Consider the following 101,631-nt stretch of genomic DNA (forward strand, 5'->3'; position numbering starts at 1 on the left):
AGTGATGTTGAGCATCCTTTCATGTGCTTTTTGGCCATCTGTGTGTCTTCTTTGCAGAGATGTCTATTTAGATCTTCTGCCCATTTTTAGATTGGGCTGTTTGTTTTTTTGACATAGAGCTGCATGAGCTGTTTGTATATTTTGGAGATTAATCCCTTGTTGGTTGCTTCATTTGCAAATATTTTCTCCCATTCTGTGGGTTGTCTTTTCGTTTTGTTTATGGTTTCCCTTGTTGTGCAAAAATTTTAAGTTTAATTAGGTCCAATTTGTTTATTTTTGTTTTTATTTTCATTACTCTAAGAGGTGGATCAAAAAAGATCTTGCTGAGATTTATGTCAAAGAATGTTCTGCCTATGTTTTCCTCTAAGAATTTTATAGTGTCTGGCCTTACCTTTAGGTCTTTGATCCATTTTGAGTTTATTTCTGTGTATGGTTTTAGAGAATGTTCTAATCTCATTGTTTTACATGTAGCTGTCCAGTTTTCCCAGCACCACTTATTGAAGAGACTGTCTTTTCTCCATTGTATATTCTTGCCTCCTTTGTCATAGATTAATTGACCATAGGTGTGTGGGTTTACTTCTGGGCTCTCTATCCTGCTCCATTGATCTATATTTCTGTTTTTGTGCCAGTACCATGCTATTTTGATGACTGTAGCTTTGAAGTATAGTCTGAAGTCAGGGAGCCTGATTCCTCCAGCTCCATTTTTCTTTCTCAGGATAGCTTTGGCTACTCGGGGTATATTGTGTTTCCATACAAATTAAAAAAATTTTTTTTCTAGTTCTGTGAAAAATGCCATTGGTAAATTTGATAGGGATTATGTTGAATCTGTAGATTGCTTTGGGTAGTATAGTCATTTTCACAATATTGATTCTTCCAATCCAAGAACAAGGTATATCTTTCCATCAGGGTTCTATTTCTTGACCTGGGTATAATTACATGTGTGTATGTATTCATTTTGGAATAATCCAGTCAGCTATATGCTTAGGATGTGTGCATTTTTTTGATAAAAGCTTCTATGAAAGTTTAAAAAAATCAATTGAAAGAATAAAACATGAATAAAACATCATGTCATGGAAAAATACACTTTATTATTGATAACCTAACCAGACACAAGCTATCACTAATGTTAAATGAAAAAAAAGTGCACAACCTAAAAGTTGAGAATTATGTTTTATCTAGCAGACTTACTGTGGACTATAGCCTGGGCTACAGCAACTCAGATAGCTCTGAGGCACTGGTCCAAAGAGGTTAATGAGGATCCAGGATATATGAGTGTTTTGCTGAAAAAAAAATGTAGTTGAACATAAAATGATTACTGCAAATCACAAAAAACAGACATCTCCAGTTAATGATTTTGGTGCTTTTCTATATGTGGGAAGATACAAGAGTCTGGGCTCATTAAAATCATTCCTTAGATATGTATCTCAACTGTCTAGGGCCAGTATCCTGTTTTTCTCCATCCTGAATTCCCCTCAGGGGGCACTGTGTGTGTTTGTCTGCGGGGGGGCTGCAGTGGCTGATGGCTTGATGGCCGCAACACTCTTTGTTTACTGAAATGGCAGGCAACATTCTTTGTCCATGCCAATCCTTCTAGGTGCCCTTTTGAATGCTTTTTCTTTGCCTTCAGGCTTTGTCCTCAGTCATCATTTCTTCTCACTCCACACGCTCTGTACTGATGTCACTGTTCCCATGCCTTCAGTTGCCATGTTAACGCAGAGTGCTCTCATGTTGCTATTTCATACTTTTCTCCCTCAAGCTCAAAAGAAGCATTTCAGAAAGGGTTCCTTGGAACATGAGTCCTGCAAGATACTCTGTGGGAAGAAAGCCAGGTCCATGGTCAAATGATTTTGGGAAATGCCTTTGCTCTTAGAAATTCACAATATGCATTAGCGTATTAAAGACTCTGTACCTGTTTAACTTTGTGTAACCAAACGTTCCCCCTAACTTCTTTTACATGGAGTCCCTGCTCTTTCATTTTTCGGTTAACATTTGCTAATGCCCTAGAGAACTATCATTTTTTAGGGCAACTGCTTTGGGAAATGTGGACGTTAACCCATTTATCCAACTATCTGATGGATGTCTCTATTTGGATGTCACACAGATGCAACAAACTCATCTTGCTCAAAACAGATCTCATACTATCCTTCAGTTCTTAGAGGTAATCAGTCATCAGATCCCAGGATTATATTCTTCAAATCTCACTCAACATCCCCAATCCTCACTGTTTCTACTTCAGGCCATTATTACATTTTCTACCTGGACTATTGCAGTAGTCTCCTAAATGTCTTTCTTATCCCATTCTTTCTCTTTCCTTGAATTCATACCTCACACTGCCACCAAACTGATCGTCTGAAAACATACAGTGATTATGTTATTCCCACTAGTTAAAACTGAGGATTATTTCTTCATTTGCTTCAGTGAAAAGCTTGCATTCCTTAGTGGGGCCGGCAGGGTGCTCCGTGACTGGCCCTTGCCCTGCTCTAAACCTCTGGTGCCTTCCTTCTCTTCCTCTGTACCATGTACAGATCACAGAAGGCAACAAATCATTTCCCACCCTCTGCTCCCTCTGCCTAGAATTTCTTTATCATCCTTACAGATTAGTAGAGTCAGAACTGGGTTCCAATTCCCACTTTACACCTTACTAGCTCTGTGACCTTGCACAAGGTACTTTAACACTGTGGGCCTAATTTTCCTCATCTGTAAATTGGGGATCATCATAGGCTCAGTGCTTAGCAAAACAAAACCAAACAAAACCAAAAACCCCAAAATATACTTCATACATTTTATTTTTATTTAAAAAATATATTTTATTTATTTATTTATTTGGCTGTGTCGGGTCTTAGTTTTGGCACGCAGGATCTTCGTTGCTGCATGCAGGATCTTTCATTGCTGCATGCGGGCTCTTGTTGAGGCACACGGGCTTCTCTAGTTGTAGCGTGTGGGCTTCTCTCTAGTTGTGGTGCACGGGCTCCAGAGCACGCGGAATCAGTAGTTGTGGTGCACAGGCTTAGTTGCCTCATGGCATGTGGTATCTTAGTTCCCCGACCAGGGATCAAACCCGCGTCCCCTGCATTGGAAGGCAGATTCTTAACCACTGGACCACCAGGGAAGCCCCTACTTCATACATTAAAAAAAAATAAAGCTGTGACAACTTTATGTTTTAAGACCCAATTTTTTTTAGTGGCAATTTTGAAGGATCTTTATTCAAGATTGCCTAGCAAGCTGGTATCATTTTACCTTTAGTAGTTGCTATCTCTTTTTCCTCTCCCAGCTATATTGAGATATAATTGACATAACAGTGTAATAACATCACATAACAATGTGTTATTTGATACATTTATAAATTGCAAAATGATTAGCAACATAGCATTAGCTACTACCACTATTCCATTACATAATTACCATTTCTTTTTTTTTGATGAGAACATTTAAGGTGTACTCTCTTAGCAACATTCAAGTATATGATATAGTACCATTAGTGGGATAATGTATCATTAGAATCACCATGCTGTATATTAGATCCCAGAACTTGTTCATCTTATAACTGGAAGTTTGTGCCCTTTGACTAATGTCTCCCCATTTTCCCCACCCCCTGATAACCACAACTCTACTCTCTGCTTCTCTGAGTTCAACTTTTTTAGATTTCACATACAAGTGAGATCATGCAGTATTTGCTCTCTCTCTCTAAGACCCAATGTGTTGCATATAGCCTTTATTTTAACTTTGAATCTAGCATTTAACCAGTAGTTACACACCTCAAGCTAGGCTCACCCATGACACTGCTTCTCCAGCAACCTAACCAGCAGCCCTAAGCCCACTGAGCTTCAATCTTTTCAAGGAGGCCCAGGCCTTACAGGGGACTCTCAGCCTGATGATGCCTTAGAGAAGGTGTGTTATGTCACCATAACACCAGTGGTTGCACTCGAGAAGAGGCCAGTGTGGGTGCCACCATCTTGCTTGAGGGAGGAAGGATGCTGAGTGGTGCACACCAGAGCTGTGGGGACTGTTTTGTTAGTTTAAAGCATCTGTCTACAAACTTCAGTCTTCAGTGAGCACTCTAGAAAATTGTCAGCTTCCCAGATGGAGCCTATGGGGATCAGGATTGTTGTGCAAAGTTTAAGAACATGGTCTGATTTCCTGTCACCTTACTGACATCCTCTCCTCCAACCTGTCTTCCCACTCACTTCCTTCAAGACATGTTGGCCTCCTTGCCACGTGCCCTTAATACCCGGGGGCACCCAGTAATTTCCCACCTCAAGCCTCTGTGTTTGACTTTCCCTCTGCTTGGTACACTCTTCCTCTGGTTGCCCACGTGGCTGGCCGCTCCCTCATGCTCTGCTTAAAGGTCACCTTTGCAGAGAGGCCTTCCTTGACCTTCTTTCTCCAAGTCAGAAAACCACCATCCTGAATTTTAAAAAGATAGCTTTTCATGTGTGTGTGTGTGTGTGTGTGTGTGTGAATTTTTTGCCCTTAATTACTTTCTGTCCACCTATTTGTTTACCTGCTTATTGCTTGTCTTTCCCACTCATATATAAGCTTTATGTGGGTAGGGATTTTTCTCTGTTCTCTTTCACTACTGTATAACCAGCTCCTAGCACACAACAAATAAATAGGTAAAGTACTGGGGGATGGTGTGGAGTTTGTCTTCTCTGGGCATTAGCAGAATCTCGGGGGGTTCAGAATGGGTTACTAGCCTGGAGTTACCTTCCTGCTGCTGAAGACAATCTCAAGTCCTCCCCCACTGTGCCCCCAGTGTATGTCCAGTCTCACGGATGACAAATATCAGTGGGCAAGGACACCAAGATCATGATCCTCACCTCCTGAGACTCTTGTTTCTTCCTCAAGGTATTTATGAGGGTCCTGGGTGATGGTGGTGAATGCTGGTCATTCAGGCAGAGGCCCACCCATTCTGTCCTGGGTAGGCCGTGAGAATGTGCGTTCATGTCTAAGAGCTGAAACTCGCGTCCCTCAGGGTCCAGCATGTGAACCACAGCCAGAACAGGTTGGAGAGACCATAAGCCTGCTGGTCCTGCAGGAGTGAGGAGGGCCGCCTGGGAGGCTGTGGAGGAGAGACGAGGTGGGAAGGATGGTGTCTGAAGGTGAAGGGGGATGTCTGAGGGAAGAGGCCTAAGGATATTTGTGCCCTGATGCCTATGTCCCTACTATTGTTTTCCCTTCCCCTTCAGTGGGCCCCCAGCTGTCTTCCCCACACCTAACTCTCTGTGCCCATGGGTACCACGTCTCTCCCCTCAATGTGCACCATCTGTCTGGGCAGACTGGAGGAGACCACTTCCCACCTTTTGTCCACTAACACCACATCTACCTGAGCCTGACACATGGACCCGAGGATAGGAGATGAGGGCTTGGAGCCTCATGACAAAGTTATCCAGCAGTGGGTGAGGGGCCAGCGGGACGGGGTCAGAAGAAATGCTTCTGTGTCAGGCTGCCTTGCTCTTCACCTCAGAAGCGGGCCAGGTGGCCACGTGGAGGTTCAGACAGGGTCAAGAGTGACAGATGGAGACTAATTTTTACCAGTCAAGGCAAGGGTGGGTCTGAAAGTGGAGTCAGCTGGGAGACTCCCCTTGGTGTGTGGGCACCCAGTCGGTTGAGGGCTGCAAGCTTGGGCTTGGTGATCGGTTTGGGGACTTAACATTGCACCTAGGCCTGGGATTTGGGGCCTTGCTTGGAATAAAGCAGCTTAAGTCCCCAGGCTGAAATTTAGCTAGAGTGAAACGCCTAGCAACAAGCCAGCCCCTTAGCTACAGCAAGGACACTGGCAATGCAGGCCTGGAACCTCTCCCTTGGAATCCTTGGCAAGCAGCACTGAGGCCTAGAGATCATGGTCAGAGACGGAACGCTTAGTGGAGAATGGGTGTCATGGAGACTGGGGCTTGCACCCAGGCCTGGCAGGGTGGGGTGAGGAAGATTAGATTCAGTCACAGAGCATTTGGGGGAGAGGGAGTTCACTCACATTTGGGATGGGCGTGGCTAAAAGGAACCACCTCTCTGGAGGGCTGACAGGAGATGGCTGTGCTCAAGAAGAGGCCTTAGTGTGGGTACCACCAGCTCGCTTGAGGTTTAGGGAGGAAGGATGCTAAACGGTGCACAGCAGAGCTATGAGGACTGCTGTGTTGGTTTAAAGTATCCATCTACAACCTTCAGTCCTCAGTGAGCACTCTAGAAAATTGTCAGCTTCCCAGATGGAGCCTACGGGGATCAGGATTGTTGTGCTAAGTTTAAGAACATGGTTAACTTAAAATCTCAGTGTCAGACTACACTTTTATTTTTTACTTATTAAAATTACTGGACTGAATGTCAATATTATGACATAGTATGAGTGTGTTTCGTGTTTGGTAATTGCAATCATTGTTGCTTTTGTTGTGGTCATCCATTTACAATGCTTGGTGTCAGTTTATTTATCTCTTGTAAAAATAAAATACAGTGTGTGTGTGTGTGTGTGTGTGTGTGTGTGTGTGTGTGAAAAAACAACTAGGAAAAAAAATAAATATTAAAACAAAAAAAAGAATAAATTGGATTCTTCATTCCCTCCTGGAAAAAGGGTTGGGAACTAATAATTTTTGAGCGCCCGTTAGCATCCATGGTTTGAGCAACCATGCTGGGAATTTTATATATGTTATTGCATTCATTCTTACGGGACAGGGATAAAAGAAAATATATTGAATTCTAAGAGATTGCAGGTGTTTTCCTCCCCCATTTCTAAAGAGGAAGGCTGCTGCCTTGGTTAAGGAGCTACCTTTGTAGTGCAGGATCCAGGTGTTCCCAAATGAAAAGAAAATCAAGAGATGAAGAGACTCATCTACATCCTTGGCACATTGATATTTTGTGCCAAATAGTTCTTTGTTTTGGAGGCCGACCTATGCACTGTAGGATGTTTAGCAGCATCCCTGGCCCCCACTTGGGAATCACATGTTTAAGGGTTGAGACTTGGAGGTGAGAAAGGAGCTAGACTAGAGAGGTGGTGGAGTGGGCGTTGAGGACAATTTTGGGGGGTAGAAAGAGAAAAAGGAGAAGTTTTTGAGTCACTACTACAGACTGAGGATGAGAGAATCCCCCAAAATATTTTTTGAGAAGTTATTTATTAAGAGTGAATTTTCCCCTTTATAATTTTCTTGAAAGTTTGGATCAGGATTTGAGTTGCTCTGAGTTGTGATTTTTATATGGTTGTTGCTTTCTTTGAATATGATTCTGTGTTGAAACTGGACCACATGGTAGGTGTTCGTGTAGATTTTATATGGTTTACACTCATAACAGTCTTTTAAATTCACACTATCCCCATTTTTATAGATGATGCCCTAATCTCTCTGAAAGGTAAGATTTCACCTTGTACCATTCTTCCTTCCTCTTCCCTTTACCTTCACAGAGAGGACCATGTTTCATTTTCTCAAGATTTTAAAAAGACTAGTATGAAAAAACACCTGTTTTTCCTCTTTTAAAATGGTGTCATAGCTTACATTCAGAGGTAATTTAACATCTAACCCTCATATGATTCAGAAAGGTATGTCTGCAAGTTTCTTATTGTTGCTATGACAAATAACTACAAATTCAGTGGTTTAAAACAATACAAACATTATCTTACAGTTCTGGAGATCCACAGTCAGTCTCAGTGGGCTAAAATCAAAGCGTCAACAAGGCTGCATCCCTTCTGGAGACTCTAAGGGAGAATCCATTTCCCTGCCTTTTCCAGCTTCTAGAGACTGTGCATTCTTGACTCATGACCCTGCATCACTTCAACCTCTGTTTCTTTCATTATATGTACTTTTCTCTTTGACCTGCCTGCCTCCTTCTTAATAAGGACACTTCTGATTACTTTGTGAACCCACCTGAATAATCCAGGACAATCTCTCCATTTCAAGATACTTAATCACATCTGCAAAGTCCCTTCTGCCCTGTAAAAGAGCATATTTACAGGTTCCAGAGACTGGGATGTGGGCATCTTTGGGGCCATTATTCTGCCTTCCCCAGCAAGGGTGTAAGACCTCGCAGTATGTATGGTCTCATTCTGACAACGTGCTTGAATTGTTCCATCTTGACTTGATTTTTTTTTAATATGAAATTCTTAGGCTTAGCTGACATTTAATTTTCCCATTAGAAAAGGGATAAGGATTAATCAAATTATAATAATATTGATGGAGATGCTGATAAGAGTTTTAAATACTAACTCAAGTTCCTCTTTAATTTCATTCCTAGTATCTAATTACTAGGCCCGTCAAGAAGAAGAAAGTTGTGGCTACAGCACATTCAATGGTCTTCCTGAAACATACAGCATGTCTAATAGTTAAATAGGTGGGATAAATCCTCTTTCAACAGATTCAAAAGTATCACCTGCCCAGCACAGTGCCTGACACAGAGTAGTGGTCCATGAATGTTGCTTAAATAATTAAAAGACCGCACAGTCACATCAGGTTTTATTGACGTTGAAATATGTTGGTGAGAGATGATACCAAAAGCTGTTATGTCATTTGTTATATATTTGGACATAATGCAATTTGACCTGCACTGCCTAACTTCTGGTGAAGCTCATGGGTTGGGTACATTAGTGTTACTGTGATTTCATTTCACTTCTTCCTTGTCAATATACTCAAACTAGTTTCTCCGAGGCCTCTTCTCCTTAACTCACTTTTCTGTTGTGCTTGATGAAGTGAATAATCATAGGCTTCAAAACTTGCCTTGAACTTGGAAGTTCAGCCATGGGCTGGAGGGAGATAGTGTACGAGTTAAGAGCGTGGACTTGGCAGTCAGACTGATGATGTATTTAAATGCTACCTCTGCCACTTGCTGAGAAGCTGCAGGCCCATCCTGAGCCTCAGTTTTCTCACCTGAAAGTGATGATAATAGTGCCTGTTGAATCATAGGGTTGTGGAGAGGATTCAAGGAGAGCCATGTGAAATGCAGAGTCAGTGCCTGGCTCACAATGACCACTTAGTAAATAAAAGCTAATATTTGTCAGATTGAATTATTACCTATTAACCAGTAAGACTGTAAAACGGGTGTTCTGTACTTTCCTGTGTCCATGACTATTTTGAGGAGAATTTTGGGGAAGAACCTATCCCTCCTCCTGGAGGAGAGTGGGAGAGCGGATGCTTAATGGTCGGAGGATTTTTTTTGAAGTGATCAAAATATATTGTAACTAGATAGAGGTGGTGGTTGTACAACATTGTGAATGTATTAAGTGCCACTGAATTGTATACTTTAAAATGGTTAAAATGGTGAGTTTAATGGTATGTGTATTTTGCCACAATTAAAAAAAAATCTCAATGTCAGACTACACTTTTATTTTTTATTTATTTATTTATTAAAATTTATTTATTTATTTATTTTTGGCTGCATTGGGTCTTCGTTGCTGTGCGCGGGCTTTCTCTAGTTGCAGCGCAGGGGGGCTACTCTTCATTGCTGTGCGTGGGATTCTCACTGTGGTGGCTTCTCTTGTTGTGGAGCACGGGCTCTAGGCATGTGGGCTTCAGTAGTTGTGGCACACAGGCTTGGTAGTTGTGGCTCGCGGGCTCCAGAGTGCAGGCTCAGTAGTTGTGGTGCAGGGGCTTAGTTGCTCTGTGGCATGTGGGATCTTCCCGGACCAGGGCTCAAACCTGTGTCCCCCTTCATTGGCAGGAGGATTCTTAACCACTGCGCCACCAGGGAAGTCCCAGAATGCCACAGACGCTTACTGTTCTTACCCAGTTTTACTAGATTTTCTTTCTTTTTCTTTCCTTCTTTCTTTCTTTCTTTCTTTCTTTCTTTCTTTCTTTCTTTCTTTCTTTCTTTTCTGCACCATGTGTCACGCAGGATCTTAGTTCCCACATTGGAAGCATTGGAAGCACAGATTCTTAACCACTGGACCACCAGGGAAGTCCTAGATTTTCTTGAATAAATAGTTCTTCATTTGCTGTATGCTCTTAGGACAATTTGCAGAGACTTTAACTGGTTGCTTTCTTAAAAAGAAATTTCACCAACTTTATTAGTTTTGTTGGAAGGGGGTCCATGGAACATCTCACTCTACCACCCTGGAACTCTCCATATATATATTTAACTGACCCAGCTTCAGTAATTGAAAGACTACTATTAACTATCAATAATACTGTATTGCATATTTGAAAGTTGCTAAGAGAGTAGATCTTAAAAGTTCTCATCACTAGAAAAAATATCCATGAGTACGTATGATGACAGATGTTAACTAGACTTGTGGCCATCATTTTGTAATATATACAAATATCAAATCATATATTGTACACCTGAAACTAATATAATGTATGTCAATTATACCTCAATAAAGTTAAAAAGAAAAAGACCATCCTTTTCCCACTGCACTGTACTGTGACTGTGACCTTTGTCATAAATCAGGTGGTGAATTTAAATAAATAAATAAATAAATAAATAAATAAATAAATAAATAAATATTTGTTCTGGACTCTCCATTTTGTTCTGTTGGTCTACCTGTTTATCCTCACACCTATGTCACATTGTCTTAGATCCTGGAGCTTTTTAACAAGGCTTGAAATCAGGTAGTGTAAGTCCTCCAACTTTTTCTTCTTTTTCCTCTTCTCCTCCTCATCCCTCAAGACTGGACTTAGCTATGGTGTTTTTACCATGTACAACTTTTAAACATTTTTATGTCATTGAATATATGTCTTTCTCTTTATGGTTTCTAGATTTTGAGTCACTGTTAGGAAACTTTTCGTCAGTCCCAGGTTATAAAGGAGTTCACTGCCTTTCCTTTGTGTATGTGTATGTGTGTGTGGTTTTATTTTATACGTTTAGATCTCTGATCCATATAGGATCTGTCTTAATATACAGTGTGAGGAATGGGTCTAGTTTAATTTTCTTTTCCACTTTGCTATCTTTTGTCCTAATACCACCTATCAACTGTGTTCATCTCTTTTACCACTGATTTGAGATGACAGCTGTACCATAATTTCCCTTGTGCACTTGGGTCTGTTTCTATATTTTCTATTCAATTTCACTAGTCTGTGTGCCAGTACCACATGTTTTAATTATAGAGACTTTATAGTAAAATTTAATATCTGGAAGAGTTTGTCCCTCCTCAAGGTTCCTCTCCCCACCCCCAGATTTGTTGAGATATAATTGACACATAACATTGTATACATTTAAGGTGTACAACGTGATGATTTGATATATGTATATATTGCAAAATTATTACCACCATAAGGTTAGTTAAGAAGTCCATCACCTCACAGAGTTACCTTTTTTTTTTGTGGTGAGAATGTTAAGATCTACCCTCTTATTAACTTTCAAGTGTACAGTACAGTATTGTTAACTATAGTCACCATGCTGCACAGTAGCTCCCCAGAACTTATTCATCTTATAACTGGAAGTTTATAGCCTTTGACCAATATCTCCCCATTTCCTCCCAAGCCCCAGGTAACCATCCTTCTACTCTCTGTTTCTCTGAGTCTGTCTTTTTTAGATTCCACATATAAGGGATATCATACAGTATTTGTCTTTCTCTGACTTATTTCACTTAGCATAATGCCCTCAAGTTCCATCCAAGTTGTCATAAACAGCAAGATTTCCTTCTTTCTCATGGCAAATATATATATATATATTTTTTCCCCTCCCTTTATTCTTTTGTCAGTGAACACTTAGGTTGTTTCCATGTCTTCACTATTGTGACTAATGCTATGGAGGTTCCTCAAGAAATTAGAAATAGAACTACCATATGATCTAGCAGTCCTGCTTCTGGGCATATATCTGAAAGAAATGAAATCACTATCTTGAAGAGATACCTGCACCCCATGTTCACTGCAGCATTATTCACAATACCCAAGTCATGGTTCCTTTTTTTCAGGGGTTTCCTGGATACTCTTACTTCTATATTCTTTCATATTAACTTTATAATCAATCTGTTTAGCTCCAGGAAGACATATGATATTTTAATTGGGATCATCTTAAATTTAAAATGAACCTAAAGACAGTGAAACCTTTATGATGTTAGTTATTCTTTCCATTTGTATTTCCATTTGTTCAAATCTAGTTGTGTGTTTTTCAGGAGTGTTTTGTAGTTTTCCTATTAAATATATGCCTAGGATTTTATTCTGTTTTGTTTTATTGCTGTTGTTCATTTCACCAAAAAGGATATACAGTTGGAAAACAGCCACAAGAAAATATGATCATTAGCCATTAGTGGAATACAAATTGAAACCAAAATGAGAAACCAGTACACACCTATCAGAATGGCTGAAATAAAATATAGTGATAACACTAAATACTGGCAGTACATAGAAACTGGATCAGTCATATATTGCTAGTGGGAATGTAAAATGGTACAGCCTTTCTGGAAAATAGTTTGGCTGTTTCTTATAAAACTAAACATAATCCAGCAATTTCGTTATTGGGCATTTATTCCAGAGAAATGAAAATTTATGTTCACACAAAAACCTGTACATGAATGTTCACAGAAGTTTTATTCAGAATAGCCCCAAACTGAAAACCACCCAACTATCTTTTGACATTAAGGATGAATGTTTAAGCAAACTCTGGTACATCCATACTTTGGAATATTGCTCAGCAATAAAAAGGAACAAACTACTGATACATACAACAACTTGGATGGATTTCAATGGAATTATGCTGAATGAAAAAAGACAATCTTGGGACTTCCCTGGTGGTCCAGTGGCTAAGACTCTGTGGTTCCAATGCAGGGGACATGGGTTTGATCCCTGGTGAGGGAACTAGATCCCATATGCTGCCACCAAGAGTTTGCATGCTGCAACTGAAGATCCCACACATGGCAACAAAGATCCTGCCTGCAGCAACTAAGACTCAGAGCAGGCAAATAAAAAAATAAATAAATAAATATTAAAAAACAAAAAGAGAAAGAAAAAAGGCAATCTCAAAAAGTCACATACTGTATGATTATATTTATGCAATAAGCTGGAAATAACATAGAGATTAGGCGTTGCCAGGGCTTCAAGTGGTGGGGAAGGTGGGTGTTTATTCTGGCTATAAAGGGGTAGTACGGAGAAGCTTTGTGGGGATGGAACACTTTTCTCTCACTCTCTCTCTCTTTTTAGTATTTATTTACTTACTTATTTATTTATTTATTTTGGCTGCGCTGGGTCTTAGTTGTGGCATGCAGGATCTTCGTTGAAGCATGCGGGATCTTTTGTTGAGGCATGCAGACTCTTAGTTGCCGCATGCATGCGGGATCTAGTTCCCGGACTAGGGATCGAACCCGGGCCCCCTGCAATGGGAGCATGGAGTATTACCCAGTGTACCACCAGGGAAGTCCCGGAACAGTTCTGTATATTGATTATGGTAGTGGTTACATGCAGTAAAATTGAATGGAACTAAATGGGTGCACTTAAAGCTGGTGAAATCTGGATAAGCTCTGTGGATTATACCAATGTCAATTTCCTGGTTTCGATATTGTACTATAGCTATGCAAGATATTAGCACTTGGGGAATCTACTGAAGCATCCACAGGACCTCCCTGTACAATTTTTGTTATCACTTCTTGTGACTCTATCATTATTTTAAAATAAAAAGCTAAAAATTCAAAATAAAGTAATGGATTATAACCTATTGAATAAAATAGGAAACCATGCATCCACACCGATCTGGATAAATGAATGAATAAATTGAAATTTTGATGAAGAATGAGATATATACATAGTATCAAACTACCTCCTCACTCTATACTCATTAATTACAAAAGGAAAACCATAACTTTATAGTAGAGAAACCTGGCAGACACCATCTTTTTTTTTTTTTTTTTTCATTTTTTTTTTTAAGGGGATTTCACTGTTTCCCCCCCTGGCTTTTTTTTTTTTTTTTTAAATTATTAGCACCTTTAATTATTATTTATTTTATTTTTTTATTTTTTATTGGCTGTGTTGGGTCTTCGTTTCTGTGCGAGGGCTTTCTCTAGTTGTGGCAAGCGGGGGCCACTCTTCATTGCGGTGCGCGGGCCTCTCACTATCGTGGCCTCTCTTGTTGCGAAGCACAGGCTCCAGACGCGCAGGCTCAGTAATTGTGGCTCACGGGCCTAGTTGCTCCGCGGCATGTGGGATCTTCCCAGACCAGGGCTCGAACCCGTGTCCCCTGCATTAGCAGGCAGATTCTCAACCACTGCACCACCAGGGAAGCCCGGGCAGACACCATCTTAATCAAGGAATCAAAGTGAACATTCTCAGTATTGATAGGGTGAAATGAAAAGGACACAGCGTTGCCTCTGTGATATTCCTATCTAAGGTACAAAATCTGAATCTAACCATGAGGAATCATCAGACAAATCCAAACTGAGAGACATTCTACAAAATAACTGGCCTGTAATCTTTAAACGTATCAAGGCCATGAATGTCAAGGAAAGCCTGTGGAAATTGTTTCAGACTGAAGGAGATTAAAGAGACAGGATAACTAAATGCAATATGTGATTCTGAACTGGATGGACCCTTTTGCCAGAAAGGACATTATTGAGACAAGTGGTAAAACTTGAATGGGGTCTGAGGATTAGATGGTAGTAACATATTCATGGCATGTCCTGATTTTGATGCTGTGTTTTGGTTATATAGGAGAATGTCCTCATTTGTAGGAAATACTCATTAAAGTACCCAGGAATGATGAAGTATCGAGTCAGCAACTTAATCTAAAATGGTCCAGCAAGAAAAGTTCTGTGTACTGTACTTGTAACTTTTCTAAGTTTGAGATTTTTTTCAAAATATTTTTTTTTAATGCTATTCTTGTCTGCTTACATTCTTTTTTTTAATGTATGTATGTATGTATGTATGTATGTATGTATGTATGTATGGCTGTGTTGGGTCTTCGTTTCTGTGCGAGGGCTTTCTCCAGCTGCGGCAAGCGGGGGCCACTCTTCACAGCGGTGCGGGGGCCACTCTTCATCGCGGTGCGCGGGCCTCTCATTGCCAAGCACAGGCTCCAGACGCGCAGGCTCAGCAATTGTGGCTCACGGGCCGAGTTGCTCCGCGGCATGTGGGATCCTCCCAGACCAGGGCTCGAACCCGCATCCCCCGCACTGGCAGGCAGATTCTCAACCACTGCGCCACCAGGGAAGCCCAAAATAAAATATTTTTAAAACATCAAGCAAGATTGTCTTGCCAAAAATGCAGGCATTTTTTTAATTAGAAAAATTACCTAGTGGAATCTGTAAGATATAGCTAAATGAAAATAGGAAAAATTGTTGCCTTAAAAACTTACTTAAAAAAAAAAGAAAATTCAAGAAGATGGGGGAAAAAAGAAAGCAGAAGGAATAAATAGATAAAAGCATAGAGGACAGTATAAGATTGAAAAAAATGATACACTAAATAAATTTTCTTTTGGATAATAAATATAGATAGACTAGTTTTAACGAATACAGTGAGTAAGAAGTACAAGAGAAATAATGAGAATTGCAAGTGATATTAAAAGAATCATAGGACACTACTTTTTTCAATACCATCCAAATAAACTTGGCAATCTAAATGAAATTTGTGTTTTTAGGAAGATATAAATGGACAAAATTGACTCTGGGATAGAGAGAAAATCGAATACACCATTTACAATAGAACAAATAGAATGAAAATTCAAAGTTACCCTCCTAAACTGTGCCAGACCCAAAGGAAATCCTAGGGGAATTCTACCAGTGCTCCTTCGACTTTCCCACATCTTAGAAAGAAAAGGGAAAACTTTTCAATTCTTTTCATTTATTTATTTTTAATATTTATTTATTTGGCCGCATCAGGTCTTAGTTGCCACAGGTGGTCTTTTAGTTGCAGCATGCGGGATCTAGTTCCCTGACCAGGGATTGAACTGAGACCTCTCCATTGGGAGTGCAGTCTTAGCCACTGGACCACCAGGGAAGTCCCTCAATTCTTTTTTTTTTTTTTTAAAACATCTTTATTGGAGTATAATTGCTTCACAATGGTGTGTTAGTTTCTGCTTTATAACAAAGTGAATCAGTTATACATATACATATGTTCCCATATCTCTTCCCTCTTGCATCTCCCTCCCTCCCACCCTCCCTATCCCACCCCTCTAGGTGGTCACAAACCATCGAGCTGATCTCCCTGTGCTATGCGGCTGCTTCCCACTAGCTATCTATTTTACGTTTGGTAGTGTATATATGTCCATGCCACTCTCTCACCCTGTCACATCTTACCCCTCCCCTTCCCCATATCCTCAAGTCCATTCTCTAGTAGGTCTGTGTCTTTATTCCCGTCTTGCCACTAGGTTCTTCATGACCTTTTTTTTTTTCCCCTTAGATTCCATATATATGTGTTAGCATACTGTATTTGTTTTTCTCTTTCTGACTTACTTCACTCTGTATGACAGACTCTAGGTCCATCCACCTCACTACAAATACCTCCATTTCATTTCTTTTTATGGCTGAGTAATATTCCATTGTATATATGTGCCACATCTTCTTTATCCATTCATCCGATGATGGACACTTAGGTTGCTTCCATGTCCTGGCTATTGTAAATAGAGCTGCAATGAACATTTTGGTACATTACTCTTTCTGAATTATGGTTTTCTCAGGATATATGCCCAGTAGTGGGATTGCTGGGTTGTATGGTAGTTCTATTTTTAGTTTTTTAAGGAACCTCCATACTGTTCTCCATAGTGGCTGTATCAATTTACATTCCCACCAACAGTGCAAGAGTGTTCCCTTTTCTCCACACCCTCTCCAGCATTTATTGTTTCTAGATTTTTTGATGATGACCATTCTGACCGGTGTGAGATGATATCTCATTGTAGTTTTGATTTGCATTTCTCTAATGATTAATGATGTTGAGCATTCTTTCATGCGTCTGTTGGCAATCTGTATATCTTCTTTGGAGAAATGTCTATTTAGGTCTTCTGCCCATTTTTGGATTGGGTTGTTTGTTTTTCTGTTATTGGGCTGCATGAGTTGCTTGTAAATCTTGGAGATTAATCCTTTGTCAGTTGCTTCATTTGCAAATATTTTCTCCCATTCTGAGGGTTGTCTTTTCGTCTTGTTTATCGTTTCCTTTGCTGTGCAAAAGCTTTTAAGTTTCATTAGGTCCCATTTGTTTATTTGTGTTTTTATTTCCATTTTTCTAGGAGGTGGGTCAAAAAGGATCTTGCTGTGATTTACGTCATAGAGTGTTCTGCCTATGTTTTCCTCTAAGAGTTTGATAGTGTCTGGCCTTACACTTAGGTCTTTAATCCATTTTGAGTTTATTTTTGTGTATGGTGTCAGGGAGTGTTCTAATTTCATACTTTTACATGTACCTGTCCAATTTTCCCAGCACCACTTATTGAAGAGGCTGTCTTTTCTCCACTGTATATGCTTGCCTCCTTTATCAAAGATAAGGTGACCATCTGTGCGTGGGTTTATCTCTGGGCTTTCTATCCTGTTCCATTGATCTATATTGCTGTTTTTGTGCCAGTACAATACTGTCTTGATTACTGTAGCTTTGTAATATAGTCTGAAGTCAGGGAGCCTGATTCCTCCAGCTCCATTTTTCATTCTCAAGATTGCTTTGGCTATGCGGGGTCTTTTGTGTTTCCATACAAATTGTGAAATTTTTTGTTCTAGTTCTGTGAAAAATGCCAGTGGTAGTTTGATAGGGATTGCATTGAATCTGTAGATTGCTTTGGGTAGTAGAGTCATTTTCACAGTGTTGATTCTTCCAGTCCAAGAACATGGTATATCTCTCCATCTATTTGTATCATCTTTGATTTCTTTCATCATTGTCTTATAATTTTCTGCATACAGGTCTTTTGTCTCCTTAGGTAGGTTTATTCCTAGGTATTTTATTCTTTTTGTTGCAATGGTAAACAGGAGTGTTTTCTTAATTTCACTTTCAGATTTTTCATCATTAGCGTATAGGAATGCAAGAGATTTCTGTGCATTAATTTTGTATCCTGCTACTTTACCAAATTCATTGATTAGCTCTAGTAGTTTTCTGGTAGCATCTTTAGGATTCTCTATGTATAGTATCATGTCATCTGCAAACAGTGACAGCTTTCCTTCTTCTTTTCCGATTTGGATTCCTTTTATTTCTTTTTCTTCTCTGATTGCTGTGGCTAACACTTCCAAAACTAGGTTGAATAATAGTGGTGAGAGTGGGCAACCTTGTCTTGTTCCTGATCTTAGTGGAAATGGTTTCAGTTTTTCACCATTGAGGACAATGTTGGCTGTGGGTTTGTCATATATGGCCTTTATTATGTTGAGGAAAGTTCCCTCTATGCCTACTTTCTGCAGGGCTTTTATCATAAATGGGTGTTGAATTTTGTCGAAAGCTTTCTCTGCATCTACTGAGATGATCATATGGTTTTTCTCCTTCAATTTGTTAATATGATGTATCACGTTGACTGATTTGCATGTATTGAAGAATGCTTGCATTCCTGGGATAAACCCCACTTGATCATGGTGTATGATCCTTTTAATGTGCTGTTGGATTCTGTTTGCCAGTATTTTGTTGAGGATTTTTGCATATATGTTCATCAGTGATATTGGCCTGTAGTTTTCTTTCTTTGTGACATCTTTGTCTGGTTTTGGTACCAGAGTGATGGTGGCCTTGTAGAATGCGTTGGGGAGTGTTCCTCCCTCTGCAATATTGTGGAAGAGTTTGAGAAGGATAGGTGTTAGCTCTTCTCTAAATGTTTGATAGAATTCGCCTGTGAAGCCATCTGGTCCTGGGCTTTTGAGATGTTTCCTGTTTCTTGATGTAGGCTTGTATTGCTATAAACTTCCCTCTTAGAACTGCTTTTGCTGCATCCCATAGGTTTTGGGTCGTCTTGTCTCCATTGTCATTTGTTTCTAGGTTTTTTTTGATTTCTCCTTTGATTTCTTCAGTGATCACTTCGTTATTAAATAGTGTATTGTGTAGCCTCCATGTGTTTGTATTTTTTACAGATCTTTCCCTGTAATTGATATCCAGCCTCATAGCATTATGGTCGGAAAAGATACTTGATACGATTTCAATTTTCTTAAATTTACCAAGGGTTGATTTGTGACCCAAGATATGATCTATCCTGGAGAATGTTCCATGAGCACTTGAGAAAAATGTGTATTCCTTTGTTTTTGGCTGGAATGTCCTATAAATATCAGTTAAGTCCATCTTGTTTAATGTATCATTTAAAGCTTGTGTTTCCTTATTAATTTTCATTTTGGATGATCTGTCCATTGGTGAAAGTGGGGTGTTAAAGCCCCCTACTATGATTGTGTTATTGTCGATTTCCCCTTTTATGGCTGTTAGTATTTGCCTTATGTATTAAGGTGCTCCTATGTTGGGTGCATAAATATTTACAATTGTTATACCTTCTTCTTGGATCGATCCTTTGATCATTATATAGTGTCCTTCTTTGTCTCTTGTGATAGTCTTTATTTTAAGGTCTATTTTGTCTGATATGAGAATTGCTACTCCAGCTTTCTTTTGATTTCCATTTGCATGGAATATCTTTTTCCATCCCCTCACTTTCAGTCTGTATGTGTCCCTAGGTCTGAAGTGGGTCTCTTGTAGACAGCATATATATGGGTCTTGTTTTTGTATCCATTCAGCCAGCCTGTGTCTTTTGGTGGGAGCATTTAATCCATTTACATTTAAGGTAATTATCGATATGTATGTTCCTATTCCCATTTTCTTAAATGTTTTGGGTTTGTTATTGTAGGTCTTTTCCTTCTCTTGTGTTTCTTGCCTAGAGAAGTTCCTTTAGCATTTGTTGTAAAGCTGGTTTGGTGGTGCTGAACTCTCTCAGCTTTTGCTTGTCTGTAAAGCTTTTAATTTCTCCATTGACTCTGAATGAGATCCTTGCTGGGTCGAGTAATCTTGGTTGTAGGTTTTTCTCCTTCATCACTTTAAGTATATCCTGCCACTCCCTTCTGGCTTGCAGAGTTTCTGCTGAAAGATCAGCTGTTAACCTTATGGGGATTCCCTTGTGTGTTATTTGTTGTTTTTCCCTTGCTGCTTTTAATATGTTTTCTTCATATTTAATTTTTGATAGTTTGATTAATATGTGTCTTGGAGTGTTTCTCCTTGGATTTATCCTGTTTGGGAATCTCTGTGCTTCCAGGACTTGATTAACTATTTCCTTTCCCATATTAGGGAAGTTTTCAACTATAATCTCTTCAAATATTTTCTCAGTCCCCTTCTTTTTCTCTTCTTCTTCTGGGACCCCTATAATTTGAATGTTGGTGCATTTAATGTTGTCCCAGAGGTCTCTGAGACTGTCCTCAGTTCTTTTCATTCTTTTTTCTTTATTCTTCTCTGCAGTAGTTATTTCCACTATTTTATCTTCCAGGTCACATATCCGTTCTTCTGCCTCAGTTATTCTGCTATTGATCCCGTCTAGAGTATTTTAAATTTCATTTATTGTGTCTTTCATCGTTGCTTGGTTCCTCTTTAGTTCTTCTACATCCTTGTTAAATGTTTCTTGCATTTTGTCTATTCTATTTCCAAGATTTTGGATCATCTTTACTATCATTATTCTGAATTCTTTTTCAGGTAGACTGCCTATTTCCTCTTCATTTGTTAGGTCTGGTGTGTTTTGACCCTGCTCCTTCACCTGCTCTGTGGTTTTTTGTCTTCTCATTTTGCTTATCTTACTGTGTTTGGGGTCTCCTTTTCACAGGCTGCAGGTTCGTAGTTCCCGTTGTTTTTGGTATCTGTCCCCAGTGGCTAAGGTTGGTTCAGTGGGTTGTGTAGGCTTCCTGGTGGAGGGGACTAGTGCCTGTGTTCTGGTGGATGAGGTTGGATCTTGTCTTTCTGGTGGGCACGTCAACGTCTGCTGGTGTGTTTTGGGGTGTCTGTGGCCTTATTATGATTTTAGGCAGCCTCTCTGCTAATGGATGGGGCTGTGTTCCTGTCTTGCTAGTTGTTTGGCATAGGGTGTCCAGCACTGTAGCTTGCTGGTCGTTGAGTGAAGCTGGGTCTTGATATTGAGATGGAGATCTCTGAGAGATTTTCGCCATTTGGTATTACGTGGAGCTGGGAGGTTCTTTGTGGACCATTGTCCTGAAGTTGGCTCTCCCACCTCAGAGACACAGCCCTGATGCCTGGCTGGAGCACCAAGAGCCTTTCATCCACACAGCTCACAATAAAAGTGAGAAAAAATAGAAAGAAAGAAAGAAAGAAAGAGGATAAAATAAAATAAAGCTATTATAATAAAAAATAAGAAAAAAATTATTAAGAAAAAATTTATTAAGAAAAAAATTTTTTTAATTTTTAAAAATAAATTTATTAATTTTTTATAATAAAAAAGTTATTAAGTAACAAATTTATTAAGAAAAATTTTTTAATTTTTTAAAATAAAAATATGAAAAAACTTATTAAGAAAAAAATTTTTAATATTTAAAAATAGAAAATAAAGAAAAAATTATTAAGAAAACATTTATTAAGAAAAAAAAATTTTTAAGTACAAAAAGAAAAAACAACGGACGGACCGAACCCTAGGACAAATGGTGAAAGCAAAGCTATATAAAATCTCACCCAGAAGCATACACATATACACTCACAAAAAAAGGAAAAGGGGAAAAATTAATATATCCTGCTCCCAACGTCCACCTCCTGAATTTGGGATGATTTGTTGTCTATTCAGGTATTCCACAGATGCAGGTACATCAAGTTGTTTGTGGAGCTTTAATCCACTACTTCTGAGGCTGCTGGGAGAGATTTCCCTTTCTCTTCTTTGTTCATACAGCTCCCGGGGTTCAGCTTTGGATTTGGACCGGCCTCTGCGTGTAGGTCGCCTGAGGGCATCTGTTCTTCGCTCACACAGGACGGGGTTAAAGGAGCAGCTGATTCGGGGGCTCTGGCTCACTCAGGCCGGGGGGAGGGAGGGGTTCGGATGCGGGACGAGCCTGCGGCGGCAGAGGCCGGCGCGATGTTGCAGCAGCCTGAGGCGCGCCGTGCGTTCTCCCAGCGAAGTTGTCCCTGGATCACAGGAACTTGGCAGTGGCGGGCTGCACAGGCTCCCGGGAGGGGCGGTGTGGAGAGTGACCTGTGCTTGCACACAGGCTTTTTGGAGGCGGCAGCAGCAGCCCCAGCGTCTCACGCCCGTCTCTGGGGTCCGCGCTGATAGCCACGGCTCGCACCCGTCTCTGGAGCTCGTTTAGGCGGCACTCTGAATCCCCTCTCCTTGCGCACCACGAAACAAATAGGCAAGAAAAAGTCTCTTGCCTCTTCGGCAGCTCCAGACTTTTTCCCGGACTCCCTCCCGGCTAGCTGTGGCGCGCTAACCCCTTCAGGCTGTGTTCACGCCGCCAACCCCAGTCCTCTCCCTGGGATCCGACCGAAGCCCGAGCCTCAGCTCCCAGCCCCCGCCCGCCCCGGCGGGTGAGCAGACAAGCCTCTTGGGCTGGTGAGTGCTGGTCTGCACGGATCCTCCGTGCGGGAATCTCTCCGCTTTGCCCTCCGCACCCCTGTGGCTGCGCTCAACCCCGTGGCTCCGAAGCTTCCCCCCTCCGCCACCCACAGTCTCCGCCTGCGAAGGGGCTTCCTAGTGTGTGGAAACCTTTCCTCCTTCACACCTCCCTCCCACTGGTGCAGGTCCCGTCCCTATTCTTTTGTCTCTGTTATTTCTTTTTTCTTTTGCTCTACCCAAGTACGTGGGGAGGTTCTTGCCTTTTGGGAGGTCTGACATTTTCTGCCAGCGTTCAGTGGGTGTTCTGTAGGAGCAGTTCCACGTGTAGATGTATTTCTAATGTATCTGTGGGAAGGAAGGTGATCTCCGCGTCTTACTCTTCCGCCATCTTGCCCAGACCTCCCCTCAATTCTTTTTAAATTGAATGTAACACTGATCCAAACTTACCAAAAGTAGAGGAAAAAAAGTGGGAAGGTAACTAACTACAAATTTCATTTATGTATATCAGTTCATAAATCATACCTGAAACAATGTGAAAAATACTGCAGAACAAAAGAATAATCCAGCATAAACAAGTGGGAGTTTTTTTTCTAGGGATGCCAGGAGAGTCAGATGGAAGGAAATCTATTACTGCAAATCATTATACTGATTGATATTAGGAGAAAATTGGATTATCTCCCAGATGTAAAACGTATAAGATAAAAAAACCAATGATCAGGACTTCCCTGGTGGTGCAGTGGTTGAGAATCCACCTGCCAATGCAGGGAACATGGGTTCGAACCCTGGTCCAGGAAGATCCCACATGCCGTGGAGCAACTGAGCCAGTGTGCCACAACTACTGAGCCTGCGCTCTAGAGCCCGTGAGCCACAACTACTGAGCCCACGAAGCCACAACTACTGAAGCCCACAAGCCTAGAGCCCGTGGTCCGCAATAAGAGAAGCCACCACAATTAGAAGCCTGCGCGCTGAAACAGAGTAGCCCCGCCCCCGCTCGCCGCAACTAGAGAAAGCCCGAGCAGCAGCGAAGACCCAACGCAGCCAAAGATAAATAAATAAATAAATAAATAAAATAAAATAAAATAAAACTCAGAGGAAAACATAGAGGTTTAAAAAAAAAACCAATGATCATTCCAAATAAAAACTCATAATACACTAAGAATTGTTGGCTATTTCTTTAACTTGATAAAACCAATAATCAGCATCATATTAACGGTGGGACCACAAAAGCTGTTCCATTAAAGTCAGGAAAAAAGATGAAATTGGTCCCTGTCAGGACCTGACATGTCTTAGTTAGCCAATGATGGTTAAGAAATTAGAGACTGAAACTAGAGGAACAAATATTGGAGAGGAAAAAATATATAACTTTTTTGAAAAGATAGGTGCCCTGCACGTACCAAAACTCTGTGAAAATGAAGAATGTGAAAAACAATAAATGTAAAAAGCTAAAAGAAAATTTAGAATGATAATTATATAAATTTGGGGACAAGGGGTCTTGCCACGTTATTCTTTATAAAGGAAAAGATGGCCATATCTCAACTAGGAGTACTTATAATATGGCAAAAGAAGCCAAGGAAATAATAAAACTATATCAGTGACCTGACACAATTCCAATCATTCACCCCACATCTCTCTAATCACTCACCCCAGAGACCCCCTTCACTAACCTCACATAGTCTCCATCACGCACCCCATAGACTCCATTACTGACCCCACAGATCTCCATAACTTGGCTTACTGAACCCCAGCCCCCCATCACTAACCCAAGGGGTCATTCCTGGTAAAAGCCAGTATCTAGGTGAGTTCTTGTAACAAAGACCCCTTCTGCTGCTTTTTATCTGTCCCCTTCTCTCAATCCTCACCTATTTGCCACCACTGTGCATCCTCATTAGCAGCTGTGAAGTCAGTTTCCCATGGCCAACAAGGGCGCCTTTGTGACCGCAGGGATTTTGCTCCTGGGGGCTCTTCAGTTGCCGCGGGCACTCAGTGGTGTTCCCCACAGCGTTGTGTTCCCAGCGAGTGGCAGATTGGATCTGTCCCTCTGGCAGAGGAGCTGGCCTCGCTCTGGTGGCCTGTCCTTGTACCCTTGGGATGGGACAGCAGGAAGCGGGTCAGCTTTTAGGAGTTTTGGAACTGCCTCGCAGACTGTAAATTTGGAGCAATCTCTCTTCCTGTTTATATAGTTAAATATAGATATAAAAACATAACATTACATAGATTAAATTAATCACATAGATATTGCATAAAGATGTTTTAGCTATGTGATTTATGTAAGGTGTAAAAATAGTTTTCATGAAAATTGTTGAAACTTGTGCTGGTTATATGACAGGTCACTGTGCTTTTTAATTACCTTTTGTCCATGTTTAAGTTTCTATAATAAAACTTAAAAAAAAATCATTATTTTGGGACTTCCCTGGTGGTGCAGTGGTTAAGAATCCGCCTGCCAATGCAGGGGACACAGGTTCAAGCCGTGGTCTGGGAAGAACCCACATGCCGTGGAGCAACTAAGCCCATGTGTCACAACTACTGAGCCTGCGCTCTAGAGCCCGGGAGCCACAACTACTACTGAAACCCTTGTGCCTAGAGCCCGCTCTCTGCAACAAGAGAAGCCACCACAATGAGAAGCCCGCCCACAGCATTGAAGAGTAGCCCCGCCTGCCCCCCACCCCGCTCACCCCCCCACCCCGCTCACCACAACTAGAGAAAGCCCGCATGCAGCAACAAAAATCCAATGCAGCCATAAATAAATAAATAAAAATCATTATTTTGAGAACTGTAATGATAATAAACATGCCTCTGTTACCCAAAGCAAGTTCATGTGCTCTATGCACAGTGAGGCCAAACAAACTGAAAAGTTAGAGTTTGGAGCAGAGAAAGATTTATTGCAGGCCAAGCAAGGAGAATGCATGGCTCATGATCAAAAAACCCAAAGTCCCCAGTGGTTTTTGGGGAGAAGTTTTTAAATAGTCAAAATTTGGGGTGAGGGCTGCAGGGTGTGTGACTTTCTTGTGATTGGTTGGTGGTGAGGTAACAGGGTGGTGCTCCGGAGATCTCGTGCTCAGCCTGAAGTTACCATCCTCCACCTGGTTGGGGGCCTTAGTTCCTGAGGAAAAACTCAAAGATATTGTTATGTATATTCCTTGAGCAGGAACCAGGACCCTGCTTTAATCACTGCACTATTGTTTCTTGACTGCTCCTCCTTTGTTTCTGCATTCCCTCTCTTCCCTAATTAGTAACTGTTTGAATCTGCCCTTTGGAACTCAGGGAAGGTGTAGGAGGCTGAGTGAAGCCTATTTCCTACAAACAAGAAACTGGGGAAACGGAAAGGATTTGTACCCTGGAGGGCCCCACAAGTTCCTGCTCAGTTTCACCTCTTCTCCCTGCTTTTTAAATTGTACTTTTTAATATGTATTTTTCCCCCTTTTCATCCTTACTTTTAGTCCAACTCCAGGCACACTCCTTAAAGCATTGTGTCCTTTATGTCTAGTGACATATAGAATACATATTTCACCATCAGTTAATGTTTGTAAGTACATAGGGTGAATTGAAACCGCACAGCTCAGATGGGATTTGAACCCAGCCAAAACTCAGATTGGGACTCGAACCCACTGTCTCTTAATTGAAATCACTCACCTGGTCTCAGGACTTAATCAAGCTTAGGTTCTTTATGTCTTGTCAGAGAAAGAATTCAGTGAGAGACAAAGTGATAGGTTAAGAAGTGGATTTACTTAGAGAGATACACATTCCATAGACAGAATGCGGTCCGTCTCAAAAGGCAAGAGCATCCCCAAAATAAGGGGTGGTTAGTTTTTATGGGCTGGGTAATTTCATAGACAAATGAGTAGGAGGATTATTCCAACTATTTTGGGGAAGGGGGTGGGGATTTCCAGGATTTGGCCACCACCTACTTTTTGGCCTTGGAACTGTCATGGCGCTGGTAGGTGTGTTATTTAGCATATGCTAATGTATTACAATGAGTGTATAATGAGGCTCAAGGTCTACTGGAAGTTGAATCTTCTGCCATCTTGGACCTAATCGGTTCTAATCAGTTTATGTTGTACCCTCAATGACTATGTCATTCTTTTAAAGGTTGTGCCTTGCCCCCTTCCCTCCTGTTTCAGAATCAGCCACTATATTTCACCATTATGCAACTAAATCCTCTTATGACCACTAAATGTCTTCATCTTAAGACTCAGAAAGATGCCCATATATCTAAATATCTATATCTAGATATAAGTTATTCTATATATTTCCATATGTGTATATTCATATATATTTTATTTATAAGAAATACATTTGTGTTACACACACATATATGTATATATATGTGTGTGCATATATATATGTATTTTATATATATATATAAAATTGAAACTGAGCAGAACCCTATGGGGCCCTCCTGGGCACAAAAACCTTTCTGTGTTCCTCATTTTCTCATTTGTAGGAAATAGGCTTTATTCCACCACCTCCCTTACCTTCCCTGAGTGTCAGATTGTTACCAAGGCTCTTGCTCCATAATCATACCCCTGCCCCTCCCTCGAATGGAAACCAATTGCTCTTATCTAAGTTTCAAGAGGAAGCTGCAAAGAGAAAAACAACTGGTTAGAACCAACTAGGCCCAAGATGGCAGATTTGACTTCTAGTAGGCCTTGAGCCTCACTATATGTTCATTGTAACACAATAGCAGGCTAAATGACAAACCCACCAGTGCCATGACAGTTGACAATTGCCATGACAACAATCAGAAAAGCCCATACAAGGACTGAAAAGGAGTATTGCCTCAGTTCCTGTCCAAACCACACCCCTGTTCTCAGATAAGTCACTAATATTCCTCCCTCTTTCCAATTCCCTCCCTTTTACCTCAACCCTCCTATATATATGGTGTCTCCACCCAAATTGGGTTGAGAAGTTGATTTGCAAACTAGGTTTCTGCTTCTCCATTCTTTGGCCATTGAATAAAGCTTGTGCTGTTCCAGTCTCAGCATCAGTTTCGTGATTGGCTGTGCGAATCTGATCGGAAAAAGAATCTCCCTGGCCCAGACAAGGCATCTCGGCTGGGGCTAGGACTCTGGTGCGGGTCTGGTCGACCAGTTCGGTAATGAGATCCCACAGGTTAAGGGCTCAGTCCTGCAAGACTACCCTCTCCACCCTCACTTCAGATGCCAGATTGTCACCTATACTTCTGACCAGTTTCCATGAAGCAGAAATTTGATTAATTCACAGAACTCAGAGAAACATTTTACTTACTACATTACAGGTTTATTATAAAAGAATATAACCTAGGAACAGCCAGATGGAAGAGATGCATAGGGCAAGATGTCTGGGAAGGGGGAGCGGAGCTTCCATGCCCTCTCTAGGTGCACCACTCTCCCCACATCTTCACATGTTCACCAAACTGGAAGCTTTTTATTTCCCCTTCTTACCTGAAGGATAGTTTCACTAGATAAAGAATTTGCACTTGACAACTCTTTTCTCTCAGTACTTTAAAAAATATTATGTCACTAGTGAGAAATCTACTGTCATTTTTTTCAGTCTTTTTCTTTTTTGCATTTAAAAAAATTGAGATATAATTGACATATAACATTGTGTAAGTTTAAGGTGTACAATGTGTTGATTTGATGTGTTTATATACTGCAAAATGATTATCACCATATCATTAGCTAACACCTCTATCCTGTCACAAATTACAGTTTCTTTTTTGTGGTGAGAACAATTAAGATTTGCTCTCTAGGCAACTTTCAAGTATATGATACATTATCACTAGCTATATTCACCATGCTGTGTATTAGATCTCCTTTATTTATCTATTACTTGCAAGTTTGTACCCTTAAACAGTATCTCTGCAATTTCCCCACCCAATCTGCTGTCATTTAAATTGGTGTTCCCCTAGAGATAATGCTTTATTTCTCTCTGGCTGCTAAAAGGGAGCAGATTTTGCCACCCCAAACATGCCTCTTCAGCATTTTTTTTTTTTAATTAATTACTTTAAAATTTATTTTTGGCTGCATTGGGTCTTCGTTGCTGCACGCAGGCTTTTCTCTAGTTGCAGCGAGTCAGGACTACTCTGGTTGTGGTGCGCGGGCTTCTCATTGCAGTGGCTTCTCTTGTTGCGGAGCATGGGCTCTAGGTGCACGGGCTTCCATAGTTGTGGCACATGGGCTCAGGAGTTGTGGCTTGAGGCCTCTAGAGCGCAGGCTCAGTAGTTGTGGTGCACAGGCTTAGTTGCTCTGCAGCATGTGGGATCTTCCCAGACCAGGGCTCGAACCCGTGTCCCCTGCACTGACAGGTGGATTCGTAACCACTGAGCCACCAGGGAAGCCCTGGCATATTATTTTAAGCTGGTTATTTTTAAAAAGACAGCAGCCCTGAGAGAAGCTCTGAAAACTGAGTAGAAGTTACCCTTTTGTAAGAGACCTTTACATTTATAAGGGAAATCTCCATTTGTTAGGTGTCTCCCTTCTGTACCAGGAAGAGAAAGATGATTTTAAATCTCTAGAACTTCTTATCAATGGAGAAGGCAACAACTTAAATCTACATAACAACCTTACCCCTGTTTACTGTGCTTTTCCTGGTCACCTCCCATAACTGACTTCCCTCCCACCCCCTCCAACATTTTCTTCCACCTTTAGCTGGAAGATAGTATTTAAGGTGATGGCTTTGGCCATTTCAGAGAGTTACTCAGTTTTCCTGGGTATCTCCCATGTATACAGGAGGTATACATGTTATTAAACTTTTGTTTGTTTTTCTCCTGTTAATCTGTCTTATGTCAATTTAATTATTAGACCAACCAAAGAACCTAGAGGAAAGAAGGGAAAATTACCCCACCCCTTCACTGTTTTCAAGTTATTTTCATTGTCTTAGTTTTCAAAAGTTTAATTATGATATATATGTATTTTAAATTTTATTTATTTATTTGGCTGCATTGGGTCTTAGTTGTGGCATGTGGTATCTTTCATTGTGGCGAGTGGGCTCCAGAGCATGCAGGCTCAGTAGTTGCAGCGAGTGGGCTCAGTAATTGTGGCACGTGGGCTTAGTTGCCCCACAGCATGTGGGATCTTAGTTCCCCGACCAAGGATCGAACCCGTGACCCCTGCATTGCAAGATGAATTCTTAACCACTGGAACACCAGGGAAGTCCCCCTAATTATGATATATTTTGACATGAATTTCTTTGGGTTCATCATACTGAGATTCCCTCAGCTTCTTGGATCTGTAGGTTTGTGTCTTTTGCCAAATTTGGAACATTTCATTAATTATTCAAATACTCATTTGGTCTCAGGGTCTTTCTTTTATCTTCCTGGGAATTCCATAATATGAATGCTGGGCTTTTTGTTATTGTCTTACAGGTCTATGAGACTCTGTTTAATATTTTCTGTCAATTTTCTCTCTGTTGTTCAGATTGGGTAAGTTCTATTGATCTGTCTTCAAGTTTACTGATTCTACCTTCTGTCACCTCTACTCTACTAGTGAGCCCATCCAGTGAGGTTTTTATTTCTGTCATTGCCCTTTTTGGTTCTATAATATCCATTTGGGGTTTTAAAAAAATAACTTCTTTGCTGAGATTCTTCTCATTTTTCATTTGTTCCAAGAGAATTTGTAGAGTTTGTAATTGATTGTTGAAACATTTTTATATTGGGTGCTTTACAATCTTGTCAGATAATTTGAACATGTGAGTCATCTCAGTGTTGGCATCCGTTGATTGTCTTTTCTCATTCAAGTTGTTATTTACTTGGTTCTTGATGTGACAAATGATTTTCTGTTGTATTCCAGGCCTTTGTCTATGATGTTAGGAGACTATGGGTCCTATGAAAATCTTTCATTTTAGCAGCCAGTCACCCTGTTTAGGTTTGGCATGAAAGTTTCGGCCTAATTTTGGTGCTGTGGTTCCAATGGCAGTTTAATTTTCTGAGCCTTTGTGGTGTTATTTTTATCTGCTTGGACTATCTGGTGCCTCTGGGGCTCTCACTTGCCTTTGCTGGTGCTGCTTAAGGGTGAGAAGGATTTCTACAGGCCAGACCTCTGGGTGTTCCTCAGTGGTAGAGGGATGTGATGAGCTCCACTGACCAGTGCCTTCTGGCTGCCCAGGTGTCTCTGTGCAGCCAGAAGGGGAATCTCAGGTCAAAGTGGCATCCTGGCTCAGGATGATTGCTGTGGCTAGGTCCCTCTTGCTGGTTCTGCCCCTCTTGCCTGCCTGGTGACTCTGGACAGGGGAGAGGTTTTCCAAGTCTGGTCGACTGGTTGGATCCTTCTTTCTAGTTTCACCCACCAGCATCATGTTTCCTGTTGGGAGAAGGGAATCTCAGGTCTCTTGGGCCTTCAAGGTAAAAGAAGTTTCCAGCCTGGCCTCTTGCTGTGGCTGTATCTCTCCAGCAGTGCCCCCCTGCCTGGTTCTTTCAACTTGACCACCATCAATGGCATATTGCCTAGAATTGTGCCATTTGATATTGGAGACACCAGCCACGTGTGGCTACTGAGCACTTGAAATGAGGCTAATGAGACTGAGAATTGATTTAAAATTTTACTCATTTTAATTAACTAAAAATTTAAAATAGATACTCAAGTGGAAGATCCAGTGCTTCAATAAAATGCAATACAATTTTGGATTAAAAGATCTGAAATGATGTCCTGTCCCCATTGACCACGTATTGAGAGTCACAACCTTTCCCTGGCAAACCTTTCAAATACCTAGCTGCCATCTGAAAGAAAAACTGTTCTAAATGTAATGTTATACATTTTGGTAATATTAGACATTTTTTCTGTTAAAAAAATACTCAATTCAGTTATTGGAAAACTTTTAAAGTATGTTTGAAACAACCTGTGACTATTAATCTACATTTTCTTTTTTAAAAAAGATTATTTATTTATTTGGCTGTGCCGGGTTTTAGTTGCAGCATGTGGGACCTAGTTCCCTGATCAGGGATTGAACCCGGGCCCCTTGCATTGGAAGTATGGAGTCTTAACCACTGGACCACCAGGGAAGTCCCTAATCTACATTTTCATCTGTAAATTTTATGAAGTCTACATATAAATCAAGTATTTTGATGAAAATTTAGCATTCAAATTGAGATGTGTTGTAAGTATAAAATACCCATCTGATTTCACAGGCTTACTACAACAAAAAGAATGCCAAATATCTCATTAATAATTTAAAAAATTGATTACATGTTGAAATGATAATGTTTTGGATATGTAGTTTAAATATATTATTAAAGTTAATTTCATTTGTTTCTTTTTCTTTAATGTGTCATCTGTCTGCAGCACCTCATGCGAAGTTTCCTCCTCCTTTTCCACCTGTGTTGGAAATTGAGGCTGATGCTCTGTTTGTTTGTTTGTTTTAGTTTGGTTTTTTGGCCACGCTGAGCGGCTTGCAGGATCTTAGTTCCCTGACCAGGGATTGAACCCGGGACACGGCAGTGAAAGCACCAAGTCCTAAACGCTGGACCACCAGGGTAATCCCCAGGCTGCTGCTCTGTGTCAAAGTGATTTAGATTCTCCAGGCAGGAGTAAGAAGTTTCATTCTTTTTTTTTTTTAACACCTTTATTGGAGTATAATTGCTTTACAATGGTGTGTTAGTTTCTGCTTTATAACAAAGTGAATCAGCTATACATATACATACAATTTGGAACAGCAAAGTTATTTCTACATAGTAACAGAGATGTTCACATTTCATTAGTCAGGGAGACTAAAGTCTGCCTCCCACACAGAGCCATTGGCCAGCTGCACCACCTGCCCAAAGCAACCTCAAGCCTTTGCTCCCACCCACTTCCACTTCCCTCACACAGCTGTGTCATCTATCTGCACCCCCGCAGGCTATGCACTGCCCCCTCCCTGCACTGGACAATGAGGACCTCACTGATTTACAGACCAGGAAGCCTCATATACCTAGGGAGGCCAGAGCCCCATTCTTACTCAGCCATTGGTTAACTGTGCCTTTTGTCTACAGCCTCTCAGGTGCCACTTTGGCTGCCTTCTTTCACATGGCCGTGGGGGTTACTACCTAGCATCAGTTTACTATAGGCTGAAGAAGCTAAAGCCCAATTTCTGCAGGCATTGGCTAACTATTTTTCTGTAGCAACTCAGGCTAGACCCTGCCTCTCTCACTCTGCACATAGCAACAGGGGCTTCTCCCTAGTAACAGGCTGCTGCTTCATCCCATTGGCCATCGGAAACTAGATCCCACCTTTCGTACACAGCCATTGGCCAGCTGTACCATCTATCTACATCCCCTCAGACTTGGTCTAGACAAGAGAGCTCAAATTGCTGGCTTCCATTAACTCTTCCACCACCACTGCTCATACGGTAGGACCTTGAATTTGGTCATTTGTTATCTGACCAACCATCAACGACTCTCTTGTCAAAATCTAAAATCCAGGCTCCTGTAATAACATTTCTACTACCTTTGGACCAAATTTCAACCCTATCAGTATTGCTCTAGTCTGACCTGTAATCTACAGCTCTGATAATTCTTCCACCATCAATGCCTTTCTCGTATCTTTTAGCATTCAGCCTTTAATTAACTATTCCTCCATCAATGTCTCTCTGATCTGGAGCTTGAACCCAGGCCTGTTAATTTTTCCACCATCAATGCATACTAGGACTGATCTCAAACTCGACATCTGTGGACCTTCCAACATTAATGACCTTGATAAAGTCCATCTGATAAAGACCACAAGGGTCACATCCATAGTTGGACAGAAATGGGTTTTTTTTTAAACAAGTTTTTTTAAAATTTATTTATTTATTTATTTTCAGCTGCGTTGGGTCTTCGTTGCTGCATGTGGGCTTTCTCTAGTTGCGGCAAGCAGGGGCTACTCTTCATTGCAGTGCGCGAGCTTCACATTGCAGTAGCTTCTCCTGTTGTGGAGCACAGGCTCTAGGCTCACGGGCTTCAGTAGTTGTAGCACGCGGGCTCAGCAGTTGTGGCTTGCGGGCTCTAGAGGGCAGGCTCGGTAGTTGTGGCACACGGGTTTAGTTGCTCCGTGGCGTGTGGGATCTTCCCGGATCTGGGCTCAAACCCATGTCCCCTGCATTGGTAGGTGGATTCTTAACCACTGCGCCACCAGGGGAGCCCAGAAATGGATTTTAACTTGCTGCAGCAAGGGAGACCAAACACCGTAGGAATTGTGGAGGATCTCACTTAGGGTGGCCAACTTGTTTTAGTTTTGCCTGGGACTTTCCTGATTTTAGCACTGAAGTTCCCTTGTTCCAATAAACCCCTCAGTCCTGGGCAAACAGGTATGGTTGATCACCCTAGTCTCACCAAAGAAAGGAAGAAATAGAATTATGGTAAGTCCCCTACATACGAACAAGTTCCATTCTGAGAGCGCGTTTGTAAGTCCAGTTTGTTCGTAAGCCCAACAAAGTTAGCCTAGGTACCCAACTAACACAATTGGCTATATAGGACAGTACGGTAATAGCTTTATAATACTTCTCACACAAATAATACATAAAAAACAAACACAAAAAATAAAGAAAACATTTTTAATCTTACAGTACAGTACCTTGAAAAGTACAGTAGTACAGTACAACAGCTGGCATACAGGGGCTGGCATCAAGTGAACAGCAAGAAGAGTTACTGACTGGAGGAGGGAGAGGAGGTGGGAGATGGGAGAGCTGAAGGATCGTCAGCAATGGGAGACGGAGGGCAAACTGCAATTTCACTCACGCCTGACATTCATGGCACAGGTTCTGGTTCCTTGCTGGATTCAGTTCTATCTAGCCTCTTTTTTCATCATAGGTGGCATGGTAGCACTGGATTGCATTCTGAACGGCTGCTGCAACCTTCGTGTACTGTTCTACGTTCGGGTCCTGTGCCTCAAAAACTAACAGTGCCTCCTCAAATAAAGAAAATCCCCTTGCCATTTCCTGCATCGTGAATCTCTTCGGTTCTTCAGTAGTACCAACTACAACACCGCTGCTTTTACACTTGCTTCCGGACATCCTGGGCTTGAAATAAAGATACTGTACTACTGTACTGTATACAGTATGGTACTGTAAAGTACATAAAAGCACAACCACTTATAGAGGATGCACACACATGACAATGTACACCAGACATGTGAGCTAATTTACGTGATTGGACATGTGAACGCACGTCAACATCTTCGAAAGTTCGCAACCTGAAGGTTGTATGTAGGGGACTTACTGTACTACAAGATGTTGGGGAAGAGTGGAGTTCAGTTAAAATTTAAATGAAGCAGTGTACTGATTAGCCCAAAGCAAAGTAGGTTGGTATGTAAAAGAGTCAATGTCAAGTCTGGACTGTGAGGTGGATCCCGGGTCCTTTTTATTTAGAAACGCTAAATTAAAAAAAGATGTGACATACTGTCTGCTAAGGTTTCCACTACAGATGCAAGAAAAAAGTGTCCTTATGCTTTCTGTTTGTCTGATTGTGGCAACCCAGATTGAATGGGGGAATACAGGGAAAAATTGCAACTGACAAATAACCTTGTGAACAGTAAAAGCCTCCTTTATTTCAAAGAAGAGTTTATAAGAACAGTATTGGAAAATTATTCCCCTACACCCTTGCCTTCTGATTTTACTTTTAAAAGCATAAGGGTTCAGTCTAAGCATGGTGGGGAGGGATAGTTAGGGAGTTCGGGATCGACATGTACACACTGCTATATTTAAAATGGATAACCAACAAGGACCTACTGTATAGCACAGGGAACTCTGCTCAATGTTATGTGGCAGCCTGGATGGGAGGGTAGTTTGGGGGAGAACGGATACGTGTATATGCAAGGCTGAGTCCCTTTGCTGTGCACCTGAAACTGTCACAACATTGTTAGTCGGCTATACTCCAATATAAAATAAAAAGTTAAAAAAATAGATGTGACATGTTTGCTTCAGATACCCCTTGTTTGAAGCTCTGAACCTGGGTTGGAAATCGAGTCTGCTTCTCTGTGTCAAAGTGACTTGAATCCTCCAGGCAAGAGTGGGATGTTTTATTCTTACTGACATAATTTCAATTAACAAAGCTTCTGATAGTCTATGATTTTAGAGAACAAGTTTTCTGGGACTAGGGTAAGGCAAGAGAGACACTCACTTCAAAGTGCAAAATTTAAGGGGGGCACCAAAAGACTCAGTAATCAAAACAAATAACATTTTAGTGCAATATTTTCAAAAGTCAAAATACAAGAACATTGATGATTGAATCGTTAATAGAGAACATGAAGCCAGATCAGAAAAATGCAACATAGGTGTTGGTAGAGTTAAGAAAGGTTCAGGTTTGAGATCAGCTCAGAGAGGCATTGATGATGGAAGTAAACAGGGTCTAGGATTTGAGACGTTGACCAGAAGTCACAACAATAATAAGTTTTGGCAATTTATGTCGAGGTGCGTGTGTTACAATAATATTCTCATATTTGCCATTCTGTCTTTCATCCAGTTCATAAATACTGCTGGGGAGACAGAGAAAATGGGATAATCTGAGAGGCTAACATTCTAGCTCTCCAGATTGTTGAGCTGAGGTCCAGAGAAAGGAAATGAATGTCCTCAGGGTACCCAGCAATCCATACTCAAGCTTAGCCAGGGTCTACCTGCTAGGTTGGAAACACCTTACGCAGGGAAAAGAGCTCTTTACCTCTTGTCAGAGTAGGCTCCCTGCAGGAGGGTATACTAGGACTAGCTTATAAAGACTGTGTATAGGAGTTCAGAGGTGAAGAACACCCAGAATTCTCTTCTCTCCCAAGAGTCAGTAGCAGCTCCTGAATTTCCATATAAGAGAGGGTAACCTGGTTGACAGCAGGTGTTGGGGGCATGTCTTGGAGATGCATTTTCATCGAAAGTGTGCTTAAAATGTTTTCTAAATATTTTTCTATTGATAATTTGCTGAAAAACATTAGTTGTCCAGATCAAAGGCTAGTATTATTATTCTCACCTACTATCATTTCAGTGGGGTAATGGGATTGAGGGGGATTAAAGACCCCTCCATATCTGTTCCACAGTCCGTCAAAAGGAGACTGTACCACCTTGACTCCTCCCCTCTCTTCTACAGTGGTATCGCCCAGGAGGAACTTTTCCCCCCTCTTCCCAGTGGTATCTCCCTTGAAGATCGGGACACATCTCCCCTCCCCCGAGTTGGGGTTTGGCACCTCTGCTTCTGTAAACTTTGCACAAACCTATAGAACTCGGTTCCAAAGACCAGCTTCTCCTGGAAGCTTGTCTTCAGAAAGTTTCTACCCATGAACGACACCCCCCTCCGTCGCCTATGGAACAGCCCACTGTACGGAATGGATGCTATGATGGCGGCCCTCATGGTGGAAAGCCTCGGCGCAGCCATGTTCCTCTCTCGGCACCGCTGCTCATGGACAAAGTCTCTGCAGATCCATAACAGCACCTTGTTCAGAGTGAGTAGACCACAGTCGCACAGCTCTTGTGTGATCGTGTGCGAAATTAACAGCCCCAGAAGGGGCAGGTTCAGAGGTGAGGACAGGAAACGGAAGTGGCCCTCCGAGGCTGTTTAAGTCTTGTTGGCGCGCGGCACTAAAGCGAGTGCACGAGGGTTTGTGGCGTGACAGTCATCAGTGATTTTGAGGTGATGGCTTTGTTGGCTTTTGGGAATGACAGTTTGTGGGGTCAGTTGGTGGGGAATTAAAGAATCTGGTGAATGGGAGTGTATGCGGGTCAGGGAGGGATGGAGGCTTCTGAGGTAGTCAGTTCTTTTTTAGATTCCTTGCTGCATTTTGTTGTCAAGTCCTAATAGTGTGTGTGCTTTTAGATTTTTTCCTCAGTCTCCCCAGAGATTTGCTAATTTTATTAGCCTTTCCAAACTACCAACTTTTGGCTTTGTTGATCCTCTCTGATGTACCTTTGTTTTCTCTTTCCCTAATTCCTACTATCTGTGCTATTTTCTCTTTTATCTAACTTCTTGAATTGGTTGTTAATTCATTAATGTTCAGCCTTTCTTTGTTAAAAGGCATTTGAAAACATGAATTTCCCTTTAAGAGTCTCTTTAGTTGCGTTCCACAAAATGTTATATACACCATCTTATTATTGAGCTTTGTGTTTAATTTTTCTTTTTTATTTATTCTTTACATTACTATAATGTTTTGGGAGGGCTGACATTTTAATTAAATTTTTTATCCAGGGGTATGGTATGTCTGTGTGACTATTTTATATTTGTCAATTTTTTTTTACTTTTTAAATTTATAGGTGCAGCTCCTTAAATAATTTATTTTACATATTTTATATTTTTCTTGTTATCATTACTAACGGATTTTTTTTCCGTTTTCATTTGGTCATTGTTATTATACAGGGAAAAAACTATCTGCTCTTGTAATTTTATCTTGTATCCAGCCCCTTATCAAATTACCCTATGACTTCTGGTAGAGTCTGGGGTAGGTTTTCTATGTATAAAATCATATCACTGGCAAAGAAAGCTACATTTTCATTTCTTTTTTTTTTAACTTTATTTTAAATTTTATTTATTTATTTATTTATTTATTTTTGGCTGTGTTGGGTCTTTGTTTCTGTGCGAGGGCTTTCTCTAGTTGTGGCAAGTGGGGGCCACTCTCCATCGCGGTGCGCGGGCCTCTCACTGTCGCGGCCTCTCCCATTGCGGAGCACAGGCTCCAGACGCGCAGGCTCAGTAGCTGTGGCTCACGGGCCTAGTTGCTCCGCGGCATGTGGGATCTTCCCAGACCAGGGCTCGAACCCATGTCCCCTGCATTAGCAGGCAGATTCTCAACCACTGCGCCACCAGGGAAGCCCCATTTTCATTTCTTTGCAATATTTATTCTGATTATTTCGTCTTCTATTGTGTAAGCTAGAGCCAGAAAAAACAATTTTGAGTTGTATCAGACATCCCTATCTTTTTACTAATTTTAATGGCAGTTGCTTCATCATTTTATTTTTTAGCATAGTATTTCAGGGATATGTTTTGTAAATGATTTTTGTGATATTTAAGTGATTTACTTCTTCCCTAATTTTAGTTTGAGTTTTTATTAGTAATGACTGCTGAATTGTGTCAAATGCTTTTTTGGTGTAAGTTAAAAGCAGCATGTTTCCTCCCCCCCCCTCCCAGTTTGTTGATTTAATAAATATTATTAATGTTGAATCATCTTTTGGAAAGAAGAGGCTCAGAGCTTCTCTGCAGAAGAATTTAAGAGGGATTTTTCACCCTAAAATGGTGAAATAATTAAAGTGGACAGAAGAGACCCCTTTCATTAAGATCACCAGGTTTCCAGGTTTTTTGCCTCCACAGTCACTCACCAGGACCCCATGGACAAGTCCTTCCCCTGCCTACCCCATGGGGCTTCAGCACCATTCACTGCCTCACTTCCACCTTCTCCCCAAACCCAGACCTGCCGTGAACCTGGAATTGAGGGAAGAGCTGGTTGGGTAAAGTGTGAAGCACCCCCTGTGGAGCCACCCAAGAGTAACGGACTCTGAGTTCATTAATTTGACTCCAAATATCATGATTGTTTCCCACAATCTACCCTCACTAATACTCAGAGTGGGAGTTGCTGAACTTTGTGGGGTGAATGTGGAATGACAGTGATGACATGGATACTATCCTTTTAGGATTTGTTGGTGTCTCTGTGGAGCTGTTGAACTTTCTGCATATTGGAGGCTGCAGGATCTTCCATTTATTCTGACTGCAGCCCACATACAAAGGCCTCTCCAGCTTTGGAAGGTGGGCTGGTATTCGGAGTCAACATGCCAGCTAATGGGAAATCACCCCAGAGGTTTCCTGCCCTGGTTCCAGGACAACCTGGCAGATCATTTGAGGTAAGTAAGAGGAGCCTACTTTTTCCCATTTTTTTATTTTTAAAAAAATTTTTAGACAAAAATTTTTATTTTTTAGACAAATTTTGATTTTGAGATAATTGTAGATTCAAATGCAATGTACTGATGTACTGTTTACCCAGTTTCCCCCATCATAGCATCTTGCAAAACCTTGGTATTGATACAGTATCACAACCAGGATATTGACATACAGAACATTTCCTTTACCACAAGGATCTCTCATGTTGCACTTTAATAGTCACACCCACTTCCCTCCTCCCCCTCTCCCTCCTTAACCCCTGGCAACCAATAATCTGTGCTCCAGTTCTATAATTTTGTTATTTCAAGAGTGTTATATATGTAGAATCATACAGTATGTAACCTTTTGGGACTGGCTTTTTTTACTCAGCATAATTCTCTGGAGATTCATCCAGATTGTTGCATATATGAATAGTTTGTTCCTTTTTATTGCTGAATAGCATTCCATGGTATGGATTTACCACAGTTTGCTTAACCAGTCACTAGTTGAAGAACATCTTGGTTGTTTCCAGTTTTTGGCTGTTATGAATAAGGATGCTGTGATTGTGTAAGATTTTTGTATCGAAGGAATGCACGTGAGTGCAATTGCTGGATTGTATGCTAAGAGCATTAAAACAATTAAGTGACCTAATTTTTAGTAGTTCTAGATTTACAGAATAATTGAGATGGTAGTATTAGTGTGGTACATTTGTTACAATTAACCAATATTGATACATTATTATTAATTATAGTCAACAGTTTACGGTAACGTTCACTCTTTGTGTTACACATTCTATGTGTTTTGACAAATACATAATGACATATATCCACCATTACAGTTCATACAGAACAGTTTCATCTGTGCTTTAGCTATTCATTCATCTTTCCTCTCCCCCTGCCTGAAACTCTGGCAACCACACCTTTTTACTGTCTCTATAGCTTTGCCGTTTCTAAAATGTCATATGGTTGGAATCATACAGTCTGCGGCCTTTTCAGATTGGCTTCTTTCACTCAGCAATTTGCATTCAAGTTTCCTCCATGTCTTTTCATGGCTTGATAGCTCATTTATTTTTATCACTGAATAATATTCCATTGTATGGATGTACCACAGTTTGCTTATCCATTCACCTATTGAAGGACACCTTGGTTGTTTCCAGTGTGGGGTGATTATGAATAAAGCTGCTATAAACATGTATGTACAGGTTATGCTGTAGACATCAGTTTTCCATTCATTTGGGTAAATGACTAGGAGTGCAACTGTGGGTCATATGGTAAGACTTTGTAAGAAACTACCAAACTGTCTTCCACAGTTTTTCATCATTTTCATTCTCACCAGCAATGAATGAACATTCTTGTTGCTTCACATCTTTGCCAGGATTTGGTACTGTCAGTTTTTTGAATTTTAACCATTCTAATAAGTGTGTAGTGGTATCTTATTGTTGTTTTAATTTGAAATTCCATAATGAAAAATGATGTTGGACATGGTTTTACATGCTTATTTCCCATCCGTATATTTTCTTTGGTCAAGTGTCTATTCAGATCTTTTGCCCATTTTGTAATGGGGTTGTTTGTTTCTTATTGTTGATTTTTAAGAGTTCTTTGTATATTTTATTTTATTTTATTATTTAAAAAATTTTTAAAAAATATTTATTAGGGGCTTCCCTGATGGTGCAGTGGTTAGGAATCCGCCTGCCAATGCAGGGGACACGGTTCGTGCCCCAGTCCGGGAAGATCCCACATGCCGCGAAGCGGCTAGGCCCGTGAGCCACAACTACTGAGCCTGCGCGTCTGGAGCCTGTGCTCCACAATGGGAGAGGCCGCGACAGTGAGAGGCCCGCGCACCGTGATGAAGAGTGGCCCCCGCTCGCCGCAACTGGAGAAAGCCCTTGCACAGAAACGAAGACCCAACACAGCCAAAAAAAAGAAATTTTTTAAAAAAATTATTTATTTATTTATTTATTTATTGGCTGTGTTGGGTGGGTCTTAGTTGCGGCAGGCGGGATCTTTTGTTGCAGTGCGTGGGTTCTCCGTTGGGGCGCACGGGCTTCCCTCTAGTTGTGGTGTGTGGGCTCCAGAGTGCATGGGCTCTGTAGTTGTGGCACACTGGCTCCAGAGTGCGTGGGCTCAGTAGTTGCAGCACGTGGGCTTAGTTGCTCTGCAGCATGTGGGATCTTAGTTCCCTGACCAGGGATCAAACTGGTGTGCCCTGAATTGCAAGACAGATTCTTAACCACTGGACCACGAGGGAAGTCCCTCTTTGTATATTTTTAAATACAAGTCATTTTATCAGATATGTGTTGTGCAAGTATTTTCTCCTGTTCTGGGCTTGTCTCTTTATTCTCTTAACAGTGTCTTTCACAGAGCAGAATTTTAAAATTTCAATAAAGTCCAACTTGTCAGTTTTCTTTCATGTAACGTACTTTTGGTGTTATATTTTAAAACACTGCCAAACCCAAAGTCACTTAGATTTTCTCCTGTTATTTGCAGAAGTTTTCTTTCTTTTTTTTTGGCCACGCCGTGCAGCTTGTGGGATTTCAGTTCCCTGACCAAGGATTGAACCTGGGCCATAGTAGTGAAAGTCTGGAATCCTAACCACTAGGCCACCAGGGAACTCCCTATATGCAGAAGTTTTATATTTTTGCATTTTGCCTATAAGTGTAAGATCCATTTAGAGTTAATTTTTGTGAAAGTTGTCAGGACTGTGTCTAGATATTTTCTTTTTGCATATGGATATCAAATTGTTTCAACACCATTTATTGAAAAGGCTGTCCTTTCTCCATTGAATCGCTTTTGTTCCTTTGTCAAAGATCAGTTGTCTATATTTGTGTGGGTCTATTTTCTGGCTCTCTATTTGTTGCATTGATAAATTTGTCTATTTTTACCAATACCATACTTTTATTTATTTATTTATTTTTAAATTGAGGTATAATTGACTTACAATATTATATTAGTTTCAGATATACAACATAGTGATTCGATATTTGTATGTATTGTTAAATGATCACCATGGTAAGTCTAGTTGACATCCATCACCATACATAGTTACAGAATTTTTTTTCTTGTGATGAGAACTTTTAAGATTTACTTTCTTAGCAGCTTTCAGATACGCAATATAATATTATTAACTATAGTCACCATGCCTGTACATTACATCCCCATGACTTATTTACTTTTTAACTGGAAGTTTGTACCTTTTGACTGCCTTCACCCATTTTACCCTCTCCTCTTGCCTCTGGCAACCGCCAATCTGTTCTCTATATCTATGAGTTTGTTTTGTTTTGTTTTAGATTCCACATATAAGTGAGATCATACACTATTTGTCTTTCTCTGTCTGATTTATTTCACTTAGCATAATGCCCTCAAGGTCCATCCAAGTTGTTGTAAACAGCAGGATGTCTTTCTTACTCATGGCTGAATAATATTCCATTGTGTATGTGTGTATATCTATATCTCTATCTATCTCACATTTTCTTTATCCATTCATCCATTGGATGGACACTTAGGTTGCTTCCATATCTTGCCTATTGTAAATAATGCTGCAATGAACATGGGAGTGCACATATCTTTTCAAGTTAGTATTTTCATTTTCTTCAGATAAATACTCAGAAGTGGAATTACTGGATCATATGGTAGTTCTATTTTTAATTTTTTGAGGAACTTCCATACTGTTTTCCATAATGGCTGCACCAATTTGCATTCTTACCAACAGTGCACAAGGGTTCTCTTTTCTCTATGTCCTCACCAACAACTGTTACTTGTCATCCTTTTGATAATAGGCATTCTAACAGGTGTGAGGTGATAGCTCACTGTGGTTTTGATTCGCATTTCACTGATGATTAGTGATGTTGAGCATCTTTTCATGTACCTGTTGGCCATTGCTATGTCTTCTTTGGAGAAATGTCTATTCAGATCCTCTGTCCATTTTTAAATTGGATTGTTTTTTGCTATTGAGCTGTATGAGTTCTTTATATATTTTGGATATTAACACCTTGTCAGATATACAATTTGCAAATATTTTCTCCCATTCAGTAGGTTGCCTTTTCATTTTGTTGATGGTTTCCTTTGCTGTGCAGAAGCATTTTAGTTTGATGTAGTCCCACTTGTTTATTTTTGCTTTTATTGCCTTTGCTTTTGGAGTCAGATCCAAAATAATCATTGCTAAGACTGATGTCAAGGAACTTACTGCCCATGCTTTCTATGAGTTTTATGGTTTCAGGTCTTACATTCAACTCTTTAATTCATTTTGAGTTAATTTTTTATATGGTGTAAGATAGTAATGCAGTTTCATTTTTTGCATGTGGCTGTCCAGTTTTCCCAACGCCATTTTTTGGAGATATTGTCCTTTTCCCATTGTATATTCTTGGATCCTTTGTCATAAATTAATTGACCATATATGCATGGGTTTATTTCTGGGCTCTTTATTCTGTTCTGTTGTTGTTTGTGTCTGTTTTTATGCCAATACCATACTGGGGTTTTTTTCACTAAATTTATTTATTTATTTTTATTTTTATCTTTTTAATTGAAGTATAGTTGATTTAAAATGTTGTATTAGTTTCAGTGTACAGCACAGTGATTCAGTTATATATATATATATATATATATATAATTTTTTAGATTCTTTTCCCTTATTGGTTATTACAAAATATTGAGTATAGTTCCCTGTGCTATACAGTAGGTCCTTGTTGGTTGGTTATCTATTTTTTTTTAATTGATTTTTTTTTTTTTTAGAGCTCCTGATTTATTTATTTATTTATTTATTTATTTATTTGGCTGTGTTGGGTCTTTGTTTCTATGCGAGGGCTTTCTCTAGTTGTGGCAAGCGGGGGCCACTCTTCATCGCGGTGCACGGGCCTTTCACTGTCGCGGCCTCTCTTGTTGCAGGGCACAGGCTCCAGATGTGCAGGCTCAGTAGTTGTGGCTCACGGACCTAGTTGCTCCGCGGCATGTGGGATCCTCCCAGAGCAGGGCTCGAACCCATGTCCCCTGCATTGGCAGGCAGACTCTCAACCACTGTGCCACCAGGGAAGCCCCGGTTATCTATTTTATATAGATAGTAGTGTGTATATGTTAATCCCAAACTCCTAATTTATCCCTTTTCCCTTTCCCCTTTGGTAAAGGGGAGGTAACCATAAGTAACCATAAGGTAACCATAAGTTTGTTTTATGTGTCTGTGAGTCTGTTTCTGTTTTGTAAATAAGTTCATTTGTATCTGTCTTTTTTTGTTTTTTGGCTGTGCCACCAGGCTTGCGGGATCTCAGTTCTCCCACCAGGGATTGAACCCAGGCCACAGCAGTGAAAGCGCTGAATCCTAACCACTAGGCCACCAGGGAACTCCCTGTATCTTTTTTTAGATTCCACATATAAGTGATATCATAAGATATTTGTCTTCGTCTGGCTTACTTCACTTAGTATGATAATCTCCAGGTCCATCTATGTTGCTGCAAATGGCATTATCTGATTCTTTTTTATGGATGAGTAATATTCCATTGTATATATATACCACATCTTCTTTATCCATTCTTCTGTCGATGGACATTTAGGTTGCTTCCATGTCTTGGCTATTGTAAATAGTGCTGCAGTGAACATTGGGGTGCATGTAACTTTTTGAGTTATAGTTTTCTCCCATACTGTTTTGATTACTGTAGCTTTGTAATATATAGTTGACCTTTGAACAACACAGGTTTGAACTGTGTGGATCCACTTATATGTGGATTATTTTCAATAGTAAATACTACAGTACTACACGATCTACAGTTGGTTGAATCTGTGGATACAGAGAAACTGGGGATAAGGAGGAACCAAGTATATGGTGGGCCAACTATAAGTTATACATGGACTTTCAACTGCTCAGAGGGTCAATGCCCCTAATCCTGCATTGTTCAAGGGTTTTAAATCAGATAGTGTAATGCCTCCAGCTTTGTTCTTCTTTCTCAAGATTGCTAGTGTGTTGCAGTATTTAACTTACTGCAAGAAGTGAACTTACTGCAAATAAGTAAACAGCAATTTAACTTACTGCAACTTTTAGTTTTGTTAGGGTTATACTTAAGTGTTTCATACTTCTGAGTAATTATCAATGGTTTCATATTTTTTATTTTGGAGTCCACGTTTTCATTGCTAACATATAGAAAAACACTTGGTTTTTGTGTGTTTTTCTATGCTTTCTATGACCTTTTCATCTGGAAATAGAGACAGTTTAATTTCTTCCTTTTTATTCTGTATGCCTTTCATTTCCATTTCTTGCCTTATTGTAATGGTTAGAACTTCCAGCACTATGTTGAATAAGAGTCGTGTGAATAGACATCCTTGCCTTGCTCTTGTTCTTCAGTCTTTTATCGTGAAGTATAATGTTAGCTGTAGTTTTGTTTTAGATGCTGTTTATCAAATTGAGGGTGTTACTCTGTATTTCTATTTCTATTCTGGTTTTTGCAGGAATGAGTGTTGGATTTCTTCAAGTGCTTTTTCTATATTGATTGATACAATCATGTGATTTTTAAAATCCTGTTAACATGGTGGAGTATATGGATTGATTTTTGAATATTGAACCTGTCTTGCATCCCTGGAATAAACCCTAATTGGTCATGGTATATAATTCCTTTAATATATTAATGAATTATAGTTGCTAATATTTTGTCAAGAAATTTTGCCTCTATATTCATGAGTGATATTGGTGTGTAGTTTTCTTTTTTATACTATATTCATCCAGTTTTGTAATCAGGGAATGTGTTAGTTTCATGTGGTTGCTGCAACAAATTACCACAAACTTGGTGGCTTAAAACAGCAGAAATTTATTCTCTCATAGTTCTAAAGGCCAGAAATCGAAAATAAGCATCACTGGGCGAAAATCAAGGTGTTGACAGGGCTTTACTCCCTGCAGAGGCTCTGGGGGAGAATCTGTTTCTTGCCTCTTCCAGCTTTTGGGGGCTGCAGCTATTCCTTGGATTGTTACTTCATCTCTTCATTCTTCATGGCCAGCATCTTCAAATATCTCTCTACTGTCTTCACATCACTGCCTCTGTGTGCGTCAAATCTTCTTTTGCCTCCCTCTTGTAAGGATACATGTGATCACATTTAGAACCCACCTGGATAATACAAGATACTCTCCTTATCGGAAGATCCTTAATCACATCTGCAAAGACCTTTTTATTTTTGCCATGTAAGGTGATATTCATAGATTCCAAGGATTAGGATGTGGATATCTTTTGGGGGCCCCTTTTCACCTATCCTAGGAAAATACTAGCCTCATAGAATGAGTTTGAAAGAATTACCTCCTCTTCTGTTTCCTGTAAGAGATTATGTAATTGTGTTAATTCTTCGTTAAAAGTTTGGTAAAATTCTCCAGGGAAACCATCTGGCCAGAGATATCTTTTTTTGGGTGAGTTTTATTTTTTATTTTTAAAAACTTTTATTGGAGTATAGTTGATTTAAAATGTTGTGTTAGTTTCTGCTGTACAGCAAAGTGAATCAGTTATACATATACATATATCCATTCTTTTTAGATTCTTTTATGAGTTTTAAATTATGGATAAATTTTCCTTAATAGTACAGGGCTACTTATCTATTTCATATTGGATGACTTGTGGTCGTTTGTGGTTTTTGAAGAATTGGTTCATTTCATCTAAGTTATAAGTGTAGAATTGTTCATAGTAATTTCTCTTTTGATGTCCGCTGGGTCTGTAGTGATATTCTTTGTTTCATTCCTGATATTGGTAATTTGTGTCCTCTCTCTTTTTTTTGGTCAGTCTTACTAAAAGTTTATCAATTTTATTGATATTTTCAAAGAACCAGCTCTTTGTTTCATTGATTTTTATCTATTGTTTTTCTGTTCAGCTTCATTAATTTCTGTTCTTTTCTATTATTTTCTTCCCTCTCTGTGCTCTGGGTTTATTTTGGTCTTTTTTTCTTTATTTTTAAATTGAAATATAATTGGCATATAACATTATGTAAGTTTAAAGTGACAATGTGTTGCGAGTTCCCTGGTGGTCTAGTGGTTAGGATTCCAGGCTTTCACTGCTGCAGCCTGGGTTCAATCCCTGATGGGGGAGCTGAGATCCTGCAAGCTGTCCTGTGCAGCCAAAAAAAAACAAGTGACAATGTGTTGACTTGATACATTTATATATTGCAATATGATTATCCCTGTAGCATTAGCAAACACCTCAATCACATCACATAATTATCATTTCTTTTTTGTGGCAGTAACAGTTAAGATCTAGTCTCTTAGCAACTTTGTATAATACAGTATTGTTGACTATAATCACTATTCTGTGCATTAGCTCTCTTGGACTTATTTATCTACTAGTTCCAAGTTTGTACTCTTAACTTATCCTCAATATGGTCTTTTTTTCTAGGTTTTTGGTGTGGGACCTTAAATCTTTGATTTGAGACTTTCCTCTTTCAAATGTATGCATTTAGTGCTGTATATTTTCCTCTCAGCAATGCTTTAGATGTGTTCCACAAATTGTAAATATGTATTTTTTTCATTTTCATTCAGTTCATTGTATTTTTTGGATTTCCTTTGAGACTTCCTCTTTGAACCATGGATTATTTAGAAGTGTGTTGTTTCATTTCTAAGTGTATGGAGATTTTCTTGTTATCTTTCTGTTATTGATTTCTAGTTTGATTCCCGTGTAATCAGAAAAAATAACTTGTATAATTTCAATTCTTCTAAAATTGTTGGGGTTTGTTTTACGGCCCAAGATATGCTATATGTTCCATGGACACTTGGAAGGAATGTGTGTTCTGCTGTTGTTGGGTGGTGTGTTCTGTAAGTGTCAGTTAGATCCTGTTGGGTCATTGTGTTGTTGAGAATGCTCATTTTCTGTTTAGCTGTTCTGTAAATTGTTGAGAGAAGGGGTGTTGAAGTTTCCAACTATAATTTGTCTACTTCTCCTTTCAGTTTTATCAGCTTTTGCTTCTGTATTTGCTGCATACACATTTAGAATTGCTTTGTTTTTCTTGATGGATTGACTTTTTTATCATTATATATCTCTCTCTGTGTCTGGTAAATTTTTTTTCTAAATTCTAATTTATCTGATATTAATATAGCTACTCATGCGTCTAGCTTTATTGAGGTATAGTGGACAATACTTCTGCTTTCTTTTAATTAATGTTTGCATGATATATCTTTTTCCATACTTTTTCCTTCAACCTGCCTATATCGCTATATTTGAAGTGACTTTCTTTTAGATACCATACAGTTGAGTCATGTTTTTAATCCTTTCTATGAGTCTCTGTCTTTTACTTGGTGTAGTTAGACCATTCACATTTAATGAAATTAATGATATGTTAGGCCTACATTTACTATTTTTCTTTTCTGTTTGTTCTCTCTGCTTTGTTTTCTGTTTTATTTTTCCCTGTCTTCCTATCAGTTTCTTGAGCATATTTTAGAATTCCATTTTGATTTACGTATAGTGTTTTTGAGTGTATTTCTTTGTATAGCTCATTTAATGGTTGCTCTAGATATTACATTATATACACATAACTTATCATTGTCTATTGCTATCATCATTTTGCCAGTTTGAGTGAAATGTAGAAACCTTGCCTCCCTTTAATCCCCTTTGCAGTCTCCTGTTTATCATTGTCTTAAATATCTTGTCTACATACATTTAGAACCAGATCAAACAGTGTTAAAATTTTTTCCTTTAATTGTCAAACGTAATTTAAAAACTCCAGAGGGGAAGGAAAGTCTATTGCACTTACCCACATTTTCATTTACTGTATTCTTTCTTACTTTGTGGTGTTCCAATATTCTATATTTTATCTTTCATTTTCTGTTTAGGGAATTTCCTTTAGCCATTCTTTTAAGGTAAGTCTGCTGGTGACAAATTCTATTAGTTTTCCTTCATCTGAGAATGTCTTTATTTCTCCTTCATTCCTGAAGGATATTTCATTAGGTATAGGATTCTGTGTTGACAGTTCTTTTCTTTCAGCACTTGAAAAATGTTATGCTACCTCCTATGGCATCTGTGGTTTCTGATGTGAAATCTGCTGTCATTCACATTGTTTTGTAAGGTGTTGTTTCTCTCTCATGGCTTTCAGTGCATATATTTTATTTTATTTTTATTTTTTTAAAGATTGATTTATTATTTATTTAATTAATTTATTTATTTTTGACTGTGTCGGGTCTTAGTTGCAGCACGTGGGATCTTCGTTGAGGCAAGTGAGATCTTTTGTTGTGGGGCGCAGGCTCTTCGTTGTGGTGCGTGGGCTTTCTCTAGCTGTGGCGTGTGGGTTTTCTCTTCTCTAGTTGTGGCACACAGGCTCCAGGGTGCGTGGGTTCTGTAGTTGTGGTGCACTGGTTCCAGAACACATGGGCCCTGTAGTTTGTGGCATGCAGGCTCTAGCTGAGATGCACGAGCTCAGTAGTTGTGGCACGTGGGCTTAGTTGCCCCACGGCATGTGGGATCTTAGTTCCCTGACCAGGGATCGAACCCATGTTCCCTGCATTGCAAGGTGGATTCTTTACCACTGGACCACCAGGGAAGTCCCTCAGTACATATATTTTAATCTTTAGTTTTCAGAAGTTTAAGGATGTGTCTTGGTGTGGCTTTCTTTTGTTTTATCCTATTTGTGGTTTGCTCTGTTTCTTGAATCTGTAAATTTATGTCTTTCACCAAATTGGGACGTTTTCAGCCATTATTTCTTCGTGTACTTTTTAAGCCCCATCCTCTTTCTCCTTTCCTTTTTGTGTTCTGATAACATGAATGTTGGTTCTTTTGCTATAGTCCCACAGGTCCCTGAGGCAGTATTTTTCCAGTTAATTTTGTCCGGGTAATTTCTATTCTTCTGTGTTCCATTTCACTGAGTCTTTCCTCTGTCCCCTCTGTTCTGTTGTTGAGGCCATCCATTGAGGTTTTTTTGTGGTTTTTTTTTGTTTGTTTTTTATTTATTTTTTGGCTGTGTTGGGTCTTCGTTGCTGTGCGTGGGCTTTCTCTAGTTGTGGCGAGTGGGGGCTACTCTTCGTTGCTGTGCGAGGGCTTCTCATTGCAATGGCTTCTCTTGCTGCAGAGCACAGGCTCTAGGCACACAGGCTTCAGTAGTTGTGGCATGCAGGCCTCAGTAGTTGTGGCTCGTGGGCTCTAGAGCGCAGGCTCAGTAGTTGTGGTGCATGGGCTTAGGTGCTCCGTGGCATGTGGGATCTTCCCAGACCAGGGCTCGAACCCACATCCCCTGCGTTGGCAGGCGGATTCTTAACCATTGCGCCACCAGGGAAGCCCCCACCCATTGAGTTTTTAATTTTAGTTATTGTGTTTGTTAGGTCTAAAATTTCAATTTGGGTCTTTTTTTAAAAATAATTAATTAATTAATTTTTTTATGGCTGTATTGGGTCTTCGTTTCTGTGCGAGGGCTTTCTCTAGTTGCGGCAAGCGGGGCCACTCTTCATCGCGGTGCACGGGCCTCTCACTATCGCGGCCTCTCTTGTTGCGGAGCACAGGCTCCAGACGCGCAGGCTCAGCAATTGTGGCTCACGGGCCTAGTCGCTCCGCGGCATGTGGGATCTTCCCAGACCAGGGCTCGAACCCACGTCCCCTGCATTGGCAGGCAGACTCTCAACCACTGCGCCACCAGGGAAGCCCATTTCGGTCTTTTTTATATCTTCTATTTTTTTCCTGAGACATGCTCACTGAAGCGTTTTTGTGATGACTGATTCAAAATCTTTGCTGGATAATTATCTCTGTTATGTCAGTCTTGATACCTATTGATTTTTTTTTCATTCAGTTTGAGATTTTTCTGGTTCTTGATATGAGTGATTGTCAATTGAAACCTAGGCATTTTTGGTATTATGCTATGAGAATCTTGTTCTTATTTAAACCTGTTTTAGCTGGCTTCCTCTGACTTCACTCCAGCTGGGGAAGAGAGGGTGTCACCTCATTAGTGCCAAGTGGCACTATATATATATACACCACATCTTCTTTATCCATTCATCTGTTGATGGATACAGCATGCTTCTGTGTCTTGACTATTGTAAATAGTGCTGCTATGAACATTAGGGTGCGTGTATTTTTTTGAATTAGAACTTTGTTTTGTATATGGTGTTCAGAGTTTTTAGTCATACTTAGCAGGAGGAATGGGGAAAAGTATATTTACTCTATTTTCCCAGAAGCAGAAATCAGCCTACTTCTTAAGAGAGAAAAAAAATACAGAGCTCATTTCCAGTTCAGATTAAAATTACAGAACTTTTACTTCTTTGCTATTATACTTACATATGTTTTTTTGGTGGAGGTGTTATAATGACATTAACACAATTACTTTCTTGGTTTATCCTATAATATAAAAAATAATGGCAAATGAAGTAAAACTAATAAGAATGGTTACCTTTTCTAAAAAAAAGAAACATTGGGAGTGTTAGATAGATATTTTTCCACGTCCAGAAACAATTTTCTACATAATTTTAGTGGTTACATAGCACTCCATCCTTTGAGCACTTGCAATGGTGGTAAGTTTTCATTATAATTGACAATTTGATGGTGAAACTCCTTGATTTGTTTCTTTACGTACATCCATGATTATTTGTTAAAGATATTTTTTGGGAAATTGAATTTTTGTGTCACAGGAGAGGGTTCACTAAATTGTAAGGAATTCAGTGGATGACAGTGAAAAATCTTCCTCTTCACACTAAATGGTAATACTGTTTGGAGGCTGATGATTCTGGGCAATGCATGGCAACTTTTTCCTGATCAGTGCTGTACCCCTCTCCAGCTCTTCCTTCCCAGATCTTCCAAAAAAGTTAGAGATGGCCACATCTCCAGCCAGTTTTTATTTGTTCATTTATTTACTTATTAATTTTGTTTTCCTGTGGTTTTTAGGGAGCTTCTAAGTATAAATAGACAAATATTAGGATAAAAGGAAGGGAAATAAAAAGAAGAAAATATCAAAACAAGTTTTAGAATGTAGGCATGTTGGTCAACAATCCTACACAATTAGAAACTTCGAAGTCTAGATTTATCTCTGATATTCTGGGACGACATAACAGAGTTAGAAGTCCAATCAAACACATGAATTTCAATGTCCCCACAGAGAAATCGATAATTCCTCTATAGTAAAGATTTCCTGATACTTGAGAGTTAAGAAATCTTTTGATGGATCTTCATATGGATGATGGAAACAGTATCTTCAATCACAACTTTGTCATAAATGCTATTACAGGACTCCTATGGCTTTTTCTCTTTTTGAAAATATTTTTTTCATTCAGTGTTTAAGTAAGATTAAAACCTATAAGATTTTGCTTACAGTTAATGAGTGATAAGAGAAAGGGTGAACATAAATTATCCTCTGATTGGGTAATTAAAATGCATCTGACCCAAAGTCAAGTTACTCAGTGATATACCAGTTACTTTGTGTGGGCTTAAGAGTTTTTGACCAAAATACTTCTAAACAAAACATGCCATCTGAGAGCATAGGGATACTGGGTACATAAAATACTACATAAGAAAGTTGATGGAAGGTAGTTGTGTCAGACCTTTAGATTCTTTTTTTTAAAATTGAAGTATAGTTGATTTACAATGTTGTGTTAGTTTCTGATGCACAGCAAAGTGATTCAGTTATACATACATACATACATACATACATATATATATATGCTTTTTCATTATCGGTTACTACAAGATATTGAATATAGTTCCCTTTGCTATACAGTAGGACCTTATTTATCTATTTTATATATAAGACCTTTAGATTCTTTAGGCTTCTAACAGTTGGTTGCCATATGCAGGGACTTTGCAACCAGTTCGTTGTTATTTTCTCTCTTGACTTTTCTGAGTTACAGTTTTAACCCACACCCACTAAGCAGGATTAAAGAGACACTTTAAAATAAAGATTAGTTGGAAAACATAAAGCAATCCTACATCCCAGTAGAATTTTAGTTGAATTAAATTGTAAGAGAAGTGCAATGATTATTGCACATATTGTTCTAGTCTCACTACATCTGTTGAATAGAATTTGCATTCCAAGTGTTTTCATCTTCACCATCATTGAGTCCTTAATCTGTCTCTCTTCCTTTTTGAAGTCTTCCCCATGCTTTTCTGATACTCCTTTCTGGCTGGTTCTCTTTTTTTCTGAGTTGCTAGATGGTGCACAATTTGAGGATTCTGATGATGTTGTTATCAAAGAAGTCTGTGCAGGAGGAGCATTACCAAATAAGAAATTGCTAATCAATGTCCAGATGACGTGGCATGGATAAAGTACCATCCCCAACAGTGTCCAAATGTCTCCCCTGGAAGAGTGCACCATGGATGTAGTTGGTCTTTCTGCCTGTGCAGTAAACTGCAATGCTTTTTCTCAAGGAGCATCCAGAGGGAACTGATTTATAAAGGAAGAACCATCAAGAAGACAGAATTGAATTATTGCAACAATGTTTCTTTCTCTAGCATAAGATTCCCTCTTGAATTCCACTTTTGCCTGTTGTCAGCAACGTTCCATTCATGATGCCCAAAGACATCAAGAGAGCTACCGCTTTTTGCAATTCAGACATAGCTTACTTTTTTTCAGGCCCTTATACAAATATGGCCTTCTTTTTGGGTCATTTTATAGAGAGGAGCTAGCAATATTTGCAGATGTGGACCATGCATCCTGCAAAATCCACGTAACCCGATCATGGGCTGTGTTTCTTCTTAGTACCAAAAGTAGGCAACAACAGTTCATTTTTTGTTGCCTGTGGAATGTCACGTGTGGCTCCTGCCAAGGGTATTCCTAAGAATTTCATCATTTGAGTGGGCCCTTAGATTTTTGTTGGATTTATCAACTAGCTTCTGTTGATCATATGTGTCACTATTGCATTTAAGTCAGTCCTAGCTCGATCTTCAGTTTCCAATATTATGATATCATCAATGTAGTATATTATTATACTTGGGACCTGCATTAAGTCTAAATCCCCTCTAACCAAATTATGACAGTTGAAGTATGACAGCTGGTGAATTCAAATAACATTTTGGCAGTACAGTAAATGTAAATTAGGATCCTTCCCACATGAAAGCAAACTGTAGTTGACTCTTCCTATATTGAGATAGGGAAAAAAGCATTTGCAGGATCAGTCACTGAGAACCAGTCTCCTTTAGCTTCCTGTATTTTTCCACTGTTGAAACCATATCAGGAAGTACTGATGCTGTTAGGTGATACTAATTTATTTAAGCCTTGATGATCTGCTGTTAGTCTCCCTGAGCCATCCGCCTTTTTCATGGGCCACTCAGGGCTATTCTAAGAGAATTTGTTGGACCAGCACTCCAGCTTCTAACATGTCATTAATTAAAATGGTAACTTTTTTTGTCCAACACATTTTCTACACTGCTTCAAAATAACAACTTGTATGAGCTTGGGCAATTATAAAGGTTCTCATTTATCATGTGCAATTAATACTGGCCAAGGGATGAACTTATATTCCTCTTGTTTTACAATACTACGTAGGAGAAGTATTCCCCAGTCAGACATAAATATCCATCTCAGGAATACATTTAGATGAAGGAGATGCACTTCACATAAAGTCTATTCAAATATTCCCATTTTCATGCAGATTTTCACCTTAATTCCATCAACTGTTGCATCCCTATATCCTTTTAATCTAACTGTGGCCCCTGTTAGGACTTGACCAACAGATTTTGGAATCACAGTGCATTATTCTTACATGTCAAAGAGTCCCAGGAAACTTTCTTCTCTGCCCTCTGGCCATTTACCCACATATGTGCATATGGCCTTTGGGTACTCAGCTGGGTGTTGAGCCTGGCTGGAGACTAAGATAAACCTTGAGTCCATACTGATAGTAAATGTATGAACAAGGGAGAAAGGAAAGCTCTTCCTTAAGGTCTAATGGCAACTAGTAATGTGGAAAGAATGATGGAGTTAGAAAAATAACCTTTTGCAACCATTCTAGTTAGTAATAATTAAGCCAAGCAAGAATCATTGATGGATGCCAAAGCTATTGGATGAAAGTTTAATGAGGAACAACACATTTACATAGTTTCAAGGTATGTTCCTACACATTGCTCATTAATTACATAGGGAAAATTGGTAACTTTACAATGGAGAAACCTGACGGACACTACCTTAACTAAATGATCAGAAACATAAAAATTTTAATTTGAAGAGTCCTCATAATCTCATCTTCTGGAGATAACCAGTCTTAACAGTTCAGTAAATATCCCTCAGGAATTCTGAAGTTTTTCTGGATATGACTGTCTGATTGATTGTTCCAGAGACATTTGTTGAGACGAGTATCCTTTCCCCACTGAATATTCTTTTTTTTTTTAACATCTTTATTGGAGTGTAATTGCTTTACAATGTTGTGTTAGTTTCTGCTATATAACAAAGTGAATCAGCAATACGTATACATATATCCCCATATCTCCTCCCTCTTGCATCTCCCTCCCACCCTCCCTATCCCACCCCTCGAGGTGGTCACAAAGCACCGAGCTGATCTCCTTGTGCTATGCGTCTGCTTCCCACTAGCTATCTATTTTACATTTGGTAGTGTATATATGTCCATGCCACTCTCTCACTTTGTCCCAGCTTACCCTTCCCCCTCCCCATGTCCTCAAGTCCATTCTCTGGTAGGTCTGCATCTTTATTCCCGTCTTGCCCCTAGGTTCTTCATGACCTTTTTTTTTTTTTTTTTTTAGATTCCATATATATGTGTTAGCATAAAGTATTTGTTTTTCTCTTTCTGACTTACTTCACTCTGTATGACAGACTCTAGGTCGATCCTCCTCACTACAAATAACTCAATTTCGTTTATTTTTATGGCTGAGTAATATTCCATTGTATATATGTGCCACATCTTCTTTATCCATTCATCTGTCCATGGACACTTAGGTTGCTTCCATGTCCTGGCTACTGTAAATAGTGCTGCAATGAACATTGTGGTACATGACTGTTTTTGAATTATGGTTTTCTCAGGGTATATGCCCAGTAGTGGGATTGCTGGGTTGTATGGTAGTCCTATTTTTAGTTTTTTAAGGAACCTCCATACTGTTCTCCATAGTGGCTGTATCAATTTACATTCCCACCAACAGTGCAAGAGGGTTCCCTTTTCTCCACACCCTCTCCAGCATTTATTGTTTGTAGATCTTTTGATGATGGCCATTCTGACTGGTGTGAGGTGATACCTCATTGTAGTTTTGATTTGCATTTCTAATGATCAGTGCTGTTGAGCATCCTTTCATGTGTCTGTTAGGACATCTGTGTGTCTTCTTTGGAGAAATATCTGTTTAGGTCTTCTGCCCATTTTTGGATTGGGTTGTTTGTTTTTTTGATATTGAGCTGTATGAGCTGTTTGTATATTTTGGAGATTAATCCTTTGTCAGTTGCTTCGTTTGCAAATATTTTCTCCCATTCTGAGGGTTGTCTTTTCGTCTTGTTTATGGTTTCCTTTGCTGTGGAAAAGCTTTAAAGTTTCATTAGGTCCCATTTGTTTATTTTTGTTTTTATTTCCATTTCTCTAGGAGGTCCCTACTGAATATTCTTGACACCTTTGTCAGACATCAATTGATCATATATGTGTGAATCTATTTCTAAACTCTATTTTGTCTCATGGATATCTTTTTTATAAACTTTATTTATTTATTTTGGCTGCACCAGCTCTTAGTTGCGGAACGCAGGATCTTTGTTCCGGCATGTGGGATCTTTGTTCCGGCATGCAGGATCTTTTTTTTTTTTTTTTTTTTTTAGTTGTGACATGTGGACTTAGTTGCAGCATGCATGTGGGATCTAGTTCCCCGACCAGGGATTGAACCTGGGCCCCCTGCATTGGGAGCGTGGAGTCTTACCCACTGGACCACCAGGGAAGTCCCTCTCATGTATATCTTTACAAAAATACTACACTGTTTTGAAAACTGTAGCTTTATAAGTCTTGAAATGAGGTAATGTCAGTCCTCTAACTTTTTTCTTCTTGTTCAAAATTGCTCTGACTAGTCTAAGTCTTGTGGTTTTATTTCTATATTAATTTTAGAATCAGCTTGTCCATTTTTAGTTCTTAAATTTCTTTATTGATTGTGATCAGTGTTGCTTGTAATATTTCAATTTTAAGGAACTTACTGAGATTGTTTTCTTTGTGCCCTAGTATATGATCAAGTTTTGTGAATGTTCCATGTACACCTGAGAAAAAGTATATTCTGTATGATCTGGGTATAGTGTTTCTTTCTTTTGTTCTTTCCTTCTCTCTCCCTTCCTTCCTCCCTCCCTCCCTCCCTCCCTTTTTCTCTCTCTTTAAAAGTCTCGCATTAGAGAAAGCTTCTATTTCTTCTTCTATCTCTGTAGTTTTCAGCTTATGTAGGCTTTTGCTGTGTTACTTTGTGCATAGATATTTACAAATATCTTTATTGTTATATCTTCATTGTGAACAGGGCTTGTAACATTACGAAGTATCCTACTTTATCTTGTATAATTGCTTTTGGAATTCTACTCTGTCTGGTATCAGGATTTCAATCCCTGCTTTTATATTGTTTTCATTTGTTAAATCTTTGTCCATCTTTTTAACTTTAGCCTTTTTGAAAGACCATTTTAAGCATGTCTCTTGTATACAGCATTGTGTTGGGTTCTGCTTTACAAGGCAATGTGAAAACCTTTTTTTTTTTTAATTTTATTTATTTATTTATTTATTTATTTTTTGGCTGTGTTGGGTCTTCGTTTCTGTGCGAGGGCTTTCTCTAGTTGCGGCAAGCGGGGGCCACTCTTCATCGCGGTGCGCGGGCCTCTAACTGTCGTGGCCTCTCTTGTTGTGGAGCACAGGCTCCAGATGCACAGGCTCAGTAATTGTGGCTCACGGGCCCAGTTGCTCCGTGGCATGTGGGATCTTCCCAGACCAGGGCTCGAACCCGTGTCCCCTGCATTGGCAGGCAGATTCTCAACCACTGAGCCACCAGCGAAGCCTGAAAACCTTTTTCTCTTAATAGATGAAGTAAGCCCATTCACATTTATTTGTATTTCTGTTTGGTAATATAAATAATACAAATATGTTCTCAGTTCTCTCATTTTATCTTATGATGTAATTACTGTGTGTATTTGTTATATTTACTGTGTTTCTTTTTCTATTGAGTGTTTCCTCTAAACTTTTTTTTGGTAGTTAGGAAGACTTGTATTTTTATGCTGGTGGTTACCTTTGTGTTAATCCTTTTTATAGTACTCTTAGTCAACCCTTTTATCTTTCTTTTTATTTACATATTTATTTATAAAATTGTATATATTTAAGGTGTACAGCATGATGATTTGATATACATATACATAGTGAAATGATTCCTACAGTTAAGCTAATTAACATATCATCTCCTTACATAGTTACCATTTTTTGTGTGTGATGAGTGCACCTGAAATTTACTCTCTTAGAATATTTCCATTGTTCAATACAGTGTTAAGTATAGTCATCATGCTTGTATATTAGATCTCTAGACTTTATTCATCCTACATAAATGTAATTTTATAATCTTTGACCAACATCTCTCCTCATTTCCCCCATACACTTGGTAACCACCATTCTACTCTTTGCTTCTGAGTTTGACTTTTTAATTTTTTTTTTAGATTCCACATATTAGTGAGATCATACAATATTTGTCTTCCTGTCTGACTTATTTCACTTAGCATAATGTCCTCCAGGTTCATCCATGTTGTTGCAAATGGCAGGATTTCCTTCTTTCTCATGGCTGAATACTACTCCACTCTATATATACCAGACCTTTTTTATCCATTCATCCACTGATGGACACCTAGGTTATTTCCATATATTGGCTATTGCAAATAATGTTGCAATGAATATGGGAGTGCAGATACCTATTCGGGGTAGTGATTTCATTTCCTTTGGATATATACCCAGAAGCAGGACCACTGGATCATACAGTAGTTCTAGTTTTAATTACTTGAGAAATCTTCACATTGTTTTCCATAATGGCTTTACCAATTTACCTTTTTAAAATTAATCTTTTACCATCTAATTTGTCTCTCATCTGTTACCTATACAGCAGTAAATGATCTTATTCAGTTTCCCCCTTTTTCTTTCTCTTCTCCTCCCATATTTTAGTTGTATTTTTTCTACTTTGTCAGGACACTTAATGTTTATACATTATCCTTCAACCCATGACCCCAGCCTTATTTTAGTCTTAGCTTTACCGTTAAATATATGAAATGCTTACTGTCAGTCCTTTTGCCAGAATTTTCCCATTCACTGTTTTTGGTTGAAGCTCATTGTTTAGTATAGTGCTATCCACTAACACTTCCTTCAGTGTTGGGAATGTTCTGTATCTGTGCTGTCCAGTACTGTCCAGTACTGTAACCAGCCACATGTGGCTACTGAGCACTGGAAATGTGCCTAGTGTGACTGAGGAACTGAATTTTTAATTTTATTCCATTTTAATTCATCAAAATTTAAACTCAGATAGCCACATGTGGTTAGTGGCTACCATATTAAACAGTGCAGCTCTAGCAAATTCCTTAGGAAGGGCACACATATTCTGGCCTATTCAAAACTTTTTCTGATGGCCTTGATACTTGAAGGGTATCTTGGCTGGATATAATTTCCTTTATTTGTACTTTCTTTCCTTAAGTTTCTTGAATGTGCTGTTCTACTATTGCCTTGCTTTCTACATTGTTTTTGAGAAATTGATGCCGATCTAATTCTTTTGCCTGGAGGCCCTGAGGAATATTTTTCTTTGCCTTTAAATTCTAATAGTTTTAATTAGGATATATCTCAGAGTTGATTGTTCCAAGTCAATTTTCCTTGGTATCCAGTGGGCCCTTTGATTGTGTTGAGGTTTGTTTTATGATCCAGTATATGGTCTAGCTTGGTGAATATTCCATGTGTACTTGAAGAAACAGTTAATCTCAGTTTTTGAGTGAAATGTTCTACAATTCATTGGATGATTGGTGGTGTTCAGTTTTTCTGTATCCTTGTTGATTTTCACTCATCACTAAAAGAGGTGATGAAAGTTGGCAGCCGTATTTGTGGATTGTCCCATTTCTTCTTTCAGTTTTGCTTCATGTATTTTGAAGCTATATTGTTAGGGCAATCTCCCCCACACCCCTGTTCCCAGGGCTTCCCCATCTTGGTCCTCTAGCTGGACAGTTGGGGCTTTCATCTCCATCCTGGCACTCACTTTCTGCAACTAGGTTTACCCTTGGGGCCAAGTGGTGAGAGGTTAGAAAAAAGGCAATGGGGATCCTTCCCATACTCTTCAGACCACTATTCCTCTGGCCAAAGAAGAGGATTCCTCTCCCTTAGAGTTTGAGGGGCCTGCTGCTGCAAGGTTGCATCTTTGGCACTGGGATTTACTTTGGGGCAGGACTGCATGAGAAAGAAAAGAGGCTTTTTCTCATTTTCTCTGTCCCACAAGATCCCCTCCCACCCCCTTTCAGTCTTCATGTCATATTGGTGTACCTGCTGACTCTGTATTTGATGCCTCTCTCAAGCTCTGTGTTCTCCTAGCCACCCAGTTTATTCTGGTGGCTTCAGCTAGTGCTGAAATGCTACTGTCTCTCAATCCTTCATCTATCCTAGCCTCCTCTCACAGATCCAGCATCATATATGCACCTTCCAGCTGGATGTCTCTATCAGTATGTGACATAAACACTCCAGCTCAGGTCCAAGATCTATCTCAATTTCCCCTTCTGCCAACCCACTGTCTTTCCTGTTTTGCTACTCTCAATATTGTGGCACCAGCCTCAACCCAGCTGTTCATGCTTTTATCCTGGGAGTAATATTCTCTCCCTTTCTCCTACTTGACAGTACTTCTGTATAACTTATAAATCTAACTATATTGTGTGAAGGTCAGAAAATATTCTGATCATATAAAGAGTCAAGTATTTTGGAGATTGATGATCTACAGAAAAAAAAAAGGTGAAAATCCCTCCACTGTCTGCCCCTGAATATCTCTCTAGCCCTTTATCTCATCACAGCCCAAAGCACTGTTTTCCTGTCATACTGTGCTATTTGTAGTTCTGTAAATCACCATGTGTGTTTCATGTCTTCCTGCCTTTTCTCATACTACTGCCCCATATTCGTGAGGGAGATTATATTCTTGTTTGAGGATTCAAAGCTCTACCTCCCCAGTAACACAAGGTGGAATCTTATTCCATCCCTTGTGAAAGCCCATTGCACCCTGTACACATGTCCAGCATAGCTCCTGTAACATCTCATCACAGGTGTGTGTTCACATACAGTCATACCTCCGAAATATTGGAGGTTTGGTTCCAGACCACTGCAATAAAGAAAATATCTCAATAAAGCGAGACACATGAATTTTTTGGTTTCCCGGTGCATATAAAAGTTACATTGGCATTATACTGTAGTCTATTAAGTGTGTAATAACATTATGTTTAAAAAAACCAATGTACATCCCTTAATTAAAAAATACTTTATTGCTTAAAAATGCTAACCATCATCTGACAATACAGGGTTGCCACAAACCTTCAATTTGTAAAAAACGTGATATCTGTGAAGCACAATAAAGTGAAGCGCAGTAAAACACGGCATGCCTGTGCAAGTCTCCTTATTGGGGTACGAGCTCCTTGAGAGCAGGCACTCTATCTTTGTTTCCCCAGCAATTGGGACAGGTCCAGGCACAGAGTGTTAACTCAGTAGTCAGTGGTCTTTTCTCCATGAATTGAAAAATTAATACACTAGCAGGACTGTTCTGTGTTTTCTTCCCCCAAAGTATAGTATCAAGCAAGACAGGGTCAGGTTTCCAGTGCCAGCTAAAAATTGTCACTTGCTATCTGCCTCTACAAGGATGAAGTCACTAGCCACTGCAGTCGCTGACCTTCAACATACCCTGAAAGGAGTTCAGGGTGGAGATCAGGAATGAGGTACTCTGTGCTCTGGGAAAAACTGGCAGAGCAGGCCTTCAGATAGTTAGATATTTTCAGGAGAAAATTTTCTGAACTCAATTTCTTGCATCTTCTCATATCTAGCAAAGCACTAAAACCATTAACAGAAACATCTGCTCCTTCTGACTAGCAGCAACCTTCTACCAAGATGTGTGCTTAATTGCATGTACCTCCTTCACCAAAATCACATATATACTGACCTCCCCCTTGCCTCTTCGGAGCAGTTCCTCAGAGCTATCTGAGAGGCTGTCTCCTGAGCTATAGTCTTCATTTTGCCCCAAATAAAACTTAACCCACAACTCTCACGTTGTGCTTTTTTTTTTTCAGTTGACACCAGTGTAGCTTTTTCTAGTCAACTGTCAAAAGTGCTCTATTGAAAGAATTAGTTCCCACACATCTTTTCCATGTGTCCCATTCTGATCATTGCAGATTGTTGTTACAGGGATCTGTGTCATTTGAAGACGTGGCTGTGGATTTTACCCGACAGGAGTGGTACAGACTGGACCCTGCCCAGAGGACCATGCACAAGGATGTGATGCTGGAGAACTACAGCAACCTGGCATCAGTGGGTGAGGATTATTGTCCATGTAACTCCTGGTAGCATGTGTTTCCTTTCTTGGTTGCTGTAACCTGGGCAGCCTTTGTAGAGTTCAGTAATACTTTAGTTCTAGATTCAAGGGGTCACAGATGATTTATCAGTTTGGGGCACCAGGAAGAGTGTGTGTGTTCTCGCTTCCCCCAATGAAAGGTTTCAATGGGCGCCCTTCCTTGTGCAGCTCATGAAGATGCACCTTTCTCCTCCATCAGAGGCCCTAAAGCTCAGACAACTTGGCCCACGTCCTGTGCCATTTCCCATTAACAGGCCTCTGCGTGGCCAAACCAGAGATGATCTTCAAGTTGGAGCGAGGGGAAGAACTGTGGATATTAGAGGAGGAATCCTCAGGCCATGGTTACCCAGGTGAGTGAGCAAGAACTAGGCATATGGAAAATAGGGGAAATAAGAGCTCAGGAATTCAGGTCAAAGGTTAAGTTTGTGCAGTGTTTTTCAGGAATCTCTTTTCACAGGCCCTTGCTCTTTGAAAATGACCGGAGGACAAAGGTCTATATGCTTTAGATACCTAAATCCTACATCCCAATATCCTACTCACACTTAAGTGCTCTCTCCTATTTTATCTCAATCTTTGTAGTCATTTACCACTCTTATCTTTCCCTGCCTGCCTCAGCTTAGGCATTTATTCTTAGCTAGTCTGTCTCTCTTTAGTATTCTCAATTGCCTTCCTTCCTTCCATTGCCTTGGATGCCTTCTGTTGTCAAGCAATCGTTCATACATTCATTTAGTCATCTACCAAATCTTAAATGAGGTCAACTATATGCTGGTCACATTCTAGGTGTGGGGATCCAGTAGTGAATAAAGTAATATCTCTGTTCTCCTGGAGCTTGCAGTCTAATGAGGGAAAGAGACCAGAAACAAACAAGTACATGGTGTTTGGTGGTGAAAAGAAAATCAATTCAAGATAAGAATAGACAGTGATGGGGTTTGTGCTTTTGGGGAATGTGGTCAGAGAAGACTCTTTGGGGAAGTTAACATTAGTGCACCAACATCAGTGAAGTGAGAGAGACAGAGCCATGTGGAATTTTAGTATTCTGAGCAGAGAGAACAGTAAGTGCCAAGCCTAGTCTGAGCAATATATCATAGGAACAGCAAAGATGCTGGTGTGGCTTAAGTGTGGGTGGTGAGAGTGTTAAGAGGTGATATCAGAGAGTTAGCTGGGGGCTAAATTATGTAGAATTTTTATAGGCTTTGTTAAGCATTTTAATTTTACACTGTGACAAGGGAAAACCTATGTTGGGTTTTGAGTGAGAGTGATATGATCTGATTTGTTTTTAAAGGCTCTCTCTCACTGCTGTGTGCCAACAATTCTGTTGGGGGTAATGCCCTCAGTCATGATAATGACCTTCAGCATCAGAAGATTCAAACTTTGGATCAAACTGTTGAATATGGGAAAGCCTTCTACAAGAGAACAGGCTTTGTTGGACATAAAAGAACACACACAGGAGAGAAAAACTTTGAATGTCATGAATGTGGGAAAACCTACTGCAGGAAATCAAATCTTATTGAACATCTGAGAATACACACAGGCGAGAGACCCTATAAATGTGGTGAATGTGCAAAAACCTTTAGTGCAAGATCATACCTCATTGCTCATCAGAAAACTCACACAGGGGAGAAGCCCTTTGAATGTAATGAATGTGGAAAATCTTTTGGCAGGAAGTCACAACTCATTCTGCATCGGAGAACACACACAGGAGAGAGACCCTATGAATGCACTGAGTGTGGGAAAACCTTTTCTGAGAAGGCAACCCTCATGATTCATCAGAGAACTCACACAGGGGAGAAACCCTATGAATGTGGCGAATGTGGGAAAACATTTCGTGTTAAGATATCCCTTACTCAACACCAGAGAACTCACACAGGGGAGAAACCCTATGAATGTGGTGATTGTGGGAAAAACTTTCGTGCAAAAAAATCCCTAAACCAACATCAAAGAATTCACACAGGCGAGAAACCCTATAAATGTGGTGAATGTGGGAAATGCTTCAGAATGAAGATGACTCTCAATAATCACCAGAGAACTCATACAGGTGAAAAACCCTATCAGTGTAACGAATGTGGGAAATCTTTCAGGGTGCACTCATCTCTTGGAATACATCAGCGAATTCACACAGGAGAGAAACCTTATGAATGTAATAAATGCGGTAATGCCTTCTATGTCAAAGCACGCCTCATTGAACATCAGAGAATGCATTCAGGAGAGAAACCCTATGAATGTAGTGAATGTGGAAAAATCTTCAGTATGAAGAAATCCCTGTGTCAACATCGGAGAACTCACATAGGAGAGAAACTTTATGAATGAAGTGAATGCAGAAATGCCTTCTATGTGCAAGTATGCCTCATTGACAGAGGAGAGAGACCCTTTGAATGTCAAGAATGTGGGAAAGCCTTCTGCCAGAAAGCACTTCTCACAGAACATCAGATAACTCACTTAGGCCAGCCCTTGCCTTGTACTATGGAGAAAGCTTCTCTAAGAAGATTCCCCTCATCATTTGACCAAGCCCTTTGGGCCATCTGATTACTGGTGCACACAGAGTGCACTTGTAACAATTTGGCTCTTACATTGGTGTGAAAATTGTCCTGATCCCCTTAGGGAGTGGCTCACTGTTGTTTTCATTTCATTTGGATTTTCCTAATTAGTGGTGAGGTTAAACATTGGCTTACCTGTTGACTGGCCATTTGTTTTATTTCATCTGTGCAATGACTGTTCATATCCTTTGCTCATTGTTTTCTAATGGGCTGTTTATCTTTTACTTCTTGGTTTAAATGTTGTTTTTCTTGTTTTTTTTAATATATGAAAATATAAAAATCATTTTTCAGTCATGTGTGTTGCAAATATCTCCCCTCAGACTGTGACTGGTTCTTTAATTTTTTTAACTCTTTTCTTCTGCTGAGGTTTTATGTTTTCATATTATTGGTTTCAAGATGATAATATTCTCCTATACTTTCCTCTAAAGTGAAGGTTTCACTTTCAACATTTAGAATTTTAATCTACCCTAAATTTTTTCTGTGTAATATGAAGTCTACAATATATAATGCTGCATTTCTTTTAAATACTTTACATCAGTGGTATCACACTATTTTAAAACTTATGCAACTTGCTTCTTTTCATGAAATGTTACATTTCCAAGATCTATCCATGTTGATAAATATATTTATTTATCTCTCCATTCCCCTAGTGAAAGACATTTGTATCGTTTTTGTGCTTAGTGTTTAAATCTAGAAGTGGAAATGATGGGTCCAGGGTGTAGATAGTATGCCAGTTATTAATCTATTGTGCTTCAGCTCCGAACCTACCGTTCTATACTGGGCTTTGTGATGCTGGGGCCATGACTCTACAGAACACATTTCTGTCTTGCCAGCTGCTACTCCCTGTTGGGTCTTACCGGTAAGAGATACTAAATATAAATATTGAGCCTGCAGAAGGAAGAAGGGACTTGCTCCTTTTTTCCTTCCGGTTGGCTCCCTGTTCATCTGAGTGTCAGCCCAGCATTGCTTCTTCACTTGGGCAGCAGCAGTTCCTCATGGTAGCAGCAGTTTAATCCAGTTTGCCCTTTTCCAGCACTAACAGCTTTAGGGTACCCCACCCCCTCAGAGACCTAGCAGCATCTGGCTGGTGCCACCTCCTTAGAGGTATGAATCCCAGTCACATGAGACCCCGCTTCCAACCTTCTATTTTTAATAATTCCAACTTCTTCCCTTGTTACCCTAGGCCAGCTGCTTTCTGCAGTTGCTACCTCCATGATAATTTTAATGTTCTCTCTTTCTCTTTTAAGTTATGTGGTTAATAACTTCATCACTAGTTAAAAATTCATTTTAAGTTCTCTCTGTTAAAATAATCATTATGGTTTCTGTCTCCTAACTGGGTTCTGATTGATATAGAAGTTTTTCAACTTGACTAAATTTTAAAGTTAAAAAAATTGCACTAATTTACACTCTCATGAGCAGTTTGAGAAAAAGTTTACATTTTCCCACATATTCACCAGGACTTATCTGTTCTTTTTAAATTGTTGCCGATCTGAAAGGTGTAAAATGGCTTTAAGCCCTCCCATCCATGAATATGGTTTGTCTTTTTATTTAACTCACCTTTTTAAATTTTAAATAGTATTGTATGGTTTTCTCTAAGAAATTGTCTTTGAAAGTTAATCTTTTAATAGAAAATTTGCTCATATACATGTATATACATATATATTTAAAAATATTATGATGTATTATGGGGTATATATATATTTATATGTAATATATGTATCTATATATACGTATATAAGTGTGTGTGTATACATGTGTGTGTATGTCTCCCCAGAAAACATTTCTGTTTTATATATTCATTTTATTTTACCCACATATTTACCACTTTGGTTGCTCTTCATTCTTTTCTGCATTTCCTCCAGGATCATTTTCTTCTTTGCCTGAAAAATATCCTTTAGAGTTTTCTTTAGTGGCGGTCTATTAATGATAAACCTCTCAACCTTGTGAATATTTTCTCTTGCACTTTTTTGATAAACAAAAGTGAATCCTTACCTTTAGTACTTGGTAGCACTGTGCCATAGTAAATTGATGCTAAATTAAATACTTTTTTTTGCTTTTATCCCTGAGTGTTCCATAATGATTATGACAACCCAGGATATTTGAATTAATCACCAGATGCCCCCCAATACATCATACACTTGAATATACATATTACACTTTCTTCACTTTGTATATAGCATGCCCTCATCCTCATTTACTAATTATTAAGTTTATCAAGATGATATCTCATCAGTTCTTCCAATCTTCATCTCATCCATTAAAAAAACTAAATTTGATGTTTTAAAATTATTATTATTATGGAAAATGTCAAACATAAATAAAAGTAATCTATAGTGACAGAAAGCAGATGAGTGATTGCCTCTGGGGTAGGAATTAACTCCTAAGAGGTAGGAGGGAACTCCCCAGGGTGATGGAACTATTCTGTATCTTGACTGGAGTGGATGTTAATGGGGATACACAAGGTCATCAAATGAGTAAACTTAAGATTTGTGCATTTTATTGTACGTAAATTATATGTCAATTAAAATTTTAAAACAACAATAAAGAGTTCCCTGTTCCCATATCAGAAGTCAAATGTGGGCTGCTTGGGAGAAAACCAAGAATCTTGACCACTAGATCAGATGAAAGACACTGGCAATGGGAGACTTGGTCCTCCCAAGGCTTTAGAAATGGTTTTGCTCCATGAAAATGACCTTTACTAAGGCCCCATGATGGGTTGTGCTGGCCTTCCATTAGCTACCATCACTTATGTGGTGATCCCTACTGGCCAATACTACTGTGTGTATTTGGCTCCCAATAGCCTGAGCACAGTCTCTCCTAATCCTCCATTAGCTACCATGATGTAGTTCTTACCGCCATCACATGTCTGCACAGTGTCTACTAACACCCACTCCATTAGCTTATAGCAGTTCTTATCACCACCTTTAGTCAAGAGCACAGTGTCTGCTGACCTTCCATTAGCTCACAATAGCTTGTCTTCCCACACTTTTTATTCCAGCAGAGTCTGCTGACCCCCTTTAGCTCATAGCATCTTGTCTCGCAACCCCTTTTAGCTGCCATTACAATTTTTACTGACCTCCATTTACTTACAGCATAGTGTCTTTTCACTCCTTTAGCCTCCAGCTTAGTGACTGATGATCTATTAACTCAGTATCATGTCTTTTGCCCTCTTTTAGACTCAACATGGTGACTGCTGACCTCCCATTAGCTCCCAGCGATGTGTCATCACCTTCCTTTATACCTAATGCAGTGGCTGTTGACCCCATGTTGGCTCTCACCACTTTGTTCATTCCCCATTGGCCACTGTACAGTATATTTAATCCAATGAGTTCTAATCGCAGTGTCTGCTCATCCTACATTAGATCCCCTCACTATGTCTGCTGGTTTTTTATTAGCCATGAGTACAGTGTCTTTGACCCCCATGAACCCACAACACAGCACAGTTGCACCAATATTTATCTGCTGTTCCCCAGTTAGCCACGAATATGGTGACTTTGATCCTCTTGAGCTCCAGCACAATGTCTGCAGAACTCACATGACCTTGTCACTCTATCTTCTGATCCCCCATTTACCAAGTTCCAAGTTTTTTACCTGAGGACCCCTAAATAGCCTCCATCACTATGTCGTCTGACCTTACATTATAGCCTATTAGTGTATCTGCTGACCATACGTTAATGTCTTCTGACTTGTCAGACACCCACACAGAGTATGACCTCCTTGAGGACCCATTACCATATTTTTTGTCCTTACAGTAGCTGAATCCCTGTGTCTGCTGCTGAGTCCCCCTCCCTCTCCTTTAACCACGAGTATTGTGTCTTTGACCCCTTGTGGCCTGAGTAGAGTTTGCTGACCCCACGTTAGCTCCGATCCCAGTGTCTGTTGATCCTCCATTAGGCAGCAGTACTGTTTCTTCAATATGCATGAGGTTCCAGCAATGTATTTGCTGATCCCCAATTAGCCACAAGATCAGAGACTAACCTCCATGAGCTTCTGGCACAGTATCTGCTGATTCCACAGTAGTCTCATCTTGCTGACCACCCATTAGCAATGAGTACAATGTCTTTGACCTTCATAAGTCCCAATCACAGTGTTGCTGACCCTGCATTAACCATCATCACTGTGCCTGTTGATCCCCCATTAGCCACTAATACAGTGTCTGAATACAATGATGCCCCAGTACAGTGCATGCTGACCATACATTAGAGCCCATCACCATGTTTGCTAACCCTATACTGGCCTCAACACTGAGACTACTGACTACCAGCTACTAGTTTAGAGCCTTTGCCTCACGTTTTTCAATCACAGTATCTGCTACTGATCCTATATTAATTAGTGTCATCACTGTGTCTTCTAATCTTGGTCATGGGTAGAGTGTCTTTGATCTTCATAAAAAATCTGACTAGTGTCTGCTGATCCCACATTAGTACTTTATTACCCTGCTGATTACCATTAGCCACCACTAAAGTGATTTTTGTCTCCACCCCAGCATCAGCCCATTCGCTACCCCTATCCCTGTGGATGCAGGTTACTTATCCTCTAATACAATGCATTGACCTCATGAGCCCCAGCATAATGCCTGGGACTCATTAGAGCCTACCCTGCATTAGAGCCCTTCATGGTTTCTGATGATCTTCTATTGGTCGCCAGTACAGTGTCTTTGACTCCCATGAGTCCCCATAACCATATCTGCTGGTGCTATATTAGCTCCCGTGATTGTTGAATTCCCACTAGTCATTAATATACTATATTTGATCCCTGTGATTACTCCCCACAGTTTCTGATGACCCTCTATTAGGACCAGTCACTGTTCCCTGATTTCTGTAAATTGGTTTGTTGGCTGTTTCAATCGCTATAATTGTTCCTTGGACTCTGGTGGTTCCCCAGCCCTGCAGACTGCTTTTTAATTTTTCCTTTCCCAGCACTTCAGAGACTCTTCTTTGATGTTTTTGGCCTGATCCTCTGGATCTAGGCCCTGTTGCTCTCGCTCTTTTGTAGCCCCTCTGACTGTCTTCCAAATACAAGGACTGTTTTGTGGTCTCTTCAGATGTTTGATGATCCCTATGTTCCTCAGGTCCAGACACTACCCCCTTGTCCCGTTAGCTGTTTCCTGGTTTCTCTGGCTGTGCCCTCAGCTTGAGATTGTTCCCTTATCTGTCTGGCTGTCTCCTAGGTATTTATAGCTGTTGCATGACATTTAGGGATGTTTTCTTCTTCCATTTGCCTGTTCTAGAGTCTCTCTGGTTGTCCTCTAACTACAAGGACTGTTTTCTGGTCCTCTGGCCGTTTGATAATTTCTCTGACTGTTCACATCACTGCCATGACTGTTTCCTGGTCCCTATGGCTGTTTTCTAGTGTCCGGGGATGTTTCCTCAGCCCTGACCTATTGTCTGGAACCACAGACTGTTCCTGCTGCTTCTAGCAGTTCCCCAATACATGGAATAGGTTACTTTACCCTCCCTGATGTTACCTCAATCCTGGGTACGTTCACATGTCTTATTGCTTATTTTCTGGTTTTGCCAACTGTTTCTCAACACCAAGGACTGTTGTATACACTGGATGTGGCCGCAGGCATTAAACAGCAAGTGGGAGTTGCAGGCTCCAGAGGGAGCACCTTCCAGGTAGATCCCTTTAGCTGTGGCTGCTATGGAGAAACAGACCCTACAGAGAGGCTATTTAGTTCAGAGTCCTGGTGTGAGTCACTACATTTCCTCCCATTACCCTTCTAGAAAATCCATTAAGGTGAGTAAAATGAGTTACCCCTTACCCCCACATTCCATGTGTCTGTGTGTGAATCTCTGCTTGGAAAAGAATCTCTGATGGCTGAGAGGAAGTACGAGGGGTTGGCAGTCCTGTGAGGTGTGCAGCATGGGGTCCAGCTCCATGGGTAGCCTGGGGGCTGGCCCTACCCTCACCCGACCCTCATTACTTCTCCCTGAAAAAATGGGTCTCACAGTCCCTACCCAGAATCCTTCTGAGGTCTGTGCTAGGATTGGAGGATGATTTATGGGTGTATTCACCCCTTGGATATTTTTTCCGGTCAAAACACAAAACTCTCATAATAATAACTTCATGTGTAATATTACTAACAGTGACAATTGCTAGACAGGCAATGTAGTGTAATGATGAAGAACATGAACACTGAAGCCAAATCTGTATTCAAATCCGAGGCCTTAATGGTTTCTTAGCTATGACACCAAAAGCACGTACTATAAAACAAAAAGGAAATAAATTGGGCTTCATCAAAATTAAAAACTTTTGTGTGGTAAACAGTACTGTCAAGAAAGTAAAATGTCAACCCACAGAATGGGAAAAAATATTTGCAAATCATATATCTGATAAGGGATGTGTATCTCAGATATATAAAGGACTTGTATAACCCAATAAAAAAAAATAACCCAACTTAAAAATGGGCAAAGGATCTGAATAGACATTTCTCCAAATGAGATATGTGAATGGCCTAAGCACATGAAAAGCTGCACAGCATCATTAGGCATTAGGGAAATGGAAATCAAAACCACAATGAGATAATACTTCACAACCACTAGTAGGCTAGAATAAAAAAGATAGACAATAGCAAGTGTTGACGAGGATGTAGAAAAATTGGACCCATCTTACATTGCTAATGGAATGTAAAGTGGTGCAGCTGTTTTGGAAGAAAGTTTGGAAGTTTCTTAAAATGTTAAACATAGAGTTACCATATGATCTAGGTATTCCACTCCTGGGTATCCACCCAAGAGAAATTAAAACATATATCCATACAAAAACTTACACACAAATGTTCACAGCAGCATTATTCAGAGTAGTCCCAAAGTGGAAACAACCCAAATATCCATCAACTAATGAATGGATGATCAAAATGTGGTATATCCATCCAATAAAATATTCAGTAATAAAAAGGGATGATGTACTGATACATGCTACAAAATGGATGAACTCTGAAAACATGTTACTTGAAAGAAGCCAGTCACAAAAGACCACATATTGTATGATTCCATTTGTATGAAATGTCCAGAATAAGTAAAACTATGGAGACAGAAAGTAGATTAGTGGTTACCTAGGGCTGGGGTTGGGGGAGGTGGGAGAACTGGAGAGTGACTGCTAATGGGCTTCTCTTTGGGATGATGAAAATATTCTAAAATTCTATTGTGATGGTTGCACAACTTTGTGAATATACTAAAATTAATTTAATTGTCATATTAAATGGGTAAATTTTATTGTATGTGGATTGCATCTCAATAAAGTTTTAAGAAATATTATAAAAATAAAAAAGATATTAACTAAGTCAGTATTTGATTCCTTGTAATATTAATTTGATTATTAATTTGATTCCTTGTAATATTTTTTAAAGAAAAACAATTAATTAATTCCCACTTACGACTGAGAAAGAAATCCTGCCTTTTCCTAGCTCTGTGTCCTTGGGGAAATCATATTACTTCTCTATGCCTGTTTCTACATCTGTAAAATGGGGATAAAAATAATGCCTAACTCATACGGGCAGTGTGAATATTAAATGACATTATATATGTAAAGTACTTAAAACAGTGCTAGGCATATAGCTCTCTGTACTAGTTATTATTAGTAATAGTAATGGTAAATATATTTTATAATAGTAGTGATAGATCTTAGTAATGACTATTTACATTATTGCAAATAATGTTTTATTAGGCATGATAATTTATAATATTGGAAATAATGTATAATACTAGTAGTAATTGCATGCCCTCTGGCATCTTTAACTCATGATTTTGACAAACTCAAAGACATTACAAATATTTAATATACTCATTTGTAATGTTTTTCTTATGGTGATGCTCATACACTAATTTCTAGTGTACAAATCCCCCCACTGAAAAATACCAACATTTTCAAAGACTTCTGAGACAGCCACCCCCCAAGTGATAATGTTCCTGCTTCTATTTCCAAGTGAGGTCACATTCTGAAATGGTGGGGGTTATGTATCTTTTTGGAGGACACAATTCAACCCATAACAATTCTCCATTATGCAGTCCTCACTGTGGACAAATCCCCATGTTTATAAATCTCTACTGTTGCCAAGAACAGATGACAAATCCCCAAGCCCTGTGTAAATAATTCCCTTGAAAAGTAACCTCTCTTCATTGTGGCATATCCCCTCTTTCACAAATACCCAGCTGGCAAATACTGTATTAGATTTCTATCGTTGTGTAACAAATTACCACAAACTTAACAGCTTAAAGCAACACCCATTTATGATCTCACAGGTCAGAAGTCCAAGTAAGCTTGACTGGGTTCTCTGCTTAATGGTCTCACAAAACCAAAGTCAAAGTGTTGGCCACACTGGACTCTTCTATGGAGGCTCTTAGGAAGAATCCATTTCAATCTTATTCATGTTATTGGCACAACTTAGTTCCTTGCAGTTGTAGTACTGAGGTTCCCATTTCTTTGTTGGCTGTCAGCCAGTGGTGGTTGCTCTCTGCTTCTAAAGGCCAACTGCATGCCTCACAATGTGGGCCTCTTTGTCTTCAAAGTCAATTAGGACGTGCCAAATGCTTCTCATGCTTCCAATTTCTCCAGCATCCTCTTCTGTCACCAGCAGGAGAAAACTCTGCATTTCTGAAGGGCTAAGGTACTTAACTAGATTAGGCTCACCTGGATAATCTCCCTATTTTAAGGCAAACTGATTAGTAACCTTAATTACATTTGCAATTAATTTGCTACATAATGTAATATAATCATGGAATTATATCTCATCACATTCACAGGTTACACGCACAATCAAGGGGAGATGTTTATATAAGGCCTCCTGCAATCACTTTTGCACTATCTTTGTATTCACAAATATTCCACTGGCATATCTCCATTGACAGTCCCCATTGGCAAATCTTCCTTCTCATAAATATCTACTCACTGGAAAATCTTTCATTCCTTAACCTGTTGGGGAAAAAAAAAATCACCCCATTCCAAAAAAAACCCCTTAAAATATCTCCACTCATGACCCCTCTTGACAAATCTCCTCACTGAGAAATAAAAACTATTGACATATCACCAGTCTGCCACTGAGAAATCTTATGCATAAACACCCACTGGCATCTTTCTTATTTATAATCCCTGTTGAAAAATCTCTTTTTATAAATAACCTCCATAATACATACTCCATTGTTGTTTGTCCATTGAAAAGTCTTTATAAACACCCACCTGATGGTGTAACCTATTTATAACCTTTGATGACAATTTGCCTTGTTTTTAAACACTTGACTATTGGCATATGTCCTATTGCCCAGCTCATTTAAAAAATATACCCATTATTAATACCCTTGTTGACATATACCCTATTGACGATACCTGTTGTATATCTCTCCATTCTTATACACCTATCAATGTATCCCTAAGTGATAGCTCCACATTTACCAGGATCTATATTCATAAAAACCTCTCCCCCTCAACCAGGTATAACTCTATTGATGATCACTGGTGACAAATCTCTTTATTCTTAAATACTCACCAAAGTCATATCACTCATTGACAACCCAATTTACAAATCTTCTGATGTGCAAATACCTGCCCATTGGAATTTTTTTACATTAAAAATCCCAGTTGAACATAAATTTTCACCTACTGGAGAATATCTCATTGACAGCCTACATTGACATATCTCCCCTTTCTTAAATACTTCTCAATATATCCCACACTGATGAGCACTTAGTAGATACAAGTTCCTTGTTTATAGATACAGGTTCTTTGGCATACTTGTCTCAAACCCAGGTTACAGTATTCATCATTCATAAAAATCACACCAACTGAAATATATCTCTTACTGATGATCTCCATGGACAAATCTCCACATTTATAAATTCCTGCCTGTGACTTCTTCTAGCCAAGATGGAGTCCCAGGGCCTGGATTTACCCTCATGCCAGGAACAAACAGAACAAAAACCAGACAAAGTACATTGAGAAAAAAAAAAAAAGGTTTTCAAGACACTGGATATCAGGCAATGAAGAACAGTGATCCCTGAGGAAAGGGAAACAAATAAAGTGAATCATATGATTTGTCCAACATACTTCCTCGAGAGAGTTTCCAGGGTACTGCACAGAGAGGGGAAACTGAGGAAGAGACTGGTGAATTCCCTGAATTGAGAAGGAACTGAGAGTCTAGGGAGAACAAGGCAGCTAGAATTTGTAGGACACACCACCAAAGTGGAGACAACTGCACAGAGAGAAGATCGGGGTGATCTGCCTAGGGTCCTCCTTGAGTATTCAGTTGAGTATCAATCAGCACATGTGTGTGAGGAAACTGAGGCCAGGGAGAGAACCATCCGAAAGGATAAGAGGAAATGGTGTCTGATGCTCACACAGGGCTGTGAATAGTGCCTGTTCTCAATAGCTAGACTGGAAAAATAGGGCATTGGGTAGAGAATTCAAGAAGCTATTGCCTCAGTAGCAGGGATTAATTAGCCCTAGGCTGAGAACTGCTCCAGATACACCTAAAAAATTATATTAGCAAGATGTGCAAGGATCAAACTCCTTCCAAGTAACTTAGCTGTGTCCCAGAACAAAACTCCAGATGACTTATAGAAATGCATAAATGCCCAGTACCCAACAAAATAGAATTCACAATGTCTGGCATTCAATCAAATATTACCAGGCATGAAAAGAGTTAAGAAAATAGGAAAAGTAATGAGAATAATCAAGCAATCAACCAACCCAGAAGTGACACAGAGGTTAGTATTAGCAGACAAGGATATTTTAAAAGTTGTTGTAAATGTATTCCACATGCTCAGAAAGTAAGTAGAGACTTCGGAAATATTTTTTTAAATTGATTAATTAATTAATTAATTTATTTATTTATTTTTGGCTGAGTTGGGGCTTTGTTGCTCCGTGCGGGCTTTCTCTAGTTGCGGTGAGCGGGGGCTACTCCTCCTTGCGGTGTGCGGGCTTCTCATTGCGGTGGCTTCTCTTGTTGCAGAGCATGGGCTCTAGGGCGCGCGGGCTTCAGTAGTTGTGGCATGCAGGCTCAGTAGTTGTGGTGCACAGGCTTAGTTGCTCCGTGGCATGTGGGATCTTCCCGGACCAGGGCTCAGACCCGTGTCCCCTGCATTGGTAGGCGGATTCTTAACCACTGCGCCACCAGGGAAGCCCGGGAAATATTTTAAAAGACCCAATTACATGATTTCCACTTCTGGGAGAATGGAGCAGATTCTCTCTTTCTGGGAGAAAGTGGAGCAGCACTTTTCCCTATTCCTCCTGCTAAGTACAATAAAAAACTTTGGAAATGATATTTATAAAACAAACATAAGCTGACTCAGAAAAGTGGAGTGAAGGAGGCAAGCTGGCTAAGGACCTCAGGACCCAAAAGAAAAGAGCACATTGGGAGTTCCCTGGTGGCCTAGTGGTTAGGACTTGGTGTTTCACTGTCATGGCCTGGGTTCAATCCCCGGTCAGGGAACTGAAATCCCACAAGCTGTGTGGCGCGGGGCAGGGGGGGGGAAGAAAAGAACATTGGTTCCATGGGTTTTCTTTTTGCCTCATATATCTGACAGTGGTGGAGAACCTGGCAACCTAGAAATGCCGATGGGCCCAGACAAGAAAAAAGACCCTACAAAAGCCAGTTCTGTTCAGTAAAAGAACCAGGGAATGGGCAGCTTAACAATATGGTAAACTTTCAGAAAATAGTTGCTTTACTGCATCCCAAAAGTATAGAAAAAAAATGTGGCCCAACTCCCATCAATGCTAATAAATGCCAAGTGAAGAGCTTATATTTTCACCCTGAACGGACAGTAAAAGTCATGCCAAACCCCTGCCGAGGTGGTGTCAGAAAAAATCGACTATGAAGCCAGGACTTTTGTCCCCACTGGGTGGTAATGAGCCTTCACCTATATGATGTCAGTGGAAACCATACAGGGAGCCTATACTTCCTTTCTCACATATCAGCATCAAGGCACCCCTCCCTTTTCCCCTAGGGTGGTGTCATTGGAGGCCATGTGGAAAACAGTAGGGAGGCACTGCTACCCTTTCCAGCCAGGGAAATAGTGGAGCCCTACTTGGTTGTGGAACTCCCAGTCTTGCCCAGCAGTAGCAAGGAGCCTCCCAACTCTGTTATTAACAGAGGCTGAGTGGGGAAACTAGACTTCTCCCCATAGCTGGCATTAACAAACTGGCACCCTCCACTTCTTTTCCCTGCTGGAGTGGTGTCAGAAAAAGCCAGCTTAGAAAGAAGGTTTAGGGAATTCCCTGGTGGTCCAGTGGTTAGCACTCAGCACTTTTACTGCCGTGGGCCTGGGTTCAATCCCTGGTTGGAGAACTAAGATCCCACAAGCCCCGTGGTGTGGCCATAAATAAGAACCAGGATCTTACAACATAATATCGAAAATGTTCATCTTTCTTTTTTTTTGGCTGTGCAGCTTGTGGGATTTTAGTTCCCTGACCAGGGATTGAACCCAGGCCATGGCAGTGAGAACGTAAAGTCCTAACCACTGGACCCCCAGGGAATTCCATGAAAATGTTCATCTTTCAATTGAAAATCACTTACCACACCAAGAATCAGGAATACATGTGAACACCAAGATGACAGAGATGTTAGAATTATCTGACAAATATTTTAAAGTAGCCATAATAAAAATGCTTCAATGATCAATTATGAACACACTTGAAACAGATGCCAAAATAGAGTCACAGAAGAGAAATAGAAGGTCTCAGCAAAGATATAGAAGATAGAAATAAAAACCAAACGGAAATTTAGAACTGAAAAATAGAATAACCATAATAAAAAACTCAAAAGATGAGCTCAGTGGAGAAACAGATGAAGGAATCAGTGGGTTGGAAGACAGAAGAACAGAAATTACCCAGTTTGAACAACAGAGAGGAAATAAAATTTTAAAATGAATGGGGGGCTTCCCTGGTGGAGCAGTGGTTAAGACTCCACACTCTCAATGCAGGGGGCCCGGGTTCTATCTCTGGTCAGGGAACTAGATCCCACATGCATGCGCAACCAAGAGTTTGCATGCCACAACTAAGGAGCCCACATGCCACAACTAAGGAGTCCACCTGCTGCAACTAAGATCTGGTGCAACCAAATAAATAAAGAAACAAATATTTTCAAAAAATGAATGGATCCTCAGGGACTTGTGGGATTATAACAAAATATTTAATAGTCCTGGAGGAGAGGAGAAATAGGGCATGACTGAAGAACTGCTCAAAGAATTAATTGCTGAAGACTTCCTAAATTTGGTAAAAGACAAACCTACAGATTCAAGAAGCTGAGTGTTTATCTGGGAATGTGTTTATTCTTCCTTCATTTTTAAAAGATATTTTTGCTGGATATGAGATTCTTGGTTGGTAGGTTTTTTCTTTCAGTACTTTGGATATGTCATTCCATTGCCTTCTGGCCTCTGTTGTTTTTGAAGAGAAGTCAGTTGTGAATGTTATTGGGGTTCTCTTCTATATGATGAGTCATTTTTCTCTTGCTGCTTTCAAGATTTTCTCTTTGTAGTTGCCCTTCTGCATTTTTTTTCACACACACACTGTATTTTATTTTTACAAGAGATAAATAGACTGACACCAAGCATTGTACATGGATGACCACAACAAAAGCAACAATGATTGCAATTACCAAACATGAAACACACTCATACTATGTCATAATATTGACATTCAGTCCAGTAATTCTCCACTGTAACAGCTCTTTTACTTTGCAGTGAAAATTGATTTGTATATTCTTTGCCTCTGAGTCCTTGTGGGATTTTTTTTTTAATTCAAACAGAAAGTCACAAAAATTATACTCATCCTCATCAGTTCACTCAGTCCCATGTAATTAATTTTTTTTCATCTTGATCTTTTGTTAGTACTTTTATGAGTTCATCAGTTTTTCATTAGAGTTCTGAAAATGCTTATTCATTCAGTTCAGCAGTACAGTCAGTTACCAGAAACCTGTACTTGTCAGAGTCTTTTCCATGAATTTCTTGAAGATGAAACCCTTTTATAGGAACATATTTGCAAAAGCATCAGAGTACACCCAGAACTGTCTGTAAATGACAAAAAGACTTAAAAATGACCACGGTTAAAGATTTGATGAAAGTTCATAATAATGCAGTTGACAAGAAAATTAGTTATTTCTGAGATATACATTTTAAAGTAATAACTAGGATTATGACTTATAACATTATACCAGAACATATAAGATTCTTAGAAATTTCATGTAATGTCTGAAACATTTATATTAACATATTTCCATACAAATAACCCAATGAAAGTTTAGTATTAGTTGTTTTGTTTGTTTTTTTATACTGCAGGTTCTTATTAGTCATCAATTTTATACACATCAGTGTATGCATGTCAATCCCAATCGCCCAATTCAGCACACCACCATCCCCACCCCACCGCAGTTTTCCCCCCTTGGTGTCCATATGTCTGTTCTCCACATCTGTGTCTCAACTTCTGCCCTGCAAACCGGCTCATCTGTACCATTTTTCTAGGTTCCACATACATGCGTTAATATATGATATTTGTTTTTCTCTTTCTGACTTACTTCACTCTGTATGACAGTCTCTAGATCCATCCACGTCTCAACAAATGACTCAATTTCGTTCCTTTTTATGGCAGAGAAATGTTCCATTGTTTATATGTACCACAACTTCTTTATCCATTCGTCTGTTGATGGGCATTTAGGTTGTTTCCATGACCTGGCTATTGTAAATAGTGCTGCAATGAACATTCAGGTGCATGTGTCTTTTTGAATTACAGTTTTCTCTGGGTATGTGCCCAGTAGTGGGATTGCTGGGTCATATGGTAATTCTATTTTTAGTTTCTTAAGGAACAGCCATATTGTTCTCCATAGTGGCTGTATCAATTTACATTCCTACCAACAGTGCAAGAGGGTTCCCTTTTCTCCACACCCTCTCCAGCATTTGTTGTTTGTAGATTTTCTGATGATGCCCATTCTAACTGGTGTGAGGTGATACCTCATTGTAGTTTTGATTTGCATTTCTCTAATAATTAGTGATGTTGAGCATATTTTCATGTGCTTCGTGGCTGTCTGTATGTCTTCTTTGGAGAAATGTCTATTTAGGTCTTCTGCCCATTTTTGGATTGGGGTGTTTGTTTCTTTAATATTGAGCTGAATGAGCTGTTTATATATTTTGGAGATTAATCCTTTGTCCGTTGATTCATTTGCAAATATTTTCTCCCATTCTGAGGGTTGTCTTTTCATCTTGTTTATGGTTTCCTTTGCTGTGCAAAAGCTTTGAAGTTTCATTAGGTCCCATTTGTTTATTTTTGTTTTTATTTCCATTACTCTAGGAGGTGGATCAAAAAAGATCTTGCTGTGATTTATGTCAAAGAGTGTTCTTCCTATGTTTTCCTCTAAGAGTTTTATAGTGTCCAGTCTTACATTTAGGTCTCTAATCCATTTTGAGTTTATTTTTGTGTATGGTGTTAGGGAGTATTCTCATTTTATTCTTTTACATGTAGCTGTCCAGTTTTCCCAGCACCACTTATTGAAGAGACAGTCTTTTCTCCATTGTATATCTTTGTCTCCTTTGTCATAGATTAGTTGACCATAGATGCGTGGGTTTATCTCTGGGCTTTCTATCTTGTTCCGTTGATCTATGTTTCTGTTTTTGTGCCAGTACCATATTGTCTTGATTACTGTAGCTTTGCAGTATAGTCTGAAGTCAGGGAGTCTGATTCCTCCAGCTCCGTTTTTTTCCCTCAAGACTGCTTTGGCTATTCGGGGTCTTTTGTGTCTCCATACAAATTTTAAGATGATTTATTCTAGCTCTGTAAAAAATGCCATTGGTAATTTGATAGGGATTGCATTGAATCTGTAGATTGCTTTGGGTAGTATAGTCATTTTCACAATGTTGATTCTTCCAATCCTAGAACATGGTATATCTCTCCATCTGTTGGTATCATCTTTAATTTCTTCCATCAGTGTCTTATAGTTTTCTGCATACAGGTCTTTTGTCTCTCTAGGTAGGTTTATTCCTAGGTATTTTATTCTTTTTGTTGCAATGGTAAATGGGAGTGTTTCCTTAATTTTCCTTTCAGGGTTTTCATAATTAGTGTATAGGAATGCAAGAGATTTCTGTGCATTAATTTTGTATCCTGCAACTTTACCATATTCATTAATTAGCTCTAGCAGTTTTCTGGTGGCAGTTTTAGGATTCTCTATGTATAGTATCATGTCATCTGCAAACAGTGACAGTTTTACTTCTTCTTTTCCAATTTGTATCCCTTTTATTTCTTTTTCTTCTCTGATTGCCGTGGCTAGGACTTCCAGAACTATGTTGAATAATAGTGGCGAGAGTGGACATCCTCATCTCGTTCCTGATCTTAGAGGAAATGTTTTCAGTTTTTCACCGTTGAGAATGATGTTTGCTGTGGGTTTGTCATATATGGCCTTTATTATGTTGAGGTAGGTTCCCTCTATGCCCACTTTCTAGAGAGTTTTTATCATAAATGGGTGTTGAATTTTGTCAAAAGCTTTTTCTGCATCTATTGAGATGATCATATGGTTTTTATACTTCAATTTGTTAATAGGGTGTATCACATTGATTGATTTGCATATATTGAAGAATCCTTGCATCCCTGTGATATATCCCACTTGATCATGGTGTATGATCCTTTTAATGTGTTGTTGGATTCTGTTTGCTAGTATTTTGTTGAGGATTTTTGCATCTATATTCATCAGTGATATTGGTCTGTAATTTTCTTTCTTTGTAGTGTCTTTGTCTGGTTTTGGTATCAGGGTGATGGTGGCCTCATAGAATGAGTTTGGGAGTGTTCCTTCCTCTGCAATTATTTGGAAGAGTTTGAGAAGGATAGGTGTTAGCTCTTCTCTAAAAGTTTGATAGAATTCACCTGTGAAGCCATCTGGTCCTGGACTTTTGTTTGTTGGAAGATTTTTAATCACAGTTTCAATTTCATTACTTGTGATTGGTCTGTTCATATTTTCTATTTCTTCCTGGTTCAGTCTTGGAAGGTTATACCTTTCTAAGAATTTGTCCATTTCTTCCAGGTTGTCCATTTTATTGGCATAGAGTTGCTTGCAGTAGTCTCTTAGGATGCTTTTTATTTCTGCGGCGTCTGTTGTAACTTCTCCTTTTTCATTTCTGGTTTTATTGATTTGAGTCCTCTCCCTCTTTTTCTTGATGAGTCTGGCTAATGGCTTATCAATTTTGTTTATCTTCTCAAAGAACCAGCTTTTAGTCTTATTGACCTTTGCTATTGTTTTCTTTGTTTCTATTTCATTTATTTCTTCTCTGGTCTTTATGATTTCTTTCCTTCTGCTAACTTTGGGTTTTGTTTGTTCTTCTTTCTCTAGTTTCTCTAGGTGTAAGGTTAGATTGTTTACTTGAGATTTTTCTTGTTTCTTTAGGTAGGCTTGTATAGCTATAAACTTCCCTCTTAGAACTGCTTTTGCTGCATCCCATAGGTTTTGGGTCGTCGTGTTTTCATTGTCATTTGTCTCTCGGTATTTGTTGATTTCCTCTTTGATTTCTTCAGTGATCTCTTGGTTATTTAGTAACGTATTGTTTAGCCTCCATGTGTTTGTGTTTTTTACGTTTTTTTCCCTGTAATTCATTTCTAATCTCATAGCGTTGTGGCCAGAAAAGATGCTTGATATGATTTCAATTTTCTTAAATTTACTGAGGCTTGATTTGTGACCCAAGATGTGATCTATCCTGGAGAATGTTCCGTGCGCACTTGAGAAGAAAGTGTAATCTGCTGTTTTTGGGTGGAATGTCCTATAAATATCAATTAAATCTATCTGGTCTATTGTGTCATTTAAAGCTTCTGTTTCCTTATTTATTTTCATTTTGGATGATCTGTCCATTGGTGTAAGTGAGGTGTTAAAGTCCCCCACTATTATTGTGTTACTGTCGATTTCCTCTTTTATAGCTGTTAGCAGTTGCCTTATGTATTGAGGTGCTCCTATGTTGGGTGCATATATATTTATAATTGTTATATCTTCTTCTTGGATTGATCCCTTGATCACTATGTAGTGTCCTTCCTTGTCTCTTGTAACATTCTTTATTTTAAAGTCTATTTATCTGATATGTGTATAGCTACTCCAGCTTTCTTTTGATTTCCATTTGCATGGAATATCTTTTTCCATCCCCTCACTTTCAGTCTGTATGTGTCCCTAGGTCTAAAGTGGGTCTCTTGTAGACAGCATATATATGGGTCTTGTTTTTGTATCCATTCAGCAAGCCTGTGTCTTTTGGTTGGAGTATTTAATCCATTCACGTTTAAGGTAATTATCGATATGTATGTTCCTATGACCATTTTCTTAATTGTTTTGGGTTTGTTTTTGTAGGTCCTTTTCTTCTCTTGTGTTTCCCACTTAGATAAGTTCCTTTAGCATTTGTTGTAGAGCTGGTTTGGTGGTGCTGAATTCTCTTAGCTTTTGCTTGTCTATAAAGCTTTTGATTTCTCCATCAAATCTAAATGAGATCCTTGCCGGGTAATCTTGGTTGTAGGTTCTTCCCTTTCATCAGTTTAAGTATATCATACCACTCCCTTCTGGCTTGAAGAGTTTCTGCTGAGAAATCAGCTGTTAACCTTATGGGAGTTCCCTTGTATGTTATTTGTCGTTTTTCCCTTGCTGCTTTCAATAATTTTTCTTTGTCTTTAATTTTTGCCACTTTGATTACTATGTGTCTCGGCGTGTTTCTCCTTGGGTTTATCCTGTATGGGACTCTCTGCGCTTCCTGGACTTGGGTGGCTATTTCCTTTCCCATGTTAGGGAAGTTTTCGACTATAATCTCTTCAAATATTTTCTCGGGTCCTTTCTCTCCCTCTTCTCCTTCTGGGACCCCTATAATGTGAATGTTGTTGCATTTAATGTTGTCCCAGAGGTCTCTTAGGCTGTCTTCATTTCTTTTCATTCTTTTTTCTTTATTCTGTTCCGCAGCAGTGAATTCCACCATTCTGTCTTCCAGGTCACTTATCCGTTCTTCTGCCTCAGTTATTCTGCTATTGATTCCTTCTAGTGTAGTTTTCATTTCAGTTATTGTATTGGTCATCTCTGTTTGTTTGTTCTTTAATTCTTCTAGGTCTTTGTTAATCATTTCTTGCATCTTCTCAATCTTTGCCTCCGTTCTTATTCCGAGGTCCTGGATCATCTTCACTATCATTATTCTGAATTCTTTTTCTGGAAGGTTGCCTATCTCCACTTCATTTAGTTGTTTTTCTGGGGTTTTTTCTTGTTCCTTCATGTGGTATGTAGCCCTCTGCCTTTTCATCTTGTCTATCTTTCTGTAAATGTGGTTTTTGTTCCCCAGGCTGCAGGATTGTAGTTTTTCTTGCTTCTGCTGTCTGCCCTCTGGTGGTTGAGGCTATCTAAGAGGCTTGATGGGAGGCTCTGGTGGTGGGTAGAGCTGACTGTTGCTGTGGTGGTCAGAGCTCCATAAAACTTTAATCCACTTGACTGTTGATGGGTGGGGCTGGGTTCCCTCCCTGTTGGTTGTTTTGCCTGAGGCAACCCAACACTGGAGCCTACCTGGGCTCTTTGGTGGGGCTAATGGCAGACTCTGGGAGGGCTCACGCCAACGAGTACTTCCCAGGACCTCCACTGCCAGTGTCCTTGTCCCCACGGTGAAACAGAGCCAGCCCCCGCCTCTGCAGGAGACCCTCCAACACCAGCAGGTAGGTCTGGTTCAGTCTCCCCCAGGGTCACTGCTCCTTCCCCCGGGTCCTGATGTGCACACTATTCCATGTGTGCCCTCCAAGAGTGGGGTCTCTGTTTCCCCCAGTCCTGTCAAAGTCCTGCAATCAATTCCCACTAGGCTTCAAACTCTGATTCTCTAGGAATTCCTCCTCCCGTTGCCGGACCCCCAGGTTGGGAAGCCTGATGTGGGGCTCAGAACCTTCACTCCAGCGGGTGGACTTCTGTGGTATAAGTGTTCGCCAGTCTGTGAGTCACCCACCCAGCAGTTATGGGATTTGATTTTATTCTGATTGCACCCCTCCTACCGTCTCACTGTGGCTTCTCCTCTGTCCTTGGACTTGGGGTATCCTCCTTGGTGAAGTCCAGTGTCTTCCTGTCGATGATTGTCCAGCAGCCAGTTGTGATTCTGGTGCTCTCGCAAGAGGGAGTGAGAGCACGTCCTTCTACTCCACCATCTTGGTTAATCCCCACCCTTCTGCATTTTTACTATGATGTGTCTGGGTAATGATCTTTTTGAATTTATCCTGCTTGGAGTTTGTTGAGCTCCTGGATGTGTAGATTAATGTTTTTCAGCAAATTGGGAGAGGCTACAAATGGGTCCTGACAGGAATAGACACACTGAACTGAGCTGTGCGTACCTGGAGGGAGATGCAAATGCTCAGAGTACTATAAAACGACCAGAACAGAAGACATTGTACCAATTTGGACCACCAAGTTACATTCTTCAGACCAAGGAACACACTTTACAACTGTATTGGTCTGCTTGGGCTACCATAACAAGATACCACAGACTGGGTGACTTAAACAACAGAAATTTATTTCTTCACAGTCTGGAGACTGAGAGTCCAAGATCAAGCTGCCAGTAGGGTTGGTTTCTGGTGAGACCTCTCTTCCCAATTTATAGATGACCACCTTCTCACTGTGTCCTCACATGGCATTTTCTCTGTGCATGCACACCACTGGTGTTGCTTCCTCTTTTCATAAGGATATTAGTCCTTTTGGATTAGGGCTCTACCCTTATGACCTCATTTAACTTTAATTACCTCCTCGAAGGACCCATCTCCAAATATAACCTCATTGAGGGTTAGGGCTTCCAAATATAAATTTTGAGGGAACACAATTCAGTCCACAATAACAATCTATAGTGTCCAACAATGAGCAAAGAGGTATCCTAGGAGTAGTGCTTTGATAGAGACTTAGAACAGGTAACTGAAATATTTGTTGTCTAAAACTGGGGGAGATAAGGGCATGCAGGGCTGACTTACACGTCTTCACAGTGTGTGCTCACACTCAACATGAGGGTGGCCAAGAGAGGGTCTCCAATAGATAGATTCCTTCACTTTTCAGAAGAATCTGGGGAAGAGGAGGTGGGAGAAGATGCTGGTACGACTATACAGTTTCTCCCCACAACACTTCAATGTTCTTTTATTCCTACCTGATTCAGTGGTCCCAGGACCAGGGCTGCAATTGCAGGGGCCAGAAGCAGGGATGATTCCTAGGCAAGAAACTTTAATTGTACTTTCAAACTTTTGCATCAGAATCCCTAAAGGCATAACGTGATTGATAGACTGTGCCTTCACCCAACTTGGCAAACTTGGGGTTGACAGTGAATACAGCTGTATTACCTAGTGGTTGAGATAGACCACTAGTTCTGTACTTGTGATGATACCCTACATAAATGGGAGTAGACTGAAGGGGAAGCATTTTCTAGACTGGTATTGCTGCTGGCAATCTGGACCAGCACAGTGGCCAAACCTATTGTCCCTTCCAAAGGTGGTAAAATTTGGGTCAAATTCAATGATAAATGGAGAGAAGAAGGAATATAGCTGAGAGTAAAAGAATGAATAAATAGGTTATGCAACAAGGGAAATCCATTACATTGGTGCCCGAAAGGCTCAGAGTCAGAGGTGATATTGCCTCTTAACTCAATTAAACCAAATGCCAGAAAGAACGAAGCCATATGTTGCCAAGACTACTCCTACTTTTGGAACCTGAGAAGGTCAAATAGAAGTCTGCAAACCTGAGTGATATTGTTCTGGGAGATGAATGTGCCAGTATCTTTTGAGTATTTTATTTTGGAAAGAACACTTAACATCTACTCTCTTGACAAATTTTAAATGTACAGTATATTATGTTGACTATACGTACGGTGTTGTATGCAGATTACATCTACTATCATGTTATGATATGGTGTAACACTGTCATTGTTGCTAAGACTATATTTATATTGATGGTCAAGTATATGGAGAAATTGAGTTAAAGACTTTTCAGGATATAACACTGATGGCAAATGACTAGCTTGAGGAAGAACTGGATTTAGCTAACCATCAGCTAATCTCTATGCTAAATAGTTCCGCACAAGTTTATCATAAGGTATAAATAGATGTAGATCAGAGAGGAAGAGTAATCAAATTGGTATAAAAATGTGAAAATGCATGTAATGGCTTTACAGGATGGATTTGAATTATTGAAACTGAGGGTGAACCCTTGAACTTGCAACTGGTGTCAGAAGTGAGGGCAGTCTTGTGTGGGGACTGTTCCAGCTTCTGCCCAAGATAAGCATACAAACATCAATTGCTTTTCTATATACTAGTAATTAACAATAAGTAATTGAAATGAAAAATGAATACTACACAATAAAGTGGAAATAAGACAACACCAAGTAAAATAGCATCAAAATGTGAAATACTTAGGGAATAATTTGTCAGATGTGAAAGACCTGTACACTGAAAATTACAAAATATTGTTGAGAGAAATTAAATGGAGAGATATACCTTATTTATGGGTCAGAAAACTCAATATTGTTAACATTTCAATTCTCCCCAAATTGATCTATAGATTCAAACCAACCTCGATAAAAATCACAGCACCTTTTTTTGTTGTTGAAATGAACAAACTTATTCTACAATGTATATGGAAATGTAAAGGACCTAGAATAGTCAAAACAACTCTGAAAAAGAAACAACTTTATTGAGGTATAATTTAGGATCCATATTTAAATTGTACAGTTCAATGACCTTTTTGAAAAAAACAAAAGTTTATTCTTAAATGTACAACAGGCTCCAAGACAACACTTCATTCTAGATATGGGTGGCAATAGATGTTATGTCAGGGAACCCAGATGTTTAAACAGGAATGGAATTAAGGATCACCTCAATGACCTTTATTAAATTTACCTAGTTGTGCAACCATCATCACAATCAAGTTCTATAACATTTTAATCACCCCAATAAGATTCCTTGTACTAATTAACAGTTAATGACGATTCCCATTCTCACACCCAGACAACCACTAATCTACAGATCTCTGTAAATTTTACTTTTGCGGACATTTCATATAAATAGGCAAATACAATCCTAGATCTTTTGTGTCTCACTTCTTTCACTTAGCATATTTTTGAAGTTCATCCATAGTTGAACAGTTCATGCTGTAGTATTTATTAGTATTTGTTCTTTTTTATTGCTGAATATACCACATTTTGTTTATCTACTTGCTGGTTGATGGACATTTGGATTGTCTCCACTTTTTGTCTTGTATGAATAATGCTGTTATGAATATTCAAGTGTAAGTGTTTGCATGAAAACATTACATATCTTTTGGGTAGATAATGGGAATGGCAGTACTGGGTCCTCTGGTAAATTTATCATCAACTTTTTAAGAAACTGCCAAACTTCTCCAAAATGGCTATACCATTTTAATGCAGTCACACCAGAAATGTAGGAAAGTTCCTGATTCTCCATATCCTTGCCAACATTTGTTATAATTGTTTTTTTTAATTTTAGCCATTTTAGTACATATAAAGTGGTATTTCATTGTGGTTTTAATTAGAATTTCTCTATTGACTAATGATGTTGGGCATCTCTTCATGTGCTTATTTGTATATATTTTTTGGTGAAATATCTCTTCAAATCTTCAGCCTAATTTTAAACTGGGTTGCTTGTCCTCTTTTTATTGAGTTGTAAGTGTTCTGTATATATTCTGGATACAAGTCCTTTATCAGGTAAATGATTTACAAGTGTTTTCTCCCTGTCTGTGCTTTGTCTTTTCATTTTCTTAATGGTACCTTTTGAAGTTTAAACCTTTTTCATTTTAATGAAGTCTAATTTATCATTTTTTCTTTATGGATCATGCTCTTGGTGTCCTACTTAAGAATTCCTTGCCTAATACAAGGTCACAGAGATTTTTCTCCTATGTTTTCTGCTAAAACTTTTATAGTTTTAGCTTTTATATTTACATATCTGATCCATTTTTTTGTTAATTTTTAGTATGGTGTGAAGTAAGATTTAAATTCATCTTTTTGCATGTGGATATGTAATTATTCTTGCATCAAATGTTGAAAAGACTTTTCTTTCCCCAATGAATTGCCTTCACACTTTTGTAAAAAATATTTTTACCATAAGTATCAGGGTTTATTCCTAGACTCTCTGTTCTGTTCCATTGATCTATGTCTCTATCCCCATGCCAGTACCATACTGTCATGATTACTGTAGTTTTATAGTTTTGAAATTGGGAGGTTACTGTCCTTCCACTTTGCTTTTTGGCAAATTCCTGTTTGCTAATCTTGGTCTTTTCTATTTCTATATAAATATTAGGATTAGCTTATCAATTTCTGGGGAAGAAAGTCTGCTGGAAATTTGATAAAGTTGTATTGAATTTGTAGATCATGTGATCTTTCTTCTTTACCTTGTATATATAATATGGTAGATTGCGTTGACTGATTTTTGAATGTTGAAGCAGCCTTATATCACTGGAATAAACCCCACTTGGTCATGATGTATAGTCCTTTCATATGTTGCTGGATTCAATTTGCTAATATTTTGTTGAAGATTTTTACATCTATGTTCATGAGGAATGTTGGTCTGTAGTTTTATTTTCTTGTGATGTATTTGTATGGCTTAAGTATCAGGGTAATACTGGCCTCATAGAGTTGGGGAGTGTTCCTTCCTCCTCTATTTTCTGAAAGATTTTGTGGAGTGTTGATATTATTTCTCCTCAAATGTTTAATGCAATTAAGCAGTTAAACCATCAAGCTTTGGGCATTTTTGTGTGGAAAGATTTAAAGTTACTAATTGCTTACTATTGCTGATGAGATGTAAAATGGTACAGTCACATGAGAGCCATGCCTGGGTTTCAGATCTGAGATATCAGTCAACTGTCTTGGGAAGATGGTGGGATTGGAGGATAAGGAAATAAAAATTAAATCACACTGAGATATCACTGTACATGCACCATAATGGCTACAGTAAAAATGATGGAAAATACCAAGTGTTGACAAGGATGTGGAGCAAATAGAACTCATATACTGTGCTGGTGGGAGTGTACATTGGCGAAACCACTTTGGAAAACTAGTTTTAAAAACTAGCTGAGCATGGACACCATATAGCCTGGCAGTTCAACTCCTAGATATATACCTAACAGAAGTTCATAAATATGTTCACCAATAGATAGGTACTAAAGTATTTATAGTAGCACTATTCCCAATAGCCCCAAGCTGCAAACAACACAAATGTCCATTAACAATAGAATGGATAAATATATTGTAGAGTATTCACAGAATGGAATATAACATGACAATAAGAATGAATTATCCATAACTACATTTAACAATATGGACGAATCTCATATTTATAATGTGAATGAAAGAAGATAGACACTTGAGTATATTACCAACATATGAAATATAATTGTTTGACTCAATTTATATAATAAAATACCAACCAGACAAAGCTATTTAAGTCAGGGTAGTGTTTACCTGGCGGGGTAGGTGGACAGTAAGGCCTGGAAGGGAGCACAGGGAGTTTTTCTGGGGTGCTGGTCATGTTCTGTTTCTTGATCAGTGTTCAGTTTGTGAGAATTCATTGAGCTGTATGCTTATGATATATGCAATTTCTGTATGCATTATACTTTAATAAAAAGGTTTAAAAACAAAATAAAACTACATGCTAGAAAGAAAGCCCCTTTCTTATGAGTATTCCAAAAAACATTTAATTGAAAACAAGAAAGCGTTTATATATCAGTGCTTTAAAAAAAAGCAGTGTTCTCAGAGAAGTCTTCCAGTTATTCAACTATAATAAACTATAATCATATCTTAGGCTAAAAAACTACAATGCAACATGACTTTATCCCATAGCAATCTACACAAAATTACTCTTAATGTGCATGTAGAAAATAAATATATCAAATTAACTAAATTGGAAGAAAAACCACCAAAGTTTTATGTATTGAAATCCAATTTCTTAACCATTGTTTTTCAAACAGAAATCCCAAAGAAAGCAGAAGCTTCAGTGGATGAGACTGGAAGTCCAGAGTGCTGTGGCTCAGTTTCATTGTCTTAGGGGCAGTTACTAAGGGGATAAGAAGTTTATGGTCTGCAGCTTATATAATGATAGCTTTTGGGGTACAGGTTAGAAGGTATGCCTACCATTTTCGAGTGCGAATCACCTGCTGCCACAGCATAGAATTAATGAGGGAACAATTGCCACCTTTAGGTGTGTGTAACATTTAATAACTCTATTACTGTAACATAGGCTAGAGCTATGCTTAATTTGCCAATGCATAAAGTCAGACTTTAAGTTTAAAAATTGTATTTAATTTTTAAAAAATATACCATGGTGACTTCTCAAAGGGAAGAGAAAGAACGGTTCCTCAGGGCAATATTTTCTGTGTCTTAAATGTCAATGATAACAAAAACTTCTGGCTTCTACTCATAGATCTATTATACATTCCCAAATTGGTTTTTGCCTTGACTTCAGTGCCCTGGAGGTGTTTGAACAATGAATACTCTTCTCCCCACCCTAGAAATTTGAAAAAAAAAATTGGCCAGTATTGAGGACTTTTACATCCCAAGGTATGAAGGACAAATCAGTGCTGAATTTATAAAGTCCTTTATCCAAAAAGTGAAACACAGGAGATTACAAGTCATCTCCTGGGGTCTCTATTTCTACCATTTGCAGGAGATTGAGAGTACCTGTGTGAATCATAAAACCAAACAGGGCTATTGCTCAAATGCTTTATCGAAGTATCTCCCTATGCATATAATTGCTTATCAACTTGTATTCCACCTGACTGAAGGATACTTGACTTTGTTTGCCCTCTGTTCACTTAGGCTGTTTGTAGTCTGTCATATCTACTCCCCCTGTACAATGATTGATGCATCAGGCACTCCTCGTCTCTCCACTATGAGACAGCTGATGCATATCCAGTTGTGATTTCCAGCTGAAGGCATTTTCAGTCACTGGCTTTATAGAGTTTTTCTCCACTATGAGTTTTCTGGTGTTTAATGAGATTTGACCTGTCAGTGAAGGCCTTCTGACATTCTGTACAAGCATAAGGTTTCTTCCCTGTATGAATTATCTGATGCATACTTAGTGTTGCTTTCTGGATGAAAGCTTTCCCACATTTACTGCATTCATAGTGTCTCTCTCCAGTATGAGATTTCTGATGGATAGTGAGGCGTGACTTCCAGGTGAAGGTTTTTCCACAGTCACTGCATTTATAGGGTTTCTCTCTAGTATGGATTTTCTGGTGTGTTATGAGATTTGACCTGTCAGTGAAGGCCTTTCCACATTCAGCACATATATTGGGTTTCTCTCCTGTGTGAATCTTCTGATGCACCCGGAGTTGTGACTTCTTCGTGAAGCATTTTCCACAGTCACTGCATTCATAAGGCTTCTCTCCAGTATGAATTCTATGATGTGCAATGAAGTGTGATTTCTGGATGAAGGCCTTCCCACATTCAGGACAAGCATAGGGTTTCTCTCCTGTATGGATTCTCTGATGCACACTGAGTGTTGATTTCTGGATAAAGGCTTTCCCGCATTCATTGCATTCATAGTGTCTCTCTCCAATATGAGATTTCTGATGTATTTTAAGGCGTGACTTCCATATGAAGGCCTTTCCACAGCCATTGCATTTATAGGGTTTCTCTCCAGTATGAGTTTTCTGGTGTTTAATGAGATTTGACTGATCACTGAAAGCCTTTCCACATTCGGCACACATATACGGTTTCTCTCCAGTATGAGTTTTCTGATGTGTAGTGAGATTTGTCCTATGAGTAAAGACCTTTCCACATTCTGTACATATATAAGGTTTTTCTCCTGTATGAATTCTTTGATGCACATGGAGTTGTGATTTCTTAATGAACGATTTCCCACAGTCACTGCATTCATAAGGTTTTTCTCCAGTATGAATTCTCTGATGTGTATTGAAATGGGATTTCTGGATGAAGGCCTTCCCACATTCAGTGCATACATAAGGTTTCTCTCCTGTGTGAATTCTTTGATGCATCCTGAGTGCTGATTTTCTTGTGAAGGCTTTCCCGCATTCACTGCATGCATAGTGTTTCTCTCCAGTATGAGTTTTCTGATGTATATTGAGGTCAGAATTCTGGGAGAAGCCTCTTCCACATTCACTGCATTCATAAGGTTTTTCTCCTGTATGAATTCTCATATGTCTAAAGAGATATGATCTGTGGAAAAAGGCTTTTCCACATTCACTGCATTTATAGGGTTTCTGCCCAGTATGAATTTTCTGATGTGTAATGAGGTTTGACCTGAGCGTAAAGGCCTTCCCACATTGAGTACATATAAAAGGTTTCTCTCTTGTGTAAACACTTTGAGGTACCTCAGTTTGCGGCTTCTGAGTGAAGACGTTCTCACGCTTGTTGCATTCATGGGATTTTTCTCCAGCATGAATTCTCTGATGCTCAAAAAGATGTGACTTTTGGGTGAACGTCTGTACGTATTGAGTACACACATAAAGTTTCTCTTCAGTATGAATTTTCTGACGGTGGGTGAGAACTTGTTTGTGGCCAAGATATTTTTCACATTGATTAAGTTCACAGGAGTTTGCTCCTGTATTAGCATTCTCATTCTTAGTAAAGGAAGAGCTATGGGCAAAATTGTTACCATTTCTAAAAATCTTATCAAAGTTCTTTGTTGCATTGCTTTTATTATGATTATGTAAATTTAAAGTATGCTTCAAACTCTTTCCAATTGTGTCATAGTTATGGAGTCTTTTAATGGAAGGAACAAGCCTGGTACTCACGTGAATTATTTTTTCAATGTTTTTACATTCATAGCCCCTCTCCTTAATCAATACTTTCACATGACTTAAAGGGTTATTTTGGTTTTCTTGATATCTCTCTAGCCGGTCATTATCTTGCCACAGTTCTTCTAAAATGGAACACAATGAATCTTTTCCTATGGATTGACCAAATTTCTCACAGTGTAATGAAACTTCTCCAGAAATTCTCTGTTGTTGGGTTTGCCCATTATCCTCATCTAAAAAGAAAGAGAAAAAAATGAAAATGACTCCAGAACAATTATCAGAGAATAGAGGGTACATGGAGTTTGGACAGGATGAACAGAGAAATGGAAGAGTCCTTATGACAATAATGAAAATAGTAATAATGTAGTAATATGAAATTCTTCTAGAACACTTACTCTATGCAAAACAATTATATATCACTTATGATGCACCAGGCACTTCCAAGTGCTTTACACAAAGTAGCTCATTTAATCTTCACTAAACCCTAAGAGGTAGCTATCATTATCAATCATGTTTCACAGATGCAAAAACAGAAGCACAGAGAAGTTATGTAACTTGCTGAAGATCAAATAGCTAAATAAATAAGAGATGGAATTTGAACCTGGGAATCCATATCCACTATGTAGGAAGTCAGGACAGTGAGTAGAGTAACCAGAAGAAGAAACTGAAGTCTGTTAAAGGTAAGCCTGCATGGAAGAAATATTTCAGAATGCATGTCCTTATTACATATTAGGTCTAAAACATTAATAATCTCTCTGCTTCCTCTTGCTTTTCCCTCTGAACCATTACGAGCATCTACGTTAAGTTTATAGTCCTCAAATACCAATTCCTCTATATCTATAAGAAAAATATATGCTTTCAACAAGTGTCAAATAGGAGAGGGCAAACCATCTATGGTAGAAACTGCAAGCTGTCCACCAAAATCTATTCACCTCTTCTTTTATAGTAATAGAACATAGCTGGGCATTACGTTTACCAGTCTCACTTTGTCCTCACCAGTGGAATATGAGCAGAAATGATATGTACCACTCCTAGGCCAGGCTTTAAGACAGTGGGCAAATCTCCCCCATTCTCCCTTCCCCAGCCCAGAGGACTCAACAATGACCCAACATCAACCACCCAGCTGACAACAATACTCTAGGAGATGGCAGAGCAATAACTTGGAACATGGTCCTTGAATGACCCAACAAGATCAGAGTTGATTTGTTGAATGCACCCATTCACCTGAGAATGCTTATGTAAGAGAGGATACAGTTACATTAAGCTTGTTGCTTTGCTCCTCTGTGCATATTCAAAAGGTATTGTCCTTGATATCGGCTCTAATTTTAGTACACCTCTAGGGAGTTTATATCTGCTATGAATGTATAAAGCAGACACAGTACCACTCATATTGATACTAAATTTGGCACAGTTTTGTGTGATAACAGAGAGAATTAACACATAAAGCCTGAAATTATTAACATTTCATGCAATTATCTTCCCTTTCCAAATATAATCTATGGTCTTTTGAATTCCTCTGATCAGATATTTGAAGGATCCTTCTGAAAGAGAGCAAAATATCCTCCTCTGCCTATCTCCCCAAATTCAATAAATTTAAGTTTACTAAATATTTTCCATGCTTGGTTTCAGAAAACTGAAGAATAAGTGTTACAGTTATCAATTTTTTGTCTTTCAACCCCCAATTCACCCTTCCTTGCCCGCTCTACAAAAATGGATCTGAGTCTTTTTTCCTTTTCTATCTGGCATGATGTTGAACCTTGTCAATACAGGGTGATGGGGAAACACTGGAGGAAGGGGTTTTGCTTCCTGGTTCTAGTGAGCTCACCCAGCAGGCTCCTCCAGCAAGGGCAGCTTGTCTATTACCAGGCTTCAGCAGTGTGGTGGCTTCAGCAGCATCTGGCTCCTGATGCACATGCAGCTTCCGAGGCACCCAGCTTCTGCAGTGCATTGCAGCCAGCAGCACCCAGCACCCAGCAGTTTACCCTGGCACCCCTCTCAGATGGCTTGTAGTGGAATATTTGCAATGAGACACTTCCCTATGATCAGCTTTTTCTGGAACCGCAGAGGGCAGATTTCCAGTAAGTTCAACCAGTGTGGCACGACAGCTGCCTTGCCATGAGCCATGGATATGCCCTCCCTATAAGGTCTGGATTCATCCCTGGGAAGCAGGGGAGGCGCTTCCTTGGGTGTTCCTTCACAACCTTAGAGATACTCTCCCACACTAATTTGCTATTCCTTTATTCTTTAGAGTTCTCTTTACTTTTACTGGCTAATCCCTTGTTACCTCAATCCCACAATAGCTAATAATTATTTTTTTTTAATTTATTTATTTATTTTTGGCTGCATTGGGTCTTCGTTGCTGCACGTGGGCTTTCTCTAGTTGCAGCGAGCGGGGGCTACTCTTCGTTGCGATGTGTGGGCTTCTCATTGCAGTGGCACTAATAATTCTTTGTTAAACTTTCCATGTTCAAATTAGTATGTGGTTTCTCTCTCCTGATTAGGCCCCAAGTTATACAATAAGAAACAGGCTCTTTTTTTTCAGTGTAAGAATGGATCTTTTTTAAAATTCTTTTTCATTATGGTTTATCACAGAATACTGAATATAGTTCCCTGTGCTATACAGTTGGACCTTGTTGTTTATCCATTCTATATATAATAGTTTGCATCTGTTAATCCCAAACTCCCAGTCCACCCCTCCCTCACTTGGCAACCACAAGTATGTTCTCTATGTCTGTGAATCTGAGAAATAGGCTCTTAATTCTGGGAGCTTTCTAAAAACTTAGAGGTAAAAAAAAGCCTTAGTTACTACACAGTCTAAAATCCTATGTTTTTCTGGGAGTTCCTGTGGGATGGAGGATGAGAAAAAAGAAAGCCATATATTCTGGAGTAATTAAGAGCCATTTCATGAAATAGTGAAATCTGATCACAAGGTGAAAATGTATCATCTAAATAGATAGAGCACAGAATAAAGAGTCAGATTAGGGGAACACTATCACATACGGCAGACATCAAGAAAACATTAAAAATGCACAACAAAGGAAACAATCAACAAAATGAAAAGGCAACCTATGGAATGGGAGAAGATATTTACAAGTCATATATCTGATAAGGAGTTAATATGCAAAATATATAAGGAACATATACAGCTCAATAGCAAAAAACAAACCGATTAAAAAATGGGCAGAAGAATTGAACAGTTTTCCAAAGAAGACATACAAATGGCAAACAGGTACATGAAAAGGTGCTTGATATCAGTAATCCCCAGGGAAATGCAAGTCAAAACCACAACGAGATATCACCTCACACCTGTTAGAATGGCTTTCATCAAAAAGACAAGAGATAACAAATGCTGATGAGGGTGTGGAGAAAAGGGAACACTTGTGCACTGTTGGTGGGAGTGTAAATTGGTGCTGCTACTATGGAAAACAGTATGGAGTTTCCCCCCAAAATTCAAAAGAGACCTATCGTATGATCCAGCAATTCCACTTCTGGGTATATATCCAAAGGAATTGAAATCAGGATCTCTTAGAGATATCTGCACTCCCATGTTCATTGCAGCATTATTCACAATAGCAAGATATGAAAACATCCCAAGTGTCTGTCCACACTGAATGGATAAAGATGTGGTATATATACACAATGGAATATTATTCAGCCATGAGAAAGAAGGACATTGTGCCATTTGCTACAACTTGTCTGAAAGTTGAGGGCATCATGCTAAGTGAAATAAGTCAGAGAAAGACAAATACTGCATGGTATTATCACTTGTATGTGGAATCTAAGAAAGCCAAACTCAGAGAAACAGAGAGTAGAGTGGTGGTTCCCGGGGACTGGAGGGTGGAGGGAATGGAGAGCTACTGGTCAAAGGGTACAGACTTCCAGTTATAAGATGAACAAGTTCTGGGAATCTAATGTGCAGCATGGTGACTATAGATAATGATACTGTGTCATATACTTGAATGTTGCCTAGAGAGTAGACCTTAAATGTTCTCACCACAAAAAAGAAATGGTAACTATGTGATGGGATGGAGGTGTTGGCTAATGCTATGGTGGTAATCAGTTTGCAATATATAAATTATCAAATCATTTATATATTTGGATTGGAAGAGTTGATAATGTTAAGATGTTAATTCTCTCCAAACTGACTTATAGATTCAATGTAATCACAATCAAAATTCACTTTCATAGAAATTGAAAAATTGACTGTAAAATTCAAATGGATACACAAAGTACTTAGAATAGCCAAAACAATTTGAAAGAGAAGAACAAAGTTGGAGGACTAATATGACATGATTTCAAATTTATTACATAGCTACACTAATCAAGACAGTGTGGGAATGGTGTAAAGATACATGAATAGATCAGTGGAACAGAATGAAGAGTCCAGAAAGAGACCCACATACATATGACAACTGATCTTCAATAAAGGTGCAAAGGCAATTCAATTGAGAGGAGGATAGCTTTTTTTTTTAAATAAATGATGCTGAAATGATTGGCTAGCCATGTGCAAAAACGAACAAACACAAAACTCTGATCCATACTTTAAATCATATATAAAAATTAATGCAAAATGCATCACAGAACTAAATGTAAGACCTAATTTTTGGGGAGACCTTGGATCAGGTAAAGATTTCTTAGATACAACACCAAAAGCACAATCCATAAAATAAGAAAAAAGATAAGTTAGACTTTGTCAAAATTTTAAATGCCTCGTGAAAGACACTGATAAGCAAATAAAAAAATTCACAAAACACATATCTGATAAATAACTTGTGTCCATAATATATAATGAACTTTCAAAACTCAACAATAAGAAAACAATGTTCCCTATAGAAAACTGGGCAAAAGATCTGTACAAACACTTCACCAAAGAAGATATATAGATGTCAAATATTAGATATTATGGAAATGCCAAATAAAACCACAGTAAGATACAACTATCTTACTATTAGAATGGCTAAAAGTTTTTAAAATGGACAATTCAAAGTGCTGGTGAGAATGAAAATCAACTGGAACTGTCATACATAGCTGGTTAGAATTTAAAATTGTATAACCACTTTGGAAAAGTTTGGCAGTTTCTAATAAAGTTAAACATATACTTACCATACAGCCCAGCAATCTGACTCCTAGGTATTTACCCAAGTGAATGAAATCTTATCATCACACAAAATATGGAAACAAATATATAAACATAGCACCTTTATTCATAAACACCAAAACTGGAAACCATCCAAATATCCTTCAGCTGGTGAATGGATAAACTGTGATACATCCATACTATGGAATACTACTCAGCAATAAAAAAGGAACAAACTATGGAAAACACAACAGTAGGAATGAGTTTTGAATGCTTTATGCTAAGTGAAAGAAGCCAGGCTCAAAAAGCTTCATACTGTATGATTCCATTTATATGACATTCTGGAAAAGGCAAAACTATAGAGACAGAAAAGAGATAAGTATTTTCCAGGTCTGGAAGTGGTGGGAAGAAGTGACAGTAAAGGGACCTGAGGTAATTTTTGTTCTATATCTTGATTGTGGTGGTGGTTACATGACTGTATGCATTTGTCAAAACTCATAGTGTTATTATTATTATTATTATTATTATTATTATTAATATTGCCACACCACGTGGCTTACAGGATTTTTGTTCCCTGACCAGGGATCAAACCCAGGCCCCGGCAGTGAAAGCGCTGGGTCCTAACCACTGGACCGCCAGGGAATTCCCCAAAACTCATAGGACTATTAACATAAATAAACCTCATAGAATCATAAAATATGTTAAAAATGGACTTGAGCATAGGTTATACAAAATATACAGATACACGTTTGAATTGGAAATACATGGCCATGTTGTTTGCCTCTCTGAATGAAGAGTTTGTCACATGCTAAGTCATGGGGAATAATTGTAGGTTTTTTCATAAAGCTAATGTCAAGATAAATAGAACATTTTAGGCAATGAAATTTATCGTTAGCTTTTGAAGTGAACTAATAAAAAGAATGGAATCAGCAAATACAATCAGTAATAGAAAAATTATAATCCAGGCATAAGAAAATATGGAGCTGGTTTTGGGTGATATTACTGGGAACTAAGAAGATGAACTGAGAACTGAAAATGATATTCTCAGAAATGGAAAAGCAGTAGGAACTGTAGAGTGATTAACTTAAAAATGACAGAAAGATTTAAGAAACACTGACAAATGTGAGAAAAGTTGGAAGGTGACAAGGGTTTCTGATACATGAGGTAATGATTCCAATTTCTGATGTAGTGAGGAGCAAGAGAAACATCTCAATGGAACTTTCTGGGTAGCTAAATGTAGTACTAAAGTACCAGGGAAGAACAGACTGGAGACATCAAAAACAGAGTCATCAGAATTTCAGGATGGATGAATCCTTGCATGTATATGAAGAAAATACTGGTGAACAGTAGACAGGGTCCGTAGGGCAACCTCATTTATGGGGATAATGAGGAGAAGGCTGGAAAAGGGGGCAAATAATAAATTGGATGCAAATCAGTACGAAACAGACAGGAAACAAATCAAAACTAGGGGAACATGAGCAAGGTCACTCATAGGAGAGAAACTCAAAGAGACCACAACAGGTCAATAATGAAATGCTCAAACTAGGTATTGGAGAAATAAGAAATAAAAAATGAGATGCCACTTTATACCCATAGTTAGCCCAAAAATGAGAAACTCTGGTAATACTAATTGTTGGCAGAAACTCGAGGAAAGCAAGAACCCTGTGCCCTATTGCTGGGAGAGTAGATTAGTGCAGCCAATTCAAGAAGAATACGGTGGTGCTCAAATTCAATATGAGAATATGCAATGATCAGGCAAACCCTCTCTTCTATATACATCCCTGAGAAATTCTCACACTCTGTAAGAGAACATTTGTGTAGAAATTCATTGTAGAGTTGTTTGTCTTAAATGGGAGTTAACAAAAACCTAGGTTCCACCACTGGGTGTATGGTTCAATAAGATGTGGTGCTAGCACACTGTGGAATACTATGCAGCAATTTGAAGGAATGAAGCCAGATGAGCACTGCAATATGGACAGACCTTAGGGGTGAGTAAAAAAAAGGAACATAATTAAGACATGTAGCACAGGGACTTCCCTGGTGGTCCAGTGGTAAAGAATCTGCCTTCCAATGCAGGGGATGCGGGTTCAATCCCTGGTCGGGGAACTAAGATCCCACATGGCCGTGGGGCAACTAAGCCCACGCACCACAACTACTGAGCCTGTGCACCCTGGACCCCATGTGCCACAACTAGAGAGAGAAAACCCAAACGTCACAACTAGAGAGAAGCCCACGAGCCACAGCTAGAAAGAAGCATGAGCGCTCCAACAAAGAGACCTTGGGCCGTAACAAAACATCCCGCATGCCTCAATGAAGATCCTGTGTGCTGCAACTAAGACCTGACACAGCCAAAAAAATAAGGAAAATAAATAAATTTAAAAAGTGTATAAACAAAGAGTGTTTAACAAAAAAGACATGTAGCACAATATAATTTATATACACTAAAAATACATACTTATAAACCAATACTTCAGGCTTTAAGAGAATATCATACAAATTCAAAGATCAAACACATTAGATCTGTTGCCTGTGGGAGGAGGCATAAGGGATGGATATGAGGAATTGGAATAAAAGGGAAGAAAATTTAAAATACCTAATGTACAAGGAAAGAACCTAAGATAAGGGGGTGGGAGTGAAGTAGGAAGAATAAAAAGTCCCTAGGTAAGACAGGGTGGTATGTATGTGATCCAGGGTACAGAGATTAGAGACAGCTTTCTTGTCAAAAAAGCCAAGCAAAGAAGACAATGGATATTGGCAAGGGTCATACTTGGAGATAGCATTCAGATATTGGAGGGGCTCTGTCAGCTCTCTCCAAGCAACTCCAAACGCTTAGAGCCTTCAAGATAGGATATCTTCAGAGCCTTTCAAAGGTATCAGCCT

General features: G+C 39.3%; 1 protein-coding gene across 6 annotated transcripts; it reads left to right on the forward strand.

Annotated features, from left to right (window-relative positions):
* The first annotated feature begins 27,792 nt into the window (after positions 1-27,792).
* On the forward strand, positions 27,793-79,659 carry ZNF157 (zinc finger protein 157). Of its 6 annotated transcripts, none has more exons than XM_082378211.1 (6): positions 27,793-31,801; positions 36,296-36,647; positions 38,824-39,030; positions 62,269-62,408; positions 62,702-62,797; positions 63,730-79,659. In XM_082378211.1, the coding sequence occupies exons 3-6, from the start codon at positions 38,969-38,971 to the stop codon at positions 64,752-64,754; spliced, it is 1,323 nt and encodes a 440-aa protein (XP_082234337.1). In that variant the 5' UTR covers positions 27,793-31,801; positions 36,296-36,647; positions 38,824-38,968; the 3' UTR covers positions 64,755-79,659. The 6 variants fall into 6 exon arrangements, with proteins under 6 accessions (XP_082234337.1, XP_082234340.1, XP_082234338.1 ...); XM_082378214.1 differs by having other exon boundaries at positions 62,282-62,408; XM_082378212.1 differs by lacking the exon at positions 27,793-31,801 and having other exon boundaries at positions 34,607-36,647.
* The last annotated feature ends 21,972 nt before the right edge of the window (positions 79,660-101,631 follow it).

The sequence above is a fragment of the Balaenoptera borealis genome, assembly GCF_965194805.1.
Source record: "Balaenoptera borealis genome assembly, chromosome: X".
Taxonomy (NCBI): Eukaryota; Metazoa; Chordata; class Mammalia; order Artiodactyla; family Balaenopteridae; genus Balaenoptera; species Balaenoptera borealis.

Excerpts from the sequence above, each read along its gene's own strand:
- ZNF157 (XM_082378211.1), top strand. The coding sequence starts at position 38,969 with ATGGGAAATCACCCCAGAGGTTTCCTGCCCTGGTTCCAGGACAACCTG. Across the intron at positions 62,409-62,701 it reads CAGCAACCTGGCATCAGTGG|GCCTCTGCGTGGCCAAACCA; the intron begins GTGAGGATTATT and ends TCCCATTAACAG. Across the intron at positions 62,798-63,729 it reads CTCAGGCCATGGTTACCCAG|GCTCTCTCTCACTGCTGTGT; the intron begins GTGAGTGAGCAA and ends TTGTTTTTAAAG.